Source organism: Callionymus lyra, chromosome 11, assembly GCF_982586985.1.
Source record: "Callionymus lyra chromosome 11, fCalLyr1.hap1.1, whole genome shotgun sequence".
Classification (NCBI taxonomy): Eukaryota; Metazoa; Chordata; class Actinopteri; order Syngnathiformes; family Callionymidae; genus Callionymus; species Callionymus lyra.
This window is the reverse complement of record NC_141828.1, coordinates 27,038,141-27,178,047: the sequence shown is the minus strand read 5'-3', so window position 1 is coordinate 27,178,047 and position 139,907 is coordinate 27,038,141. Positions and strand designations below refer to the sequence as shown.

The 139,907-nt window shown below is 38.5% G+C and overlaps 2 protein-coding genes across 5 annotated transcripts; one reads left to right on the top strand and one right to left on the bottom strand.

Moving 5' to 3' along the window:
* Positions 1–69,745: 69,745 nt before the first annotated feature.
* On the bottom strand, positions 69,746–124,408 carry ccser2a (coiled-coil serine-rich protein 2a). 4 transcript variants are annotated; one of them, XM_087802653.1, is made up of 12 exons: positions 124,199–124,408; positions 109,046–110,448; positions 108,772–108,983; positions 102,753–102,846; positions 98,876–98,975; positions 98,016–98,199; positions 95,336–95,407; positions 95,099–95,221; positions 91,381–91,527; positions 80,414–80,498; positions 75,877–75,916; positions 71,572–71,768 (listed from the first exon to the last, which is right to left on the bottom strand). In XM_087802653.1, the coding sequence occupies exons 2-12, from the start codon at positions 110,403–110,405 to the stop codon at positions 71,705–71,707; spliced, it is 2,481 nt and encodes an 826-aa protein (XP_087658779.1). In that variant the 5' UTR covers positions 110,406–110,448; positions 124,199–124,408; the 3' UTR covers positions 71,572–71,704. The 4 variants fall into 4 exon arrangements, with proteins under 4 accessions (XP_087658777.1, XP_087658778.1, XP_087658780.1 ...); XM_087802654.1 differs by lacking the exon at positions 75,877–75,916 and having other exon boundaries at positions 71,529–71,768; XM_087802651.1 differs by lacking the exons at positions 75,877–75,916; positions 80,414–80,498 and having other exon boundaries at positions 69,746–71,768.
* A 7,560-nt stretch (positions 124,409–131,968) lies between these two features.
* Positions 131,969–137,462, top strand: sparcl2 (SPARC-like 2). The gene is made up of 5 exons (XM_087803307.1): positions 131,969–132,110; positions 132,176–132,330; positions 134,597–134,709; positions 136,150–136,244; positions 137,350–137,462. Exons 1-5 carry the CDS (start codon positions 131,969–131,971, stop codon positions 137,460–137,462), a joined length of 618 nt encoding a protein of 205 aa, XP_087659433.1.
* The last annotated feature ends 2,445 nt before the right edge of the window (positions 137,463–139,907 follow it).

The window sequence follows — 139,907 nt, the reverse complement described above, 5'->3', positions numbered from 1 at the left end:
TGAACCAGTTTTACCTTCTCCCGAGAATTATAATGGAGATGTGGGTGGATGTGCACGTTTCTTGCTCCAGTGCCATTTAGTTTTTAGCCAGCAGCCATCGTCGTATTCTACTGGTCGCGCTAAGATCGCTTATTTAATAAATCTCCTCCGGCGTAGAGCAGCTGACTGGGCAACTTCTCTTTGGGAATCTAACTCTCGGGTTTTATCAAATTATGATTGTTTTACTGACAAAATGCACCATGTTTTCGACCTGCCATATCGCTCTCCCGCTGTGTCTGCTCAAAAATTACTTTGTTTAAAACAGGATGATGAATCGGTGGGGCAATATTCAATAAGTTTTCGAATATTAGCCGCCGAGAGTGGATGGAATGAGCCTGCGCTAATAACTGCTTTTACCCAGGGGTTAAGTAACTCCGTCAAGGATCAGCTCGCCACTCGGGATGAACCTGAAGGTTTAGAGACACTTATTAGCTTATCTATTAAGATTGATAATAGGCTGAGGGAACGCTCCAGGGAACTTGGCAAGGATGTTTTCTCTCCTCTTCCTTCCTTCTTTAACCGACCAGTTCCTCAGATGACTCCTACGCCGCCACCTGACGAGCCTATGCAACTTGGTCGAACGCGCTTGTCTTTGCCACCACACCGCCCCTATGACTGCGCTATAGACTTGCTCCCTGGCTCTCCTCTACCCTCCAGTAGGCTCTTCAATGTATCTCGTCCGGAGAGACAGGCTCTTGAGAATTAGATAGGGGAGTCACTGGTAGCTGGGTTGATCCAACCTTCCTCATCTCCCCAAGGTGCAGGGTTTTTCTTTGTTGCCAAGAAGGGGCGTCATAGCTCAGATGGTAGAGTGGTTGCCTGCAGTCCAAGCTCCAGACAAGCTTGTGTCGTGTCCCTGAGCAAGACACTTTACCCTGATTGCTCCTGATGGCAGACTTGGCGCGTGTGTGCAGCCTGCTCCCATCAGTATGTGTGAATGGCTGTCAAAGCGCTTTGTGACCCTGGTCTAGAAAGGCGCTATAGAGATTATTATTATTATTATCAGAAGGACAAGACTCTCAGACCATGTATTGACTACCTGGGACTAAACATTACCATCAAGAATAGGTACCCTCTTCCACTAATTGATCCCTCGTTTGATCCCTTGAATAAGGCAAGGATCTTTACTAAGCTTGATTTACGTAATGCCTATCATTTAGTCTGCATTAGAGAGGGAGATGAGTGGAAGACTGCATTCAAGACCCCTCTCGGCCATTTTGAATATCTGGTAATGCCGTTCGGTCTAACTAACGCCCCCGCAGTGTTCCAAGGACTGATTAAGGTAAGGTAAGGTAAGGTAAAACTTCATTGTTTCATTAACTAATTAATTATTTGATTAACGATGTACTCAGAGATTTCCTAAATGACTTTGTATACTTGTATCTTTACGATATGCAGAACCTCTGAGGAACATCTCTGCCATGTTCGTCGCGTCATACAACGCCTATTAGAAAACAAATTGTTCGTTAAGGCTGAGAAGTGCGACTTTGGGGTATCTTCTGTATGTTTTCTGGGCTTCTTTTTAGAGCAGGGCCAATTAAGGCCTGACCCTAAGAAGATTGAGGCAGTAACTCAGTGGCCGGTACCGGGCTCCTGTAAATAGCTCCAACAGTTCCTGGGCTTTGCACATTTTTATAGAAGGTTCATCAGGGGCTATAGCCAGGTTGCTGCTCCTCTCACAAGGCTAACGTCCACTAAGAGTCCCTTCCTCTGGTCGGTTGAGGCCGAGGAGGCTTTTCACAGGTTGTGCTCCTTGTTCTCCTCTGCACCTATCCTGCGCCATCCGGATCCTACAAGACAGTTCATCGTCGAGGCTGACGCCTCTGACACTGGCATTGGCGCAGTGCTCTCCCAGCGTTGCTCTGAAGACGACAAGGTGCACCCTTGTGCCTTTTTCTCAAGGAAGTTGTCACCGGCGGAGGGCAACTACAACATCGGGAACAGGAAACTCCTGGCGGTGGTGGCAGCTCTTCAGGAGTGGAGGCACTGATTGGAGGGCTCTGAGGTACCTTTTCTAGTTCTTACGGACCATATGAACCTAACTTATTTGCCTGATGCAAAACGTCTGCTCTCTCGTCAGGCCAGGTGGGCACTTTTTCTTGGACATTTTGATTTTACCCTGACCTATCGTCCCGGCAGCAAGAACTTGAAGCGTAACCAGAACCTTATTTTTTCTTAAACAGAGATTCTGGTGGCCGGACATGGCTCAGGATGTCAGGGAGTTTGTAGCTGCTTGTTCCATCTGCGCTCGAGGAAAATCTTCTTGACGCCCTCCTTCTGGTTTCCTGCAACCTTGTCCGGTTCCAAGTCGTCCCTGGTCACACATCTCCGTTGACTTTGTCACTGGTCTCCCTCCTTCATCTGGCATGACGGTAATACTCACTGTGGTAGACCGTTTTTCCAAGATGGTGCACTTTATCCCTCTGTTCAAGTTGCCTTCCGCATTGGAGACGGCGGACCTGCTGGTCCAACATGTTTTTAGGATTCATGGCATTCCAGTGGACATAGTCTCTGATTGTGGACCTCAGTTTTCCTCCCCAGTATGGAGAGCTTTTTGCAAGTCCCTGGGGGCAAATACCAGCCTTTTGTCAGGCTACCATCCACAGAGTAATGGACAGACGACCACTAGGTTAGCCCGCTCCGTCAGTGTGTCGGCTCGTCACCCTGCCTCCTGGCGTCAGTATATCCCCTGGGTGGAGTATGCTCACAATTCCCTGACATCATCAGCCACTGGGATGTCACCATTCATGGCCGCCTATGGATATCAACCACCTCTCTTCCCCTCTCAGGAGAGGGAAGCAGCGGTTCCCTCTGTCCGTGCCCACCTACGACGTTGTCGGTCAGTCTGGCACCATACCAGGGCTGCCTTGTCCCGCACCGCCACCCGTAATCGACGTCTCGCTGACAAGCACTGTGTGCCAGCTCCGGATTACTCACCTGGCCAGGGGGTCTGGCTTTCCACTCGGGTTCTCCCCCTTCCAGTTGAGTCACGTAAGCTGGCCCCCAGGTTCGTAGGGCCTTTTGTGATTGAGAGGATCATCAGTCCCACTGCCATGCGCCTCAAGCTTCCCCCGTCGCTCAAAGTCCACCCTACGTTCCACGTCTCCCTCCTGAAACCGGTCGCCTCCAGTCCATTCTGTCCTCCAACTGAGCCTTCACCACCGCCGCTTGTTATTGATGACCACCCAGCTTATAGGGTCAACAAGAGCCTGGACATTCGACGCAGAGGTCGGGGTACCAATACCTGGTGGACTGGGAGGGTTATGGTCCGGAGGAACGCTCATGGATCTCCCGGTCCCTTATCCTTGACCTTTCTCTGCTTAAGGATTTCTAGCAGGAACACCCAGAGAAACAAGGTAGAGCAGGTGGCGCTATGTAGAGGGGGGGGGGGGGGGGGGGGTTTACTGTCATGTTTGACCACGTGATGCTTTTGTGTTTTATGTTTTTATGTTTATGTTTTCTTCTGTGACAGGCGCAGGCAGGTGCGCATGATCTGCGGCTGATTTACCTCTCCGTTCTAACGTGAGTTTTTGTTTCTCCTTATTTAGTTATCGGCCAGCCGCGCCCCTGCCTGCGTCCTGAGTTTTGCCTGTGATCCTGATCTCCCTTTTTGTGGATACGCTTTTTGTTCTTTGACACCCGTTCTGGGATACGTTTTTTTACGATTTTTACCTTTGTTATTAAACCGTCTTGGATTTCCTACTTGGAACATTGTTTTTACGTCCGCACCTGGGTCTCAAGACTTTTGAACTTCTGACAGAAAGCACAGGAACTTGGGTGCAGAAAAATGGCAGCAGGTGATCTGGACTGATGAATCAAAATATGAATATAAATGAAATATTTGGCTGTAGCAGAAGGCAGTTGTTCGCCGTAGGGCTGGAGAGCGGTACAATAATGAGTGTCTTCAGGCAACAGTGAAACATAGTTGAGGTTCCTTGCAAGTTTGGGGCTGTATTTCTGCAAATGGAGTTGGAGATATGGTCAGGATGAATGGTATCCTCAATGCTGAGAAATACAGGTAGCTTTATGATTGGCCCAAAATGTATTCTGCAGCAGGACAACGACCCCAAGCATACAGAAAATGTCATTAAGACATATCTTCAGCGTAAATAACAAGAAGAAGAAGTCCTGGAAGTGATGGTATGGTCCCCACAGAGCCCTGATCGCAACATCATGGAGACAGTCTGGGATTACATGAAGAGACAGAAGGATTTGATAAAGCCTACATCTACAGATCTGTGGTGGTTCTCCAAGATGTTTGGAACAACCTACCAGCCGAGTTCCCTCAGAAACTGTGTGCAAGTGTACCTAGAAGAATTGATGCTGTTCTGAAGGCAAAGGCTGGTCACACCAAATATTGATTTGATTTATGTTTCTCTTCTGTTCATTCACTGCATTTTGTTAATTGATGAAAATAAACTATTAAAACCATTTTTGAAATAATTCTTATTTTACAGCATTTTTTTCACACCTGCCTAAAACCTTTGCAAAGTACTGTACATTTACACAAATTCTTACATCTTAAAATTTTCTATTTTGTTCTTGATAATAACCAAAACTGATTTTTTTTTTTTAACATACTTTTTGAATCTTTTTTTTGCTTCAAAAAACATCTACGATTTTCCTTTAAAAGCAGTATGTGGTTTTATTACACCCGTTTGAAAGCATTATGCACCTGCCCTGAAGTTTATAGATAAAGGAATTTTGCGTTTTGACTATTAATTAGTTGCGGCGAAGAGGTACCATGTGTCACGCAGTGATTTTCAAATCAAGTCTTTGAAGTGTGTTGTGAAGCTGTTGCTCCTTTTACCTCTGACAATATTCTTGCTCTTGCTCAGAGTGATTGTCTTTTTTGGATGCCCTTTAATCCCATTTTGGGGGTTCATTCAGTTAGAAATATTGCCTGCTTTTTGTTCTGCTCCCCGTCTGTTACTGTTGTCTGCGCCAACTGGACTTTCATAAAAACAAACACCTTCAGCCCAGAACCCTTATTCAGACTTAGATATACATTACTTGTGCACCTCAGCATTAATCAATTAATAGTGGCTGAAATTATAACATTATGGTACGAAGTTTACAACTGCTGATTCCAAGTCAGTGTGAAAAGCTTAAGTGTGCATCAAATTAAAGCTCAAGTCATAATTTGCTTTCTTCATTTTAGATACAGAAGAAAACAAGGTGGTTAATTAACAATCAGGTAGAAAAAAAAAATGCAAGAGCAATTAAAAGTTTAGGTTTATCGTATATTGGAAAATTCTTTCTGTTTTTTTTCTTCCAACAGGGATTGGTTTTGTGTTGTGAACATGTGTTTGTTTGTTTAAGTTCTGAGGTTCAATAAACCATGTTCGCACCAAACTTGTGTGCACTTCTTGTTTGTATTTTTATGGTGAGCTTTTTCGTTTTTTACAATGCTGTGCATTTTTGTTTACGTTTTTTTTTTTCTTCCAAATCAAAGTCAGAATTCTGCAATTTAGAAAAAAATATATATTTCATGTAGTACCTTCTTTTAATAAAATATTTTTTTAAAGGAACGTTTGACAATAGGAACGTTTGACAATATACGGAAGCATGATCAATGAAGTATGGATCACTTAAGAGAATTGATGAAGATCTATTTCATGTTAGGTTCGCAACACAGTGAAATTCTGCAGTTGTTAATCACGGTGGAAAATAAAGCTCTTTTCATAAGGACTCAGACTTTCCACTTTGCACTATATGGTAAAAACAATGTAGTCTGAACTGGTAATAGCCATTGTACAATTTGAAACTGTATTGTTGCGTTCCAAGTACTGGTAACTAGTTTTAAAGTCAGCAGAGGGATTCCTTTACTTTTCTGAAATGCCTAAGGCAATGCACCTCCTGAGTTATCATCATAATCTCAGGTTCTACGAATTGGTGCGAAGCCCTCTAACCGCTTCGCTATTGGTTTATCCTGGAGGCCCTGCCTTGTCTCTGAGAAAGCTTAATGAATTCACCACCCAGCTGGATGCAGTCCACTTCCTATAAAGGCGGGAAACACCCGCAGCACTTCCTCCAACTGTAAACTCAGCGAGAAAAGCGGCTGCTGGCCGACGAGGTTAGAGGGCTTTGCAACAATTTGTAGAACCTGAGATTATCATGATAACTCAGGGGTTCTCATCATTTGGTGCTCTGCCCTCTAACCGCTTCGCTATTGGTTTAAACCCAATCAGAGCCCGACGGGATCAATGTACCCCCAGCTAGACGCCGCTCCTGACAGCAGAATCACTAGGACCTCGCCGGCCCAGGATCCAAATCCATTGGGGCCGCAGGCCTCGGGGGAATGGAATTGCTCAAAAACAGTATGAGCTACTGATCCTGTCGCCATGTTGAGGAGATAGGCTCTAGCGAAGGTTGAGGTGGGCGCCCAAGAAGCGGCTGAGCAGATGTCTTCTGCGCCAACACCCTCACTTTCCTCCTTTTCAACCACAGTTGAAAAACCAGTAGAGAAACAGTTAGAGGGCAGAACACCAAATGACGTAGAACCAGGTACACCCATCTACTGTCTGGTCGCCATGTCGAGGAGATAGGCTCTAGCGAAGGCTGAGGTGGACGCCCAAGAGGCTTCCAAGAACTACCTGCAAAAGAGCCACTGAAGCTGTCACAGCACTGGTGAAATGTGCCGCTAATTCGCTAGGAGCAGATCCACCCGCTGCCTGGTAGGCCTGGATAATGGTCGATCTCACCCAATGAGAGACCTCTGAGGGGAGACCGGCTCACCCTGCCAACATCTACTGTGGCAAATGAATAAGGTATCAGAGCGGCCGAATGAGGCCAGGTGCCGCAAAACAAAACCCACACAGGACAACAGGTGAAGACAATCTTGACCAAGGTCCAAGTGGGGCGTAGGTCAGAGTTGTTGCCCGGAAGAAGGAGTTGAGAACCTTGGGACAACGGAACGCTGGGATCGGACGCAATGACACTAATGACTCCTTGACTGAAAAGGACGACACTCAGGGCTAATGGGGAGCACAAAGCTCACTCGTTCTCTTCATGGATGTCAGAACCAGAAGGAGTGAGCTGCTGCCATGAGCACCAGGAGGGACAAACAGCGCCTGCTGACGTCACATGACGTCAAGCTTCCAGTAACTGTGTTGTCAACCGGACTAATGGAGAGAGCACAGGGAGAGCTCAAAGAAGACATTTGAAGTTCTCCTTGGCGTAGAGGTCCGCCACCGTGTGACCGAACCAAAACCACATCTTGGCAGCCCACAGCCAAATCTACTTTGCAACACTCAGAAGGGCTGGGGATCTTACTCCACTCTGGCGATTCACGTACGCGACCGATGGAGCTGTCGGATATCACTAGGGCGTTGGACTGTGACAGTTTTGTAGAGAGGTTAAGCAGGACATCGTGAATTACTTTCAACAATAGCCAGTTCATGTGTGTACACCGGTCAGATCCAGACAGTGCTGGCGTAGATCTGACCCAAGGTGACTCCCCAACTTGTCAGAGATGCATCTGTGAACACCTAAGTGTAATGAAGGACCCAACCTAATGGAACTCTCTGTCTGAGGTTGGTTAGAGAGTTTAAAAAAACTTGATGTCCTGCAAAACCAAAGCAGGTAGGCTCACTTTTCCGCTTAGGGTCTAGCTTGAGACCACCAAACCATCCCCGGAGCTCCCTCAAATGCAGCAAGCCCAGCCGCACTGCCGTGTGAGCTACTGCCACGAGCCCAAGGAGGGAAATAACAGCGCCTGCTGCCGTCCTTTTTTCTTCTTTTATACATGCGCCAAGCTTCCAACAACTGTGTTGTCAGTCGGAGAATGGGCTGGATACGTGTGTCCAGGAGGCACGCATATCCTTCCTCCCTGTTCAGCAATACCCCCAGGTAAACTAACTGCTGGACTGAAGTCAGAGCTCTCTTAATGAGGTTCACCATGAACCCCAGGTTGGCAATATGGCTCAACATCTTCTGTGTGTGAGAGTGACTTTCTGCCTCAAACTTCTCCTGTTCCGTCACGCGTGTCTAGAGATTCCCTGAAACGCGGGGTTGACGGTCAAACTGGAGCGCATAGCCCCGCCTGATTACTTCCCTCTGCCATCTGGAAAGAAGTAAAACCAGGCGACTCCAAGCCGAATAACGTTGAGCCCTAACGAACTTTGGGTTGTCCTCTGGCCCGCCCCCGCCACTGTCCAAGGGCGGGCCGTAGACGAAAGGGCATCACACGAGTCGCATCTCCATCTCTTGAACAAACAGCGCAAGTACACGAGCTGGATTCACTAGAACCCCCACTCTCGTACATAAAATCCAGCTCTGTGGGAGAAACGCGCGAGAAACCTAAGATATGTGTCGTGCATGTACCCTCTTCGCTCGATCATGGGTAAACTCCAAAACCGGACCTCAGGAGATGTTCTCAATCGAGGGACGACTCAGCTCAACTCATCAGGGCCCAACAACCTTTTTCATCTCATCACTTTGGAACGTGAGCTTGTGGAGTGTACCGCACAGGAAAGCTATGTTGTTTGTTTCTCTCAAACAACATTGCATTAACCTGTCTTGATCATAATCATGACCTCTGAGGCGGCGTGGGTTGTACTGCTTCTATGTGTGAATCTGTTATGTATATTTCATACCAGTTTTAGGCATTACAGTAAAGGGTAACAAAATGTTCATGGTTGATCCCAACTTGTCTTAGCTTTGCTACCTGAAACATATCTGTATTTTGATACAAGTCATGATGTTGTTGAGTAAATGTCATTAATCCGTTGATAAGTTTCATGTGGAAGTTCAATATATATATATCTATGTATACGTGTATATTTGGATGTGTTTTTATAAGTTTAAAATAAAAACATCTACCAGATTTGTTGTTATGTGTGTCTGAAATGGGCGTCACATGAAAGAATGGAAGCATTTTGCGTTATTTTAAATTAATATGATTAATTTGAGTTAAAGAAATGTAAATCAGTTTAGGTCAACTAATGTAATTATTTCATTTTCACTATATTTAAAAAAAAATTGAGTTTGACCAACTCAATTTTATCATGTTACATGGAGACACTTAAATTGAGTTGGGGCTACATTACTTTAATGGGTGGAAAACCTGCCCAAGATTTATTTGTGTTTATGAGTTCGTACATTTCAATGCAATAAAAGAAAAATAAGAGTCGCTGAACACTCTGATGAAAACCTCGAAGAGTGACTATTAGAACTTAATCAACAGAGTCAGTCTATTCACAAACTAGTAGGTCAGGATGAGTCCAAACACTTTCCTCACAGTAGGTAACAGCAATTCTTCTCCCAGCTGCTGTTTGTCAAGACAAATATGTTTGATCCAGAGGGCCTCGCAAGACAAGCTGGATCACGTGGTTTCATTCGTGTTGAATCTCGCCTGTTGCTACACTGGCCTTTCACCCTCCGAGGACGAGTGTGAAAGTTGAGGAAATGTCATCTGTGAGACGATGAATATTTCAGGAAGAGGATTTCACCTCGTCTCTCTGCATCACTTCACCGCATCCCTTCTTCCTCACACTAACACAACGGTGAAATAAAGACACAACAGGCAAACAGGAGGCCACTCCGAATTAATCTTGTTTAACCATTTTCTGCTGCAACTGTCTCCCCGGTACCTGCAGGTGAAGTCAAGTTATAATAAATACAGTTTCTGTATTTTGAATTCAGAGTAAAGTTAGGAATTAAGTTACTTCAAAAAATATTTAAGATTTATTAGCTGACAAATATATTATCACGTAACAGAGAAATTCATAATTAAGTAACCTAATAATAAATAAAATATAGTATTGAGACAAATATTTGTGTAGTGAAATATGATTAGCTGAAATGTATCTTGTAAACTATGAAATATAGTTTTGTGTTTTTAATCCAAAAACAGTAGGGTTAAAGCTAAATAGTAAAGTTGAAAACTGAATCAAAGGTCAATATTTAAAATAAACTTTTTCTATTCCTTAGAGGTTTCACCTCTACCAGGGAGGTTATGCTTGTGCTATGCTTTCCATTTATAAACTTAGATTAAATAAGAATTAAATTAGATTAAAAATACATTTGCTGGCTCTCTTAAGATCCATCTGGATTCAGGAAGGTTCTGAAGAATTAATTACATATTTGAATGATAATATCTGTTCAGTAAAAGCGAAACATAAATAAAGAGATTTTGACATGACACAGACTTCAATTGAATTACTAAAATTAATTTATTATGGTAAAAAAAATATGGTCAGGTTTATGCTAAGCTAACATCACTGATGGTGTTGAAGTTAGACTTTGTCCAAGTTTGAGTTGTTTTCATAATAGTTTTTTTTTTTTTCCAAAAACAAAATGCTCATCATGGAAATTGTTGTCGTTTCCTAAAGGGAAATTATCTCCTCAGGGGAGGAATGCAATGTGAAAGTGCTTTCAAAGTCAAATATTGTCACCAAAACGCAACATTAACTGTATGTTTGGATACTTTTTTCCTTACATTGTAGCCAAGAAAACAAGTTTCAAGTAATTTCATAAATTCAGTCTTGAGCTTTTTAATGTTGTTGCCCTTTTTGTTGAACCACCCAAAGACTAAATAAAAAAACAACAAAATACTAAAACAACGTAAGAGGCTACAAATATAATTAAATGAAAATTAGAATAAGATACTAGCTGAACAGTATGCAGAAAATGAAATTAAAATAAGTTACACAAAACATTATCGGCTACTTCAGATCTATTAATCACAACACGACCAGTAACGGCTACACCCACACTAACACTCTGAACCTTTAGCTGTTCAGGCTTTCTCCTAATAACTCTGTTTCTCCTCAGACGAAGTTGTGTTTAACGTGTTGCCCACTGGAACTCCAGCTTTAAACCTAGGTTTGGTTCGGTTCCTGCTGCTGTTTAATCATATCCAGCCAAGCATAAAATAACAGTAAGAGCAAGACAAACAATCATCTGCGCGGCGGTACCTCTGCTGTGGAGAAGAAATTAATCAGAAAATTGTATAGTGAGGAAATTATCTCCCCTCAAAGAGAGACACAAAGCACTCAAGTGTAGAGCAGATTGTGAACACTATATCAGCATTTGTGCATTTCTGGAGAAGCACATTGGTTTGAAAAAAAGCCCCGTTTGTCTCAAGATATTTTTACTTTGTTGTTCTGCCCTTCTCTAATAAAGCATGGTTAACATAAAAGACCCATATCAGCTCAAATTCAAATAAAGACAAAGAAAACACATTTCCTCAAAATGTTCTTTTTCTATATTCCATAGAGTAGAGTTGGCTGGTAAAAGCTTCTTTATTTCAGACAGAACAATGAATACTGGGCCATTTTTTCTTCTTTCCGTTTCAGGTTTCTAATGTTTAGAAATTGTTTGCATGAGTATGAACAGATACCAAAACATGCAATCTGTTTTTTTTCCCTCAAGGTGTCAATCATTAAAATTAGGAGAGAGACCAAAACAGAAAACCAAAGAGCTAATAAGGCAGTGTCATCTTTTTCTCCACGAGCTCAGTAGGTATAGACATACAAGTCATAGGCCTGGTTACGATTCTCAGTTTGAGCCCTACCACTTCTCCATCTGGTAGGCCTTTCGCATCACCCTACAATAAAGTGTGAGCTTTGGCCCCGGCCTACCCTCTGTTCAGGCGTTCTCCTAACAACTCCGTTTCACGGTATGTTTTTGCTTGAAAATAAGTTTTGTGCAACAGATCACCACGCGCTAACGATACCAGCGATGTATGTGTTTCTTCGTTGTTGTTTTCTTAAAGTATGCAAACGATAGTGAACTAAAGTTTGGAGCTTATTGTGGTTGTGTTGATCAATGTATTTTACGGTTTATGCACTTTTTACGACCACAATTATAAGCGGAATGTTAAACGCGCTAGCAATGGTCAATACAAGCAATCTATTTACACATTTCTTTGTTGTTGTTTTCTAAAATAATGCAAACGGTAGAGAAATAAAGTTTGGAGCTTAGTGATGTAAATTGAGGTGTATGCGTTATTTAAGACTGCATTTGCAAGCTAACAACAGGCAATTTAAGCCTCCATTTACCAGATTCTTTGTTTTGTTTTACAAAAAGAATAAAAACAGTAGTAAACTATGTTTAGAGCATATTGTAGCTGTGTTTATCAATCATTAATAGGTTTACCATCCCGCTTACATAAACCTGAAGTTATTTAAACATATTTTGAGTAGCTTACTCATACTATTCTTTTTGAATGCTTATTCCTAATGGTGTGAATTGTCCTCCTCAGACAGGTTCTTCTCTCAGTGTACTGCAGAACAAACTTCAACTTACCCATACTACTGTTATGGTTCAACGTGAAGGCTGAGCTACAGCAGGATTTTCGCCAAGTGTTTGTTTCATTAAAATGTTTATAATTTAACATTTGTATTTGTATTTATTGTACCAATATAAATGTAAATGTATTTTGGAATGAGAACACTAAAAATTGTAAAACAAAATATATATTATATATATATATATATATAATAATATTTGACCAAACATCTGACACTTTACACGCAGAACCAAAATAAAGTGGAACAACTCAACAACAATAGTGCTTAAATAAAATAATTCTTAAATATATAGAAGAACAAACGTCCAGCTACATTTTGTCTTTATTTTCTAGGAGATCATTTTTTGTTTTTGGCCTCGTCCTCTTCTTCCCTCTTTTGCTGCCTCCTCCAAGTACCGTAAGGGTGTTGCCAGGCTTGAAGCTGGGGACTGACAGTTGACAGAATCTGGACGTATATATATATATACACATATATATATATATATATACATATATATATATACACATATATATATACACATATATATACACATATATATATATACACATATATATACATATATATATATACACATATATATATATACACATATATATATATATACACACACATATATATACACATATATATATATACACATATATATATATACACATATATATATATACACATATATATATATACACATATATATATATACACATATATATATATATATATATATATATATACACACACACATATATATATATATATATATGTGTGTGTATATATATATGTGTATATATTTATATATATGTGTATGTATATGTGTGTATATATATATGTGTATATATATATATATGTGTATATATATATATACACATATATACACACATATATACACATATATATATATACACACATATATATATACACATATATATATATACACATATATATATACACACATATATATATACACACACATATATATATACACACACATATATATATACACACATATATATATACACACATATATATATACACACATGTATATATACACACACATATATACACACATATATATACACACATATATATACACATATATATACACATATATATACTGTATATACACACATATATATATAAATATATACACACACATATATATATATATATATATGTATATATATAAAGCTTCATCAACTCATATAGTAGTATCAACTGAAGTGGTATCATCTTTGATTCAGATATCTTGTTGTAGAGATGACAAATTGTTTGTTTCAGGTAACCAACGTTTGTATGAACTGTATTGTTAGAAAATGTTTTAAATACCGTTTCATTAAGCTTCATTAAGTGTTATGGACTCACGCTGGATATTGTGGTGCCATATTCACAAGTGTAAGACGCTTGTGGGAGATTTTGCCGACATGTATAAATAGACTGTCTTGAAAGACACAGAATGACACAAAGTCAGAGATGAAGCCGAGAGAGAAAGCAAGAGAGAGAGAGAGACACAGGTGCTGAGTCACTTTGACCCGAACATTGTAGGTCGCATCCTGGAGCTGAGCGAGCGCTCTGTCACTCCACGTGCACAAGAGGAAGACGTTGAGTTTTCCTAAGTGGACCTGATCGTATTTCCTCTGCCGTCTGATGGAGTTGACACTTCTTTAACTTGGTGCCACTTCTGTGAGGGCACTTTATATCAAGCGTCAATCTACATCAGCAGATTTCACTTCTGCCAAAAGAAGGCCCACCTCAGCCTCGTCGATGTGTCCTAGTCCATTGCTGGGTAATTGACGACAGCGTGGTCGGGCCGAGGCCGACGTAACAAGTCGGCATGTCTGAGCGAAGACTAAATAGGCCACTCTGGGTGAAAGAGTATGAAAGACAAATGGAATGATTGTGTGCCCACTTTACCTCTGAATCCAGTTTCGTCTATTCCAGCTCTGAGATGAACTCTGTCACCTTCTCTAAAAGAGATTTATTCAGCTGTTCAGGTGCTAGTCGGCTACCTTGGTCTGATTGTGAAAGCCCTGAATAGTTTGGTACAAAATGAAAATCTGAAAATGACAAAAATAAAAATAAAGTTTGAGTCCCTGTCATAAATTTTTTTTTTTTTTTCCAGTGGACCAACACAATCTTAAATGTAGGAAGTTGTTTTTTCTAGAGTTCTGTTAAATGAGCTCATTGGGGGTGGAATGTCAAGTCACAGTTGCTTACCTTTGAGAAATTTACTATAAAAAAGGGACATAAACGTAAATGTGATGAAAATCAACCAACTTGTCTTCAATTATTGAAAGAAAAACAATTACATTAAATCATAAAATCATACGTGTTAGAAAGCTTATGTTTTTTCTGACTTTCTTCATAAAAGTTAATAAAGTATAGTTATGGAGGGTTTCATATTCGCTGCAATTTATCCTACATTTTTGAACACACCATAGCAATTGTGACCTTTTTTTACGAGAAGCGGTTTACCAAAAGTAAATTTTGTTTCTTTGAGTCTTTCTTTCCATAAGATAATTTGCAGAATTTATTTACATGCGTCAATGCAAGAAGACCACAGGAATAAATTGGCTTCTAAACTGAAAATCTGCATCCTTGCTCTTTGTGTGTCTCTGTTTCAAAAGTGTTAATTGACATTTTGTATTACGCATGGTTCAATTTTTGAGATTTGCCTTTGTTGTTGGAAACACCAGACCAACTGGACCCAAGTGCAAGTAGTAATTGTTTTAAAACACACAACATTTTTTTAAGTAAAACCGGAACAAAAGGTTCAGTTGAAATGGGAAGAAAAAGATAGCAAGAAACAAATGCAGGAGGAAAAATAAGAATGTCTGGTCACAGTGCTTTTCTAGTTTGTTGGCATATAGTGACATTAACTCCAGTCATCTTCATACTTTTTCCCCCCCACTGTAGCCAAGAAAAACATTTTACTTAGCTTCATGATCGTTATCTTATGTCTATTGGTTCTACTATTGGTTGGGGTAAAAGATGCCATCCTTCACTTCCTGCATCGGACATATTGCTGGGTAATTGACGACAGCGTGGTCGGGCCGAGGCCGACGTAACAAGTCGGCATGTCTGAGGGAAGACGAAAAACGCCACTCTGGGTGAAGGAGTATGAAAGACAAACGGAATGATTGTGAGCCCACTTTACCTCTGAATCCAGTTCCGTCTATTCCAGCTCTGAGATGAACTCTTTCACCTTCTCTAAAAGAGATTTATTCAGCTGTTCAGGTGCTGCATCGGACCTACTCCCACCTGGAAAGAGGAAGCGGTTCAGTGAGGATCCTGTTCCTGGACTTTTCTAGTGCCTTTAACACCATCCAGCTCCAGGACAAACTGACAGAAGCATGTGGACCCTGGTCTGGTGTCCTGGATTTCGGACTATCTTGCTGATCGACCACAGTATGTCAGGCTGAAGGACATCACGTCTGACACTGCGGTGTGCAGTACAGGAGCACCTCAGGGGACAGTACTGGCCCCTCTCCTCTTCACCATCCACACTTCAGACTTCTGCTACAACTCAGCCGAGTCTCGTCCAGAAGTATGCTAACGACACTGCCACTCTTGGATGCATCAGGAACAACAGCAAGGACAAATACAGTAGTCTGATACGTGACTTTGTGGACCGAAGCGAGAGGAACCACTTGCAGCTGAACACAAAGACAAAGGAGCGGGTCTTGGACTTCGGGAGGTCCAGGACAAAGCCATGTCCAGTGTCCATCAGATGCGACGAGGTGGAGATAGTTCACAACTATAACTAGCTGTGTGTGGTTGGACAGTAAACAGGACTGGTCCTGCAACACAGACCATGCGTATAGAAAAGTTCAGAGTAGACTGTACTTTCTAAGGAGTCTCCAATCATTTAACATCTGCAGGAAACTCCTCTACATGTTCTACAAGTCTGTGGTGGCCAGTGAACTGTTTTATGCTGTGGTGTGTTGGGGTAGGAATGTGTCCAAGAGGAGTGTCAACAGGTTGGACAGGTTGAATAGCTCGAGCTCATACGGCCAAACCTGTGTCGATGCATGAAAGCGCATCAGTCAACGGGATGCATCTGCATTAAAATAAAATAAAAACTTTTTTTTTTAAATAACCTTTGGCAACAACTGGTTGACAGGTTGACAGGAAGACTCAAACTGCAACAGCTGATCCAGGATGTCCAAAACACCCATCACAACCTCTTCCTTCTATCTTTGAAATTCCTCTACTCCAGCATCATCTGTGGCATGTGACACGTTTTTTACAGCAGGAGAAATCGTATGAAAAGGTCCAGCATGTCTCATTATTTAGTGACACAGTATCAATACAGTGTTGTTATGTGTTGAAATGTCTTATCGGCCCAAAGTGCACTAACAATGACTCAAATCATAAATAAGAAGTCAGAAACTATCACTAGCAAGAACAAGCAACAACAGGGAAGTCAATAATAACAGCAGAGGAGTTTGGAGGCTCCAGCACCAGGATATGGAAACAGCAAGCTTAAGTAGCAGCAGCTGGTGTTGATTATTGATTGTTTCCAGCTGCGTGTCAATAACCTGTCGAGAGCTCAGAGGGAAGGAAGTACACGCATAATAACAAACACAATCATGTCAAGAAAGCTAGTGTTATAAACACATACAATAAAAAGAGACTTGTACGTGAAAGTTAGCATATAAAAATTGTAATACAATTCAATTAATCATATACATTTTATTCAATATCCGAAGTGTGTCTGATTGGGGCGGTCAAACAAACCTTAATTTTAGCACAAGATATGAAAAGAAACAGAAGGAAATGGACGGTTAAATCTGCCTTGTTTCTCTTGGAGGCTTTATTTAGCATTCTTTACAACCAGAACCAAAATCAGAATTATTGCTATAATCCACCAATTTGGGATTCGTTTTGGTAGCAATGTACAATATTAAACATGAAATAAATTCTTAAACATGAATGAAAAAAAAAAAGTTAAAACTATGTATACAGTGAAGATTGAGAAATGAAATTGTTATTATAACACACACTATCTATGTTTGGTGTCAGACTTTTAATTGGACCTTCAACATCGACACTGATGTGAAATATAAAATCTTTTTTTTTTGGCTCCAAGTCCTTCATAAATCCTCTTCTTTTTGATTGTTGGAGATTACACGTACACAAATTACCTGTTTTGCTGAAGCAGACATACTGCCACCTAGCGGTGGGAGGGAAAACATATATTTCTGTATTTAAATGTCTATATTTCAAAGACACTAATCTAAATAATGCATCCAAAACTCATCATGATGTCTTTCTGTGACTAACCAGTCTTGGATTCTTCTTCCATTGCGAAGGAGACGAAAATGTTGCTGAAAGACTCACACCTCCATGAAAGAAGGAATTTTTGGACGAGGGAGTTGTTCACTTGGCGTGAATCCTCTCCCTCCTGGGAGGTTGACTTTCATTACAGCCAAAGCTTAGTTTAGCATGTGTGGAGAGACTTCCATCGATCCGTTGGGTCCAGGCAGATCACTAGCAATCCTGCATATTAGAACGCTGTAGGGCTGCACCTTCAGGTAATGAGGCTGATTTTCATCTTCATCGGTACATCAATTCCTGGAGGTTTTTATTCTGCTCTCTTATGTCTACATACAAAAGTACAACTTGTGTCTACATGTGTCATGTAGAAAGTATTGTCATGTCAAAACTCAATTCAATCATATACTCCAAACCTTCTTCTTTTATGGTGGTTGGCAAACAGCGTATAGGTGCATTAGTGCCACATACTGGTGTGAAGTGTGAATCTGTGTGAATTTCTAATTTACTTATAGATTTATATTAAAACCTGAACACACAATCAGTGATTTTACCTGGAGTCATTGGATGTTTCAGGTACCTTTTACACTGAGAGCTATGTGAACTGACTCGTCCACAAAACCTCTTCAGCCTACCTCAATTGGCATGCACCTTGCTTTCTAGCCCTGCTCACTACAGTATTAACTACGATGTATTTAGGGAATCTCAGTTGTTTTTTAAAGGTCCACTTAGAGATGCAAATCCTAGGCTGATGACAGAATCCCTGTTGATACCGACTTGTGTCCTGGCCTTGGCTGCACTCATGCCTTAACAAAGGTTGCTGCACAAGTGGAATTTGGCACTCAGCTGCATCTGCTGATACCTTTACTGATAGCTTCTGTAATAGGTTTCAGGCAACATGTTGCAGGACGTCTTACACTGCCCAAATCAGGAAGGTGATGCGATGGGTTTCCGCCTGCCAGAGCTCTTCCCAGGTGACTTTCCGCTAGTGCTTGCTCCCATCTTGTCCAGGCCCCTTGTTGCCTGAGACCGACAGCTTTGGTTTTTCTGTCCTCTTACACCGCAGCCCTCAACTCCTCCTCCTTACTCTTACACTCCCTGTGATGATATGTTAGAACTAGGCCAAGCCTGCTCTGCCCTGAGTCACCATGTTGCTGAGACTTCTGGGCAATCCTAACCATCTCAGGCACAAGGTAACCTTTCTCTGCAAGGTCACCACAGTAAACATGGGAACATCATAAAACAGAAGCTGCCATAGTATCCTTGCATAATACCATGTTGGTATATCCATGCCTTAAACTTGCCTGGTATGCCAGATTTATCAACTGCCCTTAACCAGCTATCCAGTTCCTGGCAGGTGGACCGCACCGATTAAGAGTTAATTTGATGGAGGACTTTTACACACGGGTCAGTTACGAACAAACTTTTCCTCCTCCATTTCTCATCGACCTGGACTCAAAGGACTATCTGCTGTTCGGTCGGATACTGGGCAATTTTATTCACTGTTTTAGTAATCATTATGTTGAAATACTGGATCAGGTGGCACCTGTTAAATCAAACTTGTCAACAAATGAAGATCTCTTGAGTCTGAAAAGACTAAGCGTCTGTGAAAATCCACTTAACTTGAGGTGCACAGACTTCACCTCCGGGATCTGATGTCCTTATACAATGAGACGATGGAAACTCACAGAACTGATTACATTCGGAAATTGGTAAAAGTAAATTAAAAAAAATCCAGTGTTGTTTGCGTCTTTCCCTTTTTCAATGCATTTAAGCATGCCATTGTTGAGCCTTAGCTCAAAAAGCCAGGCTTGGACCCTAAGTAATTTCAGGCCATATTTTAAGCTCCCATTCTTGTCCAAGATCTTGGAGAAGGTGGTTTCTGAGTAGCTGTCATTGTTCCTGGATCAGAGTAACATCCATGAGAAGTTTCAGTCTGGCTTCCACAAGCATCACTCTACGGAGACAGCCTTACTGAAAGTTTCCATGATGTCGGTTGATTCGGGTAAATGCACTGTACTGGTTCTCTTAGAGCTTTCTTCAGTCTTTTACACAGTGGATCATCACAAAATCATTCAGAGATATCCTGATGTACTGTTCTGGTTCTCTTGGATCTGTCGTCAGCCTTTGACACAGTTGATCACCAGATCCTGCTGAGAAGACTAAGGGATGAAGTGGGACTGTCTGGGTCTGTGTTAGAATGGTTCTCATCTTACCTTTCTGGGCGCAGTTTTAGTGTATCTGCCAATCAAATGAGGTCTGAATCGGCAGATCTGTTGTGTGGAGTCCCTCAAGGTTCTGTTCTGGGTCCTTTATTGTTTTTGCTGTACTTGATTCCCCTTGGTAAAATCATTCAGAGATTTCCAGATGTTTCTTATCACATTTTTGCTAATGACATCCAGCTCTACTGCTCTTTTGACCCAACTGAGCCCCAAAGGCTGAACAGCTTAGTCAATTGTTTGCTAGAAATCAAACAATGGCTGAGTGAAAACACTTTACAGCTTAATGTGGACAAAACTGAAACTCTGGTGATTGCTCCTGATGATACGATTCCAGGGTTGAGTCAGTACTTGGGTGACTTGGGTCAGTCTGTCAAACTGAGCCTGAGAAACCTGGGTGTTGTATTTGATAAAGACATGTCTCTTGTTCAACACTGTAGAAAACTGACCAGAAACTGTTTCCTTCAACTGAGAAAAATCTCTAAACTTAGGAAAATGCTGTCACAACATGATCTGGAGCTTGTAATCCATGCGTTTGTTTCTTCTCGTCTGGACTATTGTAACAGTTTGTTTTCATGTCTTAACAAGAAGGAGCTGTCTCGCCTGCAGTTGATTCAGAACTCTGCAGCGAGAATTCTGACCCGCTCTAGTAGAAGAACTCACATTTCTCCGGTCCTTAAAACTCTTCACTGGCTTCCAGTTTCTTTCAGGATCAACTTTAAAATTCTGGTTCTTACTTTCAGAGCTATTCATGGTCAGGCTCCTCCTTACATCACTGATCTGATCCAGCCTTACACCCCAGCTCGGGCTCTGAGGTCTGTGGATCAGAATCTACTTATGGTTCCACGCACACGGCTCAGGACCAGAGGAGAGAAATCTTTTCAGGCTGTTGCTCCTAAGCTTTGGAACAATCTTCCTCTCTCTTTGCGCTTGATGGAGTCTACTGACTCCTTTAAGAAACATCTTAAGACGTTTCTATTTGTGCAGGCTTTTCCTTGAATTTCTCGAACTCCTGTGTTGTTCTCGGTGTTGTCTTGATCTTTGTGACCCTGGTCTCGAAAAGCGCTATATAAATATATATTACTTACTTACTTACTTACTTACAACTTCTTTGCTAATCTTATCCAGCTTTACTGCTTGTTTATTCAAGAAGAGCCAATTTCCAATAGTCAACTGTTTACTAGAGATTAAAAAATAGAAAGGAAAAAAAAAATTGCAGCTAGATGTGGACAATAATGAAACTCAAGTTGTTTCACCTGATAATACAATCCAACGGTTGAGTCGGTATTAGGTGAATTATGCCAGTCTGAAACCTGAAACCTGTGTGTTGTATTTTAAACAGCCCAGTCTCCAGTACAACACTGCAAACAAAATGACCAAAGCTGTTTCCTTCAACTGAGAAAAATCTCTTAACTTGAAAAAAATGTTGTCACAACATGATTTGGAGCTAATACTGTAACAGTTAATTTGTACGTCTAATCAAGGAGGAGCTGTCTCATCTGCAGTAAATACAAAACTGCAGCAAGAACTGTATTCCATTCCATCATTTTGTTTTTGTTTTTTCCATGAAACTGAAGAAAAAGATTGAAGGGCATATTTTGTTAGTCATGAATAAAAACATATACAGGCTCTCGGCACACAAAAATCCGCTGAAACTGAAGATTCCTGGAGAAAACGTTTCCTGTCAAACTGTATAAGTTAGACAAGATGCACGAGTGACACGTGTGTAATTGTGTCTGTCCGTCACCGACACCTTGTTCCTCGTCTCCCCCTGGAGAATACAGAAGAGCCGTGGAGTGCACGTCGGCCTGTGTTAGGCTGTGATGGCGGAGACATGTGGGACAAGTCTATTATGGGATGTAGTCGACGAGTGTGTAACGAGGTCCAGAGCAGGAACAAAATACAACAACTCTTTTTTATTTGAAGAAATCTTTCAAATCAAGTGTGCCCTACACGCACATGCTTGTTAGGTGGACTCCCGGGCAGTAGATGTTTTTTCCCGATCCCATTTAACCACACAGGGGATTGATCAATCAAGTGATGGAGATGGCTGCCACAGCAGCATCACCGGCTGATCTGTTACTGACAAATACTCTCCCTGGGACATGAATCTGCCTCTGATCTGTCCAGCTGAGCCAGACAGACGAGCAGGAAACATGCAGGAAGAATAATGTGTCTGTTAGATGATTTAGTTCAAGGTTACACACTTGTTTAAACCTCTTCAAGCCCAAATAATCCAGTGTTTGATCAACAGCAGAGGATTTATTCGGGCTCGATAACTTCTTGCAACTAATAAATCTCTGGTCAAGGTCTAAACTATGTTTTTCTTTATCTCTGTGTCTCTAGTGACATTCAGCTAATGTGTGAGTTCGAGAAAATGTTATTTTGTTGTTTTACTCAGGGCGGAAACTGTTAATGAAACCAAACAAATAAGGTTAAGAAGTATTTTATTGCACAGGTGCATCTTTTTTGTATGTCACAAAAAAGTTTCACTGGAAATGTTATGTGTTTGGTTTATCTATTTGCTATTGTACTTGCTAGGGGATGTGCCTTCTTTCATTTTGTTTGGGGTTTGTTTCTCTTTACCTCTGTCTTCTCCACAGATCTACAGCATAGTGCCTCGCCCTCTAACCGAGCTTCGCTATTGGTTAATCCTTAAGGCCCTGCCTCGTCTCTGAGAAAGCTCAATCAACTCGCATGCCCTTACAGGGCAGGGAATACCTGCCACAGTTCCTCTTTTTATGCCAGCCAAAAAGCTCAGGACACCATGGAGAGAGAATTTGACTTGAAATACTTTATTCACAAAGTGTTTTTTTTACAATGTTTTCAGACAAAGTGACACATGCATTATTTCAATCAAGCCAGTATGCAAATATTAGTTTCTATGACATTTGGTGCTCCCCCACGGCACTCCTCCTTTTCAACTTAGCAGAAAGCTCCTGACAGTGAAAAGCGAAAATATCGCGGTGGAATGTAATGATGGCTAATTAATGCTATTGGGCAAATGCGTGTGCATGACGTGCTAAGCCTCCATGGAGAGGGGGGACACACATGTCCTCTGATTCGTTTGCCTAGGCCCAAATCACACGATGGCTGATTGTGTGGCCTGTCGAGCACTTCCAACGGCACTTAACAGCAAAGGGAAGCGTTCAAAGCTTGTCGACCCATCCTTAGAGATCATGATTATGATCAAGACATGTCGCCGCAATGTTGTTTAATAAGGGTCTCCCTAGCAACATAGCTCTCCTGTCAGTGCACTCGACAAACTCACGTTCCAAAATGACGAGAAGAAGAAGGTTGTTGGGCCCTGATGAGTCGAGCTGACTTGTCTCTCGATCGTGAAAAGACCGCAACAAGGAGGACAACAGGTGTTTAAAAATGTGGCTTGCTGCATGGAGATCGGCCATGAGGTATGCAAGAGCAATCCAGGTATGTTTCTCTTGCAGACAACATGGCCCTCCTGCAGTGCACCTTCTACACTGTACTGCAGATGAGTTCAGAAAAACGAGAAGGAATCATAGGCTTGTTTTGATAATATAACCACCAAAGTGAAGCTGTAGGTTCAAATGAAGGTGCAGAAAAGCCATATGATCACATTATCGGGAAGGTATCCTTAAAAACACACTTATATTAATACACCATCACATGATGACTTATTGTAAATAAGAAACTTTTATCCTATTAATATAATTGAATGCATGTGTGATGTGCAGGTGAGCCACAAATTATATTGAAGATCAGACAAAATGCTCAGTATTGTTGATGATGTGAATCTTAAATTTCTGATTAACAGTTTTATTCTCGTCAAATTTCATTTTATGTTTCAAATAAGCCACTGGTCACATCTGTAAATACAGTGTTCTTGATAAAAACCATGTATTTTACATTTACCCCAGAGCTCGTCTGAAGTCACTTACAACAGTGTGTGATCCATGTCTAAAAAGTTTAAAATTAACTAATTTAAACTGTAAATCCAGTTTGAATTCATTTTTTCATTTGTTTTTTATGATCGCTCAGTTGAGAATATCAGTTCTTGTGGGTATTTATGTATTAACCTATTAACCAAAAAAAATGAACAGTCCAAAATCATGTGGGAACTATATTATATCTACTTATATATATATTTATATTATATGTTTTTAAAGAATCTTACAATGCCATAGAACTTTCAAATGCCTATAAACTCATATAAGCATCAGTTTTCATTTATATAAAAAAGCATTTTGTTAATTTTCTCCTGGGACCTAAGAGTGCAGCCGCCATTTTGGCTCATATTTTAATCTGTGCTCAAAAGGAACTTTTAATTTTATGGGGAAAAACAGAGCAAAAACAGTGATTGCTAGCAGCTGTGCTAATGGCTACATAAACAGTTTTGGTTTCCAATTTTCTATATTGTATTATGTATTCCCAAACTGAACAAGGACATTTGCTGTAGGATTATTAGAGAATACTGATTTTAATGTGAGTATTTTGTCTCCTGTCGTGATCCTGCTTCAGAGTCAAGTTAGGATGAAGACAGGCTACACATTGTGAATGATGTTTAACTCTTTATTCACGCATAGAAAGTTTGTTTTAGGCATTAGACAACTCTCTAACAGCCTATGGCCACTTGGCTGGCTAGCCCCGAATGAAAAGTTTGTTTTCAGGCAATGCTACACAAAACTTTTCCCATCTGCTCACAAAAACACTTTTCCACACAAAATCTAACAGTTGATGTCTTCTGAAAGTGGAGGAAACAGAACCCGCAGCTGTAAAAATAATAAGGGGGAAATGTTTTCCTTGTTGAATCTGATGGATCAATTTCATCACGGGCACAAAGGGTGGGTCGTTGAAAACACATTTTTTCGTTTCTCTGAACTGTTCTCTCACTTTGCTTCTTATGTTTTTGATAATCTTGATCAGCTACAAGTTAACAAGAAGGTTGTTGGTGAAACATTTCTCAGATTTTCAATGATTTTGTGGCTCATTAACCTCCAAACAGGCTCATGTTTGATATGACAGGAATGAATCCACAAATTACATGTTTGAAAGGGTCTCCTGCTGGTTCACATTTGCAAACATGTTCTTGTTAATGAACCTAAAACCAATCAATTAAAATGGGTCCAGTCTGCTGCTGAAGCAACAGATAGGTTTCATTGCTCACTGGTTGCGAGACAGGTCTAGAAACCACTTATTCAAGGCCATTATTTGTCTTGGTCTCCACGGTCTATGGTCTCAGTCTTGTTCTTGAATTATTTAAGTTTCAGCTAAGGGGTTATTAACTACACGTCTACTCAATTGCTTGAGTCACTTAATTAAGATCATGAAACATTTATCTGCATCTCCGTCTTGTCTCTTCTTGGGCAACATAAGTGGTCTCAAAGAATAAAGGACGGTGATGATTTTCCATTTCTTCTCTCAGTATAAGTCTTTACCTGGAACGGTTTTGACTTTATCTTAGTCTTGGTAGTTTCTTGGTCTTGTCTCGGTCTGTCTAGATTTTGGTCTTGGTCTTATTCTGGTCCTGACAGTGTCCAATCTTGGTAGTGTACTGGTCTCTACTAAGAGTGTGTTGACTACATGTTTACTGTGGTATGTACTGGGGCATTATTATTGATTGCAAAAGGCCACTTCATTGCAGACCTGCCATGATACTACAGTTCCTTTTACTTAAGCAATTTGTTGTTTTGTTCTGTTTTAGTTTTGTGTTCTTGGTATTTGTATTGATCTTGATTCAACGGCCTACTATGTTGTTTTAGCCACCTGATTGAATTTCTCTTCAAATGGATCATAGATTATAAAAATAATGTCTTTGTTTGATTTGTTTGCTCTTGACATATATACATTTTGTTTTTTAAAACATGCATCATCCAAGCAATTTTTTTCTCAATAGAAATGAAATTTGTACTTTACCAGCTAACCAAAAAAAGAAACAGTCATCTTTTCACTGGCAGACTCAGAACATGGCAGCAGACACCTCGACTACAATTTGCAAAGTCGATTTATCTTCAAGTGCATAACAAACTACGCTGTTTATAAAGGAGTCCTTGAGATGTGAATGTGTCTCCAACTGTGTTTGACCGACGACAAACAACAGCCTCGGCAAACTCATTTCCATGATGAAATCTCTAAAAAGAACATTAAGGCTCTTCTCATCAAAGCTGCCTCTGGAGGAGCCGTCTTGTTTCTCCTCCACTAAATATTCAAGCTCGAGGACCAGACGGCCAGAAAACCAAACACAGCAATGAAGTTCGGATTTATGACTAATGCCATCTTTTCCCATCTTGTTTTAGGTTTTACAAATGACTTGCCTGCTGTGTTACACAAAATTATGACCACCCAAGTAGTTCTGTGTTGCTGTCAAATAACCATCAACTCTGGAAGCAGCCAGGTCGCACCTTGTAACATCGCATTCTAGCATAGACGTTATTATAGCTGCGCTATTTCCATTTCCTTGGAGAATAATTTAAAAAACAGATGGTCGGTGAGAAACAAAATATTTTCCAACTTTGGATATAAATCCCTATGAACATTTGTTGTTACAGAGAGCAGATCTCCAGTGGGATCAATAAAGTCTACCTACCTACCTACCTACCTACCTACCTACCCACCCAAAAACTCTCTTTTCATTTAAATATTGACTTAAATTGATTGAACTTAAGCCCCACCCACTGAAAAAAAGGTTTTCTGGAGATGACATCTTGTTTACCATATGCTGTGATTGGTAAATCTTTACCCATTCTGCTGTGATTGGTCAACATGGAGGTTTGTCACCATGCTTCATCAATCCCATAAGTCTCCAAATCCCAGGGACTTGTTGTACAAACAAAGTGGGTGTATATACAGCTGTCTCAAAAAGACACTACATTTTAACAATTTTAATTAATTGGACTTTCAAAGGATTTTGATTTTAACCTGTTAAATTGTCAAATTTCACACTCTAATGTCGATAGCTACAATTGTTATCAATTTGTTAACCTAGTAACTTTAGCAATACGTTTATAATGTCCTTTACTTAATGGTTAAATATTTAACTGTTTCCCTATATAATGTGTTACAGGGATGTAGGATTTTTAACAGACCCTATCAATAATATAAAAAAAAGAGCAAATACATTGTATCAAAATAAAATTTAGGTTGAAGTAGCATCAAAGTTTATTATCTAACAACAAGTAGACATCAATGAGCTTTTAAAGACAGAAAAGTACAAACAATGACTGGTTGTTTTGGCCTTATTTCACTCAAGTTTTCTCTCTTGTGGTCCCAGGACAGATCAATCACCTCCTTTGTTCTTGAGCCTGGATGTGATAATCGTCCCTCGACCTACAAAACTCTGAGGGTCTTTCCCGCATTAGAGTTGATGCACAAATGAGGATCAATGGGAAACATGTAGTTCGAGGCAGGAGGCAAACGATTTTCTCCCCAACAAGTACTTATCCCAAAGAAGTTCTGGTATCCAGGGACACACGATTGATCCAGCGAGAGAATAATTGGAGGTTCAGAGCAGAGGCTACATTTGTTCAAACACGCTGTTGGGACCCAAAATAGAAGCTGAGTCAGAGTGTGAACTGAGAGTAATTATCGTTTATGCTTTAAAGAACGAGACATCAGATGTTTTTCCAGGTAGGTCTTTAAACTTCCAGTAAAAACCAGTAAACTTAAATTCCGATTTATAATTGATTGATCAATCTTAAAACTTTTAATAATTTTATTGAAATGTTGTTGTTTTATGTATTTTATATTTGTATATTGAAAGGTTGTATTTGTTATAAATAAAATATATATTTTCTATATTCATTCATTTTTAAATTCGTAATTTATTATCTTGAAAGTTGGTATTATAGTCTCACCAGACAATATTAAAAGAGTACCGAGTTACTCAATCAAACTTTCAGCCAATAATGTGACACGCAGATGATCATGTGACATACACGCATTGGTGTATCAATTCATTATGGCAGATTTTTCTGGTGGAACTTTTGTACATTTAATACTTTTAACATTTATATATTACATTTGAAAGGCTATGCATTAAAAATACATTTAATATTTATTTGGGAATCATTAGAATTATTTAAGACAACCTTGACGGCCTTGAAATAAAATTAATTAATATTATTATTAAAATATCAAAAATAAGTAAATCTTTCAATATATCAGTATTGAAATCAGTTATTTTAAAAATGAATTGCTTAAATATTATTATTTATTCAATATTTTGATGACACTGTCATTTCTTTAAATATACCTTTAGTTATCAGAAACTAACTTTTGTAGTGAAGAAAAGCTAAGGTAAAAACTGAGGGAGAAACATTCATGATGCTTTCAAAGACCTTCTCCAAATTCCTGTTCATTATTGATTATTTGCAAAGACCATTCCATATTTAAAGAGAAAAGCTTCTAACTTTGTAACTACTGCTAGTTTTGGAATTTTTGTCCTCGTTTAACGTGTCGTACCACCCTTGGACTGAGTGGGCCGCAGATACAGAGCAGATTCTGCTGCAGTCATTCGACTTTAGTCTATTTCTTGACGATCATGACTCGCTTTTTTCTGTCCAGCAGCTCTCGTGAGATCAGATCACACTTCATAGGAGTCTCGGTGATGACACGCACGGTCCGGAGGTTGATGAAAACAACTATTGCTACGTCCAGAGTCAGCAGGAGGTCGAGAAATTGGTGTAATAACCTGAGGACATGATGTATGATGTATTAAAAATGCCATTACAATGGTTTTGACTGTCTTGCTGATGTGATCTTTGCTGCTGGACTCAAAAAATATTCTGATAAAATATATATAAATAAATATTCAAGAAACCGTCTCTCTTTTGTTTCATTGGTTTTCGTTTATCTGTAGGCGTTGATCTTGAGCTCGTTCTTCCTGCTGGTCTATCAAATATACGAGACAACATCTTCTCAAACATCTGGAGCTGAATGATGTCGGTGAAACTGACAAAGATGGAATTCTTTTTCAAAATAAAGAGTGGAGGGACTGGAAGAACGACAAAACAGGTAGGCAAGTCTTCGCTGTTTCAGCACATGAAGTCAAATTTAAAATCCATTTTCTACTCACCCTAATGCTGACTCTGTGCTGGGATTTTTTTCAGATTAATCTGTTCTTTTTAGCGTTATAGTCAAATGTTTGGTCATTCTAATGTAGCGACCGGAGTTGTTTCCAACTTCATCTTTGTCCAAAAAGACAATTAAAAACATCCAAATACCTCTATACTGTCTGTAAAGTAAAAAAAAAACACTTAAACACAGAAAACAGGAAGTAGGTGATGGAATTACTGGACACATCTTTGCATATATCTGTGAATAATTAGAATTGATTGCCCAGTTACAAATGAAGTACCAAAAACCACTCGAGTGACTTCCTCTGTGCAGCTTGATGAGTGAGGAACGTCGTGTTGGACGAACCGACCAGAATCATACGATCACAAGTTCAGTTCAAAGAAGGTCTAAATCTATCACACCTAAGAAAAGCAGAAGTTTATAGTCTTTTATTTGACTTAATCAATTGTTTTCATCAGGAACAACCAAACATTCTTACAGGTCCTCCCCCACATTAAGAACCACCTGAAACGCGACTCTCATGGATAATTGAGATGCATCTGGCATAGGGATAATCTTCTTTTAGTCACTTCTTTTTTTCATTTTTGCCTGACTTTCCTGTTTTATGCACTCTTAACAACACTAAAGGCTTTTTTTTACCTTGGTTAAAACTAAAAGTTAAAAACTAAAGCATCAGAAGTGTGCATCGTCTTCCCACCGCTTAATCCAGAGGGAGATGTATATTTACAAAATATGTATTTAACAAAATAAAGATTGTAATTGCTATAATTCACTTGTTGTCCTGTGGTAACCGAATAACCTCCATGTCCGGTACATTATGACCAGCAGAGTATATGCGCTGACGCTGGAATTCGGAAGTTGATCAACCGGCGAGGTTCGCGTTCATAAAGTCCAAATCTGCACCCAATCCTAGACAGATGATCATCCTGTGAAACGTTTAAAAAGAAGAAAACCTCGAAAGCGAGACTTAAGAATAGTGAAAATGAACATTCTTCAAGTTGCTTTCTTTTTATATTTTCAGAACATTCACAACTTGAAGTTGGTGTATTCGTAAGGCTTTATTAACCTGCCGAACATGCTATAACCCTGCTCGTCCATACCCACGGGGTGAGCATCTGCAGGAGAAAAACAGTCCAAGAAAGGCTCTGCTCCAGGACATAAACCTGCATCCTTGGAAGGGGGACATTGATGACAGACTGGTTTGAGTCGGTCTAAAGACACACAGTTCTCTACACCCAACCATGTCCAGCATTTAGAACCTGCCCCGAGCACCCGAAAAGGGCCATCATAAGGGGGCTGAAGGGGCGACCACTGAGTGTCATGGCGAACGAAAACAAAACGAGCTGTGGCGAGCTCCGCAGGCACGAATGTCTTTGGAAAACAATGATGCACCGGCACAGGAACGAGGCTGTCTGCAGTCTGATTGCGGGCGGCAGGAAAACGAAAGGCTGCCGGACCTTTGGGCAAAACCTTCCCAGGAACACACAGCACATGCTGAATGTCTGTAGTGAACTCTGAAATGGCAGACAAGTGGCGCTGCTGGCGAGCAGACCAAGGCTCAGTTACTTTACCCGTTGCAAATGTTACTGACATATGCAGTAAATGTACGAAAATGCCGCATTGCCAGGTACAACGTTAACAACACACAGAAATGATATTATGAATATACTAATACGTTACTTCGATGGAATTATGTAGTTACATAATAAAAAGAACTTAAGAAAAACAAACAAAACCAATGATGAAAAAAATAATAACGATAGTCAAAATACTAATAATGTGAACCGAAATGTCAAAAAAGGAGTAGGATGAAGCATAAGCTCGTCTAAACCTACCCCTTCCCCACTACTCATTTAATAACAGAAAACCAAATTTAACATATTAACATTAGACATATTTACAACATGGAAAATAAATAGAGTATACAAATAATACATAAATCAATAACTTGTTAAAGCCCTTCTTCCTCCCTGTAACTCCTGAAAACCATTTGTTTGTAACGCTTTTTAAACCGAGTCATGCTTGTACAACGCTTGAGCTCCTCATCTAATCAGTTCAATTCAATTTTATTTAAAGTGTCTTTTCATAACAAAGGAGAAAGAAAAACAGATCCCAGCAATTTAACAATAAGTGAATCACATAGTCGCGTTGGCGAGGAAAAAAATTCCTTTTAGAAGGCAGAAACCTCGAGCAGAGCCAGACTCATTGTTGACAGGCTCCTGCTGTTACTGGGAGGAAGGATGGGGGGAAGACAGATGGATGGAGAGAAGAGCGAGGGAGGATACAGTGAGAGAAAAAAAGGGAGAGAGTATAGGAGAGTCCATGGAGGTGCTGGAGAGAACTTTGGATCCGATGACGTCTTGGAGATCCTGGATCATCAGCAGCTCTGAAGGTGGCCCTGGGGCTCTAGGAGAGAAATAAAAAGTGTAGGTTTAAACTTCACAGGTGATGATGTATTGCAGAAAAGAAGGATAAACAGTAAGGTTTAAGATTGTTTTTAAACATAGAGAGGGTGTCTGCCCTCCGGACTGAAGCCGGTAGTTGTTTCTCCGTGTTCAGTGTAAGGCAGGACCTGTCAAGCCACTCAGTTGCTTTCTTTATTGCTCTAGAGAGCCTAGCTGCTACTGAATTAGCATCGGGCCGTGTGTAAAGAAGACCATATCATCAGCGTACATCAAGACCTCCACATCGTCGCAGGGTAGATCGTTAATGTATAAGCTGAATAGTAACAGCCCTAGAATTGAACCTTGTGGATGCCCGTGGTACAGTGACGTTTTGTCATTGATTCTAACGCACTAACAACGGTTAGCGAGGTACGACTGAAACCAACTGATAGAGTTTGCAAAAAGATTGAAATTAAAAAGTCTTTTCAGCGGTTGACAATGCCTTATGAAGATCAAGGAACACGACCCCCACCACCCCTCCCTTGTCCAACCTGGATTTGATGACCTCAAGAAAGTAACAGCATGCCGTGTCAGTGGAATGTTTTGACCGGAAGCCGAATTGCATAGGATGCAACATCTTTTCGTTATCAAGGTGCTCAATCAACTGTTCAGCTACAACCTTTTCATTGACTTTAGAGACAGCTGGGAGTATGCTGTTGGTTTTGTAGTTCTTAATATCTTCTCTGTTTCCTGATTTTAAAATGGGTGTTACAATTGCAGTTTTAAAAACAGCTGGAAACACACACTCACTCAATGAGTGATTATGTGTGTGATGGGTGCTGCAGCAACATTTTTGTATTTCTTTAGGAAACACGGATCTAGTCCCCATTAATCTTTGGCTCTAGAATTTGAGTGACAAGATTATTTTTTTCACCCTGTCCTCAGTCACACATTCAAAGTCGTAGACGTTATTCCTCTCACATAGAAAAGTGCCTCGATGTGCTCGAACCACAGATTGATTGCAGTGCCAAAACTCTAGAACTATGATGTTCTAATCGGGGTAAGAGACCACAAGCCCACTGCAATTAAATTATAATTAAATATTGTGTTTCGTCGTAAGTGATGCACCATTTTGGGTCATGTTGTTAACTTCTTCAAGACATACTGGTCCCTGTGATGCCCAAGATTTTAAACACCCTACAGAGAGACTGGCCAGCAAACCGTCTGCATCCCACCTCCATGGGCTCACACTGTGCTCGCCACCAGTGCTACGACACTCCTCAACCAGCTCAGCATATTTTACCCTCTTCCTCTCATTGGCCTCCCCGATCCGGTCCTCCTAGGGTAAAGTAAGCTCAAGGAGAACAATCTTTTCAGAGGCCTCTGAGATGGGTAGCATGTCCGGCTGCAGTGTTGTGGTGGCGAAGAACTCTGGGAATTTCAGTTGCTTCCCCAGGTCAACTTTCAACTCCCAGTCTAGTGCTGTTGCTAGCAGGGCAGACGAGGTCGCTCTGGCAGCTGATGGTGGCTTCTCCCCAGCCCGGACAAAAGCGATAGAGTTCTTCACCCAGGACCTTTGAACAGGGGCTGAAAATATGCTTCAGTGTCCCCCTCTTTAGGCAGAGGTTACAGGCAGGTTTCTCCACCGACCCCCAGCTAAACAGGTTGGATGGGCTTGGTAGTACGTCGTAGACAGCTTGGATCAGGAATTGTATGCGACAGGGCTCAGCTTTCCACAGCTCTGCCCATGAGATTCTGCGGTCCACTGCATGCTCACATCTTGTCCAGGCTTCTTGTTGCCGCATTCCCAGCATCCTGCTTACCCACTCCTCCTCTACTGCTGCCCAAACCTCTCGCTGCACCAATGATCTACTTTGCTTCCCCTGCCCCTTTTTATAAAGAGGTGTTTTTCTGCTACACAGGCCAGCTCTGCCATGAGTTACTACTCCAACCAGTACCCTGTGCCTTAGCCGAGACTTAGCCACAACCACAAAATATATAAAAGAAAACAAACCAATGAAGACAATATATTTTTAAAATAAAACATAATTGATTGACATCATAAATTAATTTTTTTGTTTAATCCATCAAAGAACATAATCAAGCGTAAGATTGTTATGATGAACTTATTCTGGACGGACATACCTATTACTATTATACCAACATTTTCACATTGAATTAAAAAGGCTACGAATTAAAAAAAAAAAAAGAACGTTTATTTTTTAATGGTTGGATTTAGAATATAAGAGTAGAAAATAATTTTGAATATATCCAATTTTTTAAATACAATTATTAAAAAACAATCAAATTAAATGATAATTTAAAAAACAAACACATTAAACCTTTCAATATAGACATTATTATATTCAATTGTAAAAATAAATAATTAAATGCTTAAAAAAACGTTTATATATATATAGAGAGAGAGAAAAGTTCAACATTTGAAAATGTTAAATTAAACAATATTCTGAGGACGCTGATATACTTCCCAGTTTTTACATTTCTGTAGTAAAATTGAAACTGTCCTCTTGTTGAAAAAACGTTTCCAGAGTGAGAAAATAAAATAAACCTAGTTTAGAAGAATATTATTTACTATTATTTAAGACACTTAAACACATAAGTAAGTAAGTAATTTTTATTTGTATAGCGCTTTTCGAGACCAGGGTCACAAAGCGCTTAAACAATCAAAACAATATTCAATAAAGTATATACTTTAAAGGGCAAGATAAAACTGATAACACAACAGGAGTTCCAGAAAATCAAGGAAAAGCCTGAACAAATAAAAACGTCTTAAGATGTTTCTTGAAGGAGTCAGTAGACTCCATCAAGCGCAAAGAGAGAGGAAGATCGTTCCAAAGCTTAGGAGCAACAGCCTGGAAGGATTTCTCCCCTCTGGTCCTGAACCGTGCCTGGGAACCATCAGTATATTCTGATCCACAGACCTCAGAGCCCGAGCTGGGGTGTAAGGCTGGATCATTTCAGTGATCTAAGGAGGAGCCTGACCATGAATAGCTCTGAAAGTAAGAACCAGAATTTTAAAGTTGATCCTGAAAGAAACTGGAAGCCAGTGAAGAGTTTTAAGGATCGGAGAAATGTGAGTTGTTCTTGAGTGGGTCAGAATTCTCGCTGCAGAGTTCTGAATCAACTTCAGGCGAGGCAGCTCCTTCTTGTCAAGACATGAAAATAAACTGTTGCAATAGTCCAGGCGAGAAGACACAAACGCATGGATTACAAGCTCCAGATCACGTTGTGACAACATTTCAAACTTTTTCTCAGTTGAAGGAAACAGTTTCTGGTCAGTTTTCTGCAGTGTTGAACAAGAGACATGTCTTTATCAAATACAACACCCAGGTTTCTGAGGCTCAGTTTGACAGACTGACTTAAGTCACCCAAGTATTGACTCAATCCTGGAATCTTATCATCAGGAGCAATCACCAGATTTTCAGTTTTGTCCACATTTAGCTGCAAAGTGTTTTCGGAAGATAATCACTGAAGTCTTTCAAGAACACCGCCACGGGACCAGGGGGGCGGTAGATTGACACACAATAGAAAGGTCTTGTAGAACCAACCAAGATCATCTGAGACTCAAAAGAAGTGAATTCCTCTGTCTGAATCACTTTGCAAGAACAACTCTCCCTAAAAACTGTAGCAAGACTTCCCCCACGACCAGAGAGGTGAGGCTTCCCCAGGACAGCGCTCCCTACTGGACAGAGTTTGTTCAGATGAATAAACTCTTCCTCTCTCTGCCAAGTCTCAGAAAGACATAATAAATCCAAATTAACTCTTGTGAAAAGATCATTAAGAGTAAAGGATTTATTAGTAATGGAGCGAACATTCAGAAGTTCTATATTCAGCACCTATGACGTCACTGATGACGCTGCGTCACTGTTAGGTGCGCAGAGCGGCATCTTTTGAAGAGAACAGCAGCAGTCACTTGGGTGACAGCTGTCATTCACGTTCAACTCGGTTGTAAAAGCCGAATTAAAGAGAGGAAATAAAAAAATCTTACCACCTTTCGTTGAGGTCTGGGCAGACGGCAGCGCTGACGTGTCGTCACACTCTTCAGTGAGAGGAACGTCGATCAAACATCGATGACGTCCGATGACGTCCGAGTTCTTCCTGACCTGTACTCCAGACCTACTCGATCACTTGTGGAAATCGCACGGTACCCGAGAGATCAAACGATATTCCACAGAGTCCGAGTCGATGAAGCGATGGAGGAAACACGCTAACAGGACGTTGGTAACTGTCGTGGGTGAAGTCCTCCATCAACTCTCTGATGTTGGAAAGAGCATCACGATCCTAGATCCGTGATGCTTGAGACATATCTTTAGTGATGTGTGCATAATATCCGGACAAGTAGTCGTTAAAATGACTGTTTTTGGCAATTATTACAAGAGCTCACGTTCAAGCAGCCGATCAAAGGCTTACCGGAAGCGGAAGTGTTGTCAGCGAGCACAAGCCATTCAGTTGTCAGGTGGAGGTTGTTTGATGAAGGAACACCGAGACTGTATCTTTTTGCCCTTTAACTTGATGCCAAACTGTGAGGTTTGCTCGTCTGGATCAGCCATCTGTTCTCGTGCTCATTTGCCTTATTGAGATAGAAAAATAAATAACAGTTTTGATGGAACTTCAAAGCTTGTTTTTATGTCTTTGGAACTAGGAAAACCAGAAGATTCAAATGTTTCCTCTGCCTTCCAACTTATTTATCATAAAGACATTTATTTATCAGGCGAATCTTTCAGGGGAAACAATCAGGCCAAATGTCATATGAAGAAGAAAGCTTGACTCTGGACAGGAAGATTGATTCAACTTCTTCTTTTGTGGGGTATAATGAACAAGACAGTCAAATATTTGCTGGATAATCTTACATTTGGATTGATAATTAAAACATTAAATCAATCTTTTAAACATTGTAGTCTTTTTTACCTCCTTTTTGGAAGCACCAATTTCTTTTTTTTTATCATTTAAATGTATTTAAAAGGTTGAAAGGTGCATTATTCAATAAGTAAGTAAGTAAGTCATTTTATTTATAGACTGCTTTCCAGACCAGGGTCACAAAGCAATTAAACAATCAAAACAATACTTAATAAAAATATATACATAAAAGGTCAAGATAATACTGAGAACAACACAGGAGTTCAAGAAAATCAAGGAAAAGCCTGAACAAATAAAATGTCTTAAGAGGACTGGTCTGGTTGTGGTCTGGTCCTGGACCGTGTGTGAGGAACCATTAGCAGGTTTTGATCCACAGAACTCGAGCCCGAGCTGAGGTGTAAGGTTGGATCAGATCCCTGATGTTAGGAGGAGCCTGACCATGAATAGCTCTGAAAGTAAGAACCAGAATTTTAAAGTTGATCCTGAGAGAAACTGGAAACCAGTGAAGAGGTTTAAGGATCGGATAAATGTGAGTTTTTCTACTTGAGCGTGTCAGAATTCTCGCAGCAGAGTTCTGAATCAACTGGAGGCGAGACAGCTTTTGTTACTCAGCCATTGTTTGATTTTTAGAAAACAATTGACTAAGCTGTTCAGCCTCCAGGGCTCAGTTGGATCAAAAGAGCAGTAGAGCCGGATGTCATCAGCAAAAATGTGGTTAGAAACATCAGGAATTTTCTGTATGATTTTACCGAGGGCAATCCAGTACAGCAAAAACAATAAAGGACCCAGAACAGAACCTTGAGGGACTCAACACAACAGATCTGCCGATTCAGATCTCATTTGATTGGCAGATACACTAAAACTGCGCCCAGAAAGGTATGATGAGAACCATTCTAACACAGACTCAGGCAGTCCTACTTCATCCCTCAGTCTTCTCAGCAGGATCTGGTGATCAACTGTGTCAAAGGCTGAGGTCAGATCCAAGAGAACCAGAAGAGTGTATTGACCCGATGTCAGCCGACATCATGACACTTTCAGTAAGGCTGTCTCCGTAGAGTGATGTTTGCGTAAGCCAGACTGAAACTTCTTATGAATGTCGCTCTGATCCAGGAACAAAAAGAGATAATCAGACACCACCTTCTCCAAGATCTTGGACAAGAAAGGGAGCTTAGAAATAGGCGTGAAATTACTGAGGTCAGGCCTGGCTTTTTAAGCAAAGTCTCCACAATGGCATGTTTAAATGTATTGGGAAAATCCCTGTGGAAAGGGAGAGGTTCACCATATCGGTAACCCAAGGGCCAATTTAATCAAACAGCCTAAAAGTAAGGACATTGTCTGAGCAAGAGGAGGGTTTCATCTTGCTAACCAATGCTGAAATATCAGCCAGAGATACAGCAGTGAGGGAAGACCACGAGGAGGAGACAGGCTCAGTTTCAGCAAAGGGGGAAAGATTTTCTCTTTGATCAATTTAATTATGTCAATGAAAAATCTCAACAATACATTGTTTTCAGCTTCACAGAAGAAGAAGAGATAGGTGTTGGACAACAGAAGTTATGTGGTGAAAGTAAAAACCTTGCCAGCTCTGACCAGCGAAACATGATAGCTTAGCATTAGCAGCGAAGACTTCAAAACATGTAACTCACTGTCACAGGGTTGTCACAATCATAATCATAAGCTCTGAGGATGAGGCGGCGTTGCTCAACAAGCAACGAACGCTTCCAGTCGCTTTCAAGTGGCCGTGGGAAGCTTCGGCAGGCCACACAATCAGCCATTGTGTGATTTGGGCATAGGCAAACGGAGCACACATGTTTATCCCCCCTCTCCAGGGAGGCTTAGCACGTCATGCACACACATTCGTCAACTTCAAAATTTGTTCGCCATAATTACATTCCACTGTGATCGTTTTACTGGAGCTTTCTGCTGTGTTGAAAAGGAGGAAGTGCGGTGGGGATTCCCCAACTCTTATAGGGTGGCGAGTTCATTGAGCTTTCTCAGAGACAAGGCAGGGCTTAGAGGATAAACCAGTAGCGAAGCAGTTAGAGGGGTGGAGAAACAAATGACGTAGAAGACGCCCTTTTAGGTTTATATACAGTGGGTACGGAAAATAATCAGACCACTTTCGATTTTTCACTCTTTGTTTCATTGCAGCTATTTGCTAAAATCATGTAAGTTCATTTTTTCCTCATTAATGTAAACTCAGCACCCCATCTTGACAGAAAAAAGACAGAAATGTAGAAACTTTTACAAATGTATTAAAAAAGGAAAACTGAAATATCACATGTTCATAAGTATTCAGACCCTTTGCTGTGACACTCATATTTAACTCACTTGTTGTCCATTTGTTCTGATCCTCCTTCAGATGGTTCTACTTCTTCATTGGAGTCCAGCCGTGTTTAATTAAACTGGCCTTACAGGTAACCATGCATGTCATAGCAAATGAGAATCATAAAGGTCGAAGGAACTGCCCGAAAAGCTCAGAAACAGAATTGTGTCAGGACAGTAGCCTCCATAATCCTTAAATGGAAGAAGTTTGTTTCGAACAGAACTTTTCCTAGATGTGGCCGTTCAGCCAAACTGAGCAATCGGGGGAGAAGAGCATTGGTGAGAGAGGTAAAGAAGAACCCAAAGATCACTGTGGCTGAGCTCCAGAGAATCAGTGGGGAGTTGGGAGAAAGTTTACGAAAGTCAACGATCAAGGTAGCCTCCACCAATCTGGGCTTTATGGCAGAGTGGCCCGACGGAAGCCTCGTAAGACATATGAAAGCCTGCATAGAGTTTGACAAAAAAAACACGTGAAGGACTCCCAGACTATGAGAAATACGATTCTCCTGTCTGATGAGACCAAGATGGAACCCTATGGCCTCAAGAGGTATCTGTGGAGAAAACCAGACACTGCTCATCCGTTTTCCTTTTTTAAAAAATTTGCAAAGTTTTCTCTTTAAAGAGATGGTGCTGAGTGTACATTAATGAGAGAAAAAAAATGAACTTAAATGATGTTAGCGAATGGCTGCAATGAAACAGAGTGAAACAATCAAAAGGATCTGATTACTTTCCTTACCCAATGTTCTTGTAAAACTGACACATGACGCACGTCACTGATTTATGCTATATATTTATAAGTCAGAAACGTTTTTATACCTGATTATACATTATCTACATTTTATTTAGATTTTATTTGTTATATATAATTTGACCAAATGTCTTTACATATTAGACTTAATCAATAATAAATATATTCCTTAATAAATAATTCATAAATCAATTAAAAAGTTATCCAAAATGCTTTAAGATATCAATTTGATTAAAGGACAAATTATATCATTTTCTCTTTTGTAAAAACAATTTTCACAATAATAAAAACTTTTGTCCAGATTGTGTAAAGAAGTTCCTCCACAAGATGTTTTATTTTTTATTATTCTGCTCTTCTTATACTCCTGTGAACATCAGCACTTGTGAACCCATGCTCGTGCTATAAATCTTTTGCAGGTTCAAGTAATTACTGACTGAAGCTACAAATGTGTTGACAATTAGTAGCATGAGATCCTCACTTTTCCATAGACGTCAGTAAAACTTTTACAACCTGGTTCAACAAGGAGGGTTTATAGAGGCCAACGATGAACAGAATAGCTCCACAGAATGACCGTAACTGACAGGTGGTATCTCATGTTTAAACCCTCTTTTCTTTACTTTTCGGTGTTAAAGGAGGACCTGGAATGTTATAATGTCTGATTATTATCAGTCTTATTGGTCGAATATTTATATTTATAACCATTTTTTTTCATTTGCTGTCACCTGATTTATTTGCAAAATGATAGTTCTCACTGATTAATAAATAAATATGTTATACTATACTGTTATTTGATGAAGCTACATGAAACGGTATTGTTTTTCTGCAGGGACCAGTAGGTGTATTATGCAGCTGTATTATGTAATGTTTAGAAGAGCTGTTCTATTCAATCTTCACATTATGTAGATAATGTATACGTATATTTAAATATTATATTGATTTAAATAGCATTTTATTATCATTCATTTTACTACTGTGAGGGGATCTACGGTGTCTGATACACAATACTCACAATAATGCACTGCAGTTCTCTGGGCAAATAAAATGGTCTTAGTCTCAAAGTGAGATATTCCACATTTTCAGAACAGAATATTGAGATGATGTTACTGTCAGTACACCAAGATTGTTTGACCAGGTTGGCCGTACCTCCTCTGCGAGTTTTGACGCTCTCTTCAGCGCTGCGTTCCTCTCTGAAAACAGTGTAGCTGTCTGGTGTTACTGCCTCGTCGGGTGTCCTGCCCCAGCCATATTTCGCAGAAGCACAGTATGAAGCAATCCTGAATGTGTTTCTCGGTGGAGACCCTGGCATGAAGATCTTCTTCTTTATTTGCCAGTGATTGGACGTTAGCAAACAGTATGATCGGGAGGGTTAGCCTGCCGTTGCTAACCAGGCGCCGCAGCTTCCGGTCTGTTCCTCCCCGTCTGCTGCGTGTCCGCTTCAGTCTGTTGCTTAGCAACATTGTAGGGTAGCATGTGAGCTTCCGGTAGAACTCCAGCACATTTGTGTCGAATTGTCCAAAGCTGCTGCACTCTCTCAGCTGTAGTAGGATCGCATTGTGTGCCTTAACTCGGCATAAGAAAGTAGCAAGTAAAATAAAGAAGATAAACAACTGGACTAGGCGAGCTCCGCGACGTTGCACACTGGGGAGCGAGATCAAGATAAAGCTCGAGAAAATAGATAAAGTCACGATTGTTCATGATAGAGCAAAGAATCACAGACATCTGAAGGGAAAAAACTCTACTTTTGAAATCAATGTATCTTATCATACAGAATCCAAAATGATCGTTCAATCTCTTCATCACGTCTCAAATTCCTTGCGTCACTCTCCTGAACTTGACGGTCATGTTGAGCACTTTGTGGTCAAGCATATCAGATGACTAAGAGGTGTGGACCTTTATCAGAGAATCAAATGACATATATCCAACGATGATGTGTCAGGAGTACGACAGAGGGAGCCTCGGGTCACATGCTTGCCTGAACTTTTAGCACCTCTCTAGATGACCCTCAAACCTGCGACCCTGGACGAGTTACAACCTGCACTGCCACTGAGAGGAGCAGACCTGGGGCAGAAGACTTGGAAATCTTATGCAAATGAATTGGACACTTTTTCAAGCAAAAACCGGAAGTTCAGAAACGGAAACAACGTTCAAAGAGAGGCGAACCCTAGAGCTTTTTCTCAACATTTTCTCTCTTAAGAAGCATTTGTATTAACTTGATCAATTCATGAATAGATGAGTGTAAGTAAGTAAGTAATTTGTATTTATTTATTTTATTTATTTTTTATTTATTTATGTATCGCTTTTCCAGACCAGGGTCACAAAGCGCTTTAACAATCAAAACAACTACTAAAATATATACTTTAAAGGTCAAGATAAAACTGAGAACAACAGAGGAGTCAGTAGACTCCATCAAGGGCAAAGAGAGAAGATTGATCCAAAACTTGACGAGCAACAGCCTGGAAGGATTTCTCTCCTCTGGTTCTGAACCATGTGCGGTTAGTGGGAGAAAAGCATGATGGAAATTGTGTTAAACATCATCACCTTCCTGCACTTCAGACTGATCTGTACATACTGATGAGCATGGATGGGTGAATTAAAATGTCGGAGAGAGAGGCCATCCGGAAGGAGATAAAAGTCAAACAGCTGTCAAGGGATCCAATTACGTCCATGTTCCTTTGCTATCCCACAGCGCTTGCTGGAATGTTGTGTGTCCAACTCATACCTTTTTCCTTTGACAAAAAACGAGCTCCGCCTCGCCCACAGCATTTTCTAAATATTTGAAGGAATTGCCAAAGGAAGAGAACAAGGAACTGCGTTTCACCTTCAAGCGACGGGGACACACTGTCAGGTGGAACAGACGAGGGAATAGAATTTGTTAACAAATACTTGTTTTGTGTTTCCTGGACATCGTCGCAGCAGCGCCAGGAAGCCTTGTACTCTTGAATAGTTTAAGAGGTGATTGGATTAAATATAGAACGCATTCTGAGTTTAGGGAATTTATGTGTGCCTGACTACACCCATGCAACACTCCACAGAACAGCGGATGTTACTTAGTACCAAGAACTGGGTGCAGGCACCCTCACCTGTCTGCCGGGGCACACCCCAAATTGTAAGGACACTTGGCCACCTTGAAAGATTCGGTAAACACTTGGATTGTGCTGCTCTGAGGGGAGAACTAAAATTTAAAAACAGTCTGGGTCATACCCAGTAACCACAAGCCAACCACTCAAGTGTTGATGACCAGGAACATCCAGAAGCCTGGCCACAATAAGAGTTCAATTAAAGTGGTAATCTTTTTCCCTATTTTTCCTCAAAACTTGAGCTGCTGTTAGAGAGACTCAATAAGAATCTCAGAGTCGCTAACCACGATAAAGACTAACAACATCAGTCAGCATCATTCTTAAACACAATCGAGCAGAACTAGTTTTAAAGCAGCCTTGACCCTTCATTAACCCGACGGGACTGGAACCCCATCACTGAACAAACTGTGTCCCACGTACCTTTGAACTTTCCTTGAATTTCTCGAACTTCTGTGTTGTTCTCGGTGTTGTCTTGATCTTTGAAGTATGTACTGTTTTGAGTATTGTTTTGATTGTTAAAGCGCTTTGTGACCCTGGTCTCGAAAAGCGCTATATAAATAAATATTACTTACTTACTTACTTTGAGCAGACCTTTCACTCGATACACAACAAGAACAAACATTGAGACAAAATGATGATGTCGGCAGAATCAGAACTTTGTCAGTTTGATCACATGATCTATAAAGACGGTAAACACTGTTGCTATTTAGCTGATTTCTTGTTTGCCTCTGGGATAGGGTCTAAAGTAATAACTTTGGGCATATCCAATTGGGATGAGTTCCCTTGACAGACCCAGCACAGACATCTCTTCATTTTTGGTTGAGTTAGCTTTGGTTTCCCACACACAACTGGAAAATTCTGGGCCACTTTGAGAAATGGATGATTACGAGTAGGATGGACAATAGATAAAGAAGGAAAAAATAAAGGAGGGGTGGACGGAAGGAATTATGGATCTATGAATAGAAGATTGATCATTAATAAATGCGCATTTATTAATATGGTTCCAATGTTTTAATGAAATTTTAATTTAATTTTATTAACTTTTTCCTTCTTTCATTAATTGTTTTTTTTTTTTAAATCAAGTCCCGAAAATTCTAGAGGGCCTGGGACAGTATCATGTGGCTGCTCTCTACAACCTCAAGGATTCACATAGTTTACAGAGGGCTTCTGGACTTCAATGCCAGTCAAAATGAGGACAAAAATGTAGTATTTCTAAAGCACAAGGAGTAACACAAATTAACTAAATTTCCTCACAGGTACTCATACTAATGTTGTCTAAAGCTAAAATAGCACACACGTGCCACAACATATCACAACACAGTATCATTGGGGCTGAGAGAGAGACAGCAGGTCGGGATCCAGTGCTGTTTAAACCATGGGTCTCCAATCAGCAACAGGCCTGAGCAGATCGTCACGCCCCCTTGCTAGCTTCTCTGACTGGCCACGCTCCCTCTACACATGCTGGGAGGAGAGTTGAAACAGCAGTCCCATGTGAGACACACACATTTACAAACAACCACAGGGTCTTCAAAAAGAAAAAATATTGAATAAAAATGGTTCAAATCATGTTCTTAAAGTTTTTCTTAAACTTGTTTTTTATTCAGAGTTTAAGTTCAGCTATTCTGGTCTCACAAAAACCTGACGATTGACTTGAATGCAGACTTGGTTCTGGTTGTTCAATATTCTGCTGAGAACATTGCCATGGTAACGTCTGCTGCAGAATCCACGCACGTCACTGCAGGACATCATTTTGCTAAAAGACAGAGAATATTTTTTGTTTTGTTTTGTTTTTTGAGTAGCATCTTTGCCTTTAGATAAAAAAAAACATCCTTAATTAGCACTCTTTTCTGCATCAAGATTTCGATCTGATGACAATACATACACATTTATAAATCTTTTAGTTTAACACTCGTTGACGTCCCAATATGTATATCATATCATAAAGACTTGAAAGTGATGGCTCAGGCTCTGTGTCGATGTTTGAAATGATAGAATTCAGCAGCTCTAACCAGGGAATCCAGAGATAAACATGAACAAAACTGTTCAAGGACACAATAACACAGACAAGAAAACAAAACTTACCTCAGTTGCTCTTTTTAACATTTTTTTTTCCCTTCAACTGCTTCAGAGTGTTTCATTAACAATGAATGAGGCTTGTTTTTTAATTATTTTTACATAAATTATAATCATATTGTGATTCATTTCTTACTGGAAAATACATTTTTCACACTTCCTCTCTTTTCTGTCATACTGTTGTTTTTCACTGTCTTTTTTTTTTCTTTCTGTGACCTTGATTTCCTATAAAGGTGTCTTATAAATTAAATTAAACATTGGTTTTATTATTATTTCTCTAAGTTACGATACAGACCGCAGACATCTTTCAAACTCTTGCAGGAGCCAAGGCCTCAATTGAACAATTTGACAAGATTTAGAATTGGGGGGTCAATTGAATTGTATCAAAACACGTGATAGAACAGCAGAAAGAAATTCGGATAATAAAAAAAAAAAAACTTTTTATTTTCATCAGATTTAATAAGTAAACCAAAGAAATTTACTTTAGACAGTGGAATAAAACAACGACAAATAGTAAAAGTAAAGGTTTGATGTAAAACGAAATAATAATAAGTAAATATGTGATTTTTTTTTTTTATGCCAATTTAAAAACAGTATCACCGATAAAAAAGAAAGAAAAGAAGGATCTATATAAAGGAAACTATGAATGGTTTTACTATGAATAAAACTCACACAGGAGAAAACCCTAGGAGCCAGAAAACTCTTTTTGTCTTTTGAAATTAAATATAATTCCATATAAGTTTCACTGTCCTTGTTTGCCTTTACGCTATATATAAACAAACTATAAATAAAACCTTAGTTATGGTTAGTTCACCCAAAATTCAAACTTCTCTCATTTTCTACTCACCCTCATGACGACTAATGTTGGAGTATTTTCATTATAACCTTCGGACGACAGAACGATGGGTGCGGACGCAATGACACTGATGACTCCTCGACTCAAAGGGAAAGACACTCAGGGCTAATGGGGAGAGCACAAAGCTCTCTCGCTCTCTTCGTGGATGTCAGGACCAGAAGGAGAGAAACCTTAAAAGACAAAATGTCACTCATTTGCAGCAAGCCCAGCCACAGCTAAGTTGCTGCCATGAGGGACACAACAGCGCCTGCTGACTTCACATGACGTCAAGCTTCCAGGAACTGTGTTGTCGACCAGACTAATGGAGAGGGCACAAGGCTCGCTTGCTTTTCTTTGTGAATGTCTGTACCAGAAGGAGCGAGACCTCAAACAAAATGTCTAGTAGGACTTGGTCAAGAGGCTCAAATGTCAGGTCTGCGAGAGAATCCAGCACAAGCTGGAGATCACGCTCAGGGCTGGAAGGCCTCACAGGGGGTTGAAGCCTGTAGGCCCCCAGTATGAAACGCACCCCCAGAGGGTGGGTACGAGCCGAAGCACCCGACGTGACTTGTTGCTATGGCTAATGCAAACACTCAGTGTCGCCACAGTCCGTCCGTTATCCAGCAAGGTTGCTGGAGTGACAGGACAGCGGAGACCAATCAGGAGCTGTGGTCCAGGGACCTGTCTGCACACCAGCGAGAGAACATCCCTCATTTGGAGGTATAAAGCCTACGTGTGGAGAATGTCCAGCTCGTCCCATGCTAGAGCCACACTTTGAGAGGCAGACCCAGCACCGGCGTTGTCATCAGATTCCCCCCTACCCAGGAAGTACGGCGCAACCACCAATACCTCAGACTTTCCCGCTTCGCTCCCCATACCAAGGGGAGGAGGAGTCACGGAGGAGGAAGGGCGAACAGTAGCCGGGCAGCCAACTCAAGTGGGCCAAACGGTCCACGCCTAGTGGGGGAGAACCAGAGAAGACATTTGAAGTTCTCCTTGTCTGCTACCGTTTGACCGAACCAAGACAACATCCTGGCAGCCACGACTCGGACAGACCCCATTTGTCCTGGACTCCCCCCATTGACAGTCTGTCTGCTACTACATTTAGTGTGCCAGGCACATGCTGAGGAGAAAGCAGGTGATGATCTGCCCACAGCCAAATCTTCTTTGCCACACTCAGAAGGGCTGGCAATCTGACTCCACCCCGACAACTGTGAAGGTTGGGGGAGAGAGGTAAAGCAGGATGTTGTGAATTGCTTTCAATTCTAGCCAGTTGATGTGTCTGTACACCGGTCTCTTCCAGAGCCTGCTGGCGTAGATCTGACCCGAGGTGTATCCCCACCCTGTCAGAGGTGCCTCTGTGAACACCTGGGTGTAATGAGGACGCAACCTAATGGAAATCTCTGTCTGAGGTTGGCTGGAGAGTTACAAAAACGTGATGTCCTGCAAAACCTGAGCGGGGAGGCTCACTTTTCAACCTCGGTTAGGGTCTAGATTGAGACAACCAAACCATCTCTGGAGCTCCGTCATATGCAGCAAGCCCAGACGAACCGCCGTGTGAGCTGCTGACCGTCGGAGAATGGGCTGGATACACGTGTCCGGGAGGCCCGCATATCCTTCCTCCGTGTTCAGCAACCATGAATCCCTGGGCCGGCAATATGGCTCAACACTTACTGTGTGTGAGTGTGACTTTCTGCCTCTGACCTGGCAAGGATCAACCAGTCGTCCAGATAGTTCCTCACCCAAGTTGCTCTCATTGGCATTCTAGTGCTGCCTCCACACACTTGGTGAAGGTCCTGTTTGCCAGAGAGTAACCAAACAGGAGTCGAGTGTATTGAAACACTTCATCCTCGAGGGCTAGGTCGATAGATGTCATCCAATATCCTGGACTTACACCTGTCTTAGTAGTTGTTTTACCGTCATCCGAAATGGGCGGGTGGCGGTGGAGTACCGGGGTTAAAACCCGCTCATTATCTCTGCTGCAGGAACCGTCTCTATCACATCCTTCTGCAGCGGAGTAAAGACCTAATTTCTTAGACAGGATAACTTATCCTATTCCACCACGCGTGTCCAGATAAAACCTAAATAACGCGGAGGTTGATGGTCAAACTGGAGCGCATAGTCCTGCCTGATTACTTCCCTCTGCCATCTGGAATGAAGTAAAACCAGGCGACTCCAAGCTGAATAATTTTCTGTCAGAACCAAAGCTCTGATGAACGTGGCGTTGTCCCTCGGCCTGTCACTGTGACTGCCCCGGGACGGGCCGATGAGGAACGGAAATCACACCAGCCGCGTCTCTATTTCTTGAAACAACAGAGCATGTACTCGAGCAGGTTTCACTAGAACCCCCAACTCTCTATAATCCAGCTCGGTGGGAGAAACGTGTGATTGCACGAGGGTAGGGCTTGAAACCCTCGGTGCGTAATGGTGCCGGGACACGCCGTTTCATGACGCTCCCGCTCAGAAACACACCGAGACACCAAAACCGGAACTGGCTGCTCTTGACACTCTTGTAGGGGAGGAAAGACACTTATTAAACAACATTGCGTTAACCGTCTCGATCATAATCAGGATCTCTGAGGCGGCGTGGGTCGACAAGCCTTGAACACTTCCCTTCGCTGTGAAGAGACATGTGTGTCCGCCCTGTCCAGGGAGTCTTAGCACGTCATGCACACACATTTATCCACTTCAATATTCATTCGCCATCATTAAATTCCACTGTCAGGAGCTTTCTGCTGAGTTGAAAAGGAGAGAGTGCGGCGGGTATTTCCTGCCTTTATAGGAAGTGGATTGTACCCAGCTGGCTGAGTGGCGAGTTCATTAAGCTTTCTCAGAGACGAGGCAGGGCATCAAGGATAAACCAATAGCGAAGCGGTTAGAGGGCGGAGCACCAAATGACGTAGAACCAATTACTGCTGAAATCAATTCCCTTGCAGCATGTTAAGAATAACTTTAATTTGTTTGTATTACAGTCTATTACAGTTCTACTACATGGATCAGCAAGCAAGCTGGATGAGGAGAGATCTTTGCCTATCCCTTGTACCTGCAAAAGAAAAACTAGTATGTTTTTTGTTTTGTTTTTGCATGGAAGTGACCTGCAAGAACTGCCCAGAACTCCAGGCCTGCTTGAAATTAAACCTTTCTCTCTGTGGTTCATGCCAAAGGCCATGACTTCAGATGTGAAGTAAGCAAAGTGTACACAAACTTGTAAACCTACAGCACATCCCATCATGTAAATAATCTAAAATGCAATTCTATGTTCTTATCTAGGTGAGATGGAGTGCTGCATATCAGACAGGTGCTGGACTAACCATAAGAGGTCAATTCCTTTCTCTCTCGATTACCAGTGCCCACCAAACACATGTCAAAAGCAGGTGAGATGGTTACATCATACACACTTTGGTAATTATTATTAAAATAGTCATGTTTGGTTATAATGATAAATACATTTCTGTGGCAGGAGGCACTTACATGCTGACGCTTATGGCCAAGGTTTTCTGGCTTCTGTTGTTGGAAACACTTGGTCGTGCCCGTCAAGGTGGTAGGTACACCAGACTGCAGAATCTTTTTCAATAGATTTTACACTTCAAATGATGGGAATCATACGACATTATTAAAACGTATGTTGTACCACAATGTTTTCCAGGTTCTGTTGACTTTCAGACAAAGATGATTTGACATTGTTATAGCAGTAAGGAGACGGCAGGAAGAAAAAGATTCTTGAGAAAGAGATGAACCAACACTGAACTTGGGATTCCCTGAAAGATTTGTCTCGCATGGCAGCTTCACAGCAAGGTAAAAGTTTATTTAGCAAGTGAAGAACAGAACTACTTCATGTACAGCTCCTCATTCTTATTGTGTTTATCCTGTGTTTTAAAATACACCATGGGCTTGACCATTGAGGCTTTGAAGGGTCTTCAGAGCATTTTAGGAGCAGGAGCAAGACAGCATGACGTCACTCGAACCATGACTCGGACCAGAAACTACTACACGCAAGTCTTTCCTGAGGATGAGACCATCAAAGTTGTGCAGATTCACTCTGATGGTTACTCCTGACATTTGTGATGATGTGTAAACTGTAAATTGTTTGATATGAATCCTGTAATAAAGCACAATTGTATTTCATTTTGAATAATGCTCCCATAGTATTCATCCTCAGTGCAGGTAATGTGTTGTGAAAATGGCTATTGGTGATTTAGAAGTTGTAACAAAGTCTCTCCTTACCCTAGTTTGAGATCTATATTGAGTTCAACATGAAAAATATTCAGGAAAAGCAGACACCATATGTTAATGAATCAAGAATGAATGAACTTAAGACAAACAAAAAATATATATATATCATTGGTCAAACAATAATAATGTAATCAACAATAATATTATTTACCCAACATGTCTAAAAAGTAAGTAGGATGACTTACTTCTCCACTACTCAATTATTAACCGTCAACACACAAAGTACATCAACAAAATACAAACATAAACAAACAAACATTCAACAAAAAACACATCTGAAGTCATGGGCTTTGTAACCATCAGAAAACTAACCAGAAACTGTTTCCTTCAACTGAGAAAATTCTCTAAACTTAGGAAAATGTTGTCACCACATGATCTGGAGCTTGTAATCAATGTGTTTGTGTCTTCTCGTCTGGACTATTGCAAACGTTTGTTGTCATGTCTTAACAAGAATGATCTGTCTCGCCTGCAGTTAATACAGAACTCTGCAGTGAGAATTCTGACTCGCTCATGTAGAAGAACTCACATTTCTCCGATCCTTAAAACTCTTCACTGGCTTCCGGTTTCTTTAAGGATCAACTTAAAAATTCTGGTTTTTACTTTCAGATCTAATAATGGTCAGGCCCCTCCTTACATCACTGATCTGATCCAGCCTTACACCCAAGCTCGGGCTCTGAGTTCTGGGGATCAGAATCTACTTATGGTTCCTCGTACACGGGTCAGGAACAGAGGAGAGAAATCCTTTCAGGCGGTTGCTCCTAAGCTTTGGAATTATCTTCCTCTCTCTTTGGGCTTGATGGAGTCTACTGGCTCTCTCAAGAAAAATCTTAAGACTTTTTTAATCGTGCAGGCTTTTCCCTGATTTTTTGGGACACCTGTGTTTTTCTCTGTGTTATCTTGACCTTTTCAGGATATATTTTTTGGGTATTCTTGCCTCGCTCTTGTCTGCAGCAGGGAGGTTTTGCCCCTAGCTCCAACCCGGTGGCTAACACAATGGAGGCGTCATCGACTCGTTCACCCGCTAGGAAAGCGTGGTCCGAGTATGAGGAGGACAACCGTCGTATATATGAAGAGGACACCGTATCTCTGTTAGACGAAACACCGTAAACATGGCAGAACAGTGCACCTCCACCTCCGAACTGATAAAATATCTACGTTTTGCAGTAGGGGATGACGTTTTCGAGTACACTTGCCTGCCGTTTGGGTACTCCCTGCACCCAAGGACGTTCTCCAAGTGCGTGGAAACAGCACTGGAGCCAATAAGGTCAAGAGGGGTCCGAATAGTGACATTGATGATTGATTAATCCTTGCATCCTCTCGACAAGAGGTGCAGAATCAGACTGCCCTTGTCTTGCATCACACAATTGGGGTTTCTGGTCAAATGAAGAACATGAAGAAAAGCATGTTAGAACCAAGTCAACAAATGTCCTACCTTGATCTGCATCTAGACTCCAGAACTATGATAGCTCGGGTGTCAAACGAGAGAAGGGTGTCGTTACTACACCAGTTGGACAAGGTTCGAAAAACCTTGTCTCTACCAGCCAGAGATATAATGGCACTCCTGGGTTTTATGGAGGCGACCCAATCAGTGGTCAGGCTGGGCTTGTTAAATATGAGACGTCTTCAACAGTGGTTCAGGCGTCTCTGACTTCATCACTATAAAGGACATAGACTTCTGGAACACTCCTGGCCGACTCCAGAAAGGAGTCAGATTGGTTTGTGTACATCAGTACACTCATTTGTTCACAGACTTGTGTGTGGACAGGACAGTTTGGGAGGAGTGTGGTTGAACACACCGAAACACATAAATTACCTTGAACTGCTAGCGGTTGAAAAGGTCCTCCACCATTTTGCTCCTCAATTAGAAGGGAGACATGTGATGGTGCGACCAGACAACTCCACAACAGTGCCATGAACAGGCTAAATAGGCAGGGAGGTGTGACCGGGTCTAGACCGCGTGGCAGTAAGCCATGCTACCTTTATTACACAGAGTGAGAGTTCAGCATCTTGCTATGTTAGTGGTAGGACCAGAGAGCCCAGAAGCCAGATGGTGGCATTTTCTCCAAACCAACTCTGGGGCGTCGCCTCATGGTTTGGATGTTGATAGTGAGAGTAGATTCCCTGGGACTCTCCCAGTTTCAACTGTTCAGGGTGCTTGGGCCCCATCTATGTCTGAAGTTTATGCGTCACGCTGATGTGTATTTCAAGCCTGGTGCAAGAAGAAAGGGCTGACGCCTTCTTTATGTCCAGTCTCGGAGATGCTGCTTTTCCTGCAGGAGTTACTGGACAATGGTCGTGCAGCATCTACACTGGCAGTTTTTGCATCAGCCATGACTGTATGAGATGATGGTTTTGGTTGTTTTAGGACCAGAAGTCATCCCTTGGTAAGGCTTATTCTTCTAGATGCTCGTAGATTCAGACCTCCTACTCGTCAGGTGGGCATCAGAAGGCTGAAACAGCCGCATGCGTCTCCTGAGCCACAGGTCGCCGACTACCATTTACAACAAAAAAAAAAAAAAATGTAAAAGTTATCTGAGGTCTGTGCTTCAACTCTCTTGTTTAACTGTGGGATGACAGAGCGTCTTTTTTTTTTTTTCAACTATTATTATTATTATTACTTTATTGGATTTTCACATTCTTTTCAAAACATTGACATTGGACAAAAAGTAACATTAATTGAATCAAGAAAAATAAAAGAGGCATTACAACAACAACAAAAATAAGTAGACAACTTCACATCAGTTTGAAGTGGGCGACTGTGTACCCCATATCAAAATATAATAGTGGTTTCCACATTTCCTCAAACTCCTCGGCTCTCCCCTTGATTACATTTGTTATTTTTTCCAGTGAAACAAAACATGTCATTTTTTTTATTCATAGATTTGTTGAAGGTTCATCCATTTTTTCCAGAATAGGGAAATAATCTGTAAAAGTCCAAAGTCTATTAAAGGGGATTTTCTTGGCACAGAGCAAAGTATTTTGGGTAGATCCCCAGTATGAATAGCTTTGCATTGTGAGGTAGATTTAGACCAACAATTCTTGACAAGATCTGTCCGAATTCTCTCCAGTCCCTTTGCAGTTTTCGACATTTCCAAAGACAATGAAACAATGTACCTTGTCCTTCTACACATTTAATACAAGTATCTGGGATGTTAGGTGACCGGCATTTAACTTTACAGGTGTTATGTAAGTGCTCATCAACCACTTATACTGTAGTAACCTAATTTTTGTGTTGATTGTTAGATTCTGGGCTTTAAGGCATGCCTTGTTCCACTATTACTCGGAGATAATCTCCTTTACATAAGAGCTCCATGCCTCTCGTCTATCAGTGGAGGATTCTTCATCGTATGATACCAATGTTGAATAATATAATGAAACCTGACCCTTTCCCCCAAGATGTGCAAGTGTAAGGTTTGAAAGTGTTTCAGAATTAACCAATTTATATTTTGAAGATACCAAATGTTTCAGTTTTAAGTATTTAAAGAAGTACTTTTATTTACTTGGTATATGTGGGAGATTTCTTTAAATGTGAGTAGAATTCCATTCATCTACAAGTCCCCAACTTTCTTTTAGATGTTGATGTGCTTTGAACCAGATGTCAATTTTGTTTCTTAGGGGGGGATTTTTTTTGTTTGTTTTTTCATTGTCTTTGGACCTGCAGAGTATAAATACAACTTGAGAGGAAAGTTTGGCACAGATGCCTGCTCAATGAGCAACCATGATGGAAGTGACTCACTTGCGAAACAAAACATTATGGTACCGGGCGGCCCAATATACCATTTTAGATTTGAAAGTTGTTGTCCACCTCATTCATAGGGGAGATATAGTAGTCTGAGTCTCAGTCTGTTTTTTTTTTTATTATTGCAAAAAAGAATGCATTCGATAGGGCAGCGGAATTGTTTGGAGAAGATATAATAATTTTGGCAATACATTCATTTTTATAATATTTATACATCCAATTATAGAAAAAGGCAATGTCATCCAGCGATCAAGGGATTCTTATACATCTTCAATCAGAGGGTCATAGTTTGAATGAATAATTGACTTAATTAAAGGGGTAATCTAGACACCATAATATGTAAATCCCTCTTTAGGATTTAACAAATGGGGTTATTATACTTGGGTTTGACCTTTCTTCACTATTTAAAAATATTATAGATGATTTTGTATCATTAATGTCATAACCAGAAAATTGTCCAAATAATCTTATAGAATTTGCCAATCTTGGGATACTATTGCATAGGTTTGTTAGGAAAAGAATCACATCATCGGCATACAATGATATTTTATGTTCCTGACCACCAAGTTTTATCCCATTCATATTGGTTTGCATTCTAACTCCCATTGCCAATGGCTCTATAGCAAGTACAAACAATATAGGCGATATAGGACAACCCTGTCGAGTTGATCACTCCAAGACTATTGGCTTTGAAACAAGATTATAAGTAAGAATACTGGCCATTGGGTTATTGTACAGGATTTTTTTCCCATTTAAAAAAGTTGATACCAAATCCAAATCTAGGTAAAAGACTGAAAAGATAAGACCATTATATTCTATCAAACGCTTGTTTGGCGTCCAGTGATAGTACAGCTGCATCCTTTGCATCACAATTTTTGTGTATTATATGTAGGACTAGTCTTATGTTGTGAAATCCTTGACTTTTTGAACGAAACCATTTTGATCGTTATGTATCAAAAATGGACATAGCGTTCTAATCTCTGGGCAAGCAATTTGCACAATACTTTTGTATCAGTAAAGGTGTGGGTCTGAAAGATGAGCGTTCTGTAACTGGCTTCCCTGTTGTTAAAATTAAGGTTATCACAGCCATTCTTAGTGAGCCTGGAAGTCTTTCATTTTGAAAAGATTCATTAAACATATTGAACACTGGAGTAATCAATTTTTCTTTGAACTTTTTGTAAAAATTCTGATTATAGACAATCAGGTCCTGATGCTTTCGCACTTTTCATACTTTGAAAAGTATTTGAAATTTCTTCAATAGTTAAATTTAATTATTTTTTGCATCTGCTGTTAATGTTTGGAATTGAAACTGATCAAGAAACTCATTTTGTTCTTCTAAAGATTTTGATATTTCTGATTTGTATACTAATTGATAATATTCTCAGAAGCTCTCATTAATTTTTGTTGGGTCAAAAGTTAGGTTTCCTTTGGAAGTATTAATATATTGAATGGCTCTTTCTGATTGCATTTATTTTGTATGTTTGCCTGCTTTCTCTCCTAGTTTGTAAAAACTTTGTTTCAACCATAATAGTTTTTTTTCTACTTTTTCAGCAGATATTTTATTGTATTTGGTTCTTAATATGAGCAGGTCTTTTTATTTTTCTTGACTTTGTTCAATATTAAGATGCATATCTAACTCTTTGATTTGCTTCTCTAAGGTTTGGTGCGATGTGAAGAAGTTTATCTACGTGTATATTTATTGTAATAAGAGCATGATCACTAATTCCTATTACATCATACTAGGAATCTCTAATTCTTGACAAAAGCTCCTGAGATACAATGAAATAATCTATTCCAGAGTGAGATTTGTAGCCAATAGAGTGTTAAATCACCTGTCTATTGTTTGATTAGTTTTCTAGTCTGATTCTTGGTATTGTCAAAACCTGTAGAGCGATCAACTGCTGGGTCTATAGTACAAATAAAGTCTCCCCCAATGATGTAGTTTCCATGTAATTCCGATAAGGTTAAGAAAACATTTGAAGAATTTAGGATTGTGTTCATAAGGTCCATATAAACAGGCTAAATTTAATTCAACAGAGAGTATATTTACTTGGACAATTACATATCTACCAGCTTTATCTTGAATTGTTTTGGAAATTTGAAAAGGTATTCGCTTTTGAACCGATTTTATATCTGATGCAGTCAGGTGAGATTCTTGGACAAATACTATTTTTTAATTAAGATACTTATTCCTACTTATAACTCGTTTCAGTTTGCTTATTTGCCTTAATCCTCTAACATTCCAGCTAGTTATCTCTATATTTTTACACTGAACATGTTAAGTTTTGCCAGACATCTAATGCTACATGTGGAAAAAACAAAGTTCAGCTAGGAGCAGCTAGAATGGTATGGTAACCTTAATTCAACTGAGAAAAATCTCTAAACTTAGGAAAATGTTGTCGGAACATGATCTGATGTAATCCATGCGTTTGTTTCTTCTTGTCTGGACTATTGTAACAGTTTGTTTTCATGTCTTAACAAGAAGGAGCTGTCTCGTCTGCAGTTGATTCAGAACTCTGCAGCGAGGATTCTGACCCGCTCTAGTAGAAGAACTCACATTTCTCCGGTCCTTAAAACTCTTCACTGGCTTCCAGTTTCTTTCAGGATCAACTTTAAAATTCTGGTTCTTACTTTCAGAGCTATTCATGGTCAGGCTCCTCCTTACATCACTGATCTGATCCAGCCTTACACCCCAGCTCGGGCTCTGAGGTCTGTGGATCAGAATCTACTTATGGTTCCTTGCACACGGCTCAGGACCAGAGGAGAGAAATCTTTTCAGGCTGTTGCTCCTAAGCTTTGGAACGATCTTCCTCTCTCTTTGCGCTTGATGGAGTCTACTGACTCCTTTAAGAAACATCTTAAGACGTTTCTATTTGTTCAGGCTTTTCCTTGAATTTCTCGAACTCCTGTGTTGTTCTCGGTGTTATCTTGATCTTTAAAGTGTGTACTTTTTTGAGTATTGTTTTGATTGTTTAAGCGCTTTGTGACACTGGTCTCGAAAAGCGCTATATAAATAAATTTTACTTACTAACTTACTTTATACACATTTTTGTCTTGTGGAGTAACGGGAAAGAAAATAAAAAACATAGATAAAAACATGAAAAACACACATAAAAACATGTAATTACCTACCGCCCCTCCCTTACTCAAAATGTACTCTGAGGCTGATGCTGATCCACCTTTCGGAGGAGCAGCTAGAATGGTATGGTAACCTTAATCCCAAAAAAGTCTACGCCAACGCCTGACAACTCCCGCACAAATAAAATTTTAGTTTTAACCTATGAAACTGAAATATTGAACATGCCATCAAACAAGCGAATCTATAACTGTCAAATACAAAACTAAATACGTTTTAGAGTCAACATCGAGTCAAAAAGAAGTAATGAGTTGGCTTTATACATGTTCAAATGGTCGTAGTGTTCAAAAAGTTAGGTTTTAGAGTTGTTTTGTGCGAAGTTGGTCAGCGCCACAAAACTACGTAGCCATCCTGGATCGTGGTTCCACAGCACCCCAAGTGTGAGAATCTTGACCATGTTTGACAGAAGATGATGAAAGAGTTCAGCTTCCTTTCAACACAAACTACTTCTCTTCCTTCCTCCTTCCTGAGTTAATGACGTAGTTACGATGTGGGCACTGCACTAAACAGTTATTTAAGCTAAATTAATTATTAAGTTGGTCATAACTCCCTGGTGACTTGTCAGAATAACTTTTTTTCCGAAATTTTTTTGAGAACATAGCGGAGAAATTTCTGGATAGAGCAAGCATTCCCTGAGCCCCGGACTCAGCGGGCTCAGGGAAAGCCGACAGACACTAAGGATCTGGTGAGTGCGGCAATAATTAATGCCATCAAGTCATCTGAGCAGTCCATCTTAGCGAAAATTGAGCTCGCCATCTCCACTCTGACCTCTGAACTGCATGTTACATTTTAAAATGTAATGTAGAAATCTCGGCGGCTCGCTCGGACCTACAGAGTGGACTCGAAAATGCTAACCAGCAGCTAGCCCAACATGCTTCATCCATATAGGAGCTGAAGGATGGAGCTAGCCACTACTAAGACAGAGTGGCGGAGCTCGAATCTCAGGTTGCTGCTCTCGGGTCGCAAATCAAAACACAGACGGACAAAGCAGACGACTAAGTCACGCCAAAGAAGAGACGAATGCCGGTTTCTGGTTGTGGAGGAGAGCTTCGGAAGAAGTATAGGACGAATGGAGCAACAAGTGGCTAAACTTCTGCAGGATACGCTCGGCCTGGATTTCATCTCTACTGGACCGAGCCCATAGGAGGCTACGGCGCAGTCCATGGGATGTGGGGCCACTGAGGCAAATTGTGGAGAAATTTTACTACTTCAGCAAAAAGATGGATATCCTACGGAAAGCGACAAGTAGTATCCACTTCACTACAACAACAAGCTGATTTCCATCTTCCCTGACTACACGGCTGCTGTGAGGAAGCAGCAAGCAGCCTTCAATGAGGTGAGGGGCCTGTTGAGAAGATGTGAGGGCAATCACACAACTGAACAGGGTGCAGAAGTTCTGTGGTTACGCCACCAAAGCAAAAAAGTTCATTATGGACCATTTGCTACTGGACAATGGCGGTAGTGATCAATAATTCCAATCACCGGTTTAAAGCGTGATTACATAGGCCTTCAGTGAAGCACGTGAAAGAATCCACCTCTCAATAACTACTTTTAGGTTATTTTTCATACATCACAGGGATCTGACCATGTACTGTCATAGGTTAATAAGATGTTTAGATCATCATTAAATAAACACAACATTAGTGAATTTTATCAAAATATCACTCTACTTCCATGGCCACGAAAGACACGCTCTGCATTGATACTTAGTAGTACAACAACACGCGGAGGAACAACAAAAGCTAGAATTTAATCAGCAGCTACATCACATTGAGAGTCCCGACTATATCAATGATTGACACACAACAGCTCAGACCAAAGCGCAAGAAGAGCCTCTGACGCCCGGGAATGAGAACCGATGAAATCAACCATGATAAATGTCTTTAGTTAGGAAACAAAATCCTCAAAGTCTCATTAAACTGCAGCGACACACACACGCACACACACATACACACAGACACTGCACGCTTCAGCTACAAACACACGCACATGCACCACAATTGATCTCATAAATCGCAACATTATTTAGAAAAATAATGCATTAACTCACATAGTTCATGAAGGAAATGTGGCGGATAAATCCTTTAAAGCTTGTGATCAGTGACCAGATCAAGCTCCAGCCAATGTGTTGAAAAACAACAAAACAAACAGTTAAATTAACTTAAATCAACGTTTCAGCTCAGTGCTATCCAATCAGAGGACATGAACGCGTTCAGCGTCATGGAAGCTGTGACGCGGGTAGCTTCCAAAGCGCTCACGTTGTGTCGCCAACTCGAAACTGATTGGTTAACACAATCCTTGGGCTGCTGTTGATTTTAATGTACAACAGCCACTTCTGTAACGTCTGAAGGCCTCGGGTAGATTTCTTCTGGCAACACGTGACAGCTCAAATATGATTGGATGAAAGCTCTCACATGAACGTACAATCCTGGAAGCAGTGGGCAACTTGCACAAGCAAGAGGAAAGATTACTATGATGAATAATTTAATAATAGAATAGAATCGAATAGAAAATGTTTATTCATCCCCAGAGGGGAAACACACTTTTACAACAGCACAGTTGAAAAAAATAAAGTGCAAGGAAAAAAGAAATAATAAAAGAGATAATAAATAATAACTCCACCGAGTCCAGCGAGCGGCCCAGGACAGAGCCGGCCCTCGTGACCAGCCTGTTCAGTCTCTTCCTGTCCCGGTCCGTGCTGCCTGCTCCCCAGCAGACCACAGCGTAGTGGATAGCAGAGGCTACCACAGAGTCATAGAAGGTCCTTAATAGTGGTCTGCACACTCCGAAGGACCTCAGTCTCCCCAGGAGGTGGAGGCGACTTCGGCCCCTCCTGTACACGCCGTTGATATGTGTAGACCAGTTCAGTTTATTGTTGAGGTGAACACCCAGGTATTTGAAGCTGTCCACCAGCTCAATGTCCGAGCCCTGGATTCTCACCGGTTGATGTGGTGGGGACTTTTTCCTGAAGTCAATCACCATCTCCCTTGTCTTACCGGTGTTTAAGCAAAGGTAGTTGCTCTCACACCAGTCAACAAAGTCCTTGATGACTGACCTGTACTCCAGCTCGCCCCCCCAGACACGCAGCCCACAATGGCCGAGTCGTCAGAAAACTTCTGGAGGTGACAGCTGCTGGAGTCATAGGTAAAGTCCGCCGTGTAGAGGGAAAAAAGGAAAGGTGACAGCACTGTCCCTTGAGGCACCCATAATTTCATAATTATTATTTATGAAAAAATAAACAATAAAAAAAATTATAATAATAAAATGTATTGATGTCTGATTATGTTTAGGCCAGCAGAGAAGGCCTTGCTGGCCCTGACGGCCCACTACTGGCACACATGTATGTTTGTGAGAGTGCATCGGTGTATGCAGGTGCGCATGTGTCTGTGTGCACCCTACATCTCCTTTCAGATAATATAATCCTTGCTAATTGGAGTGTTGATTTCGTGCTCAGGTCCGGTTAACTTCAGTATTATATGTTCAATGGTGTGCTCAACAGGGGTAAGAGTGATCTTCATTCCGAGGCGTAATGCCTCAGGGTTAGGAGACCAATAGCTTCATTTTTTTTCTGTTTCCCATGTCTTATTCTTTCTTTAATATACCTGTTTTCAAGAGAACTAATCACTATTCTTCAAAAATGCAGTGCTTCAACAATCTGACCTATGTATAACCCAAATGTACAACTCTTGGGTAACACGACAACACAACATCAGGTACCCAGAACCGCTGGCTCTGTCCGTTTTATCACCTGCAATGTGAAAGGTATGGGCAATTCAGTAAAACGCTACTGAATTTTCACTCATTTAGCCCTGACATAATATTTCTACAGGAGACCCACCTGAACTCAAATAATTATACAAGACTGGAAAAAAAATTAATTGACCAGATATATTGTTCAAACTTTAGCCACAATTCCAGGGGGTTGCAATACTACTCAGAAAAGGAGAGACAAGAATTTGACTTGTCTAAATGTATTTAGGAGGTGAATGGTCTATATATTATATTATCAGGTATTTTATATAACAATCCCATAACTTAAATTAACATTTTCGGCCTAAACGTCTTTGCTAAAATCCCTAACATTGACACTCAGAAGGTAATTGTTGCAGGAGATCTCAATTGTGTCCTCAACCCAATCCTTGATAGGTCTAATCCAAAAACGATAGCCAGCTTAGTAAAACAGCCAAAGGTTTAATATCATTAATAGAGAGTTGTGGTCTGGTGTACACATGGAGGAACTTGAACCCCCTGACAAAGCAATTTTTTTTCCCCATGTCCATAAAAGTTTTTCATGGATTATTTTTAACAGTTGCATGGCCGTAGTTAGTAATACCCAGTATAATAGTATTGTCATGTCAGACCACTCCCCTCTGCAAACTGATAAACACGTCCCAGATAACAAACCTCCTTGTCGTACATGCTGCTTGGACCCTGTACTTCTGCTTTGCCCCAAATTCCAACAATTTATAAATGAACAAATACTGTATATATAGTTCTGGATATAAATAACACCCCAGATGTTTCACGATCCACTCTTTGGGAAACCTCAAAGGCATATATTAGAGGGCAAATATTTGTCACATGTAAATAAGGAACATAATAAAAGACTAAAAGAAATTGGACAAACACTACTCATTCTTGATGAAAAAAATATGCAGCTACTCCCACAGATGAACAATATAAAGAATGCCTCCTGCTCGAAACGGAATTCAATAATCTTTCCACCCACCAAGGAGAAAAGAGTCTACACAAATCGAGACAAACTTTCTATGAACATGGAGAAAAGGCAGGCAAAGGATTAGCACTCCGACTGAATCGTTCTTTTAATAATTTCCAGATGAAGGACATAGCAGCTGATACTAATGTGTCTACATACAACCCTCAAGAAATTAACAAATGTTTTAAAGACTGTTACTCAAGTCTTTACAGTTCAGAAGTAAATCCAGACCCTTCTGTCACTAAATATTTTCTGAGCTCTTTTGAAATCCCCACTCTTAATCCAGATGTTTGCACTGCATTAGACAATCCTCTATCCAGCTCTGCAATTAAATCAGCCATTCGCTCCCCATAGAATACTATAAAGAAAAATTCTGAGAAATGATTGCCAATGATTGAAGATATTTTTCACAAGATAATAACAAATAATAAAAGACAAGGATCCGCTAAACTGCTCATCATATAGAACTATCAGCCTTTAGAACTGTGATTATAAGATACTTACAAAGATTCTTGCGAAAATACTAGATAAGGTTATACCACTGATCATACACAAAGATTAAACAGGCTTTGTACCAGGGAGAATCTAAAAATATTCTATATAAACTATTCTATATTCCACACCTTCCTTGCAGTCACCAGAGGTCGTCTTATCACTTGACACAGAGAAAGCCTTCAATCGTGTAGAGTGGACTTATTGTTATGCAGTGTTACAAAAATTATGCTTTGAAACAGTCTTTTGCAACTGGATAAAAATTATATATTCAAACCCAAAATCCGCAGTTAAGATCAACAGTGTTATATCTGGATTCTTTCAAATACACAGGGGTGCTCACTATCATCGTATTTATTTGATTTAGCTATTGAACCTCTGGTGATTGCCATTAGTAGTAATAAAACATTGAAGGGATTTTAAGGTAGGGTAAAACTTTATTGATCCCTCAGGATCAATCATTTTAAGAAATGATGTAATCCATAAAGTGTTGTTATACAGTAATGACCTTCTTCTCTACATAAATAATACGATAAAATGCATCCCACATCTCATAAAACTGTTAAAAATGTTTGGCAATATTTCTGGCTCCTAATTGAATTTGAATACTAGCTCTTCCCTTTTAATAATCTGGCCAAATGAACTAACTTGGATCCTCTACAATTTAAATTAGAAAAAATATATATATATATCTCGGTGGTAAGGCACCTTCAAATCTTTAAAGTTAAATTTCGACATTTTATTAGAAAATACAAAGGAAGACCTAGTAAGATGGTCGAGTCTCCCAACTACCTTAGCAGGAAGGGTTAATACAATAAAAATAACCATAATTGCCCAGATTTATCTATTTGTTCCAGATGCTCCCAAAATGGTTCTTTAATAAACTAGACACATTTATAACATCTTTTATTTGGAATAAATCAGTTCCGAGATTACATTTTTTTTATCTGCAAACAAATAAAACAGAAGACAGAAGGTGGACTTGACCTGCCGAACTTCCTACTACTACTACTACTGGGCAGCAAATGTCTCAAAATTGTCTTAATGGATTGCTGCATTTCAGGGTAAAGAAGAACCTATATGGTCCAAATCAGAGCTTGCCTAACATCCATCTATCTCCCAAATTTCTGACAGACAGCTGTCCCACTAAATGAAGCCCTAAATTATAAACTATATTCTAATCCCTCTGTGACTAATTCTATTAAGATCTGGATTCAATTCTGCAAACATTTCAACTTGGTCGATATTACTTCTCTTTCACCCTTAACTCGCAATCACCTTTTCAGGCCCTCACTGTTATGTTTTACTTTTATTTTGGTTTTAATTTGTTTGGTGACTTCCTCTTTTCTCCTCTCTCCCCTGGGGCTTGACTGACGGCACACTGCTGGAGCTGATCAAGCAATCATCTGCACTACTTCTACCATCTGCCTCCAGACCAGTGTGCCTGACCAAAGTTTCCCAACGTTGGTAATTGGCTGCAAATTCTCTTCTCATGTTTCTTCCCTCGTACTTGGATTTTGGATATTGGACTTCACATCTTGCCTGATTATTTAAGTTGTTTTTTGGAGACTGTTTTTGACCTCTGTTTTCTGTTTTGTTTTCAGAACCTCTTTCCTGGTTTTTCCTTCTTCTGTTTATTCCCTGTATTGGTGGACAATTTGGCTTTGTACTTTTCTTGTGAGATATTGGACTCTGGTTTTTATGTATCGAGATGATTTGGACTCTTGTTTGTCCAAATCTCACTTTGTTATTAAATTGTACTCTTGTTTTACCTGCTTTGAACTTTGCTTGAGACTCTCACTCGCACTTAGGTTCCATTCCATATAGATCGTTACACTCTCATAGATCAGAGCTTTAATGGTTGGCATAATCAAAGTTTGGTTTTCTTTAGGGATCTGTTCGACTGAGACTCTTTTAAAACGTTTGCGTCTTTTTAATTAAGACATATTCCAAAGTTACACTTTTTTTATATACCTCCAGGCCGGAAGTTTTGCATCCAAATATTTTTCATCGTACCCAAAACCCCCAGCTACAAACTCAATGTATTATATCCTAAATTTAAATCCATTCAAAAAAGGACTGATTTACAAAACTTACAATATTATTTATAACATACAACCCCATTAAAAAGTAAACTAAGAGAAAACTGGGAATGTGATTTAAATATCAGAACACACCTGGGGAAAAGTGTGTTTCAGCAATCCACTCATCTATTTACATAAGACATGGATTATAGCAGTTTAAAGCATTAGAACCCACTACTCGAATGACAGATTGGCAAAAATGTACCCGACTGTCAACCCTCCTGACCTAAGTAGGTTCTTTTCCTCTGTCTTTCAACTCTGTCCGACATGCCACTCAAACCCAACCCCTTAACAGCTGTATTTGGAATTGTACTGAGTGAAATAGAACTGTCGAAAGTGAGCTATAGCATTTGGGAGTCTTCTTGCATGTCGTCTCATTTTAACCTGGAAATCGGACAAACCACCTCCCTTCAAAAGATGGATGCATGAAGTGCTTTCTCTGATACAAATGGCCAAAAAAAGATTCAAACTGAATGGGTCGCTTCAGAATTTTTATCAGACAAACTAATGACTTTAAAACTCTTAGGCAAGAATACTGGATCACTGATACTTTTTAAATTGTCTATAAAAATGTAAAATCTAAATAAAGATTTAAAAAAAAAAAAGCCTACTGAAAACACTTTGTTTTTCTGTAGATTAAATCTTGTTTATAATAACCACACCCACTCTGCTGTTATCGGTCAAACGTGCAGGTCATCAGAAGTCTCCAACTCCAAGGGACAAAACAAAGTGGGGCGTGATTACAGCTGGCTGGAGGAAGAGTGATTGTCATAATGGACTCCGCTCTCGTAACCTCTCGCTCGCCCAGATTTCAGGCGAACTTTATAAAATGATAACTTCAAAACATGGTCATGATGAGGCACTGGAGAAGAACTTAAAACAGGAAGTTAAACCGGCAGAACCTCATCATCGGCAAACAAATGGGCCGGCTTCATTCGTTCCAAAGAAACCTTTTCCCTGCGCCCACCGTAGTCAAGATAAAAAGTATCCGTTTCCAACACCCTAAATGGACCATTATACGGAGTCTCGAGCGTCGAAAGGTGAGCATTAGCCTTGCAAAAACAAATTTGGCAGTTGCGAGCTCTGTGGGCAAGGCGGTAAATGGTGAATGGGCACCAGAGCAGAGACAACTTCTGGCATAGAAGACACAGCAGGAAACGGCAGAGAAGCTGAGCTATGAGGCAAAAATTCATCTGGGACACGAAGCTGATGTCTGAGCACTTACTACGCAGGTGAGGCATCCAAGTCTTCTGCCAAACACATAAAGTTAGAGTTAGCCAGAGCGACTTGCACCTACAGTGGCAGCTGACGTAGGAAAAGGTGTGGAAAGATGAAATCGCCGTCGTCGTAGCCCAGGAAAGACGTCACCCATGAAGATTTGACTGTGTGTCTGGGCTTCATTCTTGGTGAAGCCCAGCAGCTTTGGATATCACAGAGTGCAGCCCTGGGATGCATGTCCAAAGACGAGAGTCCAGAGTCACCAAGACAAGGTACGACTCAGAATCTTTACTGAACAGTGTGATGGAATGGAGAGCGCTCAAATGCTCTAGACATTTAGTATATAAACTCGGGTTACTCACCTATTCCCATAATACACTGGGTGAAAGAACCCAACCATCAGTGCCCACCACAACATATGAAATACATCTTAAGATGATCAATGATATTCATTTATTGATTAATTAAAAGTTATGCCTGGAAAACAAATTCATTCAATAATACATTTTAATTGTTGTTTATTCACTTGTAAACAAGCAGAATGAGTCAAAAACAGAGAATAAACATGTTTGAGCTCTAGATCGAGTTCAAGGTGGAACTGTGATTGACACCGTATATTGCATTATGAAAACTTGAGTCAGAAATGATCCAGCCTTTCAATCAAAAATATAAATACAAAGTGATAAAAAAAATAAAAATAGTAATTTAGCTCTATGTGAATCTGTGATTCTTTTTTGATTTTGTTGTGTGTTATTATATTGTGACACAGCAGTTGATGGGGAAAAAACATTTTTATAATAAAAAGGCAACATTTTAGTGAAAAAAAAATGGTTAGGATATAAAAAATATTAACAAAGAGTTTCGTTTTTTTTAAATAGTTAAGCATCATAGTTTTTGAATGATGAGTTATAAACTCAATAAAAAATTGAATAATAAAAGTCAGTGAAACTACACCAAGCGGAAGGGGTTAATATCAATGACTTTGCTTAGGACTTTTGACGGGAACTTTTTAAATTGAAAATTATTTTAAATCGAAATTTAAGGTTATTTTTTTTAGATCCTATAATGAAGGAGTCGATCTGATATAGAAAGTGTAGTCGGCCATTTTTCTCCTGCAGTAAAAATGTTGTCTTTTATGGTCCTGAGCAACAATTCACTGAACAATACTTCTATCATTGTGAATTCATTTCTCCAAACATGCTCAGCTACGAGAAGAGCCTCAGTCCTGCATCAGAATTGATCCGAGCTGCATAGTTTGTTCAGCAGCTCAGAGACTGATTGGCTCGACTGGATAAACTGAGGGACGACATTGATCTGTGGAATCTTCCCAGTGTGACTTCGCTGGCAGGTCTAAGGCCCACGAGCAGACGTATCACCCATTCTCTGGCATAAACACACATTGGAGGCAAACGATTTAAACAGCAGTGGATCCCGACCTGCTGTTTCTCTCTCCCCCAAAAATACTGTGTTGCTGCGTTTGTGACACGTGTACGCTATCTTAGCTTTGGACGACATTAGTGTGAGTATCTGTGAGGAAATTGAGTTAAGTTGTGTTTTAAGGAATACCCAGAGTAGTGTTTGTGTTATACCTTGTGCGTTAGAAATATTACATATCTGTTCTAATTAAGTCTAGGAGCCCTGCTTTAATTTATGTAAACTTTTTCATTTATCAGGGCATTTTGAGTTTGTTAAAATGTATCTTATTTTGTTTATTGCTTATTATTGCAACTTCCAGTATCCAGAGGTGGATAGGGAGACAAATAAACACTCACACACACAAAAGTAGACGTTGACACACAAACACTCACAGCAGACAACATTGATTTCTTTTGTGTTATTCCACAGTGCTGAGAGACACAGTGGAGGGGATTGGACTAGTCTCTGGACCACTGTGTACACAAACAAACTCACTGGGTATTCAACCTTCGCTCCTCTTTTATACACAACTTTTAAAAACACAATTCTAGCAGCTCTTCTCCATCACTGCACCTCAAACGCTTCATTACAGCGAGTCGTCCTACGACACGTTCGCTCCTGACGTCTTACTGAACGACTCAGATTTAGTTTAGTTTGATTTACAATCTTTTCACCAGGATTCACAGATCATGATGCACGGTTCTCTTCACCCATGCAAAATGTTAATTGTCTATCAGCATTGATACCGGGTTTTTCAGACTATAAGGTGCAAAATATTAATGGAGCGCCTCATAGTATTCCTGGTTGTACTCAGTGACCTTATGTTGTACTTGGAGCTAAAAAAAAGAAATAAATTCTTTGTGGTATGACTCCCCGAGGCTCTCTACTATTACTATGCAAGGTGCCGTAGTTTTACTCCCCAAGGCTTTGTACTATTACTCCGCAAGGCTCTATAGGATTACTCAACGAGGTGCCGTAGCATTACTTCGCAAAGTGCCAAGGCATTACTCCATGAGGTGACGTGGTATTACTCAGCGAGGTGTCGTAGTATTACTTATCAAAGTTCCATGGAACTACTTAGCGAGGTGCTGTGGCATTACTACGTGAGGTGCTGTAGTATTACTAAGTGAGGTGCTGTAGTATTACTCAGCGAGGTGCTTTAGTATTACTCAGCGACATGCTGTTGTGTTACTCAGCCAGGTGCTCTGGTATTGCTCACAATGTGATGCAGTATTACTCCGCGAGGTACCATAGTATTACTCAGCAATGTGCCATTATATTACTCCTTGAGGTGATGAAATATTACTCCGTGAGGCTATGTAGTTACACTCTGTGAGGCTTTGTAGTATTATTCCCCATGGCTATGCAGTTTTACTCCGTGAAGCTCTGAAGTATTACTTAGCATGGTGCCATAGTATTACTCCGTCTGAGCGAATCCCCAACATGCATTAAACACGGTGGGGATTCGAAGTATTACGCCGTTTGTATTCGTATTCATATTTGTATTCAAATTGCCATTTATTGCCGAAAAAATGCAGTACGTCCTTTTCGTGGGAGACTGAACCTTTTACTGAAAAATTAGCTCGATCTAAGGATATCATAAGATGTTCTTCAACCAGAGTTAGGATATTTTCACCCGTGTTTGAAGCGGTCAAAGCTCAATGAAAGTGGAGAGAGTCTATGTGACAACGGCTTGGATTTAAAATACCACTCTCTTTTTTGTCAATGAATTATGGCAAAAGGTTTTTTTTTCCTTTAAGTATCTCTTCTTTTCAGTGACATTTTTTAAAGTTCACTCAGACCAACTTTAATCAGATCCAAACACTCATCCCTAAAATTGAATAGAAGGTGGATGTTTTCTTTTGGGTTTATGTATGGAAGTATATCAGTGGCATCACAATATTGAATGGTTAAATTAAACATGCAGATTATGACATTTGTTTTTCTTTTAAGCAGCAACCCTTCTTATTATCAGCCAACTAGGTAACACATCTGTGTGCATGTAGAGACCCACAAATCCTCCACCGCGTGCTGCCACACAACAACAACACACTTGCATGTTGCTAAATTATTTAGAATGTGTCTACGGTGAGTTTCTCCAGACGTTTGGTGGCGTCCCGGTGCATGTACAACGTGTGACTCCGGCGTCTTCCTGTCCATGTCGAGGCATTATTGGACGCAGTAGACCGGACAGAGCCGCAGGCGGACACCAAGTGGTCACGCCGTGTGACAGAAAAGAGAGCGGAGCTGCTGTCAAAGGACCTTTTTAACACACTGCTGCTCTCACTTCTGGGGACATTTTGGGAGCAGTTGGCTGCGAAAGGAATCTCTGTGAAGGAGATAAACACAATTCTCCACGACTCCGTCAGAAATACCACTAAAGCCCCAAAGGCTTTGTACCTGAAAATGCCGGACTAATACCTTTGATGTTCCCACAGAGACATGCAAGAGTTTGGGAGGTGCTGAAAAAATAGGGGGCAAAGGGAGGACGTCTTAAACACACCAGTACCAGGCAGCATCTCCTCACCTCTAATGAATCCCTGTTAGATGATGTTGTGGTGCCGGGGTCACAAAGGGAAGACGTTGGAGACGACGGAGCGCATTTTAAATACATCATTAACTTTTAACTTACAAGGCTTGATTTTTCTGTTTCCATCTGAATTTTAAATTTCAACTAATAAACTTGTTTATGAGTGTAGCCAGAAACTAAACTACAGACCTTTGAAACAAGAGGATTTTCTAACGGTGGTGCTTTCACATTGTCTCCAGCACAAAGAAGGACTATTTCTGAAGCTCATGTGTTGTTTCCTGGAAGAAGGACCGTCAATTTGTAGTAAAACAAACACGTCCAAAGAGGTTTTTATGTTTCTACAAGTCATTAAAACCATAGAGAAGTCATAGTGAACTAGTGCTGATGTCAATAAAAGCTGTACTTTGAGAGTAAAATGACCGACAGTCAAGATTTAATCAAATAAATTGGCTTTTTTCCAACTTCCCTTTCATGCTCTTTTAGTTACAATATTGCGTCCTTGGTTTTCTTGGGTTGGTCGGAAACTGAAGAGTCAGGACTAAATACGGCACCAGCACGATGTATTTCGATATTATGTTCATCAAACTATATTGATATTCAACAGCAGTCTATCGATTTGATTTAAGTTGTTATGGGCTATTATAGATCTCTTTTGGTTTCGTTATATTTCAATCAAGTATAAACTATTTTGAAACTATTTAAAAGAAAATGTCAATATTCACAGGGTTTGTTCATTTTTGTGTTGCAATTGTTAGATGGCAGCAGTCGTTACTTCCTCTGCGGTTAAACGGCGAATGAAATTACTTGATGACTGAGGACGAGAGGATACAGTGGACTGCAGCAGCTCTAAAATGAATGTAGGCATATTTTGGCTTTAGTTTTAATAATTCAACCAAAAGAGGACAAATACAATATGCCATTAAATTCAGTGTCACTAAAAAAATTATGAAAGTGTATCATAATATATTGTATCGAAGTGAACGTGAGATTAGTTAGTGGCCTAAGTACCAGTTCAGACATAAACAGTTGAAACTAGATTAAAAAAGCAACGCAGATTTCAGTAACGTCTTTAATTTTTGGTTTCTTTCTTTAAAAAAAAAAAAAAAACATTTTACTACATACACTTATAAGGTTATATGTTATTATCAGCAATCTTGCATAAATTGCTTGATATAACCTTAATGCACACAATTAACCCCAAATGAACTCTGGAAGAACAGATCTAAGACAACATTCCGCACCAAAACAATACTGACTTTACTTTTCTAATCATTTTTCATTTGATTTAATCAAACCTTAACTTTCATAGACAGGACAAGAGTGGAAATAGATTTCAATGTTGCACAGATCGACACAACCGTTTATTGGCATCGACGGAAATGTACTGAGTAATCGAATCATGGTTCATTTGTCTCCCAGAGGTTAATCACATGATCAAGACCGCTGGTGATTTGATGTAATATATTCGGGAAATTTGAATATATATATATTGAAAAAAAGCCCTCATATGCAATTTTGCTGCAATGATTTAAATATAAACTGGAAAGCATGTTTTCATTTTTACGTAAGAAAATAATAATATAATAAATAATTTTACCAAAGTTAAAGAATACAACTCAGGATGTGTGCCATTTGTCAAATTGTTATTTTTATTTGAATTTATCTCATAAAATTGGCATAAAAAAAAGTATTGCTCAGGAACCAGAATCTGAATGAAGGTATCAGTGTTGGTTTAGGTATCGAACATGTTCTATTGATACTCAACCCTTCCCTCCTGAGTTCTATATAATTTACATTTTTATTAGGATATAACCTTCTTTTTCTTCCCTACTTTTATTTTGTGTCTGTTTCCAAACAGTCATATTTATTTTTATTTTAATTTTTAGCAACTTAAATTCGTTTTTTAATATCTAAATAAAGGTTTTCCATAAATCTAACAGAGAATGTTAAAATATAATCTATACATATAACTAAAATAAGCATTTAATTTTGTACCTCTACATGAATAAACTATATCCTTTTAAACAATTGTAGTTTTATCTTTGTTGTGTGACTACTTTTTCCACGTTACATTATGTTTTTTTTTTCCTTTTCACTTTTGGTCTTCTTCGATGTGGCCTTTCGGGGAAAATAAGTTTCTGGGAGTTACTTAAGGCAAATGGAGTAAACTTTCTCTCTACTTTCTTTCTTTTCCACACTCATCAAACACACCTTCTCTTTCTCGCTACTCTTCTAGGACACTCAAACACTTTTAAATGTTTTCTTTCTTCCTGCACATGGTTGTTCACGCCACCTTCGGGGCCTCGATTAACAAGCTTGTCACCTCCATGAATGAAAGAAATTCACTGCCATGTCAAAGATCACAAAATGTGTGAAGAGATTTGAAAACAACAATGTTTGTGAAAGTGAGATAATGGAAAAGGTCAACGCTTCTTTCAGCTGGAGGAAGGTTTGACGCTTCTCAGTGGTTCTTTGGCTTTGGGACACCGTTGCGTCCTGAAGACGGAACCGTCCTCGCGGCCCCGTTTCCGATGACCCCTCTCTGACCGGGCTCCTCTGCGCTAGTGTAGCGCAAGTTCCTGAAGAGCTCGGCTGCTCTGCGAGGTTGAGGCAGCGAAGGGCGACTCTGCAGCTGCGGCCCCGCGTTGAAACAGGGAAGGCCCCGAGATGGAGGCGGCAGCTGCTTGGTCCTGCAAGCAAACTGGCCCGAGGGACTCCCTGGACTCTGACCACCACACGTGCCTCCTGGTCTCAGCGTGGGGAGGGACGCACGTTTGTGCAAGCGAGGCGACTGCAGCATGCGAGGGCGAGTCTGAGGTCCGTCGCCGACCGCCCCCTTCTGTTGGGTCCCGGCACTGGAGCACGGCAGGTGAAGCTGCTTGTTGGGATCCACCTCAGCCAAGAAGCCGTCAACAGGATCATGTGAAGAGGCTCCTCCTAACATGGGGCTGAGGTCACTGTGGCCCTCTGTGGGGGGACAGTTTGCTAGTCTTCCCGGCTGGAAATGCTCGCTGAGGCATTGAGGGTTGAAAGGCTGTAGTATGTAAGGCTGCAGGAGAAATTCAGAGAGTAGATGTCAAATTTACTTTAAAAACTCTTTTATTCTCACATAAACACATTTTAAAAAGAGAAAAAAAATGAAGAAAAGAGGAACCCTAGTGTATACGGTCCTGGCTCGTTAAAGCCAGTTAAATATATCGACCAAATCTGTTCAGTGTGGCCTGGGGACCATTATTATGGGGCCCTCATGAGGTCATAGAGAAAACTAATGTGGCAACATTTCTGAACCATTAATTTCATTTTGTACTAAATAGTAAAAACTGTTTTTTTTTAATTAATATTTAAATAAAAGATATATAAACGAAATAAGGGTTACAATCATGGAACAATTCCACTTTTTAATTCATATTGTTTTGTTACTTTATTTATTCATTTATTTACCCAAATTATTAAGTATAATATATTGAAGCTTTTTTCTTATCTTTCTTTTGGGTAGTTGCAATGTGTTCTGTGGCTTCATTTCCTTGCACATCTTTTTCCCCCATTTTATTCATGGCCAGGTTCCAGTGTAAGTCATTAACTTGATGGTCAATTTGGACCCGCTGTACGTTGGGAGCAGATGGACAACATTCGCTCACCACATGCATCAATATGCTTTGGCATTACCTTTGTTCGGCATCGTTATTTATACGTCTTTGGACCAGTGCAGACTGGATTCACACCATGAGAAAGGATTCTGGCAGCTGCACATTAGAAGTAGGTGGTGATAATTGAACTGCTGATCACTGTACGACTCTGTGTTAATTCATTAAAAACCAAACAATGTCAGGATCTTCTGACAAGTCCATTGATTCTGATATTTCTCTGTCAATCTGCACCTATGATTCTGGACTAAAACCTTTGATGTTCCAAAAAGAGACAAGGAGTTGAGAGTTTGGGAAAAATGGGGAAGATTTGTTTCTGTGCAGCTGCAGTAGAGGTTGTAACTACCTGGAATCAAATCTTCACGGCACTGGTCGACAACCACTGAAGAAACACAGTGTGTCCGTACAAAAAAGTACTGTGTGTCAAATTAGTGGCCCGGGGGCCAATTCTGACCCACAAAGTAATTTTATGTGGCCAGTTAGACGGTTGTCTCAAAATCAAAGTAGTTTCATGTTGATCTACAATGATGTCAGTGTTTGAGATAAGATAAGGGACAGAAATACTAGTAAAACTGTAATGTTTTTATTACAGGTGGAAGATAGTTAAGATAAATTGAGCCCAAACGAATGAATGATAATCTTTCTTCTCATTAGGTTAATTTACATTTTGTTTGGCCCATGACTTGGACTGCTAGAGAGATTTTGGCTTCTTTGTGTGATTGATTTTAAACCCCCGATATAAGGGGGGAAATTAATCAAGTCCAGGGAGTCATGCAATTTCTTGTTGTTTATAACTGAAGGTCTGTCTGTGAAAAATAGATAGGGCGATATATTACGATATTCTTCTCCTCTATACTGTAACTGATACAGCACTGTATCGATAATTTAATCACCATTTTTTCCTTTTTTTTTTTAATGTAAATATTCAGTGTTCATTTTTGTGTTGCAATTAAACTTCCAGCCACTAGATGGCAGCAGTCATTATGACCTCTGCAGCCAAAGGAAAAGCTGATGTTTGACATTTCTACTTAAATGTGCTTGGATTTTTGTGTCTTCAATGTTTTATAATTTCTTGTTGACTTGAAGGTTTGGTACATCTAAAGGTGCATTTGTATGTTCAGATTAGATGAGAAGAAAAATGGCTTAATTTAAGTGACATCTAGTGTTTTTTATGTTTTCTTGATGAATCCAAGCTTCTGAAAGCAGACGTAGAAAAGCACACTTGCATTTGAACTACCCCTCACTGGTATTGACATGAAATCTACTTTCAGATTTGATGTCCCAGATTTCTAAACCTTGGTCTGGCTGATGCATACATTACAGGATCACAGACCCCCTAGTAGGAAACCCCTCAGATCTAAAGGTCGATCCTTGACCTAAATATAAGGAATCTTTTTCACTTTGGAGCAACAAATGTGCGTTCAAGAGACACCGCTTCCCTCTCAAGAGATCTCTCCACAATCTAACAGAACCCAATCTTGATTGAAGATTTATCATATTGTGATTCCCCCCGCGATTCATTTCTGGCTGTGTGTTAAATCTGCGGTGCTAATGGAGCAACTTGTTTTCCCTCCATCAGACTTTAAACGCTTTGGGCCAAAGAATCCTTTTGGGCCCAATTTTTGATCAGCAGCAATATGTTAGGAATCACCATCTGCTCGATATGTCCAATCAACATCACTTCATGATCCCATATCTTCGAATTATGCACAAAGAATTGGCCTCAATCTATCTCCTGATCTTTAACCCAGTTCTTGGATACACATCAATATTTTAGCATCACTAATATCATTTCATGACGTTTCAGCATGACTTGAGTTATATTAACCCTCCTAGGATCCCAAAAGAAATCTCAGAAGAGGACAGAAAATGAGTGTTCATTTGCCTCTTTCTTAAATGTTGCGCAGGAGTAGTTCGCTGAAGACACAGCGCCATCTGCTGATCTAATTGAGCAAAAATATAATTTAAAAATACAGGCTGTTTGTTCCTAACAATAACATGAATATTATGTGTATTTGAAGGCTTCAATGGTTGATCAAATGAACAAATGATGACTCAAGATACATCTTAAAATAATCGCATATTCAAATGGTAATCACCTTCTGAATGATGATAAATGATGAAACCAAATGATGAAAACAAAAAAATATTAGTAATATTCATAGACAATTTATTCATCACACTTCTCTACTTCTCTACTGGGAAAAAAAAATCACTGGAATTGGTGTTATCTCTCGTTAAGGGTCTACAGTGATTGTGGGTACTCAGCACACACCCTAAGACACCCGACCAACCATCCAAAATTAAATGGTTGATAAATTAAACAAAGTATGAGCCAAGATAAATCTTAAAATAATAATAATAATAATTGCCGCAGCATTACATAAAAAGGTACAGGTTTGACTCCTGCCAGAAGCAACTTCAAGTTCAGTTAATATGTTGAATTGAATCAAAACTCCAGATGCTAAAAACCGTTTAAAAAGCAATTTAACATAAGAAAAAAAAACTCCAGTAATAATACTTAATATGTTCTTAATGAATATGTAGCTGTGAGGAAACTAGTCATGACGTGTGATGAGGATGAAGAGGCTGCAGATTACAATGAAGGGATTTCAGATAGATATAGATGATATAGATTTCATTTTCTGAGTGATAGTTGTTAGTCATGAAGACACGCCTGCATCTGCAGTAAATGTTGTATTTGAACACAACAGCTAATACGGGACTGGAACACATTCAGCTATTTCTCTGAAAGTAGAGTTAGAATGCCAGTGACTGCCCTTGAGCAAAGCTATATGTATCATGTTAAACAGCTTCTTCTTGATGATGTAATCTAAAAAGCAGTATCAGATCAGCGTGATGCTGACCAAAAACCTATTCGTTTAGAGTTGATGGGAGAGTCCTGAGCTAAAGTATGTTTATCGAATTTACTTTACTACATCAAATAATATTCTCTCACTGATTGTATTTCTTATCACTGTTGTGTGAGAGAGGAATGTGGTGAAATCTATTTTTCCTTTTTCCACTATAGTCTTACTACAACTGTCAAGTGTCTTGAGATAGATTTGTTATGATAAGACACTTTAAATAAAATATAATTGAATTTTAATACTTCTAATCCTGACCTAGAGGAATAATTTTTTATTCAAGTGTGTGTTTAGTGGAAGCCTTTGGAGTAAGATCATGAACCGGTTGTGAAACTGCAAGGTGGATATAATAGCGAACTAAGAGCTCTGTATTCCTATTTGTTGTTTAAATAAAAGCGTTAAAACAAATTTGTAACCTGACAATAGTAGATCAATAAATCCACAGTGATTCATGCATCATGGTCAGCTTGGATTCACGAGATAGAAACAAAGTAAAATAAAAAAAAAGCTCAGTTGTTACCACGTCAACAAAAAGTCTGCATGCAAATACATGCTTGAGTCATGCCACGGCACACAGAAACCCAAAAACTTGTCGTGCGTTGAGGGCAGCATGTGGATTGTACGTTGAGAAAATGTGTTACTATACCACGCTCTGTCAGTGAAGTACTGCACTAGGTGCTCCACTCCTTTTTGCAAGAGCACGAGGAGGTAGAGAGGAACACACAGATTACAGAGTGAGATTTGAGAAAAAAAGATGAGGTGCAGAAGACCCTTGTGGGGGTTCACAAATTGTTAAATTCAGGATTATTAGTGGAGCAGAGCTGGCAGGATTCATGTTCCATAAACAACCCAAAATAATTTTTGTTGATGTTTTCCAGCATCTATTTCTCCGACCTTACTGCTGCAGAAAATCATTGTTAAGACCCGTTGAACAACATGGATGTCTTCAGCCAACATTTGGGTGTTTGTATATGCAGACCCTCCTGTTATGAACAAATATTTGATGTGTACAAATATGGCATGGAGAATCAGACATTAATAGTTGAAAAGTTGAGCTAATTTGTGTATCATTAGCATTTTACTTCTATCATTGGATACAGTGAGCCTTGTTTTTTTGCTTGAAACAGAAAACACATAAAGACTATTAACATTCAAACAAACAGAGATAATGAGTTTATTCAAAAAATAGTTTGTGGTTGTATTTATATTAGTGGTGTAAAAAAAAATGGGTTCAGACGTTCCTGCTGTACTAGATGGACTAAACCTTTGAGAAGTTGCAGACATTTACATTTGTGCAAATTAGTGGTAGTGTCATGACTGAAACACACAATAATTGTATGAAATCCTATTTATACAAGTATAAACTTTATTTAGTCGTTTTACTCTACAGCAGGTTTTTCTCATTAAAGTATTCACGATAATTTACAATTTAACAAATGACAATTTATATCCTTCTCTTAACCAATAAAGATGTACTTGGTCTAGCACCAACATACATTAAAGATCTAATCCAAACTTATCAACCTTCTAGGACCTTATGATCCTTAAACTCAGATCTATTAGTTATACTACAAATCTTTAAATATAGATTTGGAGCCAAGGCCTTCAGTTTTCAAGCCCCTCTGCTGTGGAACCAACAACCGGCTTCAGTCCGAAGTGCAGACCCCTCTCTATGTTTAAGAGTAATCTTAAAACCTTACTTTGCTACTGACTCTGGCTCTTGACCCGCCCTTTTTGTTTGTTTTTTGTTAGTTGCTATAGGCTTAGATTGTTGGAGGAGCTTTAGACACCAATCTCTCTCTCTGTATATCCTTATTTTCTGCATTATATTCAACACCTGCAGTTTAAACCCTCACTTTTCTTCTCTCACAGAATTCCAGGGCTCGACCTCCAAAGCTGCTGCTGGATCTCCACCACGTCATCAGATCCAGAGTTCTCTCCATCACCTCCATGGACTCTTCTATACTCTCCTCTTTTCTCTCACTGTATCCTCCCTCAGTCTTCTCTCCGTCCATCTGTCTACCCTCCACCCCCCTCCCTCCCAGCCGGTCACAGCAGAAGGTCGTCAACAGTGAATTTGGTTCTACTCGAGGTTTCTGCCTTCTAAAAGGAAGTTTTTCCTCGCCACTGCTACGCTGTGATACACTCATTGTTGAGTTGCTGGGATCTTTTTTTTCATTTCTCCATTATATTATTATTGAGTAATAATTGTCACTTTAAATAATTATGCTAAATGCATAAATGTAAATACATTTGGTAAAATTGTTGCAATTTAATGTAGTAACAGTCAGAAAGTCTCTGAGTATCTTCTGGATCAGGCGAAGCTGAAAATACATAACGGTTGAAAATGAGAGCATTAGACAAGGTCTTTGATCTCAATAGTGGGAAACCCCTCCCACTCCCAACCCCTCGTGGCCTGTTAGATCATTACTGGTTAATCAAGCTTAAATAAACTTGATCACATCCAATATTTGTCATTTTCACTCTGGGTACATCCCATAGAAGAGTCATTAGCGCTCCCCTGCCTCTCCTTCACTCCCACTGTCCGTTCATTATCACGTGAAGCTTAATTATCTGCCTGAGATCTGCAGGCTCTGCTTCGACACCAAACATTTTCCATGTTGAGGGCAAAAAAAAAAACAGATAAATAAACCTTTGCCATGTTTACTTCACCTTCCCTCTCCAGTGGAGAAGAGGCGCAGCAGGAAGGATCAAACAGACACGGCGTGGGTTCTTCTTTTGTTTTTCTACTTTCCCCTCTGTGGGTTAGACGTGAAGTCTATTTACTGGTGATCAATCTTCCTCTGATACTTGGGCTCTGTTGTTGGGATTCACCGAGAGAAGTGTAGCTGCTGCCGCCAATATCTAATGTGGGTCTTACATTCTTTCCATGTGAAAAATATCATAGGTTAACCAAGAACAAAATCACACAAGCAGAGTAAAAGATATGTTTAAATTCATGTTCAACTCTGTAAACAACAGAGGAATGCATTCTCCTTCCAGGAGATGAAAACTAATTTGAAGTGAAAACATCTGCCTACACACCTACATGTGGTTTAAGGTTGGACTAAGCTGTTGATCTGAGGTTTTTTTTTATTACTTATTCTAGTTTTTTTTTTCCTGGAAAACAGTCTGCAATGATCACCAACTTCACCGGAGCATCACTCTATGAGGAGATAACCATAGCAGCATTATATATATTTTTTTAATTATTTTATTGGACTGTATTATGTTATAATTTTATTTTAAATAACTTTGTTTGCACTCCACTCTATACTGAAATCTAATCAGCAGTGTAGGGTTGTAAGAAAATATTGATATAACGATACACTGCGATATTTTTATTCCTGATACTGTATCAATAATAAATAATAATAATAATATATTTTTTAACCTTTTAAAAAGGATTTTATTTTAATTCAAAGTTATTTTTTCTTTATATTTCAATAGCGTGTGTATAAAAGACAATTATTTGATGTTTTGTAATACAATTAACACAATTAAAATTTCACAGTGTTTATTCATTTGTGTGGTGAAATTAGACCTCTGGCCACTAGTTGGCAACATTTGCCATTTCCTCCGTGCCAAAGTTACAACAAAACCAGTGAAATGGAAGCAAATCCCTGAAATAAATAAGGGTACCCCAGGCTCCAGCAAGCTGAAGTTTAACTTTAACATAATATAATATGCATTTTTTTGTTAATATTTTGAGAAGCACTTTCCTATAAGCACTACAAAAGAAACAAAATATAATATATATATATATACTGTATATTTACATTTACCTCAATAATTAATTACAATAAAGAGAAAACTCTTACAAAGTATATTGTTTTTTGTCATTTAATTCCTCTGTATGTGTAACACAGCCTGTAAACTTGCCCTTGATCTACAAGCCTTATTTTTAAAGTTCGTGATGCTACAGTTTTAAATGTAAAAACACTACATCGTTTCATGGGGACACATCATTTATGAAGATATTATCAAGTCTATCTTTGGAAACATTTCTTTACCAACTCCAATATGTAAGCTTGCTTTTTTTTTGGTTTTGTGCTTTATTTAAGATAACATTTTCCTTCTTTTTTATTCTAATATGTGCCATTTTATCCCTGTCAGAGCAGCTATAAGCTTTGATAATAAATATTTAGTTGAGTTATGTTTGTTTATCTTGTAATAATAATTACAAATTATTGGATTTTATTTGTGTTTTGATCACATTTCTTACGATATTTAGTTTGAATATTAAATTTAAATATTCATACGTTTATAATATATGTTACAATATTTAGTCATTTTTTAATTTTATTTTGTAAATATACAAGTAAACCATTACTCATAAATCAATGTACAGCAGTTAACAGGGTTTTTTCAGTCACTAAATATCATTTAATTTCCAACCATTACTTCAGAGGTACATTTGTTAATAAAATATTTCAATATATAGTATGTTATGCTGTTAAGGGTCCAACATTATCAAGAAAATCTCCTGAAAACTGTACTGAATAGCTTTATTCTGTCTCAGCATTTAGAGGAAGATTTTTAGTCAAGTAAAAAGTTGATATATGAAGCACATTAACCACCAACCTTGGGGGATTGCTTTATTTTTATCATTATAACTCTTAGAACACACAAACTATCCTAGCCAACGAGCCAAATTTGGGCCCACAAGGCATTTACTGTGGCCAGAATGTTGCATAAGAAGTAGATTAATGTTCATGTTGATATGTTGACCAATAAAGACGCCAGAGTTTAAGATAAGATGAGAAACAGATATTTTCTTGGGCAACAATTGTGCAGAGACTTCCAATAAGGGTCAAACTGATCAAATTAAGCATCAAAGAATGAAATGACAAAATTGCAATCAGACTAATACTTGCTGTAACAGACAAAATGAGAATTTACTTTATTTTCAAGCCCCAATTTAAACTGTTGAAATATTTTAGCCTGTTGTGTGTTTGAGTTAGACACGCCTGTCTCAGAATTACAGTTAATATTGTATTTGATATCCAGAGACATTTTAAATGTTAGTATCTTCTATGAAAACAACAAGCAAGTGTTACACAAATCAAGCAACCACAGACGCAGGTATCAACTTCAAATCCTAAAATGAAAGTTTTTCAGCGGAGACTCTGAGAAGTGTTATTTGTGTGAGGAGAATGTGGAGAAGCGTGTTAGTGACTCACTCTGTCTGCGCTGAGGCATGCTGGTACGGTTCAAGCCCTGGTGCTGTGCCTGCCACGGGGACAGCATCGGGGTGGGCAGCACACCCTGCGCGGAGAGAAACACAAGTGGGCAAAACAAAAGGCATGACGCACCAGAGGGACACACAAAGAAGTGGCATCGCACAAAACACACACTGCAACAGTTCATTAGTAAGAAGACACACATGCACATGTACAAAATAATAATTTGGATATAACTAGTTACTAGAAGTTATAGTCCAGCACGTGGAAGTGTATCAGAATGGTTGGGGTTGTTTTTTTTTTTACACATAGGGTTTAATATTGTGATTCAAATTCTGATGCATAGATTTTTAAAATGCAATATTTTTAATTTAATTTTTTAATTCAATGTTGGTATAAAAGGAGTACAAAGCTCTGTGTAACCAAACATTTGAGGTGCAATAAAAATAATTAAAGGAATTAAAAAAAAAAAACATTTCCATTTTTTCCATATAAATGTTAAATTCAACCACTCTGATGCGACTGATATACTTCCATTTTTTGTCTTGTGTTGTGGAAAATGCTTTTAAGCAATGTTCCCTCTATTTTTTTTCGTGTCTGAGCAAACACACCATGTCCCTGAGCATTCCCTTGTACCACTGTGAGCAACATCAGACGTATTCATCAGGCCAGTATCGCATCCATTCAATATTTACTTGGGATAATATAATTGATTTATATAATAACCATGTCATCTTTGACAATTAATATTATGCTTCCTAGCTACAATATTATGATTTAATTATGAATTTCTCTAAATTCTACATTCAAATGATATCATATTTTGTGGAATAGTCCACATCTTCAAGAATAGATCGATGTCAGTCCATGATTGTTACCCATGGAAAGTATTTATTTATCATAATCTTAAATTTTCCATTTAAATGATCTAAAACAGGGGTGCTCACACTTTTTCGGTTCGCGAGCTACTTTTATAATGATCAAGTTCAAAAGATCTACCTTCATCAAATTTGCTCAACATAAGTAAGTACATACTTCACTCAGATGACTGAATGAAATTAATGGACTGATAATCATTCATGATGGAAGGATGTGTGGATTTAATCATCTTCATATAAATAGTGTCTTACATAAATAACTAGATTCAAATAGTGCAGTCCGTGAGGAGCATATTTCCTCATAAGAAGATACTTTTCCTCTGAAAGTAACTTCCAAAAATGTCCATGAGACCTGGTCTTAAGCTCAGTGTCAGCCTGTGTTAAATCGCATCCTCCACTGCAGACAAGTTCAGACTCATATGTACTAAGAATTGCATTGATTTCCTACTAAAAATGGTTGTTCATTCAAACCCAAATGGTGCACAAAAAATATTCAGATGTAAGAATCTGTGCATGACACGAATTCGAGCCTTTCATCCCTTTCCATGCCTCCATTTCAATACGTCGATCATATTTAAATGAAGCACAAGACTAAAATTTCTCCTTTCTGTGATCATGAAAAAACTAAAACAAATGAAAACATGAATTTAAACTAACAGTTTACATTTGTTAATTTTAGACATGTCTGACATGAATCAAACTATTGTAAATGAGTTCAGATGTGCTCTGGTGTAAATGTTTATATTTTACATACACGGTTATTAACAAGAATACTGCATTCACAGAGGCGAGCAGTGGATTATTTACATTTTAATAAAACGCGCATTATTTTGTTCGATATATTACTAAAAAAAACAAAGCTTATAATTCTATATCGTTTTTATGAACTGCGTAAAATGACTGTCGGGAAGTCTGCACGTTTTGCTCCTTTATTCTCGATTCATATTAACTTTGCCGTGCATTCACTGGAAGAGGCGGAAGCTCAGATTGGCTGCTGTGCATGTCAATCAAATTGACAACCAATCGGCGCACTGTTGTTAGCAAGCTAACTTGCACGGTGCACTTAGAGGGAACATTGCTTTTTAGTATCCTGACAACCTTAACTTTCTGCACTCAGATGAAGGTCACAGACTGCAGAGGTCAGCAGTACAACATCATGTGACAAAAGGCAGTGACGCAACACTCAAGTCACTCGACCGAAAAAAACGTCCCCAAGACAGAAATCACAAGAAACCAGTAACATTCTGAACCAAACTGACAACCATTCTGTTGCAGCTCTCGATACTCTGACCGTATAAAACACTTTTTTTTTTATTGATCCTCAGATCTTCACCATGAGACAAAATCAAACACCAAATTGTCGTCCAAACAAGCCAGGTGTCAGGCAATCATCTTCGTGCAAGAATACCTGATGTGGCTGAAACGATTGTCCCCGAGAAAACAGTGGCATGATACAACTTTTCCATCAGTCACCCAGGCAGCTGACAATACAGCCTGTATAAGGAACAGGAGAGAGTATTTTTCATAAAGTCCCAGAGCCGTCGATCTAACAAGTGACAAGATCTCAGAAGGTGACACAGAGTTCTTAGGCAACTATACATTTCCTTTTTTTTAAAGTGCTCATCACCTTGTTTTTGTACTTTTCAATTAGCTAGTAAAAGGAAAACGCATTTTCCTGAAACGTCACGATTGTGACAGAACGAGAAGGAAGCCGTAAACTTACGTTTAGATGAAGCTTTATAATGGAACAAGCTTGTCTTCAAAGCCCTTAATGCACGTCGTCTTACATGCACAATTTAGCCCCCAAATAATACCAATAGAACATAAAACGAAGTTTGTTAAAATGCCAGTCACTGCAATATTTTCTCCTCTGTTGCGTCGTTTTCGCAAACAATTTTCTTCGGGTTTTCCCTACTTTTAAAATAACTTAATTGCAACAGTGTAAACTCGTGAAAACGGGAGCGTCTTCAGTCACCAAAGTCACTATTAACAGTTTTCTCTTCTTGAAAGCTTTAAAAAGTCACTCAGTTTATCTGCCATAATTCAACCAATGCAACTACTTAAGTAAAGCACATGGTGAATGGCTGGGTTGACAATCATATACAGTGGTATGAAAAGGTTTGGGCACCCCTGTACATTTTCATGATTTCCTTTGTAAAAAAATATATTGGTTGTTTGGATAAAAAAATCCAGTAAAATATATCTTATAGGAGACAAACACAGTGATATTTGAGAAGTGAAATAAAGTTTATATAATTTACAGAAAGTGTGCAATTATTATTTAAACAAAATTATGCATGTGCATAAATTTAGGCATCACCAAAGGAAAATTACTCAATATTTTGTGCATCCTACTTCTTCAGAAATAACAGCCTCTAAACACTCCTTTAGCTTCCAATTAGGGTCTGGATTCTGGTGGAAGATATTTTGGACCATTCTTCTTTACAGATCCTCTCCAGTTCAGTCAGGATTGATGGTTTCCGAGAATGGACCGCCGGCTTTAAATCACACCATATATTTTCAATAATATTCAGGTCTGGGGACTGAGATGGCCATTCCAGAACGTTATACTTTTTCCTCTGCATGAACGCCTTAGTAGATTTTGAGCATTTTTTAGGATCATTGTCTTGTTGAAAGATCCAGCCCCGGCTCAACTTCAACTTTGTTACTGATTCCTTGATATTGTTGTCCAGAATCTGCTGATATTGAGAGGAATCCATGCGCCCCTCAACTTTAAAAAGATTCCCCGTCCCTGCACTGGCCACACAGCCCCACAGCATGATGGAACCACCACCAAATTTTACTGTAGGCAGCAAGTTCTTTTCTTGGAATGCTGTGTTCTTTTTCCGCCATGCATAACGCCCCTGGTTATGCCCAAATAACTCTATTTTAGTATCATCAGTACACAGCACCTTATTTCAAAATGAAGCTGGCTTGTCCAAATGTCCTTTAGCATACCTGAAGCGACTCCGTTTGTGGCGTGTGCAGAGAAAAGGCTTTTTCTGCATTACTCTTCCATAAAGCATCTCCTTCTGTAAAGTGCGCTGAATAGTTGAATGATGCACAGTGACACCATCTGCAGCAAGTTGATGTTGCAGGTCTTTGGAGCTGGTCTGTGGGTTGACTGTGACTGTTCTCACCATCCTGCGCCTCTGTTTATCTGAGATTTTCCTTGGTCTGCCACTCCGGGCCTTTACTAGAACTGTGCCTGTGGTCTTCCATTTCCTCACAATGTTCCTCACAGTTGAAACTGAGAGCTTACATCTCTGAGATACCTTTTATATCCTTTCCCTAAACCATGATGTTGAACAATCATTGTTTTCAGGTCATTTGAGAGTTGTTTTGAGGCTCCCATGTTACCACTCTTCAGAGAAGATGCAAAGAGGAGAAACACTTACAATTGGCCTCCTTAAATACCCTTTCTCATGATTGGACTCACCTGTGTATGGAGATCAAGGGTCACCAAACCAATTTTGAGTTCCAATAATTAGTGCTAAAGGTATTAAAATCAATAAGATATAAGGGTGCCTAAATTTATGCAAATGCCCTAATTTTGTTTAAATAATTCTTGCACACTTTCTGTAAATCGTATAAACTTCATTTCACTTCTCAAATATCACTGTGTTTGTCTCCTATAAGATATATTTAACAGGATTTTTTTTATCCAAACAACCAATGATTTATAAAGGAAAATCATGAAAATGTACAGGGGTGCCCAAACTTTTTCATACTACTGTAGTTCTACTGTGAGGGTCACGATTATTTTAAATCAAGAATCATAACCCAAAATATAAAAATAAGATGTGATATATTCACCATTTAATTGCGTAGTTTACTGTTTGCATAGGGTTTTGATCCCGTACTGCTTTGCCGCCCAGCCAACCAATGACAACTTTTGATGACGTAGAATTTAAATACAGTATTGTAGTGGCCAATCAGTCGTCAATTTATAGAGCAAGTGTGTAGACAGGCATCATGGGAGTTCACTGTTTTGTTGGCACCACAAGCAGGGTGGATGTGATAATAAGTGTCTCCCACCAAGTTTTGTGGTTGTGTTGAAGTGTATCTGCTGTTCAAATAAATCCCAAAGACAAGGAATATTGATGTTAAGAATATTTCAAGTATATTTATAGTACTTTGTGCAATATAAAACTTCAACATTTATAATAAAGACAACAAAAAACTGCGATATAACTGGGGCATCAAGACAGTAGGATGGGGATCTGATGGTTGTACAGTCCAGCTGTGGGAGCACTACAAACCATCATCCTGACCCCAGAGCCCCAGATTTAGTCATTCATCTCCAATTCACATCAGGAGAGGCAAAGTGGAGAAGTCCACGGACATACTTAAACACTAACAAATGTGTTGGTGGACTTGGTGCCTCTTAAATGGAACTATAATAGGGACAAGGAGCAGAGGATCTGTCAAAGGGAAGGAGAAACACAGACAGAAAGATAGAAGGTGAAGGCAAGCCTTGTCCCAGCAGGCCCATTCCTGGCCAATTCATATCCCTGGAAGTGGGGCCATGCTGAGAGCAGGAAAGAGTTTCTACCGCAGACTAAGACCGTCTTTCATCACCGACAGCTTCAGCAGCGGGAGGTCTCGAAGTCGAGAGGAAAAACCTGAGGTGAGGAACGGAGGAGGACATGCTGACGCACCTCATGGTTCTGACAGTGACTGGTAGTTCTATTTAACTCCTATACAGCCAGTTTTTTTTTTCAACTTCCCTTCTATTAACGAGAAGACTGAGAACGTTTTTCAACTTTTAAGCCACAGCACTAAGAATGAACTCAATAAGAGAAGGCGTGCAGAATTTCGACGCAAGGAGAAGAGAGAGGACGAAACACAAAGTATCTTCACGACTGACATTGATCCATTTATCAACGAGCAGATCAGACAATTACACATTCAAATTCACCTTGTCTTGAAGTACACATCATTGTGACTAGAAATAAGCACTTAAATCTCAGCATGCCTTTGTGTTTGATTGGCAGTCCTAACATTAGGTGCCAAATTAATCCTCAGTCTTAAAATCAACTAATCGATGGACAATTATTTTACAAAACTAACATATTTTGAGATGAACACCTCCATTAACAACCAGATACAGTTGTACTAATAATAATAATAAAAGAAGTAAAGTCATTAATAGAAAATAGTAATAATAGATAATAGTACATTTAGCAATGAAAAAAAAAAGTTTACAACAAGGTTATAAGAGTATTCGTTGTTTTCAAATAATGGTCCAAAGAAAAGTTGCAGGACTGCTGTGAGGTCACGGAGACAAAAAGACGAGGGAAACATTTTCAGAGGAAGCTTAATGTCATGTCATGACCGCCTTCGTCTGTCTAAGCCTTCTAATCCCTGAGCCAAAGCTCATTTTGGAGAGCCGTGTAAAATACCACACATCCGCCTGAAATGTTACTCTGTTAGCTTTGGCAATTAGATCCCCCACCTGTCCAAAGATTTTTAAACTGACGCAAGATACCTGACAGAAGACGTTGTCATGTCAGGGGGAAACTTGTACCTCCGACTTCCTCAATCCTCTCGTCCATAAGTTCTTTCTATCCACTCACAACGGTGAATCAATCTCATTAAGAAGCGGAGATAGGGAGCATGAGCTGGGATGTCAAAAGGGATGGTGGAGATAACAGTGGCGGCAGATAAAAAATAATAATAATAGCGAGGGAGACAAAAAAAAGATGAAGAAGAGGGTGTTTAACAGGCAGAGAGGGAGTTGAAGTGTTGCTGTAATTATCTCGTCTGCTTCTGATGAAAGATCGCCCTCTCTGTTGCTATTGTTCCACTGCTGCTGCTCCTCTGTGTATTTGTTTATCTGGGTTATTAACAGGGTCAGCTCCTTATCCGCCATCTGCCCAACTTATTGTTTGGAACAAGGAAGGGAGTACTAGATACACAGCATCCCAAAAAACATACAAAAAGATTTTGTTTTTTCAAACGACCTCTATTGTTGGGGCTCGTGCTGAAAGAAGTACAAAAGTAATGTTTCTTATGCCCTGATAAAAAAAAAAAAAATTCTAACCGTAACTGATCGTTTTTCTTCTTTTTTTGGGTGAAACACAAACTCTTTTATATTAACAACGTTTTTTTCTAGTGAATGCTTTTGGACTTCAAATTAAATTGTAGACAGATTAGAGTAAAAAGCGGATGCTTGGAACCATTTCAGAGAAAAAGTTTCCAAAGCCTTCCAAGACAACTGTGAGGAAGAAGGGAACAGTTGAGAGGAAAAGTCGGAGGCACGCCAGCAGAAAAAAAAGAGCAAAAAAAAAAAGAGCAGCAAAAAAAGAGTAAAACAGCAAATTACAAAGTCTTAACACTGGAAGTTCAAAGGCCAAGACAGGAATGAATATTTAAATTCTTGTTATCAGGTTAGAAGCAGCTTTGGAATCCTCTAGTTAAACCTTTAGATGTTGCCGTTTATCGCATGTTACTCGCCATCAAGGTCACAAGTGCAAGTGAATATTGACATGTGAGCTACAATAAAAAAAAAACAATTCGCCTGAATACATTACTGGATGAACTTTAGTGATGGTTCCATAAGACACAATTTGAAAGGCTGAAGGTTGCTTCAGCATCATGACCCACAACTCCAAGGTTCTTGAAACCTGGAGGAGCGATGAGCGCTGAAGAAAACAAACCAGCTTTCAATAACCTCTTTCACAAAGAACTTCTGAGCTTGTTATTCCTGTGTTTGAATCCACTCTGAAAAGAGTTATTATCTCAACATGATGACCAATACACCAGTTTTTGGATATAATTTGGAGGATTAAGTCGAACACATACTTCCAATTTTTCTCCACTTTCCTTGGGGGTATTGATTTAAAAAGGTTCCCTGCTGTGTAAAGGGCTTGCATACAAATCTATTCATTCAGTTTGATAAAACAGACCGAATGTGCCTTATTCTGCTCCTTCAAGGGGATTTTAAAAATCATATTGCCAGTATATAAAAATACATTGGAAGGATTTGTTGCTCACCAACGTGCTAAAAACACTTGATAAACAATATATTATAGCATCCGATTCTTTCACTTGAGTTTTTTTTATGTAGCTCTTCATACAGTTTTGGTTAATATGACCCGATAAAGAGATGTTTCGTTGTGCGCTTCCAGATTCGGCACAGAGATGGTACAGTCAAATGGGGTGAATAAATATATTGTGAGTCGGTCGGAACCAAAAATACATTTAAATTGGAATATTTAGTTTTAAACTGAGAGCAGAGGGGAAAAAGGAAGAAAATATAAGTTGCGCATCAGCAGCAGAAACTACATTTTAGGATTCTTTAAGATATTGTTTGCTTTCAGTTTTTTTGGCTCATTTCAAAATTGGGGTGAATCCTGGCAGTGAAATTAAAAGAGAAACAATAGAAAGATTATCTAGCAGTTCTATGTTCTATGTTACTATTGTTACTATCCCCTGTATATCATTTATCAAAAAAAAGCCAATCGAAAACTGAATTTATTAAAAAACATGCTAGCAACAACTAATGTGACTTCTGAGAGTTTCTTCTATTAAAACTAAAGTATTTCTCATGATGTATGAAGAGTGAGCACGTTATGCTGACGTTTTCAAGTCACATGAAAAATGTGACATTAAATCATGGTGAAAATGATAGCATAATAGAGATACTTCATCCAGCTAGGATGATTAACAGAAATCCTTAAGTACATTCATTTGAATATCAAGTTGAAACTTACTGTTTTTTAATAATTATACAACACTATAATGTAAAGTTTTATTATGTATTCCATCAACTCACAATCCAAATTAGCACGATGTGACAAACAAAACGTTTTAAAAAACAAAAGGTAAAAATAAAATCAGATCAATTATTTCCATATTATGTATTCTTTAGTAGTTCATTGATTTTAAGTTTAAATTTTAAATTTTGGTTAGTAAATTCTATTTAATGATATTTATCTCACATTTCCAAGGATAAAATATAAAGTGCGAAATACATTCCGTTTTTTAAATCCAATTGTAAGAAAAAAAAAAAACACTCAATCTACTCAAAAGGGATTAATGAATATCCTCGCTCTAAAAAGACTTCAGCCCACAGTTTTTAATCTAACCTCCATCATAATAAGCAGGAGGTACTCCAGGTGACCAATGTTTCCATCATGTGGATCCTATTGAGAGTCTAGCCTTGCTTTGATGTTGCCATGGTAACAGTCACCACATGTTGGAAAGCAGCGACGGATTGTGGATTCTGAGCTTGAACTTGTTTTTGTGAATTTTATTTTCCATCTTAAAGCCCATGTGAGCTGCAGACCAGGTTTTGAAAAGTATTTTATACCTCAACCCCCCCACTGATGTACCACGAGAGATAAAAACGTGTTTCTAATTCAAAGAGCCTGACCGTTTTTAAGACTGAGCAAACATTTTTAAAGATGTTTAATAGTCGTCCTGTCGGTTCTGCCGCGGCTCATTGATCAATACTAGCGTCGCCACACAGCAGGTCGCCGCTGATTACCAACGCGGGATTGTCAACACACTGAAACACCTCATCGATTCTAAATATACTTCATCTTCACTTTCTCCAGCCCTCTCCACACATCTGTGCATCTCCCAGAATAAACACTCCACGCTGTCATTGCACTCTGTTGAGTTAAGATCTTGACATTTGAAGTGTTAAACACAGACATTTAGAGCATCTCATTTGACTCCTGTCAGAAATAAAACGCATCTCCTCGCTGGTGAGAAAACACTCAATTGTGCTGTCGGAGGAATAGGTCACACACACAAATACACACCTTCACACACGCAAACACACACACAGGGCAATGTGTAGAAATGTACCACAGGAGTTCACTGTTTTTTGGGACCATAAGTAAGGTGTTAAGGACCACTGTACTAGGATATATCAGTGCAGCATCTTCACCTGAAGACACCTGAAGATGCTGCACTCTAAATCGGGTCAAGAGGCTGAGTTCAGATGGGCTGAATTACGAAACCATTTCCATTAGGTTGAGGCTAATACGCAGTCACTTTTCAGTCTACAAACCCTCATGTCATCCAAAGTAAAATGTAGGAAAAAAATTCTCCCCTCTTACAATGTGTGTCGATAGTGAAAGTAGTGTTTGGTAGCTGATTGCTGATTGGTCTTGCTGCACTCACTCAATTACGACATCTAGTAGTGGAAATGGCCCACTTATTTTCTTGTTCTTATGAAATATTCATCCACCTGATTTCGCACTTTGTAAACTAGATCCTCTTGCACATTTCTTTTTTTTCAAAATAATTGTGAAGAATGTCATTTGTAGTATCACATTCTTAAACATTGACCTACAATGAATCTCAATCACATGCTTTTGTCGACTATATCTAACGTTACTTGAGGATGAAACATATTCACCGGTTCCCATTCACAGCAGCAGCTGGAGGAAGATGCCAAAAACGATTTTTGGGAGGTTCTTTTTACAGAAAATTACTTTTCTCTCTCTAATAGGATGCTAATGGGGCGACTACGGTTCTCACTAAAACTATAACTGAGCTGAGCTTACATGAGATCGTGACTGAGCTTTTCTACCTTCCATTTTCCTAAAATTATTTAATTTCATATGCTCTTGGCAGACATTAGGGGTTTCAATCATGCAAGATTACTCATTGATCTTTTGGAATGTTGTTTTGTCTAAACTTTCAATTAAAACTGAATACAAATTGTTGATCACTCTCCAGAACGTACACAATCATGTGTCCTCTTGAGCACACAATCCTTCCACTGAGTCACTCGTGCTCATTTCCTCTGACACACAGAAGCCTCACTCTCGTGCACTCACTTACACACTCTCTCCCGTTAACAACAATAGTTGTGTACATTCTTGCTCACGTTGACTCACACCAAGCCGCACTCCATCTGTCTCATATCAAACCCTCTGGTGAGATACACACGTATGCTTGTAAGAGGAAAGACCTGACCACAGAAACATTGAAATCTGTTAAGTCATCTGGTCACTGCACAAATGTCCTTTTTTTTTACGATAAATACCCTCCTCTTTCTTTCCTTTTTCTCTCTCGATAAGAAAATAAATGTAAAAAGATGCAGCGGTCTATAGTTGTTTGACTTACAGCGTGGCTGGCTGATCTCCAGGAGGTCTGTGTGGCTTTGTCATAGTGCTGCTGCATCCGTTTATGCGACGGCTTGTCCGTCTGTCCGAGTGTAGAGGGAGCCATCTGGTGGTGGCAGTGACACCTGAAACCCTGCCCTTGAGCAAGCTGCAGCGAAAACAAATCAGAAATAGAAACTTTTATTGTCAGTTTTATACATTTGTCTTTAAAAAACAATTAAACACCGATTAGGAAAATTGAATTTTTAAATTACCTCAAATTTGTAAAACAAAAATGCAATACAAAAAGAGAGCAATAAAAAGAAACATAAAAAAAACGACAAAGGAACAATATTCCTCAATAAGAAAATTTGATTGAAAAAACTATGAGTGAATTATTATTTTATTCATATAATTTGACTAAAAGGGTTTGAATAAGTGGTTGTTATAAAACTATATAAATTATCTTATAAGATAAGATATAAGATATATGAATAAAGTTCACATGAATTAAATTATTTAACAAAATAATATGTATTGGAAAATAAAATAAATGAAAGAGAAATATTAATAGTAATGATAATAATAAATAATACACTAAAATATTTTTAGGAAGAGGTTTTAACATCCAGAGATATAATGAAAAAATGATGAATTATTAAATCATATTATGAGTCATACAAAGACTATATCTCTCTCGCAGTCATGCCAGTGAGCAGTCAAATGTGATTTTTACTGCAAATCTCATGACTCAAAGTGCTCAAATTCCAGTCACAGGTCATCAAATATTGATTCTCCTGAATAGGATGGGCAATATAAACGTTGATATTTTGATTAATGGTGTCCTTTTTTCAAAGCCTGCCATGATTGATTTGACTGTCCTTTCTTCACAAACTGGCAAAGCACTTAAGCAGACTCTCTGTGACTTATTCACCTTTTTAACTCTGGCCATTATCTCCGTCCAATACAGAAATGGATCATTGTGAGATTAGTGAAGTCCAATCAATCACTCTAAAAGCAATTTATTGATAGGTCTGAAGAAGTCCGAATCAAATCTTAAATCTGGTTTCTTGCTGCTGGGAAACATGGCCAGTGAAACTCTGGCAACAGAAATCCAGAGCTTCTGCCAGCCATCGATGACAAGAGGACGTAATCATAAGGAGTCGTGCTCATCAGAACCGCAGCCGTCTGTGAATCAGGGCTGAGAGACATCAGTATTCCGAAAAGACAGACTGTTCTTTCTGTGCTGCACTTTTCTCGTTCTCTCTTGTTGAGCTGGAATTTTCAGTCAGACAGTCTTTTATTACTTTCATTCAATCATTTTCTATAAGGAGCTCATTAACTACCTCTCTATGATCATGAATATTCAGTTTCTCAGTTGGAAAAAGGTGAAGAAACTTTCTTCCATCCCTACTCTGCCCCAAGTAGAGCAGTTCAATCTCATCAGTCAGCAGTTATGCAGATGATGCACAGATCTACTGCGGTGAAAAGAGAGTTAAGCCAAAGGCAAAACCTCTGTCATCAGTTAATCTACTTGTATACAAGGGGTGTCGGGAAAAATGATCAAGTTTTGTTTGGTTTTTGATACTGTATCAACATTCAACAGCACTGCATCAATTTAAAAGAAATTCTTGGCTTTCAAATCACATATTCTTTTTATCATTGGTCTTTTAGGGTTTACATTTTAAATAAGTGGGTTTTTATATAATCAGAAACTTTTCATTGCCAGTGTTGTAAACACAACATAGGAAAAGAATGAAATCTTGCGAGAACCCGCAAAGACTGAGGAAAAGAGGATAACGTGGACTCCTGCAGCTGATGTTTGGACATATTTTTGTTTCAAAACAAATGAAAGCATTTACGACTTCGTCAAGAGTAATGTGGTCTGTAAATTCAATTCAAGTACTCGAAAATACTACAAATATATCCTTGTTTCTACAGTATTGCATTATTATATTCTATTGTATTGTATTGTAACATATTTTTGAAGAAAATTATGTTTGATTTATTATACAGTTGAAGCTGCAACATTTGGCTAAATGTGATATTACTACACCTTCTCCTACAAGCCTCACTTTTATTTTTTTCAGTCTAGCAGTCAGCATCCATATTAAAAAATGTCAAGCACAGAAGTTTGTTTTTTTTAAATCCATGTTGAGTGCTCAGCAATATCGTGCTGCACTTTCACAACCTGCTGTGGAGTCGGCTGTAATTGTAATTGGAGGGATTGTAAGTGTCAGCGAGGCAGGCGGACAGAGCGTTCTTTGACATTTCGGTATTTGTAGATACTGAAGGGATTTGAATATTGTCAGCTGGGCATATGGTTGTTTGGCTAACAAGGAAGCCAGTGCAAGGCGCTAATGAATGTTGGAGCACGGTTGGATCTAGTAAAAAAAAAAAAAAAGCAAACAGAACTGAGAATAAGGAATATTCAGTACTGCATCCGTTTAGAAACACAGACAAACTTGAGAAATAAATCATTTCAGACTCTGAATATTCAGAACAGAGACAAGAACTTTGAATGAATCATACACTTGGACTTTTTTTTTATTGTCATTGCACAGAAGAACAAAACAGTAAAAATAAATTTGATGTTTTTAAAGATGTCTTAGCATGAAATAAATGTAGTTTGAATAAAGTTTGAGCAAATAATATAATGTTAACAACAATTGATGAAAACTTTTTCAAATTCTGTGTGAACTAAACATTATGGTGGACTGGTTTCCTTCGATTAAAAAATGTAAATGATATTTATTTAATTTTGAGAATTTTGTATCATCTCTGGGGCAAGGTGATCCTTGGGCCCAAAATAATGGTTGTGGAATCCCTCTGGGTCAAGGTGAATGACCTTTCTAGCTTCCATAAATACATATGCAGTGGTGGAGGTCATTCACCTTGACCCAGAGACAACAAAGGTTAAAGCAGCAATAAGTAAGATCTAAAGTAAAAGGAGGTTTACGGCTCCCCTGGTGTTATAACATTGCAACTGCAATGTTATAAAACATTTGTTGTTCAGAACTCATATCACATGCGCAAAACAATCATTCCAAAAAGTATTACCAAAAATAGTCTAAATGTTACCTAGTGGTGCTTTTTAAAGGCTGCAGACTATTCATTTTTGTAAGGAAAGGGACAAGATAGTTCTATTAAATAACGATTCCTTAATGCTTCATGTCGCTCTGGCAAAATACTTATTTCGTATGCAACAAGAATGATAATTACAAAGTTTGGTCCTAATAATACTTTACCTCTCTGTTATTATTATACTTTCGGGGTCTGACATTGTGCAAGGCTTTGTGGAGATTTAAAGTTTCAGCAAAAAAAAAGGTACTATTGAATTGAGAAAGACATTTTCGTAACTATGGGAAAGGTATTTAGCGTATGTTTGCTTGTTCGCCAAGTTTTAATCAGTGTCTAGAGAATCCAATTTCTGAAAGATCTATTTCCCGAGGTAAGTCAGCATTTTCAGAATTCCATCTTTAATAGATCAGATTCTTCTCATTCGCTCTCAAGATGAAATGTTAATCATTTAGGATTCATTCATATCTGAAATCCTTTGGACAAGCCATGAATATATACTTCCTGTAGCCTGAGAGGCTGGAGATAGATTATAATTCAGGATGCTCTGGAGAGGATTATGTTTTACACTCTAGGGGGAGCCTTGGAGCAAAAATAAGAGCTACAAAGAATTGCAAACATTAGTTTGGAGTTTTATGGCCTTCAGAAATAAATAAACTCACCATTTTTTCCCTCTGATTTTGCTGTTGGAGCTGTTGACACTGCAGCGTGAGCTGAACGATCGTCTTGTCCCGACTCCTCACTTCTTCTCTCAGCACCTGCACTTCCTTCATCGTCTCCTCCAACTGAGAAACGGAGTATACGAGATTGTGTCGCAGGAGAAGCAAATCAAGTCATATGGATAAACAGCATATTGAATCCATCATGCTGCATAAACCTTGAATTGAATTTTTCCCCACCTGACGTGACGCATGGCTGCAATTGTCTTCAATTTCCTCTGCAACATCTGCTGGAGAGTCTGTGTCCTCCAGCTGGTAACGAACGCACGACAATGCATGCAGGAGAGACGCACACACATGGAAACATGGTGAGCAGGATCAATGACAACTGCCTCAGGCCTGCCTTTGGAGCCATATCTCACTGTGTGGAGAATAACATTACTGCGTAGAAAACATACTCTGCTGACCTTCGACTGTCGGCCACCAACATTACAGTCCAGAGGCAAAGATGCTGATGTTTATGAACATTTAATGCATCTATTAGCTGAGCAATAATCAGATGCTTGTATAAGTTATTTACAACAAAGCAGCATGGACGACAGAGACACACCTTTGAGCAATATGCGACTGGCAGCAGTAATAGTAAGTAAGTAAGTAATTAGTATTAAAGACCAGGGTCACAAAGTGCTTAAACAATCCAAAAATACCCAATAAAATAAATACTTAACTCCTCAGAATTTTTTTTAAAAGCGTCTCCACTTCCACAGGGTTTGTGGAGAGGATTTTCTCATTTGTGAAGAGTAAGGAGGATAATAACTTGTTTTTCATGCGTTTACCATTCAAAAAATGCATCTAATTAATCTCAGGTTTAAAAAGTTTTAAAATTGTTTCACCCACAAAAAGAGAGTTAAGAAAGAATCATGACCGGAAAAGGTTAAAGGCAATCGAGTCGGCCGATCTTGCCGATAGGGTGTCCCTTATTTATTTTTCAGGGAGTTGGCTACCCTAATCTATGGTGAAGTTACTATTGTCACTTTAATAATAGCTAGTTTAACAATATCTAAGGTGAAGTAACTATTAGTAGAGTGATGCTAGCTAATCAATATCTATGGGGAAGTAACTATTAGTAGAGTGATGCTAGCTAATCAATATCTATGTTGAAGTAACTATTAGTAGAGTGATGCTAGCTAATCAATATCTATGAGGAAGTAACTATTAGTAGAGTGATGCTAGCTAATCAATATCTATGGTGAAGTAACTATTAGTAGAGTGATGCTAGCTAATCAATATCTATGGTGAAGTAACTATTAGTAAAGTGGAGCTAGCTAATCAATATCTATGGTGAAGTAACTATTAGTAGAGTGATGCTAGCTAATCAATATCTATGGGGAAGTAACTATTAGTAGAGTGATGCTAGCTAATCAAAATCTATGGGGAAGTAACTATTAGTAGAGTGATGCTAGCTAATCAATATCTATGAGGAAGTAACTATTAGTAGAGTGATGCTAGCTAATCAATATCTATGGTGAGGTAACTATTAGTAGAGTGATGCTAGCTAATCAATATCTATGGTGAAGTAACTATTAGTAAAGTGATGCTAGCTAATCAATATCTATGGTGAAGTAACTATTAGTAGAGTGATGCTAGCTAATCAATATCTATGGGGAAGTAACTATTAGTAGAGTGATGCTAGCTAATCAAAATCTATGGGGAAGTAACTCTTAGTAGAGTGATGCTAGCTAATCAATAACTATGGTGAAGTAACTATTAAAAGTTTGATGATAGCAAGCTAAATTATAACTTTTGTGAATTAACTATTAGAAGGGTGATTCCAGCTAGCTAAACTATATATATTGTAAAGTAACTATCAACAGTATGATGCTAGCTACCTGAACTTTATCTATGGTGAATTAACTATTAGCAGGATCATGCTAGCTATGTAACAGCTTCTATGTTAAAGTGACTATAAGCAGATTGATGCTAACTTTCACTGTGGTGAACTAGCCATTAGCAGAGTAATGCTAGCTATCTAAATAACGTTTAAAATATCTATTATATCACATTACAGCTCATGTATATCAAAGGTTTACTTTATCACACATATATTATAAAGGCCTGTAATATTAAAAAACAATAAAAAAAAAAGATTATTAAGATTGGGAGCATGACGTCTGCTCAACAACGATATGTGAGAAATACACATCATTTTCTGTATTTAGAATTCTTCTTAAAAGTACCAACATTCTTGGCCCATATTATCGAACAACAATCTGAATATTGATATACATTTGTTCTAAATGATAAATAAGACTTGAACGTGCATAAATAACAGTGAGTGAGGTTAACGATTAACTCTGTTAATGAACATTACTTCATCACTTGTATAAAGATAGAGTGTGGGATTTGGCACACAAAAGTCTGGAATGTGCCAAATGTTTTTTTAATTCCTGGAAAGGCAGTTTTTCAACTGAAAAATGCAGTGGGCAGATAATGGGAGCTCATTATGTGAAACTCCTCAGAGGACCTACAAGTCTCGTGACTAGGTTAGAATACATAATTTGACAAAATGCTTCAATCTCACTTTTTGTTCAAACGTACACAACTGTATCCAAGTTTGAACAAATTAAGCCTTTACCTTTCTCATTGGGAAAAATAAAAAACACAATATCTACGATGTGAAGATACTAAAAATCGACACATACTGTACGAGTTATTAGGAGTTATACTTCAAGTAAATACTCCATTTTTAAAGGCTGGATGATAATTTCACATAATAAAAGATATTCTTGACAATACAAAGCCCTATAAACACTGTACAAATCCGAAAGATTTGAAGATTTAGTTGAAACGTTGAAACATACAAATAAGTATTGACTGTCTATTTAGAGCTTTTGTTTGTTCCTGAGCGTTTATCACAAACCTGCAGCAGGGATCGTAGCTGAAGAAGCTGATTCTTCAGCGTAGAGCAGTCTTGGTCCATGTGTTCCAGTGTGAGCTCGTCCAGTGCGGCGGTCACACCCTGGTTTCTACTCTCAGAGAGGACCGGCTGTGATGACGAGATCTTGGAGAACTTGTGGGCATCATAGTGGGGAAAGAAAAGGGACCTGTCAAACACACAAGAAAAAAAATTGTAAGAATAGTCACAGAAAAAAAACATATTTTTATTATGTTTTTTTTGCAATGTCTACTTTTGTCCGTCACACAATTTCTATAACCGTTCACCACTCTTATAAAAACATTTTAATAAATTGGATTGTTCTGTATAGAAAATTCATCAAATCTTGAATACTTACCGACAAAAAAAAATAAAAATAATAATCATGACCATGTTTTAAACTTAGTACAGTATAAAGTTTGTCTGAAATCTAGGCAAATGAGAGGTTACGAGAGCAGAGTCAATTATGATGTAATATTGGCTTCACTCCTGCTTCGGCCAGCGGTAATCTGACCCACTTTGTTTATACAAGAAGTCCGTTTGAGATGAAGAACCAAAGACAGCAGAGTGGGTGTGGTTATGTTAAACAAGATTTCATCTTCAGAAAACAAAGGGTTTTTTTAATGGGTAATTTTCTAATGCCAATATTTCAATGGAAATAGAGTTTTGTACAAACGGACACATACTGTATTGTACAATAGAGGTTCAAGATAATTTAAACACACGCATAAATCCACACATTGGTTGAACTTTAATTAAAAAAGTATTATACTGCATTACTGCAGACTACAATTCTGCTAAAAACAATGAACAAATATGCTGTAAAAATAAGTTAAAATAACCACCTGCTTTCACTGTAGAAGTTATCTGGTCCAGACCAACGATGATGCTTCCGACGCTGTCCTGGGCGACGACCCTTCTCGCCAGCAGACATGACCTCAAAGTCTTCCGGCACATAAAAACAAGCAGACATTGTTATTCAAACACCTAGAGAAGAAGATATTTGCAGTAGGATACGTTAGATTGTGTTTTCAGAGAGTTTCCTTTGACAAAAGAACTACACACACACAAAACACAAACATCAGTCGTTTCTTCTGACACAATGCATCTGGGCAACGCTGGAGAATATCTGCAGACAAATCATTATTTGAACCATCTGTATTTGCATTTTTCTCTGTGAGATTCTTCAAAAGTAAACCGCCTTGTGCCGTTTCATTTTCCAGAAAGGTACGAGGAGGAAGTATTTGGTCACACTCGATGGCACAGAGCTGTGAAATGAACCATGACCTCTGCAAAATTGACAACTAACAGAGCACGACCCCCCAGGAAATCAAAAGCACCCTTTAGATTCTATATGCCGACTCTCTGGGGAGAAAGCAGAGACAGAATAAGGCAACGTTGGAGAATTGAAATATCCAATCCAAGCAGTGGCGGATAAATCACCTGTCAACAAACTTTCAGCACGATCACATGCACTTTTACATTTAAAACAAATATATGACTCAGAGTCAGGACAAAACACAGTGGAAACCTGGATTAATTTCTAAAGTTCAGAAAATAAACTAAAATGTAAATATGTCAAAGATTTTCATACAATTCGCTGATTATAGAAAAAGAAAAAATTACGGAATACTGTTGGTTTTCAGAATTATATATTTACTTTAAGGGTATTCATTATGCTTTTACATAGTTATGGAACCCTTTTCATTTAAGTTTGTAGCGCTGAATGGTATTTCAAATGCATTAAAAAGGCCATCGAAGAATATAGATGTAATACATTTAGGGAAATCAATAAATAATTCAATAATAACCTTATTTTAGGTGTAAGTGGGAGGATTTTACGCAGTTTCTTCTGTTAAAATGGTCAATATGTGTTCAATAATAACCTAGATTAGCTTTGAAGTATTGGTAATCCCAGTTTTTAATTTAAATCTTTTCATTATGACTATACAGAGGTATCTCCTTGTATGGATGTTGCAAATTTCTTTCTGACTCTGAGAATGTTTATGATTGTTTTCAGGAGACAGAAGAAAAAAAGAAGACAACAAAAGGTAGATCGCTGGTGAAAAGTTGAGGCAACATGTGGAACAAATACCTCAACAAAAACTGCAGCACATCGCTGGTATTCCGGAGAGGATGTCCTCATCAAGGAAAATATTCCGAGAGTGAGAGGCAGAATCCATTAAGGCAGCTTTTAACACAAACTCCACGTCGTTCAACTGCTGGGTAATAAAAGGAGAGGAAAGACTGTTCCCACCCTGAGGAAAGCACGGGAACTCCCTTGGAACTACCCTAAAAGACAGCAGATGAGAGTAGGGAAATAATCGTGCTAAGCAGTAAACATGAATTCCCTGAGCGTCTTTTTCCTGTCTAACGGCTTAGAATCCAAGACAGGGGAAGAGAATAAGGAAAAGGAAGGTCTCGTGCCGGAGCCGGAGCTGTGCCTTTCCCATGTCCCTGGGCCGGCCTTGTGGGCAGGAACACTTCAGCCAGTCTCTGACATAAGGAGCTAAAAATATTGCCCCTCTTCCAAACAAGGAGTAGGAAGGTACGACGTCAGGATTCACATTCCATTTGAGTGAACATTCCTCGGCCCTCTGTCTCTCAGTGTCAAAAAACAAGGGACCTCTGTTTGCAGACTTGATATGGCCGAGATCATCTGCCTCATACTCAACACTGTCTGATAAGAGAGTCGCAAATAAAGATTAGAGAAAAAAAACTAGGAACTATGTGGATGCAGGTTTGTGGGTTGGTCGGATCAGGTCAAATATTAAGTTTAGTTTATTTTTTAAATATTTTTTCATTTAAATGTTTTTTATTACTTCTGGGGGTTTTTTCAAAAAAATATAATTATATTTGTATTACAGAATTTTAGGTCAATCAGGCGCACCAGATTATAAGGGACTGTAGTATAGGATCCTCACCCAGTAATACTACAGAGCCTCGCAGAGTAATACTGCAGAGCCCTGGGGAGTTTTACTACAGAGCCTCACAGAGTAATACTGCAGAGCCCCAGGGAGTAATACTACATAGCCCCACAGAGAAATACTACAGAGTATCACAGAGTAATACTAAGGATCCTCACATAGTAATACTGCAGAACCTCAGGGAGTAATATTACAGAGCCTCACGGAGTAATACTACAGAGTCTTGCGGTTTATTACTACAGAGCCTCGCGGAGTAATACTGCAAAGCCTCGTGGAGTAATACAACAGAGCCTCGGGATTAATACTACAGAGTCTAGGGGAGTAAAACTACAGAGTCTCCTAGAGTAATACTAAGGAACCTCGCAGAGTTATACTACTGAGCCTTGTGGAGTAATACTGCAAAGCCTCGTGGAGTAATACAACAGAGCCTCAGGATTAATACTACACAGCCTAGGGGAGTAAAACTACAGAGTCTCACAGAGTAATACCAAGGAACCTCGCAGAGTTATACTACTGAGCCTTGTGGAGTAATACTCAGAAGCATCCCAGAGTAATACCACGGAGGCTCACGGAGTAATACTACAGAGCCTTGCAGAATAATACTAAAAGCCTCATCTAGTAATACTACAGAGCATTGCAGAGTAATACCCAGAATCTTTACAGAGTACTATTCAGAAGCCTCACTGAGTAATAATACACAGCCTCACGGAGTAATACTAGAGAGCCTCGCAGAATAATAATATAGATGTTCCTGCACATATTAACAACTACCACATAATCTATCAAGATCTTCAAGAGTGAGTCACAGATAACGTTCAGCCTAAAACTGGTGCTTAGTCATATCAGTAACTCTGCCGGGAGTCGTCTTTTCGTTTCTAGTAAGCGTCACTCAAATCTTACCTCTCACATCCAGCTGAGGCACCAGCCCGGCAGCCATGCTTCCAGAAGTGACAAGTGAACATTTACTACCCAGAATTCATAAGAAGTCATTACAGATACAGTCAATACTTCTCAACCTTTCAATTATTTTTCACCTCAGACGGTTCTCATACATGTGACACATGTTATCTGACGGATCTATAATAATGTTGCCAACCCTATTATCATGGCCTGATTACCTCCGGCACCCACGATTTTATTCAAATCAAACCTGTATCACATCTGTGGAAAGAATGAAAATCAACCCAATACTGTGTGTGTGCGGTGACTACACATGTTCAACTACTTCCATGAGCGATCTGCCACATCCGTCACTCATCCCTCAATCACATACAGAGTCTTCGTTCAGTAACTCACAATAAAACCAGATGTCTGTTAGGAGTATCTAAATAAATGCCACTGTTCCACCCAAGCTTTGAAAGATTTTCATTTATTTAAGCTATTTAATGTCAGGCCAGAATGTTTCCTTAAATAGAAGGATTGAACTGACAATCATGACAATGACTGGCTTTATATTATCAGTGAAGAAACCTGTGCAGATAATAGTTTTTAAAAAATGCAGCTGACATTTGAGAGTCAGTGGTTCATACGTGAAGAATTGAATGTAAACATTATGAATGAACTGAAAAATTAATAATACATGAATAAATGTAAAAGTAAAAGCATTCTGCTCTGCTAAGCCAAGTTTAAATCTAATTCAAAATATTTTAAGATCTGGAGCTTCCTGGAAATCACTTTAAATTTGTCTGCTTTTAATTTTCTCTCAAAGAGATTTTGAAAGTCATCATTTTCCATCAACAAATACTTTATTAAAGACAAGGTTTAAAGACACATCAAATAAAAAAACTGCACTGACCATGTGTTCCGTCCTCTGGGAGGTCAACATCCAGCATGAGGTCATCGTCGTCCAACTCTTCGTTGCTTGGAGCGTCCAGATTGTTCAGAAAATCCTTAGAAGAAGAAAAAAGCTTGTGTCATTTCAGAAGCATTAGATAACATTACGGGTGCATCATAAGCGTGTAATGACCGCATTAGAGTTATAATTATACTAGTTATAATTTTCCCTGCGGACAAAAGTATGCTGCAACCTGAAAAATGTGAGAAATATGTCACAGGGAGGACCCGAGAGCAGTGACTTTTCTAACAGTCATTTATTACCATTTATTTGATGAGAAGCTTGAAATGTTTGAGATTGAAACTTTCATTTAGGTTGTCAGTCAAGAAGCACAAGTAGTAGTTCAGAGTTATGAACCACTAAGACCGACTTCTCACACTTCCTGCAATGATAGGCTTGTCTATCCTCATGCTGTCCAAAGTTCGGCCTGGGGGCAGTAAGCAGGGCTCAAGGAAATTTCTTGCAGCCAGAAATTTCTGATTTAAACTGTATTCATCAAATACATTTGAAACATTGCATCGCATATAAAAGACGACCTTCTTATAACACTGTCTCTTAATTGCATCAGGTTATACATTTATTTTTTACTCATTTGTAATTTATAAAAAATGTTTGTATTGTCTGTATTTTCTATTGTGCTTTTTTGATGGACAAAGAAATCAAAATCAAATAATATCAAGTTTTTTTTAACCGGAAACGATATTTCTTAATGTGACCAATACTTATTGAAGACAAGATCATAAAAACAAAAAAAAGTGAAGCTGCTAAGCATCAATATTGATTCTTTAAAAATATTTTTTCTGTCTATCTGCAAAGAATTTATTAATTTGAGTTAAACCGGTTGAAGAAATCATTTTATTTTGAACTAAGAAACTGAAATCTTATATAATTTATACATTTTATTTATTTAGTTTATTTATTTATTTACTTTACAAAAGTAATAACACTTTATTTTTGTCTCAACATCTTAAAAAAAAAACCTCTTCTGGACTCATCAGGTTCAATTATCATTTTCTATCAATAAATAGTTCATAAATTAAGTCGAATTGAGAGTTTTTACTTAAATTAAGACATAAACATTGCCTGGATTTTAGTGTCTGCAGTAGATGAGACTCATCTGAGATCATTTATATGAATCTGTACGAACACAACTTGAAGATAAAGGAATAGAGAAAATGACGAGTCATTCTTAAATCAACCCAGGAAATCTAACCAATGACGGAGCAAAGGCAGATATTGCCTGATTCAATATAACAAGTGTGCAAACAGAGAAAGCTTCTGTGGAAACGCACTCAATTACGACTGATAAATGCTTTGAAAAGGCAACAAAAACACATCTCAAATATGCAGCCTGACTTCTCCACTGATGTCTGCTGAATAACTCAAAGTATAGCCAAAAGCAAGAGCATGGAATCGATAGTTCAAAGCCTTATTTTCAAGGCAATTTTGTGCTCCACCAAACTAAATTGACAGAGCTTTGACTAGAAGACACAACCATAAAATTAATCATTACAGAGAACTTTGTGTGTCGGCGGGTCCTCCACACAACCTCCCTAATGAAAAAGAAAAGAATGGAAAGAACAACAGAGAAATTACAATAGAGTGAAATCTTCGTTACGGTTCATTATTATCCGGATAAATTATGTCCTTGACTTAGTTTGTTTACTTGATTTATCTATAATTTAAAAATGTTTTTTATGCATCATAGCCTGTGACATTCATTTAAGTTTTTATATTTGTTCCTCAAAGGTGTCAAATGTAAACTCAGGCTGCAGGTTCTTATAAAAGAAGAATCTTTTTCCTGCGGCATCATCAAATTATTTTTTTCTAACACCGTCCTTGAGTGTTTGACACCTTCCTGACCACCTGCTGGTCCAACAAACATCCTTGAACTGGCTAGTGCAGAGACAAATCTCTCCCTGGGCAGGAGCAAGAGCAGAAGGTCGAGAATATCTGAAAAGAAAGCTCACACTTCTTGACCATTTTAATTAGATTTCCTGTCCATTTTTCTTTTGACTCATCATGACATGCTGAGAGCAACGTTCATCACGTGTGAAGCCGGTCTGACAACTGACCAAAGCCTCAGAGCCGGATAAGCTGTGAATCACACTTTTGCTGAGGTCCGCAAGAAAAGTCTCGTTGCTGAGGGAATCAAATGTTCCCATCCGGATATGAAAGATTCCACTTCTAGAAACAGAACCCTGCAGAATCTTTCCTTTAATCCATTCATGCAGTGAAATCAAGTAAGATGAAGAGCTTCAGGAAACAAAAGAAAAGCAGGCGCACATCACCATAGCTCCTGAAGTACTCTCTGCGATATACAATATATCTAGAAACCAAAAAACACCTTAAAAGCTGATGGAGTCCACTGTATCCTCTTGTCTTTAATCATCGCTGGAATCTCGCAATATTTCATTCTTCCTTTAGCTGTGGATGATGACCCGAAATTCCAATTGCAACACAAAAATGAACATCTATAAATATAAATTACTTACTTACTACTAAAAAAAACAATAAAAAAGCTAATTGTCAAGGTTTCTGCCTATTAAAAGTGTTTCCTCACTACTGTGATTGGCTGGGACCAGTTTTTATTCTCTTAAATAGTATTATTCAAACACTTCAAGTCTACAGATCAGTTTTTGATATTGACATTTCAACAAGACAATGTGCAAATAAATTATTGTACTTTCACATGACATAAATACACATGACACACACAAAAAACATGTTAGCTCTAAAATTAAGTGATCATTTTATCTAAATAGTTACGTGTCTTGAGACTATTAAAAAAGACAGAACAGGAGTGGTTGGTGAAAAGAAATAATGATGAAAATGCAGGGAATATTGGAATGAGTCAGACCAGTGCTCGCATCAAAACATTGTTTTACATCGCGTGTATTCCGGTGCAGCGCTCGCTACACCAGAAGATCAACGTGTTTTCACAGCTAAGGCTTCTGTGGAAAAAGGAAAAGCGCAGGAGGCGAGCTTGTTAATGCAGAAGCAGCGCTGCTTCACAGGAAGTATGTTGCAGGAATGGCTGAGCACTCAGCAGACAAAAGACTGTTGCACTGGTTTATCAGCTAATGAATTTACCTTCCTCTTTCTGAAGTCCACAAATTAGAGGCAAAATAATTACATCCAGGATAAATAGCAGTAAAAGAAGTATGTGGGAGGCTTAAAAAAAAACACTAATGATGTGGTCATAAAGATACAAAGAGCACAAAGTTGACAGTCATCTAACCATAAAAGCTCTTGACGCAAAAAATACATTTAAAATTGCAGAGATAAAGAAAATGGCAAAGCCACCCAAGAGAGGTGAGGATCAGCGCTGACAGAATAATAAGAAGGAGAAAGTAAACACTCTTGTATTTATTCAAGGTTCCAGCTCAATCTTTCAAAATATGACTTTCAAACAATGTTTTCTATACTTGCTTCACTCGCGGAGATACAGATCAAATCTGGAATAATGGATCCAGGTACAATAGTAAATAAACATAAAAGATTTTTTATTATTAAATGAGAAATTTTACATTTATTCAAAAGTGGCTCAATTGTTAGAGGCTTGAGGTGATAGCTACAAAAAACATCATTGTTTTATTTATTTTTGTATATTGTGATACTTCATCTTACACTGTTCTTTCGAATATCTGTATTGACATAAGAACATTAAAGTTCTTTAAAACACAACTATGAGACAAAACAAAATAAGTAAATAAATAAAAGAACTTAACTAAAAAATAAACAACTTCATTGTTTTATTTACGTTGATATTTGGTTGAACTTTTCTAATGTTAATCATTCAAATATTTGTATCGATCGAAGAACATTTAAGTACCTTAAAACATGACTTCCAGACAGAATAAATGTACAAAATAATGAAAAAATTAATAAAATGCAACAACAACACACAACTATATTTATTTTAAATTATACTTGTATCTAGTATGAATGAACCCATAATATTGAATATTGTCTTCCTTTTGTTAGTTTATGAAGTTCAGTCCAGAATTAACATCTCTAACAAAATAGCGCTGATGTTCTGAAGCTTCTACTGTACTCAGCAGCACAATGCATCATGGGAATGTTATCAAGGGCCAAGCCTTGGCTATGAATAAAGGGATGAGAATGCAGCAAGTGTCACACATGCACTGAAAGGAAAACCTGATAAGATCCTCAGTACACGTGCTGGGTTTGGCAGAAGATGCACAGCGCCCCCAAGTGGGCTGAGGCGTCCACTACATTGAGACGGATAGTGTTTATCATTTTTGAACTAAAATAAAAACATAAATCTAGCTAAGCAAACAATAACAACCAATTCTTTCAGCGCACTGGCAACGCTGGTCAGAAATTAATCAAATTACGAGACAGAGTCTCGGGTTTGTTGAGCGTCACAAGTCCACTCGATTAGCCGAATTGCTCTAATAAATAAGGTTTATATCTCAAAGGTCAATTCTCTCTGGACGTGATTGACAGTCCAGCAGTCAGTCAGGGAGGCTTACTCAGTCTTTTTCTCCCATCATTCTCATTCCTTTTTCACCACAACTTACTTTACTTTTTTGTCCATGAAGGTAGAAATCCTGAACTGATACCGATTGATACGTTTGTTTCTCCATCGATCACACCATTACTGTAATTAACATTTGGGTTTTATCTTGAGAAACCCAGCCTGCACTTTTTACACTTGTTTTTTCTTTCAGGTTGAAGAGAATAATTTACACATTTGAATCCTGTATGAGTTTATTCATGTTCCCTTTTAAATACAAACTTTTTCATGATTATTGTCAGTAGAACCATAAATATCTGAAATATGAGCACTCTACAATCTTAATTTGTATAATCAACTGACTGAGTTGATTATACAAATTAAGATTAAAGAGAGACTTAGATCAGTTAATTATCAACCCTTCACATTTGATATACATTTTTCATTTTCAAAATAGATTCTCATTAAAATGTAATTTTTTAAAAATCCTACGTCCTTATCTTAACAAGAATTATTTGTCACTTTTGACCTCATTATTGACCCAACACTTCAATTTCACGTTTCACTTGAACATCACATGTTTGGAAACATAATCAGCTCATTATATAATTTCTAATCTCAGTTTAAGCTCCTTATGCATTCCTGAGATCATGTGTAAGAGAACAACCCAACTTGTGGCCGCCTTTTGCTCTCTTACAACGGGACAAAGGCAGAAATAGTTTTTAAGCCAGAAACAATGTGTCCCGCCATGCTTCAGTTTTACTGGCCGTAGATCCTACGTAAAACAGCAGGATGAGCATTGTATCGTGAAATATTAAAGAACACATGGAGATATATACATGACTTTGATTTATGAGCAATCTGCCAGGAAGGTTACCCGTGGTGCTTAAAGCAGGCTAAATTATTTAACAAGCGAGGGAAAAAAAAGATCCAAACAACTTTGTTTTGCAGAGATTCTGGTCGTGTTTCCCATATATTGACGAGAACAAGGCGACCCTCCATCGATTCTTTTTCTCCTTCAAATATTTTGTGCCTTTTTATCACGTGAGGAAGATGACGATGAAAAATAATAATGTGGTTTACTATAAAAACAAAAAGACTGAAGACTAAAAAAAAAGATCTAAACTTAAGATCAATTCGTTGCTCTTAATTCCATGCATCTGACTCTAAAAAAAGATGGAATCCCTTGATCCATCCATACGCATAAAAATGGAGGGCCGCAGAATATGATCCCTTTTTTGGATGGTAAAATGAAAAGTAATAATGCATCCGTACTTGCCCTCAAAGTCTTTGAGCGTTTGTGGGAAACACTGTGACACAAGACTAGAAAGTGATGTTGAAGATAGTTTTTAAATGTATGATGGGGCGTCGGGACAGATATAGACCCAGTCAGGGTTCTTTAATCCCTTTCATGCTTGAATAGTTCAGTGTCACCAAGATGAAACGTGACCTTGACAATGTGTCAGAAATTTAAAAAAATGAAATAGTGAGACGTACCACACTGTTGAGCTCCGAGTCATAACATGAGTCACACGGCAGGACCACTGGACCGCCGAGAGGTTCCAGACCCTCTTCATCCCACATGTAGGTTCCTCCGGAGCTGTTGGAGGGCGACAGCTCTGAAGACGAAGCCTGGCAGATGTTGCCCCGATCAGAAGACATCACCAGGGGCCCCTGGGAGTCCTCCATCGGGCTTTCCTCGTTATGTCCTGAGCAGAACATGAGACACTTTGTAGAAACGGTCCATGTATTGACGGATAAATTGATTTACCTGTCAAATCCACGGTGACACAGTCCAGGAAGTTTTGCAGGCGAGAGTTGGTTTGACTGACAGTTTTCTTGTCTTGGTGAGACTCCCCATCACTGAATATGTCTCCGACATTATCAAAGTCCTCCTGGAACTCTTCACTGGTGTCGCCCCTGTCTAAGGATGATGCAGAGGATAAGGACATGTCCTCCAGAGTCTCACCCGCTGTCAGCCCCAAGCTCTGTGCGCTGTTTCCTCCTCCGTCCCCGGAGCTTCCATCACTGTCCGAGGCAGAGACGGCTTTGTCGACATCCTTGGTGATGTCCACCGCGATACCTAACAAGCCTCCGCTGTCTAGCGCGACGGGTTGTCCCGTGTCAACATTGAGAGTCGGGCGTTGCTGGGGTCCTCTGGCCAGCCGGTAACTCAGATTGTCGGTACCATTTCCCAGTGGTTTGTTGAAGATTAAACTTGGAAGCAGAGGCTTCTTCAGAGCACGGGGGGTAACTGGTGCAGACGGGAGCGAGAGTGTGGGAAGAGATGAAGTAGATAAGGCCGCTCTGCTACACGGTCGCCCCCCGATTGCTGACCCAGCACCCATGTGGCCGCCGTCCAGAAACGCACTCACTCTCCCATTGCTGAGCTGGGGGGGCTTGAGAAAGCTAGCCCGCGGGGGCTGGAGCTGAGTATTGGCCAGAGGTTTGGCCAACTCCACGGCTCGGTTGAAGGAGAAGGACCGTGTCATGGGTTGGCTCGGGGGTGAGGGAATTTGTTTGAAGTGAGTGAAGCTGTTGGATCGGACCATGTTGTCCAGTGCCAGGTTTTTCAGGCTCTCGCTGGACTGTGATAGGCTGTCCTGAGAGCTGCTCCTGGGGGAGCTCGGTCTCGGTCGCACAAGCCGCGACTCGGATCCGGTCCTGGAAGAGTTCAGGGAGCTGCTTGGAACTACTTTAGGGCCTCTGTTGAGATGACCAAGCTTGCTACCGGCTTTAGGACTCGCCGCCGTTTGCTTGGTCTTGGGGCTGGAAACAGCCACAGTCAATGGACCTGACCTCAGCACTCTGGGGGTTCCAGGTGTGCTGCCCTTCCCATCTTTTGTCAAAGCAGGAAGCTGCGTCGTCTCCTCAGCAGCATCTCCCAGACTAGTAGGTGCAGGCGGGACTGTTGTCCCATCATTCCTCTTCCACTTCATGGAAAAGGGAGAGGATCTAGTTACGCCGTTTGGCCGAGACGCTGCGGGAGTGGCCTTGCTCTCCTGCGGCGAGCCAACTGGCTGTTGAGAGGAACAGTTGGTCGTTGGGGCAATGCCGCCCCCTGAGGACCGTCCACCAAACTTGGGCAGTCTAGAAACCATGGCGGACTTGATCGAAGATTTATCTTCCATTAGATGCCAATGAAGGCATGAAGGAGCGTGGACTCATCAAAACCTGAGGAGAAAGGTTTCAAATATTAATTTGGGATTTTTATAACACAAACTAGTGGTTTCAAAAGGGGGAGGCAAGACAAGAACAAAAACAAAGCACAATAAAAAGACAAATGACAAAAATCCAAGTATAACACTAAGTATATACATTATTTCACAAAGAACAAGCTAAAGAAAAATTGTGAATTTATTTTAGGACTTTCTGAAACCAAGTAGCATGTCAATGCCATGTCAAAGAAAAGATTAACAACGATCTTATCTTTAATCGTAGTTAATTTCCTTTTTTGTGTTTGTATATATTGTATTTTTTTTCCTGGTGAGTTTTTTTTCAGAATTTTGAAATTGAATTTTTTTTTCTTTTCATTTGCCATTCAAAGTTAAAATAGAGACAGATTGGTCACAATAAACTCATCGATCCCTGACTTGTTTTAAATTGTTTTAAAAATGTAGCCCATTCATTAATGTTAAGTTTGACATGCCTGATTTCTAGATACTGTATGTGTAAGTTCTTTGACGATAAAAAAAAGTATTCACGTACTTATCAAAACAAACGCCATATTTCATAAAGGGATTAACAACTGGTTCTTTTTGAATGAAAGGTTCACTTGATAAACTGGAACAAAGACACTGAGGCGAAATACGAGCGCAATAATCCGTACATGCTCCTGCAAGTGAGGGGAGGAGGGGCTTTGTTTTACAATCTGGGTCTTTCATTCAGCCTCACACTCGAGCATCGTGGTGCCCCACATTCAGAACCACACTTGGTCTAAGACTTGCTCTGCCACAGGAGGGCCAGAACACGCTTAATCTGCTTCACATAAACACGCAAGGGTTTAAAAATTGAAGAATACTCTCGTTAATCACACGCAAGAAAAAAAAATCAGGTCACAGGAGGGAAGGAGGGCAACTAAAGCCTCTTTGCCCAAAGGGGTGGGTGTTGACCGGGCATCTGAGTGCATGTGAGGGTTCAGGAAAGGGCTGCTACAACTCTTAGGTCCCCGACGTCAAATGTGGATCTTGGTGACACATTTAAAACATAACATCATAAAAAGCACCAAAAATGAAAACAAAATGTCCTTGCGGTTCCTTCTGGGTTTTTTTTTAATTATTATTTTGATTCGACAGGAGTCAGTGATTGTGGTTTATCATATTATACACAACAAATTGGTATTTTATACCTTAATTATTGATACAAAATATTTTCCAGAATATATTGTATATATTTTATAGCTCTCCGATTCCACACATAAAACACATTTGAAACTATTGTCACACATTCAGAGGTGGAGTAAACCTTGCAAGCCATCTGTCACGACGCCACAGCCGGAGAGCAACACTGCAAATAAAATACCCCTGACCTTGGGGAATATCATATGCAAAGCCCTGCACCGAAGCTCTGCTGAAATGAGGCCAACATCGAGCCCAGCTGGCCTGGCAGCCAAACTTAGCCTATAGTAGTGTGTATTATAACTATTGTATGGGGCCAAGAGATTAATTAAATAACTATTATATAATGAGATAAAAAACATGTTTAATGCTTAAAGATGAGATACATGTTTCAATACATGATGTGATTTTATCTAATATTATTTAGTTTAACATAAAAATATGAAATAAAAGCCGTTTTTCAATGTAAATATTCCTTTAAAACTCACTTACTTGTTTACTTACTTACTTTAATTTATTTTGAGGGATAAAAATAATCACAAAAAGTGAAAGCAGAAAAGATTACAGGGAAAGTTATGTATAGACAGTACACACTCAAAGCAATATTTATACATATAGGAGTCATAGGAGTCTCTCCTGTGTAGCATGTTAGTCTTTTAACTTCTGCTACAAACAACCATTAGATATAGACCTTTTCGTAACAATTTCTCATCCAGGCTTAACTCACGATGGACATTACAGAGGTTGAGGTATTTCGAGGGTTTTTGGTCAAGAAGGTCGAAGAAAAGTGAGAACGGTTCGCATCATATAAACATTTGTCTGTAACTCTCATTAAGAACAGATTACTCCTAATAATCCCAACATGTCGACATGAGGGTTGTCAATATAAATCACAGTAGCAGGTCAAACAAATGTATATTAAACTATTGAAAGTATGACTGTTATTTTCATTGATTGAAGCTCAATTTATCCAATTTCTTTCTGTGCTTTCCTCACATCGCCACAAGACAACACATTTTGTTTATCTTTCTCTTATTGTATCTTAAAATAAATGACACAATATTATAATATACTTTTCTTTTTTTTTTTAAACTAAAATGAAACCAAAAGCACCTACAGGGAAGTTTAGCAATACATAAAAAAGAGTCATTATAGTAAAAAAAAGAAACAATGTGTCTTAACATTAGGTTCAAATAGGATTCACGGTTTCTTTCGCCTCTTGCCCTGTGTAGCTGGGATTGTCTGCATCCCAGATTTTCTGCATTATGAAGATAATAAAAAAGACCTTTATCTACCGGTACTGAGGTTTTGTCTGAAAATATCTACAAATTCCGACTTGACAAGTTAAGATCTTGTCAAGCAAGAACAAAGGATACTTGGAAGTAACGATTACTACCTTGTTATTATGATGCAATTAAACTTATTTGACCCCACATTCTTTGCAGAGGTTTAAAGGTCAGTCCATCAGGGAGTCTCCACTCCTTCTCAGACTAAGAGCCAGACAGAGAGGTATGAAAGCTGAACCATCAGATCAGCCGGATCATTACTCGTCTGGCACAACTCACACTTCCGAAGCACATTCTTCAGGAGTAACGGGACGGATGCAGATAGGAATGACGGCAAAAGAGCGAAGATCTATTGGGTCAGCAGGTCTTTGTATGAATGGAGGAGCTCGACTCTAAAGTGAATTCTCTGTCCTGATGTTTACAGGCTTCAAATTTAAACTTTTAGAGTGTAAAAGTATAAATGTGTATTTTATATATATATATATATATATATATATATAATGCTCTTGTTAACACCTATTGAAAACAATGAGAAAGTAAAATGACAACTTCAATATATATTTTTATATAATGCACTCGGGTTTGACATATTGTCATTTTAGCATATCAGCTATGCATTGACATCTTGCAGGAAACTGCAAGTAATTATTCATTTATAACAGATATGTATTATAAGAAATATTCACAAACTTAACTAAAAGGCTTTGAATAAATAAGCACCTGGCATACATGTTTAAGTAATAAGAATTACAAGAACATGATAATAAATTACTGGATCAACAAGTAAAATGAGTAATGTGATTCCAGGAACTGGCAAGTTTCGAGGGCAAACGAACCACTAAATACTTTTAGCACTGCATTTAAACAATGAAATACACTTACCTAAAAAAAGTTGTGTATTTTGCAACATTTTTTTCCAACAGCCTGTAATTCCTCGTCTCTCATTTTTTTCACCCTTTTCTTTCCACACATTTTTAAAGTTTGCTGCCTGACCAAAATTCACGACACCTAACCTCATTTGAGACGCTGATGTAACGAGTGTATCACTCGGAACTGCTCGGCTATTTCCAAAATGTTGTTTACCTTTTACCCTTAGATATTGAACATTTGAAAATGTTAAATAACAGTCAAGTCTTATTCTACTGATACTATGTAATATGACAATTCCTCAGGATCGATCCTCACTTCTTACCTTGTCATCCTTTACGTTGGATTGATTCAACCCTGCCTTTAGAGATTAATAACGGAAGGATTTGGTTCGACTTCAGTTTCAACTCACACAAGAATGTTGAAAGAAGACTCATGTATTTTTTATTCTTAGCCCTACTGACCTAAATCTTCTCAGCAGCTTCATATAAACTGCTTTTTTAGCTCTAAAAAGATTTATGAAGCAGATTTGATTCCCATAGGATTATGTTTGAAAACACACACAAAGAATTTCCATAAAACAACTTCACTTCAAGTTTATTTTGATCTTGGTTTTTCCCTGTGCTACAGTGACTTCATCAGGCTTTTTAAAAGTAGACATTTTAAATGCATTTGTAGTAACATAAAATATGATTTTACCGTTAGGTAGGGAAAAGTAAGAGGGAGAAAAAAAAAAAAGATTAAATATGTTTAAGATTTTAACCACACATTAAGTTAGGATGATTATACCCGGCAAAGCCAGTTATTTAATTAAGTTTTGTATACAAATAATAAATCAATTGCTAATGCCAGATTTATACCAGCTGTTTAAACCTATAATTCCATTGACAACCATCTCAGCGTGTTTGATTTATCAACTTAGAGGCAAACATTTTGTTGTCATTTACATTTATGCAGACGACTTTCTACAACTTTTAACAATTTTACACATCACAAACCCATACTTGCACAGTGATGGGAGTAGGCTGTGATGCAGCATGCTAGCTCACCACCAGAAGCAATCAGGGTTAAGTGTATTAATAGATTGAACCCATAACTTCTTGGGCCACAAGCCAAGCCAGACAGTCTGAGCCATGTCAAATTAAAATAGTTAACAAGAATCTCATACCTTAAGTTGTAGGTTAATTGCATGTACATATTTAACACTTAGATTACTTAAGCACTTAAAATTTATACCAGATACATTTTCAAGTACCAACCTCTATATGTGATTTCCTTTTATAAAATGTGCTACGATCATACAGTTTAGCTAATATAAACCAGAAACCGCTTTTTGACCAAATGGCCAACATCGTATTTTGAGGAGAGTACAATCTTCTCACTCTTTATTAGTCTTGGTCTTTATTAGGAAAGTTAAACAATATCGACACAGGGATGTATCACAATAGTTGTTTTTTTATTTCATGATAGTGTATTTTTTGACAGCACTATTGATTAAAAAATAAACAAATGTGTTTGTTTGGCTTCCAAATATATTTTTATATATTATATTTATTTTAACACACTTCTTTTATGGTTTACAATTTATTAAATTGTGTTTATAATGAAATGTATTTAAAAAATAAATGTATATATATATATATATATATATATTCTACAAATATATTCCTGTTCATTAAGTCTCACAAAGCAACAGATTTGACAGAATTGAGAAACAAGACTTGAAATGATACATTTAATGCATTAGAAGATTATCATGTCGTCCCAGCTGTCAGGATCTACTGTAGAAATGACATAATGGAGAAGAGATCTGACACATGCCTCTTCCACCAAATATAAAAGTGATGTGGAAGCGCAGCTTGATTTACAAGTATTGACAAACCAGAGCCTCTGTGGAGCACTAACTAGGCCGGTCATCTGGACGGGCCAGCGCTCTCCCCGAAGAGATTAGCAGCGTGCCATTAGCCAGCTAATAGAATCAGACAGCTAGGAGAGCAACACTGACTTTTAGGCTAATGTGTATTGAGTGAAAGCAATATACGGCCGAGTCTCGCTGATGCTAAGTGTTGCTAATCCAATGAGACAGGAAATGAGGTCAGGTAAACCACAGTTGCAACTGGCTGGATCAAATAACAGCGATGAAACAAGAAGGCAAAAGTAACACAAGGGCGTGGCCGACGCAGCGTATTGTACGACGCAAACTAGAAGACGAGAGATCTTTACCTTCAGATCCAGAAGTGCTACCATCAGTTCAGAATTGAACGAGTCACTGGCACTAGTTTGGCATGAGCTGACATCACAGGAACAGGAAGGCTCTGAGGTCGATCTGTCTGTCGCTGCTGCTGCTGCACATGTGCCAGTGTGTGCGCTTGCACTCACAACTTCTATGCAAACTGTCTCAATCCTGAGAATGGTGGAGCGTGTGTTTGTGATGATCTAAAGTCAAAGCCAAAACCGTCTCTGCCATCAATATTTGATGAGGCTTCTAGAAGCCCCACCTAGTGAACTAGAAAGATGAGGAGTCATGAGTTGAGGCTTTGTTGAAAAATTAATTACGGATATTGGTAGATATTGGTACTTCCAGAAAAGCTTCAAACAATAAAAACTACACATTAAAATAAAAAAAGTTATATAATTATACATCATACATGCATTAAATGTCCTAAAGCAGCTCCTGCTAAAATATAAAAAAAATTCAGGCAAATTAGGTCAGACTTACGTAAATAATGGTATTTATAAAACACTTGACCACATGTCAACTGCTTTTAAGGAGCCGTCAAATTGTTCTTTATTGTTGTTAATTATAAAGTGTCAGTGTTTAAGAAAGGATAAGGAACAGTAATTATGTAAATCTGATGTTGAAGTTAAGAAATGTTTTTAGTGAAGAAGAATAAACCCAGATTATTAAGATCAAGTAGGCCTCAAAATCAGACTCATACTTCCAGTGAATATACACTTTTATCGACCAATGAGATTGAGGATTGATTTATGAGGTATATCAAGGTGTTTCTTCAATAAAAATCTAGGGCAAGATATGATTTTCGAGTAACTTTAGAAGTCATAAAGATAAAAGAAAAAAACTTTTACTTAAATTATGTGTCAAACTCAAAGCCTGGGGGCCAAATCCGGCCCACCAAGTCTTTTTCTGCGCAAATAAAAGATCATCTTTCATGAAGATATCATATCATGTCGTATAAAAATGTCAGTATTTTAGGATAATAAAATGAAAGATAAGGAATATAGGTCATCAAAGTCAACAATTATAGAGATGGTTCCAATAAAAGAAAGATTGATGTTAAATAAAAAAGAACTTCCTTGGTAAGTGATTAATACAAAACAGTTGTAAAGGCTTTTATTGGAGTAAAAAAAGGCTTTTTCCAGGGCAATAGAAAGCAACCAAAACGTCTACTTTTGACACTAAAAGGGACAAATAAATCAATTATACCTTTTATTTTTAATAGTTAGTTGATAACAACTGCTTGACTTCTACTTGAGATTTACGATATACAAATCCAGTGGGATGAAGGGGCTCTTTTGACTCGCTATACAACAGTTGCTACATCTAGTCAGGCACAAACATCTCAAAACAAAATTAGGAAGCTGGTAAAGCATGAGAGTAGTTCATGTCACATTCATTCTGTTTTCTGGACTGCTGTGATTTCATAACAGTGAATGTGCAGAACCGTGAATGTCAGAGCTTTACTCTGCATGAACTTGACTTGAACCACGTTGCAAGGATTATCACTCGGCATTTACAGGCACGTTGTGATGGCAGGAAAACGGCTGGAGAGACAGTGAAGTGTCACCGGACGGTAGCTCTGATACTCGAGGTTGTAGGTTAATCATTTATCAAGAGGTGGGAGGAAAATAAAAATAACTTGCACTAGCACATGCTTTTATTCCAAATGTTTTCTTGTCAATGGAGAACTTGCTGGACAAAGATACAATCAAGATCTGTGCAGAAAGTGGATTTTATAGATGAACAGTTGTTTCCTACAACTCTTTAATGCATCTTCATCATGTGTGCTTGTCTGTAAAAATGTTGATTCCAGCTTTCTCATTCACTACCAACCCACCTTAACGGGGATATTCGGCTTGATAGCTCACTCACTAGCAACAATGACATCATAGAATGACATCAGAGAACATCACAATAAATACTAAATAAAATAAAAATGTCTTACGCCGTCCAAATTGAACTTTATTTTATAAATATGTAGTGAAAAAGATGTTACATTGGATATCATTATCAAGAGATAAATACATGATTTATTACTGTTTTCTTATATATCTATGTCCGCTCTGTAAAAACAGTAAGTACAAACAGTGAGCAGTCACATGTGCAGAGTAATCCCTTCAATTACAGACGATTAAATTAAATCCTTTTTTTCAAGCAAGCCAACACAGGCACACTCACATGCATGTAACAACAATATATATATTATATATATATATATATATAATATATATATAAATATATATATATATATAAAGAGTGAGAGACAGAGAGAGAGAGATCATTTGAGCATAAAAGAATAAAATCTTTTTATTTAAAGATGCAGGGTTTCCTAGATTAGTTAAGAAACCCTTCAGTCCTACGTTCTTCTTTGGAGCGTTCTTAAGAACTCTGTGATGCATTTCCCGGAGTCGCTCCTAGCTTAAAGGTCAGCTAATGTAAAACCCAACTCTCCTGACATGTTGTAAATGTTAAAATCTTCCTCTCCAAGATAGAAAGTCCTTCATCATGATGATGTTTTGAACTTATTACTTTGTAAAGTTTGTCTAAAATCTTAGTGAACCAGAGGTTACGAAAGCGGAGTCCATTATGACGTAATAATGGCTTCACTCCTCCAACTGTAATCACGCCCCGCTTTATTTATACAACGACTCCCTTGGAGGTGGAGACTTCAGGGATTGATGACAGGATGAATCGTAAATAGGTTTTGTTTTAAAAGATGTAAGTGCATCGATACTCAAGCCCCTGGACCGATTTAAATTAACCACGAATCGGTTGATCGCCCGATAACAAAGTTATGAATCGGTTTATTAGATCAGCAATACAGCTGGAAGCCCTGCTTGCTTATTCTCTTTCTTTTTACCGAGACAGCTTAACCTCACCAATATAAGAACAATATTAGTTCTTCGCGATCATCAGAGCAGAATTCTGACTCCCTGCCCCCCCTCCCACACCTGTCTCAGTCTTAAAGGAACAGTAACAGATAAAAAAACATTGTCGAATTTTACCTTTGTTTGTTCAAAAATGTTTGTTTTTTCATTTCTGCAGACGTAAAAAAAGAATCAAGACCTGGTGAACAATAATACCTTTAAGCCTACATAAAACTATTTTATATTTGTTTTATACATTAGTCAGTTACAGACCTTTAAATGTTTTTAAATTACGTTAAGTTTGAATTTAATTTTGAATGTCCTATTATTTAGTTTTCTGCATTGTTGAAATTATAAGAATAATAATGATACAATTGTTATGATGTATATAAATGTATAAACAACCCTGCAGAGTCAAATAGTGCTTTACAAGAAAAAGGAATCCATTCATCAGGACAAACTGCACTTCATATACAGTACAAATGAAGTCAAATACCAGCTGTAGAATGCAGAGAGAATGGTAATAACGACAGAAATTGTATTATTTTGTATGTTTGTTATAATTTTTGACCTCAGTAGCAGCTCATTGTTCCCAGCCTACTCAGACCTCTCTCCAAAAGGTTTATTACTTTCACATCGTCTTATATTGAAGAGATGCACACCCCTAATTTATATAAATATATATTGGTAACATGTGCCGTCTATGTGTGTCTCAGTGATATCATGACAACTCCTTCAGTCAGACAAACGTCCCATTTTTACATTTACTTTCCTTCCTGGTCATTTGTTTTACTTCAGACACCACAGTAACTACAGAACAGCATCACGTTGAATAAACCCAAACATTCAAATCAGCTCTCAGTTGGTGGTTGGAATCAATCAAATGCTCGACCTTTACATGTTTTTGTTCCTGCTTGTAATGGAGTCGACGCTTTAACAAAGCATGAGACGATTAAAACCTTCAGGTTGACGTGCGGAAAGGCAGCACGTTTTCGTTGGATGAGGCAAATGAAGTTGCCATGCAAAAATATTTAAACGGCAAAACTCTGAGTACATATAAGACGAGTCATGCTCTCGACAAACACAACTCCAGGTGTTTCAACAATTCCTAACACAGTAAACACTGTTTGAAACAAGCTGAACTTTAGCCAGACAGGTCTCAACATAGACCTCTTTTTTGTATCCTGGTTCATTGATTTCCTGCATCTTATAATCTTTAGTATCTCAATACCAAGGAGGCTAGTGCTTTTGGCAGCGTTGGTTCTTTTGTTCGTTGTAAACAGCGAAGTATTTTCAAAAATGTTTCAGGATCAGCTACAAATGGAACACAAATATTTGATTTGAACGGTGTTGTTTAGTTTGAGAGGTTTTGTCATGAATTTGTACACCTTTTACTTTACTTTACACTTTTTCCAGAACTAGCCCCAAAAAAAAAAAAAATGCACAAAAAATACACAGCATACTTTTTTTTTTTTTACATTTGTTCATTACAATTAGCACGTTTTGAAAATGCAACTCGGTTTGAAGACTATATTGTCATTCTAGAATTGCTACACACTTCTTTATGTATGTATACTGTGATTTTTCTGAAGAAAAACTAAGGGGTGAAAGAGGAATCATTTTTTACCTGTTAGCAAGTTTATTTTGCGCAGGAAGGTATTTGTTCATTTTATTCTGAAAGGAAACTACTTGGAGTGGAAATTAACCAACACTAGAAAATTAAACTGATATGAAAATGACATTACACATACAGTACAAATCTTCAATCAAAAATCGTTTATACTGGTACTGATATAAAGAAGATATATTAACTTTGATACTGGCTCCTGAATTATACTTTTTCAATACCAATTTCATAGGATAAATTCTAATACTGTAAAAAATAAATTACACATACTACAAATATTACTTACATTTGTCAGCTTTGGTAAATTCCCAATTCAAGCCATTTTCTTACAGAAAAAAAACATAACAGATTAATTTCAGTGCAATTATTCGTTTTTCTTCAGGAGAGTCAAACATTATCAAGTTTTGATCACGAGTGAGTACGAAAACAGGTATCGCTATCATTACGGGGAACAAAAAAGGCCCCGCCCTACAATTGACTTAACTAGCATAGCACGTGACAACATATTGGATGATGTCACGATGTTTCTCATGCTGTTAGGTGACATACAGAAACAATAGTTAATAGCTACTGTTTTAAATAACATTTTTTATATAACATTGCAGGTGGTGATGTTATCTGTATAAGACAAACCAGTATAACATGTATCCCTTTATCTTGGTAGAACAGTTATATTACAGTAAAAATACTTTGTAGACACGATTGAAGAGGAGACTCGTACTATTTCCTACTCGTATCTAATCTTGAAGTAACTGATAAGCAGAGCTGAGTATAGCTCCGACGATAGGCCTCCTGCAGAGAGGGGAGGATCAGTGAAAGTCAAATCAAGTCACACAAGCTTAATACCAACCTGGATCCTGAAAGACTGGACACTTAAAAGACTCAGCAGAACAATAATGAGAAAAGTGCTGAGAGCAGTAAAGAGGAAAGAAAAGAGTGGGTTGTAAAGGTTAACAGCAGACAAGTGTTTAGTGCACACTTTGCTCCGTGTGATCGCTTTATATATATATATATATATTATAACTTCACAAATGACTCGACCCTTCTCTGTGCTGTCAACGAAGCAGTGATCTCATCTTCACTTTCATATCTGTTGGCCTTGAATGTTTTCGAGGAATAACAGACTCTATCAAAGATTAGAAATGTTGCAAGACAAACCATAGAAGAGTTGCAACTGGAGACGCATGCTTTTGTTCGATTAACTCGGGTTCCAGACAGACTTGCACTTTCACTTTCAGAGACTCGTTCTTGTTTCATTAGTCATGTCAACAAGTTGACCTATTCCCCAGAGTCAGACCTTTCGGGTCTCTCACGTTTCACCCCGTCATGATCAAGCGGATCCTTTGGTTGTGTCTGGCGCCCGCTTGGTCACTTCTACAGTTTCTACCACTTCGGAACGGAAACGGATTTCAGAGGCGTCCGATCTATCGTGAACACTGACATATTAGGTGATAATGTGCCCATTCTTTGATTCATTCATTCATTCGATCATTTATTGTAAAATCTTCTATGAAACATGGCTATAAGAGCTAAGAGATAGAGGCTATGTATCGAGAACTAAGTATTTAATGATAATATGGCCCATTCATTTTTTCATCAATTAATTTTAAGGAATACTTGTGAAAACATAATTTCTTCAATGTATAGAGCATGCTTAACTGTCAACATAGTATACCTATTATCGTATCCATATTGTACCCCTCCACATAAAGTGTCCTAATATAATGCCAGTAATTCCAAAATAAATGTTCTGAATTCATTAATTTTAATCTGTAGTCTTTTAAATTCAATATTGAAATGTCCAATGTTCTGATGGAACTGAATTACTTCCAAACATATCCTTGATAAGATTAATTCTGTGTAAAAATCTTAAAAGAATCATTGAAAACATTTTTATTTTACTTTAAGTTCACTAAATCTAAAGTCAAAAGTAGACATTTAGGTTTCCTTTAACAAATACAGAAAAAAAAAATAACATCAGGACTTCAGAGTATTTATTTGTAGCTCAAAGCACAGATATTGAGCAACTATTCAGGGGGTCTCAGCAGTCGCTTACACGCTGAAGTTATTCAGCTGTCTTTTCAGGGAATCAGGTTGTAAAAACAACCTCAGCCAAGGTGGCGCTCCAAGACCCTCCAAAACAGGTGTTTTTGAGGAACACACACATGGTAGTGTGTGAGCGTGTGTCACCAGAAATTGTCCGTCTCACTACTATGGTAGACGTTCAAGACTAAACCCAGCGTGTGTTGCCTGCAGATGCAGTGGCGCTAGCACCGTCTGGACACTAATAGACCAGCACCTAAAAACAGACGACACACACCTTCTGTCTGACACTTACAAACATTACTACATGTATTACAAATACAAAATCTATTACAAATATGTCACAAATTAAGCTCTAGAAACCTAGACTTTGATTAAAGTCACTAGAAAGTAAAATTATATTTTCTAAGCTAGCTTTATAATGAAATTGTAAATAAAAAACAAAACAATCCAACTGACTTAAGAATGTGTAAAAACATATTGCTGTCCGTGAAGTTTTTTTTACTGAGCCAGAGAAAGAGAAAACAGTTCATATCATTTCTGTTCTATTGATTATTACTTTCTGAAATATGTTTTGTTTTGAAAAAAGACAATAATTTCTCTGAAGTAATTATTAGTCTGTGACTCTAACATCCAGATACTAGTTCCAGTCAAATACTCAAAATAAACCTTTAAAAAAAGTGAAAAGTAGGTAAACACAAACTCTATATGATTTATTTTTACTGTTTCTTAAAGTCAGTTTGTGAATATAATGCCCACCGGTGGCGAAAAAAGTTTTCAGAAGTCATATATATATATATATATATATTATAGTGAAGTCGTTTATAGCCCACTTAAATGAAATACCTACAATCTATGTCCAAAAGCTGATATGCTATGAAGAATTATCAATAAACAATTATGTTGTGAAAAGACACACATTTGAGCAGAATATGGGACAATTTCCCAAAAATATCCATACAATTCTTTTTTTGACGTTACTATATCAATATTCAACAGCACTGAATTAATGAGTTCTTTATAACATAAAGAACTATTATTTGTTATTTTTATTTGGCTTATATTTTAATAACGTGTAAAATTAAATACGTTTTACTCTTGGATTAACATGCAATCAGTATTTTTGTAATTTGCAATTAAAAGGACAGCTGCTAGCAGTCATTACATCCAACCCTGAGAAAGGAAAAGTGGTATCAACCCGGCAATGACTGAGGACGAGAGGATACAGTAGACTCCAGCTGCTTTTAAAGCGGATGTTTGGACGTATTTTTAGTGACAAAACAAATGAAAACAGTTACGACTTCATCAAGAGTCAAGTAATCTGTAAATATGGCAACACCAGAGTCAAGTACTGGACAATACTACAAACATATCCTTGTTATTACAGTATCACTCTATATCTTATCGCTGACCCTGTATTGTGATACACAGCGTGTCCCTGTCTGTGTGTGGTAAATATGACTCTGATTTATTGAAGTTTGACCTCATTCTTGTCACTGTGATGGCCAATAGGGACGCTGGCATGACGTCACTGCGTGACACTTTTACCTCCACGTTCCTCGCGCGAGCAGCTGGATTGTGTGTAAACAAACAAAAGTCGAAGAGACAACAACGAGACCAACACGACAGCTGCTGCTAACACACATGCTAACACGTACCTTGAGAATAAGACCGTTGATCGTCAGCAGGAGGCTGTAGCTGCGGGTCTATCATGTCCAGTGAAGACCAGCACATGCTACTGGAGTCTCAGCTTCAGGCGAGAAGAAGAGAAATCGGTCGCGAGGAGTTTCGAGGATCGTCTCTGACGTTATAAATAGCCGCAGCAGCAGCAGCTGCTTAGATCCTCCACGAGAGTCCACGCGAGCAGAGGAAACACCGAGGAGACATGACACAGAACGACGACCGGACGCGAAGTCGTGGAGAGAATGAGTTGCTCGAGACTCACTTCATCACTCCGACATCCTTCTCCACTCCAGCGGGGCGGAGCGTCACATATCAGCTGGAAAAAAAAGACTCATGTGGTTTTTACCACTATGACACGAATGTAAAATATCTTATTCGTTTGATGATTTTTTTTGTTTTGATTCTCTCTTCTTTTTAAACCACATGAGCTTTTGTTGTATTTTTCCCGCGAGAGTCGTGGCGTCACGATGTAGCGGCCCTGTTTGTAGTTTTATGGCAATTGTATTAATAAAAATAAGATTTTGGCTCAACATGTTGGATCTGAATCTAAGCGGGTTTATATTTATTTTCTAGTATTCACATATTAGTATAAATCTAAGTTCCAATGTAAAACGGTTTCTATTACGAGTGTTATAATGTGAAGAAGCTGGAATTCTTGAATCATTTTTAAATTTTTCTAATTTCCTTGAAGCTTTATTAACACATTGTTTACTCAAAAACAATTGAAAAATTGACACACACAAGTGTGTGCTAAGCTTCGAAAAAAAATTAAATTAAAAAAATGATCAGTGAGATAAGTGCTAGTGTTGAAAACACAACAACAAAAATTAATAGTATGAATTAAATTAAAAAGAGATTCATAAATACAATGAAATAATGACATCAATTATAAATAATTAACAACCTTTAATTTAAATCTCTTTAAATCAGAGCACCAATGAATTTTATTTTTTGTATTATTTATAATGTAGTGGTGTTGTGCAAATATAATATTAATTATGATTTATTATAAATATGAATTACCAATATGGATTATAATTATTAATTACAATTATGAATGATCAGTAAGCAATACATGTATATTTAATTAATACAATTAATTTAAATGAGATAAATAAAGCATAAAAAGTGAGTGACCCGTAAACTAAAGTAGGCCAAAATGCATACTATGGTGAACACCTTAAACATATTATAATAAACATCTAAATGTATTTGAGTATGTTTTAATAACAGTATATTCTATTTTATGTATTAAACAAATCATAGAACTGTCATTTGCTCATTCAACTACTTGGTCGAAGCATTTAACCAGTTTGAATCTGCAGGCTGAATTTGTTTATCAAATGTTACTGAGGAGCTTTTTTGCCTTGTTTTTCAAATTGAAATACATTATACACAAAGCTTGCTATAAATACTATAATTTGTCTATCAAATTGTCTATCTACATTTTTTGACTGACTTGAACCATTTGATACTGAAAAATTAAACTAAATAAAATAAATAAATGTTAATAATAAATTCAAACTGATTAGCAACATTAACTCAGGAGCACGATATATTAAACACCTTAACCTACAAAACATAAAATGAATAAAACAATTTCTGCTGATTTTTTTTTATTTTGTCAAAAAAAGGAAGTTAGGATTAATGGCTACAATCGGCACGTTTTGCAGTGCAAAGCTTTTCAAAGCGGGGTTTGAAGCAGGAAACTGTAACTTTCAGCTCCTGCTCAACGTTTCGCTGGGACCAGTACTTGGTCTTCAGTTCAGCAACAGCAGAGAAGCCAGACTCACAAAGATAAGACGTTGCAAAAGGAAGAAGAATTCCCATAGCCTGCTGCCTCAATGTAGAGTCAGACGTCATGTCAATAGATCGGTCCTCCTCTGCAAAGCTGAAACCAGTTGAAGCTGGTGCTTTGAAAGGATCCCTCACCAAGTCATAGTGGGAACTGTTTTCAAGAAAGTACTTTTTAAATTTCCCCATCCATAATGAAATATGCTGCTTGATATATGGAGTCACTGAGGTCGCATCATAGTCAGTACTGTCAACAAATTCATGCAGGTCCCCAGAATAATCCGTGTTTCCTTCATCAAATCGCCTGCCCCACATTGCGAACTTTTGACTGAAAAAGCTGATCTTGTCTCTGACTTGAGGGAGGTGTTTATCTTTTCCTTGAAGCTGTAGAATTAGTTCCTTTAGCTTTCCAAATGTCACTCAGGTGGGCCACTTTTGCCAGGAAGCTCTCATCACTCCATTTTTCTGCGACTTTGTGCTTGTGCCCCTGCTCAAAAACTTGAGACAAGACTTCAGACACCAGTGCAATTCTCCCACTTTAGCCCAATCTCAGTCAGGAAGCAGTCCAGCATTTTGAATAGTTCTTCATCTGTGGCTCTGTCTCTGACATATTTACAAAATAGTAGGTCCTCACACTGGGATTTAATGAAGCCTTAATTTATCTGGCGTCATGCTGTCCGCTGCCAACATTTTTTGACACAGTAAACACAGAGGCCTTTCCTCGTCTCCCACTGTCGTCACAGTGAAGCCAAGCCCCCACTTTCGTCATATTTTCTCGTCTTAGCTTTCGGGAGACTTTCGTTTGTCTCATTGTCTTCTTCTCTGTCCGCCTTTCTTTTCATCCCAACTAAACTTCATATCTCCCGCTCTGTGTGTGCGCATACTCAATGCAATAACAGCATAGAGCTAATACTCTGTGTGCACACTCTGACAATGAGAGCGCCACTGCCATCTACTGTGCTGGATGTAAAATTGCACTTTATTCTAGTACGGCTAAAAAGCATGTTCCCTGGGGTCACACGCGCCCCACCTAGCATCGCACCAACCCCCTATTTGAGAAGGACTACTCTAGAGCAACACTGCAAAAAAACTTACCAAAAACTGTTTCCTTCAACTGAGGAAAATCTCTAAACTTGAAAATGGTCTTCACAACTTGATCTGGAGCTTGTAATCCATGTGTTTGTGTCTTCTTGTTTAGACAATTGTAACATTTTAAGGAGCTTCGTCAAAACTTGACAGTTTTATAAGGAGCAGGCAGAGGTATCGTCACAGGTAGTCCAGTAAATATACAGCAAACAGGTACGATATCCAAAAAACAGGTCAAGGGCACAGGCAGGCAGAAAAACGAGAAAACATACCAGGGTCAAAACCGGGAAGACTAAAAAAAAAACTTGAATCGGAAGTCTAAAACGTGAAACACGGACTAGACAAACACGGGACAGCAAGTGTGACGAACCGACAAAGACTGAGGGAGAGTGAGCAGAATATGAAGGCTGCCAGCAATCACTGGCAGCTGCAGAACGGGAGAACACAAGACAGGTGGAGACAATAACAATCAGCAGGGGGAGGGACTGGAAAGGAAACTCACAGACACAGAAGGGAGCAGTGCTGTGTCTCAAATCGCATACTAGCGTACTCAAAGTTAGTATTTTTAGTGCGTTAGTGCGTCTCAATTCTTAGTATACGAAATTTAGTGCGCCATGCACACTAAATTGGCATACTAACACGCCCACAAAACTGAGCATGGTTCGATGGACACTAACCACCCTAAACAGCCGCCATCTTAGTGACGTTTTAAACGGAAGTTACGTCATATATAAATGCATATATATCTATATACTTACTGGTGCACTTTCAGCAGCAGTAGGAGGATTACACGTCTTCGCTGCTGATAGCAGCTTAAATATCTCGCGATTATTTAGATTCTCATATTTTTTCTTTATTTCTTTTTCCAAAGTTGCAAAACGTGCTGTCAGCAGGTGTCGGCGATAGCGTTCAAACAGCTGCTTGAAACATCGTTAAATAGAAGTAGAAGAAGAAGCTGTCATGTGATTTCCAGTTAGTGTGTAGCAGCAGTGTTTGATTTGAGACATACTATCTGTGGAGAATTTGCGTACTAGTTAGTACGTACACTAAACTGATGCATACTAACTTCTAGCATACTAAGAGTAGTATGCGATTTGAGACACAGCACCGGTTGAAACATCGTTAAATAGAAGTAGAAGAAGAAGCTGTCATGTGTTTTCCGGTTAGTGTGTAGCAGCATTGTTTGATTTGAGACATACTATCTATGGAGAATTTGCGTACTAGTTAGTACGTACACTATCCTGATGCATACTAACTTCTAGCATACTAAGAGTAGTATGCGATTTGAGACAGAGCACATTCAATTTCAAATTAAAAACAGGAAACACCAAGAAAGACACACGAGACATAACAGTCTCGCCTGCAGTAAATACAAAACTCTTCTGCGAGAATTCTAACCCGCTCTAGTAGGAGAACTCACATTTCCCCAATCCTTAAAACTCTAAATTGCTAGCCAGTTTCTTTCAGGATCAATTTTAAAATTCTGGTTCTTACTTTCAGAGCTATTCATGGTCAGGCTCCTCCTTACATCGCTGATCTGATCCAGCCTTACATCCCAGCTCGGGCTTTTAGGTCTGTGGATCAGAATCTACTGATGGTTCCTCGCACACGCATTTTAAAGATTGTTTTTTAACTGTGTATGTTTTGATTGTTTAAGCACTTTGTGACCCTGGTCTGAGAAAGGCGCTTTATAAATAATAATTACTTGCTTACTTAGTTACTTACTTACAATTCTTATGGATTTAATTTGACCACAATAGACCTTAACAGTCTCTGCTGTTGTTGAGTCAGACTGGCATAGGAGAATATAATAAAGAAAGAGGAGGAGTTAAATTTAAAGAAACGATCCATCATGTAGAATAAAAGCAGGATTCCTGCAGGAGAAACAAGAATCAAGAGGGAAGTTACGGAGACCTCGGTAAGATTTTTCTAATAACTTCTGAAAAAATCTCTGTTATCCATCCCATGTTTCCTTCTCTCGACTTTCTACTCAATGAGCTTCATACACTTTCTTCTCAGGCAATGGCAGGGGATCAACATTTCCCTTGACTCTGAAGAATATACCAAATATACTGGACTTAAAGATTAATTATGTTCATATAAAAATGTAATTAATGCATGTAGCTGAGCCCAGAGTTCACTCTATGTTCTATTGCATTTTAAAAGATATTTGCACAATACAGAGAAAGTTAATAAATTAGGTATTCAGATTTCAATTCATTTTTCTAATGTTTTATAAATGTGTTTGCTGGAAAACAGTCTTCAAAATAATTCAGAACTTCTCCTTTAGTCTGTGTATGACATCTGCAACAATATTTTTCCGTGTCTTCTTCTGGAGTCTCTTTATAGTCGCCAGCCAAGAATGTAGGACTTTAACTAGAAGCAGAAGAGAAAATGATTTATCACTAACTTCTGTCTTCATGCACTGACTTCTTGGGTTAAAGATAAATCACGTTACTAGAATTGTGCATTAAATGTGGTAATAGTGTAATGCAAGGTAAGTCTACATAACAGAGGTATCAATAAACAGTACGATTAGCCATTGGTGAAATACTATATAAGTAGGTCTGGTTGTAATTGTTGTTTGGAGTAGCACTAGCACTCACTAGTAATAGTAGACCAAAGAGAAGGTTAATGGATGTAGTGAAATAGTACATGAAGTTAGTTGGTGTGAGAGAGGGGGATGCAGAGAACAGGGTTAGATGGAGGAGGTTGATTCGCTGTGGCGACCACTGTAGCAGCCAAAATAAAAAAGAAAGAAGTAGTTCTTGTGGTTATGGCCATGGTTGTAGTAGCAGTTACTGTATAAGTAGTTATAATTGAAGTAGCCTTTGTTGTTGTTGGGGTAGTACTAGAAGTTGATATTGTACAGTTTCTGTTGTGATATACTGTATGTTTATGACGTGGCCAGTACTTGTAGTAGTTGTAGGAATAGTTGTTGTTTCTTTATGTTTAAGTCGCTTATAGTTGTTGTTGGAGTAGTTGTTGTTGTTGGGGTGAAGTGGTAATCGTATTGGTAGTAGTGAAAGTCGTCCTTTTTCGTTGTTGCTGATTTTTTTGGGTATTACTGGTTATTGTTTTTTTGGGGTTTTCATTGTAGTAGTGATGTGGCCAGTACTAGAAGCAGTGACAGTGGTGTGTCTTAAAGTGATCTTGGACCTCCATTGTACTCATCAATATGTGTCTGTTTGTACAAAACTCTGTTTTAATTAAAATATTTGTATTAGAATATGTTCCTAAGCCCCTCCCACTGAAAACAGTTTATTTTGGAGATTAAATTTGATTCTCTGCTGTGATTGGCAAAGCATTGAGGTCTATCACCGCGCCTTATCGATGACGGAATACTCCACCTGGAAGGGACTCATTGTATTAAACAGCGTGATTACAGCTGGCTGGAGGAGGTGTGATGCCATTGTTAGTCAAAATGGACTCCGCTCTCATAACCTTTTGTTCGCATATATTTCAGACAAACATTATAAAGTAATAAGTTCAAAACGTGGTCATGATGAAGTACTTAATGCATCTTGGAGAGGAAGTCTTCAACATTTACAACACGTTAGTAAGATTCGGTAGCCGTTGTAGTAGTAGTAAATGTAGCTTTTGGAAGTTAGAGGAAATCATTTAAAGGATAATAAAGGTATATTATGTACTGTATGTGTATTCTTGAAAGAGATTTTAATGTGCGCAGATAATTAAAATTGTTTGACTCATAACTCATTTTGTCATCTGTTATTCTTGTGTTTCATCGGTACGTCTATAAGAAAGTCATGAACTTCTGCTCGTCGTTGACCTGCTTGTTGCTGCTGATTCATCACACTTGTATTGTCACGGTGAGCTTCCTTTTTTTTCCATACCAGCCCCACAAACAAACTCTAAATATAAGTGTTATTCTCGTCAACACGTCCTCAATTGTGGAGTTGAATTAATAAACATTGTGCATCAAAGATATGTTGACCTCGACTTCTCAATTCTTTTCAAATCTGAGCTCGAGTATTTTTGTGGCTCTAATGGAAAAAAAAATTATATTTTTTAACAACATTAATTTCTCATGCAAATGTTTGAATAAACAAAGAGTAATCTTTTCAGAGTGGAAGAGCTCAGCGCAGACAGAGGCAAGCGGAGGAGTCTCTGAAGCCATACATCGGAAAAGTGGATCCAGGTTGAGTGTGTTTTCATGCCAGCTGAAGCATGTGTGTGTGTCATGTCAGCCACTGCAAAGGAGGCACTCTTTCAGCAGCACAGTCAAGAAGCCTGCTGTGCTATTGTTCTCCCAGCAAACTTTAGTTTAAGGTATTTGTCATTGTTAAAAAAAGAAAAGAAAACTATACACTAAAACACAAAATTAAACAATTCTTACCTTACAAAACATGCTAATCTTTGTTTTCATGAATGCAACCAAAAGGCTTTTATATTTTTACAGTGTTAAACAAAACCTTGACTTAAAAAAAATGTATTTTAACACATAGATATTATTTTATTGTCTGTAGTGTAAACATGCTACCTTGGTGGAAAATGTGTGATTAAAGCAGAGCTTACACATGAAAATAAAGGGAATAAAAATCTAAATATTCGTTTGTTTTTATTTTCAGAAAAGCTGTGTGAGCTTCTGAAGTGTCACAGTCCAGTGGGCTCTTGGTGCCAGGTGATTGAAGAAAATGGGGTTCTGATCCCCAAGTGTGTTTGTCCTCAATCTTGTTCACGGTAAACAACTCAACAAACACTTAGATTAGTTCTTGTATGAAATTAAAAAAATAATACCAACATTTTTTAACTTAAAAAATTAACTTGAAATTTAATGTATTCAGCAATTGAACTTGGTCCTAAATCTACAACAAAACATCTATTTGTTGGACTGATAGTGCTCAATGGCAAACGTCTATTCCATCAGACAGAGGGCGCCAGTGTGCAGTGTTCTGGGAAGAACTTATGGAAACGAATGTTTGCTGCATAAAGAATCCTGCAGGAAGAGACGTCGCACTCGACTGGCTCACAGAGGACCATGCCTGGGTAAACATGAGGTGTTTGAATATCATCCTGCTGTTTGATTCAAACCCAACTTTCACCCTCACCAGTCCCCGGGGCCCACTGCACCGACGAGGAGATGGGCCAGTTTCCATACCGTCTCTTGGACTGGTTTCTGCTCCTGAGCAGGATGGGAAAGTTTTACAAGCCTGTCGCCCCTTCTCAGATCTGCCTGAGTCACCAGCAGAGGGTCCAGCTAGCACAGGTGGTCCGGTTCAACACAGATATCAGGAGATGAATCTTAAATGTGAAGGGTCCCAAAACATGTCAGATCTTGGAGGGTCATGGGATGAATCATGGATACAAATCCAAACAACTCATCTAAATCCAAAGCACATTTCTTATAGATAATTATAATCAATCAAGTATACAGAGACTTACAAGAAGAGTTAGACTAATGTTGAAGGAAAGCAACTTAATGTTAGTAGTAAGACTATAAGGTACACTCAAGATTCAAATACTTTTTAAAAAAAGAAACGTGTGCCTTATCAGTGTGTGATTGTGTGTGTGAATGGCTGTCAAAGCGCTTTGTGATCCTGGTCTAGAAAGGCGCTATACAAATAGACTTTATTATTATTATTATGTATTAGTTCTTGCTGTACTTATAGACCCCAAATTCATTTTATGTGGTAAATGGCTTTAAAAAATCTGTCAAAATGTTTTGGTCCAACTTGGCTAGGAAGCCATAAACGAGGCTCTGTGGTGTCAACATGCTTGGTTCCATAGTATTACTCAACAACACTCCGAAGCTAGGCTTCGTAGTATTTTTTCACATGGGTCTGTAAAATTACTCAATGAGGCTCTGAAGTATTACACAACAAGGCTCCGTAGTATTACTCCTCAAGGATCTGTAGGATTACTCCATGAGGGCTCTGTAGTATAATGCTGCAAGGCTCTGTAGTATTACCCAACAAGTCTTTATAGTAATACTCTGCAAGCTTTGGGGTATTACTCTGTGATGCCCCAGGGTATTACTTTGTTAGGCTCCCCGATATTAACACGCAAGCTCCGAGGTATTACTCTGCGAGGCTCCACAATATTACTACACGACAATACATTGTATTACTGGACAAGTACTGCTCTTTGATTTTCGTCTGTAAGGTATCATGGTAGTATTAGTCTACAAGTCTTCATGGTATTGCTTTGCAAGGTTCCGTGGTATTTCTCTGCGAGGCTTTGTTGTATTGCTCTATCAGCTATCATTAAAAGCTATTAGGGAAACAGAAGAACAAGATCTGTTACTACGAGAGATGAGGTGCCAAGAATGAAGAAAAAAACATAGAACCTCAGAAAGTACCTCAGAAGACCTTGTTGCACGATTTCTTTGATCTTTGACAGTATTTTTGTAAATAAACAACAAGATCTCTGACAGAACATCATTTGTTTTTCTGCTGACAATTAGATGAGCACACACATGCTCATCCTGGATACGTCAATAGAAAAGAACCATCTCTCTTGAAACTCAAGACTTATTTTTGACATAAAACACCGTCATCAATAGTGTACAAATGTTATCGTTCATGTAGCCCCGAGCAAGAAATCAATGCTAACAATCTGCTCTGAGTGCGTAGTTCCAGCGTTGCCATGGCTGTATGAAATATTCCTTGTACGTATAAATAGATTATGGTCAATAATCACTAAATTATTCAACAAGAGGGTGAGTGGAGGAGTAACAGGAGGAACTCTAACAAACCACCTTGGCCTCGTAACCTCAACGGGACTAAATAAAAACGAATACATCAAACATGTTGAATGAATTCATTTTAACGATGAATTTCAAGTCAGAGCTCGATTGGTTGTAAACTGACACTGAATATTGTACCAAGATGGCTTTTTCTTTCCACTCATCATCATCTCCAGTTGTGCACGACGGTGAACCACTTGAGTGTAACTCAGCCGGTGACTCCCAACCTTCTGTTCAACAACATAATTGTATTTATCTTTCTAGAATACCTTTCCATATTAGAGAGATGACACAAATAGTATAGTACCAATTTAGTTCCAACAATTTACTCAACCACTTTTAATAGCGACCACTGAACCATCAAGAACAAGTTACATATAGATATACATTTCTTTACCCATAACATGTAATCACTGCAATTTCCAGACTATAGAGGGCATCATAATACATTTAAAAAGGAAAGGATTTGTTCACATGATATATCAACACATAGAGATGGTACACAGAAACATTATTTAATCCTTTTTGAGAACACTGCTTGGAACACGGCACTGAAACGTTTAGATTAAAACTTCAAAACACCTATTTTCAAGTTCTCTTCATCTGCTTTAACCGTTGTGATCAGACAGAGATGATAATAAGATAAACATCTCCTTGGCGGAGGAAATTAAAAAGGTTACTCAAGGTGTACCTACAAATATAATATAATAATAAGAAATATGTTGTTTATTTTTACATTTTTGCGGCCTATTATATGTGTAAAATCCGCTCTTTTTGCCCTTTCTAGAATCGGTTCATCGTGCTGGACAAAAACAAAGATGGCAAGTTGAGTCGCAGAGACCTCAGGAAGCTGCGTTACAAACAAATGCCTCTGGAGCACTGCGCAGAACCTTTTCTCCGGTCAGTCAACTTACATTTTTCATCTTCACTTATCTTTAAATGTGATCTTCATGGAACTATATCAGTGCCATCAGAATACTGAATAGTTGAATTTAATATACCAAATGTTGAAACTGATATTTTTAATTGAAATGTTGTTAAAGTTTGATATTCTAATAATTAATTTAAAATGTTGGTAAAATAGTGCCACCAAAAATAGCAAAAGAGTATTAAGCTACTTTAGACTTTAGACTTTCTTTTATTGTCATTGCACAGAAAACACAGCAGCAACTGTTAAAAAACACAGCAGAGAGATGAATATAATACATAACATAAATATTGCATATAATAATAATGTATATAAAGTATAAATACAAATAAGTTAACAATAGGGCTAATATGTTATAAATAGAACTTAGTACATAATATTTGAAATAGTGCATAGCTCAAGTCATAGTTTCATTCAACAGTCTGATGGCCATAGGAAAGAAGCTTTCTAAATCTTTCCATTCCATGATGGCCTGTGCATCCCATGATTGTATAACATTTGATCAGTTATTTAAGTAAATCAGAGCCATCAGAATATTGAATGATCCGAATTAACATTTCAAATGTTGAAACCTTTTAAATACTGTTGGGTTTTTTAAGCATTGATTTTAAATTTAATTCAAGCATTTACAAGTCCTTATTTCAATTGAATAATTGAACAAAATAAATCCAATATTTTCAAAAGAATGATTAAAAAATATATTTTGTTTGTTGTTATATAAATGATTGAAATAAAAAAAAAAAATGTTTAGCTGTACCATCCAGTATTCATCCTATCATATACCTGTTAAATATCTGATGCGTTTCTAAGCATATGGAGTCACAGCTCACTATGTGAAGCTTCTGCCACCGTCTATATTGTTAATTACAGAAACACCATGGGTTAAACCATCTCAACACTATAGACCCCCTCCTCCAAACACCCTCCCACCCTGCGACCAAACTGCACCTCCCACCATGCTGTTCTCACTGCATGTCTTCCATCCCTTCATCCACAGTGCCAGAATCCTGCTTCCTGCATGCACTTCTGATTCCATGACCCCATCATCTCGCTTTCTTCTCCTCCACTTCCCTCTATCTCTCTAGCTTTATGTGTCCAATTCTTTCCATCGAGAAAAACCTCCCGATCCTGCCTCAGTGTGGGATGAGCTTCCAGAGTCAATGTCAGGCCATTCCCAGCAATGTTAATGTTTATTACCCGCCGCGTCTCCCGCTGCCCATGGATTAGCACAAATTGACGCAGTACCCTTCGTAGATAAAGTGATGAGGTGAAAGACAATGTCAGCGCAACAATCAGCTCCCAGTTTATATAAACGCTGGCTTCCTTTGACTTTACCCGGTGTTTCACTCTCCGGGATAATGAGGAAATGGATGCGCTCTGTGGCCATGTTACGACGGGTCCTTATTTTGCAGGTCATGTGATCAGGATGGAAACAGGAAAGTGACCCTGAGAGAGTGGACCGGCTGCCTGGTGGAGCGCTCGGAAGCCTGGTTCTACAGTTTCATGTGTTAGTCGCATGTTTTCTTTGTGACTTTATTTTTGCTTTAAACAGAGCTGGGCAAAGTGCAGAATGGGGGCCATATGCAGCCCTTTGACTGTGTTTATGTGGCCCTCGTGTTGTCAAAGATCATGTAGAAACTAATCATTTTTTTAGTTTATATTCTTCATTTATATTCTAGTAAGGTTTGTTTTGTTTTTTTGTCCAACACTTTTGTCATTTTTGTGAGTTTTGTAGACCAATTTCCCAAAGGAGATCTCCAGAGAGATTAATAAAGTTTATCTATCTATCAAAGTTATTTTAAATATAAGTTATTCTAATTCTAATATTTGGAAATAAAAATGTTTGTATATAGAATTGTAATACAATAGATTAAATATATATATTTGTATATTTATATATTACTTCTCCTCATTAAAGACACCATATAAAATGTGGCCCCTGAGGAAATTGTATTACCCACCACTGTGTTTGAAAATAACTAATAATAAATAAGTCATCGCTGATTATCATCCAAGATTATTTTAGATTAGCTGGTTCAATTTGTATTAATGAAAAACCCTATTAGAGCATATTATATGGCTCATCAAATATATTTGTTGCAACTTTGGGAAAATTTCTACATTTGCAAAAACATGACCATCTGCTATAGCAGGGGTAGGCAATTAAATGTATAGAATATATTTATGTATATTATAAATGTAGGTATGCCTTGCCATTGATATAAAAAAAAGAAAAGATAAGGCATATTTTATAAATATATTCCTTCAATTTAGTTAATTATTTTGAGTAAAAATAAATACTCCAAAAAAAAGAAGGACATATCCTATACAAAAACATGCTTTGGTGTAGTTAAATTTTGATTTTTTTTTTTTTTAAAGCAACACAAAGGTTTTTAATTAAATAAAGCTTAAATAATAATAAGTAATAAATGCAAAACTTGTTTGGTTTTGGAGTAAAAATGCAAGTTTGACAAATTTGGTCTAACGTGGTCAAACAAACACCACAGCAGATGATTACATCTAAAACCAGAGAGTTGGAAACTGAAGATTTATATTATTTAACAATATTGTCTTCAGGGGTAACTAAGGATTGTGTCTTGTCTCATCCACAGCGATACAAATGGGATCCCGTAGGATATGTTCGTCCAGCGTGGACAAGACCTTGAACCAAGAAGACTCAGCAGCAGTTCACTTCAAACCAGATTCCAAGTGGGACACAGTTTGAACTAAGAATATTCTCAGGCACAAAAATGCATGCAAAATAAATAATTTTGTTTCAATAATGACAAAACATTAAATTCATACTCTGAAACATGTTTTCATTAATTAGTGACTTTAATTCATTTCCTCTATCGTAATAATACAAATAAAAAAGATTGAGTGCCCCTCATTGTACTTGTTCCCTTATGCTTACTCACAAGTAATTTTAGAAACTATAATCATTAACTATTATTTTACCAAATCTCTATCAGTAATAACAAAATATCAGTTTAAAAACGAGAAAAACTGCCTGGAAAATGGCAACATCAACGATAGAAAGGATGAAGTCAATCAGTTTGATTTGAAGAAATACATGTACAGTACCAGTACAAGTACAGACCAGTGGAAGATAAAAAGGATGACGTGACCACGAAGGAGAACAATAATTAAAAGGGGGAAGGGAAGAATGACCGGAAACAGCCAGATGGACTTGAGGAGATCTGGTGAATGAAAGGGAGACGAAAGAGTGTTGACGTGAAGCTGTAATGCACTGCAAATGGGTGTATATACAGTAATTGAGTTATGCATGAAGAATGGATCAGAAAATGAAGGGAAGAAGTGAGAAGCTGACAGAGAGAGAAAGGGAGATAACAATGTATCATCTGTACCTGCAACACCCAGAAAGAATACCTAAAATTATTGTTGAGCAGAAAAATTAAGGTAATGTGGACACCAAAGATTAATTAAAAAAAATCAATAAAATAAAACAATTACAAAAACTATTTTGAGTTGCTGAATTCTTTCTTCATTAATCAGTATAACCGTAGAGCATTTAATAATGTGAATGCTGATGGCATTCACATTATTGAGATCAACTTTGTCTCTTTCAACCTCATTTTTTGTACCGCTTCACCTACAAATTTCATCCGAATTTAACATTTCAAACTTTTATCAATTCAGCTCACTCCTGAAATGCTATGTTCTAGCTTTCTTCTATCTCTTCAACTCTTACTTGTATTCCTCTTTTTCGCCTATTTTTCCCCATTTACTTAAATGGGAAAACTCTTCAACTCACGTCTCAACTCCTTCCACTTTGACCTATATTTATCAACTCAGATACTAGTTCTGATATAGAATGTTCAGTGTTGAAGGATAAACCTATTTTATGGGATGTTCCATCATACTAGATACAGTTCGATTATGGGATGTTCAATCCTACTACTTAATTTACTGCTATTACTTATTCTACTTCTAGTGCTACTTATATAACTACTTCTTCTACTACTATTACAACTACTACTTTTCTGCTACTACTTTTAATACTGTTATTCTACTTTATCGACTACAACTATTTCTACTTCTACTAATTATACTTCTACTTCTATGTCTACTACTTCTACTTCTACTACTTCTTCTGCTACTACTCCTACTTCAACCCCTAATACTACTTCTACTTCTACTCAGTGGCGACTGGCCCATAGAGGGCGCTGGGGCTAATCTTTTTTATATTTCATTTAATTTATTATTATTTATTCATTTTTAGTTTGATAATAATTATCAACAGTTGGTGTATTCTGATTGGGTAACAGTGATCATTTTTACAAGCTGCCACTGCTTATACTACTAATTCTACTTCTTATTCTCTTTCTTCGTTTTCCACTTCTCCTTGTTTGTTTTCTTCTTCTTCCTTTTCTTCTTGTTTTCCTTCTTTGCAACCCTTTTCAGTTTATGTCAATGTTTTCACATCAGTACTTCTCTTTTGCCATCCTTTCAATTTTTTCTACTAATTTTTTCCTTTATTACTTATAAAATACTTCAGTTTACTCATTCAACATTCACACCGCATTTAACAAAATAGTCATAGTAATAGTTTTTTTATGACATGTTAAAAAACAAGGACACAAATAAACAAGTAGGATAAAAGGTTCTGGTGGACCGAACCTCTCACACTGAACATGTTTTGCTTGTCAAAGGCCACCAGCAGCAGCATCTCTCTCTTCATCCCTAGAAAAATAAAGTCTGTGGGCCACCCTGTAGGTCCAGAGCTTCATCTTCTCTCCCCTTCAATCCAACACCTCAATCTCCAATCCACTGCTCTCTCTCATCCACCCCTCCATCACAACACAGCGTTGAGGGATTGATCCTTCGAATTCGTCTTCACCTTCGTCTTCTCCTTCTCCTTCTTACTTCACGAGCATATGCCAACAGAGACATGTTAGTATCGCTCGCTCATGTCTCTAACCTTGCCCTCCCTCTTATTCCCCTTTTGGTGCTGATCAGAGATCTGATCTGTGATGGCTTGGCTCACATCTCTCTCCCTCACACACTCTCACACAGACACACACATTCTCGAGGGACAGCAGAGCAGCAGATGGGCGGCTGCTGATGACATGTTGTTAAAAATAAAGACTCAAGTTAACCCCTTGTCAGCCTGAACACATCCCCAACAAGTATTTAAAAATGTGTCCCG

Coding starts and splice junctions, on each gene's coding strand:
- ccser2a (XM_087802651.1), bottom strand. CDS start 110,405: ATGGAAGATAAATCTTCGATCAAGTCCGCCATGGTTTCTAGACTGCCC. Junction 98,200..98,875: donor AACTTCTACAGTGAAAGCAG/GTGGTTATTTTA, acceptor TGTGTTTGACAG/GTCCCTTTTCTTTCCCCACT. Junction 95,222..95,335: donor GCAGCCATGCGTCACGTCAG/GTGGGGAAAAAT, acceptor TCCGTTTCTCAG/TTGGAGGAGACGATGAAGGA.
- sparcl2 (XM_087803307.1), top strand. CDS start 131,969: ATGGCAAACGTCTATTCCATCAGACAGAGGGCGCCAGTGTGCAGTGTT. Junction 132,111..132,175: donor TCACAGAGGACCATGCCTGG/GTAAACATGAGG, acceptor CACCCTCACCAG/TCCCCGGGGCCCACTGCACC. Junction 134,710..136,149: donor TGCGCAGAACCTTTTCTCCG/GTCAGTCAACTT, acceptor CTTATTTTGCAG/GTCATGTGATCAGGATGGAA.